Source organism: Emys orbicularis, chromosome 6, assembly GCF_028017835.1.
Source record: "Emys orbicularis isolate rEmyOrb1 chromosome 6, rEmyOrb1.hap1, whole genome shotgun sequence".
In the NCBI taxonomy this organism is placed as follows: Eukaryota; Metazoa; Chordata; order Testudines; family Emydidae; genus Emys; species Emys orbicularis.
The window spans coordinates 127,495,849-127,640,027 of record NC_088688.1 but is presented as its reverse complement, the minus strand read 5'-3'; the positions used below and the strand labels follow the sequence as shown (position 1 = coordinate 127,640,027).

Sequence of the window (144,179 nt, the reverse complement as noted above, 5' to 3'; positions counted from 1 at the left end):
TGTAAGGAAAGGGGCAGAAGAGCTGGACCAGGCAGAATTCCTGCACGCCTAACTATTATCTGACTCCCACCAATGCTTTCATGTCTGAATGTGTCTGCAGTTTTAAGTTACTAAAATGGTTAGGAGCAGAATTCCTTGTCGTCAGAAAGAAACACCACGTGGTGCTTTGTTCTTGTAACGGTTCAGTTATTTTCAAAGTGTTCACTCGCTGTCACCAGAGCTGGTAATATTATTGACAATAAAAATATCTGATTAATAGCTTATTGCTCCACTTAGTGATTTGGCATTTGCATAGTTTAGTCTTTATAGAATTTGGTCACTGCCATAAATACATCCATTAAACTATTTTATAATATGTGAGGATTAAATGCAAACATTCCCAATTAATTGTCTGATTCTCCAGGTGGATTTCATGTACCATGGAATGAGCATGGCTTGTTTAACAACTCCTGATACTACTCAAGATAGTTAAGTCCCAGGCAGACTGCGAAGAGCTATAAAAGGATCTCTCAAAACTGGGTGACTGGGCAACCAAATGGCAGATGAAATTCAATGTTGATAAATGCAAAGTAATGCACATTGGAAAACATAATTCCAAGTATACGTATAAAATGATGGGGTCTAAATTAGCTGTTACTACTGAGGAAAAATCTTGGAGTCATTGTGGATAGTTCTCTGAAAACATCCACTCAATGTGCAGCGGCAGTCAAAAAAAGTGAACAGAATGTTGGGAATCATTAAGAAAGGGATAGATAATAAGACAGAAAATATCATATTGACTCTATATAAATCCATGATACGCCCACATTTTGAATACCGCGTGCAGATGTGGTCACCCCATCTCAAAAAAGATGTATTGGAATTGGAAAAGGTTCAGAAAAGGGCAACAAAAATTATTAGGGATATGAAACGGCTTCTATACGAAAGGAGTTTAATAAGACTGGGACTTTTCAGCTTGGAAAAGAGATGACTAAGGAGGGATATGATAGAGGTCCATAAAATCATGACTGGTGTGGAGAAAGTAAATAAGGAAGTGTTATTTACTTCTTCTCATAACACAAGAACTAGGGGTCACCAAATGAAATTAATAGGCAGCAGGTTTAAAACAAACAAAAGGAAGTATTTCTTTACACAACGCACAGTCAGTTTGTGGAACTCTTTGCTAGAGGATGGTGTGAAGGCCAAGACTATAACAGGGTTCAAAAAAGAACTAGATAAGTTCATGGAGATAGGTCCGTCAATGGCTATTAGCCAGGATGGGCAGGGATGGTGTCCCTAGCCTCTGTTTGCCAGAAGCTGGGAATGGGCAACAGGGGATGGATCACTTGATGATCATCCACAACTGCATGATGAGAGCAATTTGAGTAAATTGTACGTTCAGTAAATTGTGTATTTTTAGAGATAGCGTCTTGACTATCTTTCAAGGTAATGTCTTAAATATGGATTTAAATGTTTAATATCTGCACTCTAGCTGGAGTATTTTCCCATAGTGGCTGAACCTGCTCCCATCAAAGCAATGGCAAAAAGCTCTCATTGAACTCAGTGGGTGCTCAACTGGGCCCAAACTATACCCCCAAATCCTTTAACTTAGCTTAACTTCAACCTATTTTCTTTCAATATAGTCAGTACGTGAGTTCTTCAGGGGGCTTAACTATGTGGGAAGTCTGAATTGGCGATAACAAGACCTTTTCTGAATCACAGGGAGATGTAGAAATAGCAGACAAAATCAATGTTTCAAAGCAGGGTATTTTTCAATGACCTCTAACAAAAGTCTTTTCAATTTTCTTCAACCTGCACAAACCTTTTCCTTGGCTTCCAGAGAAACGTGACAAAGTTCCACTCAAAGCAAGCTTGTAAGCAATGCTTTTTAGGGGTGCTAAACCAGGGTTTCACCATGAAAGCAAATTGCTCCTTTAATTATGGAGAGGACATTGCCTTTCCATAATGTTTAAAAAGAATTAAAGGCCAGCATGTTTCGAGTGGCTAATTTGGGGTTCCCAACTTGACACCTTTAAAGGTGTCCTGACTTTCTGAAGGTGGGTGCTCAGGTGGTCTCTTCAAATTAGGCCCCCAACTTGCTAGTCACTTTTGAAAATCTCAGGCTCCGTTGACAGGAAGGGTAAAGTATGCCTCCGTCACAATTGGATGCCTCAGTGGACTGAGATTCGTTATGCAGAAGTGCCTTTTTTGCAAGGAAGTGATGTGCACTTTTAATTTTCAGATGTGTGGCTGGCTCTCATACTGAGTGGGTGATTTGGCTGACTCACTGATACTTAGGAGAAACTGTTAATCATTGGGTGACTAGTTTGCATGCCAGAAAGCGATGCCTCAGACTGGCTCCCTTTTGGGAGTGTCTGCTTAAAATAAGGTGTATATAGTTTAATAGAAACCCGTGTGTTAATTGTTGTGTATAGTTGTAGTTAGAGAGAGGTTGTTCATCTACCTTACATTTCATGCTAATGCAGATGGTGTGCACTGCCTAATCTCTGTTACAGGAGGATTTCTGGAAAGGCAGTTCTGAGCTTTCAGGCTGACAGTCCCTACTGCCTCCATTACGGGGGAGCAGTATTATTTCCATTCAAACGCTACATTGCTCTGTGTTTCTGCAAATGTTTCTTCTTGGCTCAGGCTTGCAGCTAGCCCATGGGGGAGGCTGGAGGGAGCTGATGGGAGGCAGTTAAAAAAAAATGTGGGGGAGTTTCTCGGAATTCTCTCCCAGAAATAAAATGAAAAGTAATGTAACATCTTTACAAGTCAATTCAACCTAATCTGGGGTCACAAACAGAAATGCCTTAATCAGACGGTTATTGTATGGTGTGGCTACAGGGCAGGAGGAGGGTTGTTTGGATGTCTAAATGGGCATTTCCCTACCTAAATGTATCTGGATTTCTCTTTAAATGTAACCTTAACTCAGAATTGCCTGGGTCTGTAGTGCTTGACTTTGGGATAATTACAGCACCCCGGCAATGTCTGTAACCCCAAATTATTAATAGGTATTCACAACCTCAACTCCAGCTTCATGTAGTTTTTGCTGCAACTATCGAGGATAACCTAATGTAATATAAAGTGATATATTTATATTTACAGCATACAATATCAAGTGATAAGTCAACATTGCAAAATTGCAAAAATAACAAAAATCCAACAAGCTAGATGATGCTTTATGTCTTTGCACAGAAATTTCACCATGAGATCCTTTATACTCCACAAATCCGACCAACTGGAAGGAGAAATTAGAAGGCCCAAGGCCCACTGTAAACTCAGGGGTCTGGTCTGCAGTACAAATACAGCTGTGTCAGCAGATCTGCTTGCCACATGATCATCTCTGGCAAAGATAAAACCGTGTGGTGTGGATGGGAACCAACCATTAACCTTGTCCCTCAGCTATGTGAAAGCTTTCTAGTGGGGCTTTCAATATGGGTACGTTTGTAGCGTCTATGGACCCAAATGATAGATGAGGAAACAACTTGTATACACAGGCAGTGAACTTTCTATAAAGCAAACAAACAAAACCCAATCTCAAATGCTTTAGGTTTCAGAGTGGTAGCCATGTTAGATGGGAGTTGCCTTACCAAGTGGTGGTGGTGGTGGGGCGGGGGTCAGTCTAATGAGACAATTCAATTAGCAGTAGAATACCAAGGGAGGAAAAATCACTTTTGTAGTGGTAATGAGGGTGGCCCATTTCAAACAGTTGACAAGAAGGTGTGAGTAACAGTAGGGGGAAATGAGTATGGTAAAATTAGTTTTTGTAATGACCCATCCACTCCCAGTCTTTATTCAGGTCTAATTTGATGGTGTCCAGTTTGCAAATTAATTCCAGTTCTGCAATTTCACGTTGGAATCCACCCCACCATCAACTCCCATCTTTTCATGTACTATGTATATATATCTGCTACTGTATTTTCCATTCCATGCATCCGATGAAGTGGGTTCTAGCCCACGAAAGCTTATGCCCAAATAAATGTGTTAGTCTCTAAGGTGCCACAAGGACTCCTCGTTGTTGTTTTCAGTTGCTTTAGCTTTTCCTTCCCTTTCCATCTGTTACGGTTTTCCTTCCAGCACACATTGGGATTAACCCATTTCCTTTGTCTTTCCCAGAATGTTTTCAGTTCAGTGTTTTAGTTGTCCACTCTCTCTCTCTGTTCTCTTCCTTGCCCACTTTGGTCTCCTCCCCCGCCTTCTCCTCTTCCTCCTGTCTCCTCCTTTTTCCTGTGACAAAGTTCCTCCTCTGCCTTGGTGGGTCCTGCGCTTTTTGGCAGATTTGCTTGCCTCAGAGGTTCACGGCAGGCCTCAGTTTGGCTGCTTCTGCTAGAGGCTCAAACCTGCCGTTCACTCAGCTCACCTCATCACTGGCCAGCATGGGGGAAAAGGGAGAACAATCCCCACCATCCCTGTTATTCCACCTAGTGGGTCAGGGACAGGCCAGATCCCTTTCCAAATTAGACCTTCCCTTCTGGTGTGTCTCTCAGACCAGGTCAACTCCTCCTGTGTCCGATCAGGAGTTGGGGGTATGGGGGAAACCCAGGCCCGCCCTCTACACCGGGTTCCAGCCCAGGGCCCTGTGGATAGCAGCTGTCTACAGTGTCCCCTGTATCAGCTGCACGACAGCTACAACTCCCTGGGCTACTTCCCAAGGGCCTCCCCGCAGCGCCTTCTTTATCCTCACCACAGGACCTTCCTCCTGAAGCCTGATCATGCTTGTACTCCTCAGTCCTCCAGCAGCGCACCCTCTCACTCCTTGCGCGCCCTCCACTAACTGATGGGAGGTCCTTTTTAAACCAGGTGTCCTGATGAGCCTGCCTGCCATAATTGATTCTAGTAAGTTCTTAATTGGCTCCAGGTGTCTTAATTAGCTTGCCTGTCTTACTTGGTTCTAGCAGGTTCCTTATTGCTCTAGGGCAGCCCCTGCTCTGGTCACTCAGGGAACAGAAAACTATTCATTCAGTGGCCAGTATATTTGCCGTCGACCAGACTCCTGCACCCAACCAGTCTGGGTCTGTCACACTCCCTTGTCTTCACCTTCTTATCACCCACCCCTCCTCTCATTATGCTGACTCGCTCCCCACAATCCACCCATTCATTCCACATTGGTCTCAAAGGCCCCAACTCCTTCAGCCCACCCTCCACCCTCCACCAAATTCCAGCAGCAGCCCCTGCTCAGTCACACTTTACTATGTACCCGCTCTCCAGCCTTCCTTCCCACTCCATTAGTCTCCCTTGTTTTCTCCCGCTCTGTTTCTCTCCTGCCTGCATTTGCCCATCTTTTCCCCTTCTTTGCACCCCCGTCTCCAACTCGCTCCTTGTGCCGGTAGCAGCCAGTCACTTCCTCATTCTGCTCCATGACCCTGAGCAATTCTGCTTCCACCACTTCCTAACTTCCCCTCACACCCATCCAGCTGCCCCCAGGAAACCTCCACTGCCCCTGCCTGCCTCTGCCCCGGCACCCCCAGGGAGTAGCTGCCTCTCCCTCCCCTATACCCCGAAAAACCACCCCTCTGCGTCCTGCTCAGGATTAAGTTCTGGCCCCTGCTTTCCCTCCATAAACCCTCAGTACCCAGCCAGTGCCTCTACTCCTCCCTGTACCAGCCCCTATCTGCTTCTTCTTTCTTCCCACTAGGAACCATGCCTTACTCCCTCTTTGCACCCAGCCCCATCTTGGGGGTGCTGGATGGATGGCTGCCTCCTGAGGCACTGATAGCTGGGAGCAGCTAGCCAGCATGGAGGGAGGCGCAGAACGACCCCTCCATGACACTGTCTGGCAGGCAGGGGCAGAGACTGTGCAGGGCTCTGCAGGAGACTTTTACTGCTGGGAGCTCTGTGGCCAGACAGTGTCATGGAGGTGGTATTCCCCTGTGGTGACACAGCTGCTTACACCTATGAAGGGGCTTGTCTGCATTGGAAGAACCTCTACCTATATGACCACTGCCTCCTCCCTAGAGAGCAGGTATTGCAATGCCTCTTTCCCTCCATTGAGTTGGTCGAAGTAGGGAGCCTAGGGCCACCTTAATCTGCTCAAGCTAAGAGGTGTTCCAGCACTCCCACACTAGGGAAAAGGTCACAGATGGTATTGGTAAACCCAGAGAAACCTTTGTCGAGGGTGAGTAAAATGTCTCTTTAAACGGCTCTTTAGGGAACTTCAAACAAGTGATTTTGGCCTGACAAAACTTCGGAGCCAGGGCATTACATTGCATAAAGTGATCTTCGTGGTCCAGAATGACTTAAGGGGTAACAAAATGTTCCTTAGACTGTCTCCCAGCTGAGGATAGATACTCTAAATCACACCGTTCCTAATTCAAGCCACAAAGGACTTTAAATTGGAGTTAAGGTTGAGAGGACCTCTCTAATTTAAGAGTAAAAACCAAGTTCATTTTGATTCGGGTCTCTGGTTTATTTGGATGATAGGTACTATGGAGAGGGGTGGTCTAGTTCTGCTGGAGAGAGAAACCAAGCAAGGAAATGGCTGCATTCCCATGGCAAAGAGGTGAGATCCTGCCACAAACCCCTAGGGTCTTTCATCCAGTGGTCTCAAAGTACTTGATATGTACACTGATATAGTTATTGATATACCCAGGCTGATTCTCTGAGACCATCATGCTGGCTGGATTCCTGCTCCCGGGTCTCGGGTCGCAGCGTGAGACCAGTAAGAACTGCCCCAACTCTCAGATTTTTTTTGCCCTTTGAGCCACTAGCTGTGCAACGTCTTTTTGCCAGGGCCACAGCACCCACCTGTTGAACATTCTGTGTGTTCCTCTCTGCCCACACTCAGGTAAGGGGCTCCCCTCTGGAGCTGAATCCTTTTAGCCTGGTCCCAGCCCCTGCTGCCCCATGGACTTCAGCTTTGGTTTGGATGGTATTTTTGTGGCCGCTAACAGATTTGCCCTGCTCCCCTTTCGTTCCCCATGGCATCTCCTCACTCCCTAGTTTCCCACTGACACTTAGCTGTAAAAATTGGGTTACTTGAGTTGGTTGCATCAGAAGCAGCACGTTTCTGGGCTGCAGAAGTTTATGTGGGTTGATTGTGGCGCTCTGTGGCCACATTTCCCTGGCAGGGTGATACTTTGAACATCCTGCGTATTGATGGCCTTGGCTCTTGACCATCAGCTGAGGATCTTCTGAGCGCCTGGAGATTGTTTGTCTTCTCCTAGACTGGCCTGAAATCATGTTAATGAATTCAGTCCTTTGGGATTGTTAGGGTCTTTCCCTGTCCAGAGAGAGCAGAGCACCTCAGCTCTCCTAAGGCCTCTGAATGTGACTCTGTTAAGTCAGAACCTTTCTCTGCTTGAAGTCCTTTAACGTCCAATCACTGGTCTTCACCTGGCAGAGATGTTGACCCAGGAAAGCATAGAGGTTTGGGATACTGGCGAGAACTGTCCTTTGAACCTGAAATCCATGCATCAAAGCAGATCTGACCTTAGAGGTGCAGGACATGTTGAGACAATGGAGCTTAAAGGAAGTGGTATCTCTTGAAGCAATACAGTTAACTAATGAATGCGGTATGGTGTCTTGTAGTGTACCTGACCCTAATGAACCCTGTTATACTGCACGTCTGTCTGCACTCTACCAGCGGCTTTCTCTGTAAGCTGGGACCTAATTAGTATCCTTGGTGTTCCCCATCTAGAGTGGGATAAGTCATCTTAAAGGGTCAGTTGCATATTAGGGCTATGGTACCCTGACAAGGGTTCAGGGCCGGCTCTGGCTTCTTTGCCGCCCCAGGCAAAAAAGCCTCCCACCGCCCCCCGGCGGGGAGCGCGGCAGGGGAGGGCGCTGAGCCCGGCCGCGGCCCCGCTCTCCCCAACCGGCCGGAGCGCCGGGGAGGGGGGAGGGTGGCGAGCCCGCCGCGGGCCCCACTCTCCCCGGCCGGCCGGAGCACCAGGGGAGGGCGGCAAGCCCAGTCGCGGCCCCGCTCTCGGGCCGGAGCGCCGCCCCCCTCCAGGTGCCGCCCCAAGCACATGCCTGGTAGGCTGGTGCCTGGAGCCGGCCCTGCAAGGGTTGATAGGAATATGCCTCCAGAGAGCAAAAAGCATCACAGCCTATGGCACGGAGACGAGTTAGGAGCTTGGGTCTAAAGCATCAGTCAGGATGTGCAGTGTTGTTAGCGCTCGGTGTACAAGAGGAGACTGCAGTCAGCACAGGTGATGCAGCAGAGTGTCTGCAAGGGAATATTGTGCCTCTCTAGAATGCATTAAAAAAACTAAACAGCCAGATACAGAGAATACTTAAGTTGGAGTTTTGAAAAACTTTTGGCAGAGTTCCTCAAAAAAGTCTTAAGGAAAATAAATAATGAACGCAATAAACAGGGTAACACACAAAGCTTGGTTGTGAAATAACTGGTTATTAATAGAGTCATATGACCAAATCTAGCCTTAGAATCCGCAAATGCAACTCAGTTGAAGTCAATAGAGCTTTGCATCAGGCTGTTTCTGGCCAGTAGTAAATGGCTGTTTCTCAGGGCAGAGAGGTTGATGCCTGGACTCTCCAGGGGTTGGTCCTGGGACCAGAGCTGCAGATCCGTAGAAACCATTGAGGGAGGAAGTGGACAGGGAGCTGATGAAGTCTGTGGAGTCCTAAATCCATTGTTCTGGGTAGTAAAATATGTGGAAGACTGAAGGAGGTTAGCTGCAGGCTGATCATGTTGTGAAATAAACATGACAGATGAAATTTCTGTAGGTATAAGGTGTAGTACACAACGGCAAAACACATTGCTGGCATAAGTGGGTATAAATCCATTAGCTTCAGTGGAGTTCAACCCACATAGTCAATCTGGCTCCTCAGACTCTCAGGCCGAGCTCTGAACTGTTAGGAAGAGGATTCGGGAGCAACAGTGGTGGGTAGCTGAACAGACGTCAGCCCAGTGGGCGAGATCAGTTTGTACCGTCACATCGGATACTTTGGTGCATTAAAAAGAACTCGGAAATGTTATGCTATATTTGACCAGGGTACCTCTTCATCTGGAGTTGCATGTCCAGCCTTGGGAGTCATCTTAGAAACATAACTTAGATGCAAAAGTTCTAGAAAAGGACAATGAAGATGGTTAGAAATAAGGTGGGACTTGGAATGTTTTCCACACATTGAGGTGTACCATGACCTTGCAGTTAAAAATCCTTCCCCCTGTTAAATATATGCATAGTCTGATACATCAGTTGATGAATCATTAGTGATTGTGACAGTGCAGATTCTCTAGCTGAATTACACCAAGCAGGAAGTTATCTCCCTTCTTAGGTCTAACACAATATCTAGGGGAAATAAGAAAGCAGGACTAGTGGGTAGAAAGGCCAATAGGTTCAGATGACTAATATGGGAAGCTAAGGATGGCTATTCTCTAAGTAGGGGGACTAAAGTCTCTGAGAAAGGAGTGTTCCACACCCAGGATATATTTACAGAAGTTAATTAAGTGTCATTTCCCAGCAGGGATTCTACCACTAGCATAGATTCTAGTTTATACAGGATTCAGGAGTTTTTACTACCCCAGTGAATCATAAACTCCTGAGCCCTGGATGGCTCTTTGCTGAATTCACCGATCCATTATACCAGCTAACAGTGGCTAATAAGCCAACCCAGTAATTTTGATCTCTCACTAGTGGGGATATTTCCAGGAATATGATGATTTCACATGTTGTCAGATACTTGCTAAAATAGCGTTCATATTGCATTTTTTCCAATGATCTGTAAATAGGTTCATCCCATTAAATGTAGCTTAATGGATTTTGTTACAAAGTGTAAAGAAACCAATGGGTTATTTGAATTTGGCAATAGAGAGAAAACAGAAGGTTTTTTGATGGGGAATGTAGGTATAGCTGAGGAAAATGAAAGTGGGGAATGAAGAGCTCAGCAGGTTGTTAGGACTGAAGGTACAGCTAAATACCAGTCTTTTAGGTTTAAATTGCCTGGGGTATTGTGTTTGTTATCCTTCAAGAAAGAAAAAACACTGCAGATCAGAGCAGTGGCTAAAGTTGTTCAGCTAGAGTCTGAGACACCGGGCCTTGTCAGCTGTGTAGCAGGGGCAATGAGGGGAAAGATAGAAACATCCAGCTAGTCAAAGAGACTGCTTCTTGGAGCAGCTAGTCCTGGAACCCACAAGGGAGAGGTAGTTCTTGATTTAGTCCTAAGTGGAGCACAGGATTTGGTCCAAGAGGTGACTATAGCTGAACTGCTCGGTAATAGCAGCCATAAATTTGACATCCTTGGGGGGTGGGGGAATACCAAAGAAGCCCACCACAGTAGCATTTAATCTCAGAAATGGCAACTACACAAAAATGAGGAAGCTAGTTCAATGAAAATTAAAAGGTACAGTCACAAAAGTGAAATGCCTGAAAGCTGCATGGGAACGTATTAAAAACACTATAGTAGAGGCTCAAATTAAATGTATACCCCAAATTAAAAAACACGGTGAGGACAAAAAAAGTGCCATCATGGCTAAACAACAAAGTAAAAGAAGCAATTAGAAGCAAAAAGGCGTCCTTTATAAAGTTGGACATTAAATCCTACTGAGGAAAATAAAAAGGAGCATAGACTCTGGCAAGTCAAGTGTAAACGTATAATTAGGGAGTCTAAAAAAGAATTTGAAGAGCAACTGGCAAAAGACTCAAATTAACAACAAAAACTTATTAAAGTACATCAGAAGCAGGAAGCCTGCCAAACAATCAGTTGAGCCACTGGATGATTGAGGTGCTAAAAGAGCCCTCAAGGACGATAAGGACATTGCAGAGAAACTAAATGAATTCTTTGCATTGATCTTCACTGCAGAGAATGTGAGGGAGATCCCCACACCTGAGCCAGTCTTTTTAGGTAACCAATCTGAGGAACTGTCCCAGATTAAGGTGTCAATAGTGGAGGCTTTGGAAAACATTGAAAAATTAAACAGTAATAAGTCATCAGGCCAGATGATATTCACCCAAGAGTTCTGAAGGAACTGAAATATGAAACTACAGAACTACTAACTGTGGTATGTAACCTATCACTTAAATTAGGTTCTGTACCAGATGACTAGAGGACAGCTAATGTGACGTCAATTTTTAAAAAAAGGCTCCAGAGGTGATCCTGCCAATTACAGGTTGGTAAGCCTAACTTCAGCACTAGGCAAATTAGTTGAAACTATAGTAAAAAAACAGAATTATCAGACACATAGATGAACACAATTTGTTGGAGAAGAGTCAAAATGGCTTTTGTAAAGGGAAATCATGCCTCACCAATCTATTAGAATTCTTTGAGAGGGTCAACAAACAGGTAGACAAGGGTGATCCAGTGGATGTAGTGTACTTGGATTTTCAAAAAGCCTTTGACAAGGTCCCTCACCAAAGGCTCTTAAGCAAAGTAAGCAGTCATGGGATAAGAAGGAAGGTCCTCTCATGGATCAGTAACTGGTTAAGAGTCAGGAAACAAAGAGTAGCAATAAATGGTCAGTTTTCAGAATGCAGAGAGGTAAATAGTGGTGTTCCACTAGGATGAGTGCTGTTTAGCATATTCATAAATGATCTGGAAAAAGGGGTAAATAGTGAGGTGGCAAAATTTGCAGACAATACAAAATTACTTAAGATAGTTAAGTCCAAAGCAGACTGCGAAGAGTTACAAAGGGATCTCACAAAATTGAGTGACTGGGCAACAAAATGGCACATGAAAATCAATGTTGATAAATGCAAAGTAATGTACATTGGAAAACATAATCCCAACTATACATCAAAACGATGGAGTCTAAATTAGCTGTTACCACTCAAGAAAGAGATCTTGGAGTTATTGCGGATATTCTCTGAGAACATCTGCTCAATGTGCAGCAGCAGTCAAAAAAGTGAACAATGTTAGGAACCATTAGCAAAGGGATAGATAATTAGGCAGTAAATATCATAATGCCACTATATAAATCTATTGTACAGCGTCACCTTGAAAATTGCATGCAGTTCTGGGTGCTCCATCTCAAAAAAGATACATTAGAATTGGAAAAGGTACAGAGAAGGGCAACAAAAATTATTAAAGATATAGAAGAGCTTCCACATGAGGAGAGATTAAAAACACTGGGACTTTTCAGCTTGGAAAAGAGATGACCAAGGGGGGAATATGATAGAGGTCTATAAAATCATGAATGGTGTGGAGAAAATGAATAAGGAAAGGTTAATTTACTCCTTCACACAACACAAGAACCAGGGGTCACCCAATGAAATTAATATGCAGCAAGTTTAAAACGAACAAAAGGAAGTACTTCTTCACATAACACACAGTCAATTGGTGGCACATGTTGCCAGGGGAAGTTCTGAAGCCCAAAAGTATAACTGGATTCAAAAAATAATTTGCATATGTCCATCAATGGCTAATGGCTAGGGCTGCAACTCCATGGTCTGGGTGTCCCTAGCCGCTGACTGCCAAAAGCTGAGAGTGGATGACGGGGGATGGATCACTTGATAATTGCCCTGTTCTGTTCATTCTCTCTGAAGCACCCGGCATTGGCCACTGCCAGAAGACAGGATACTGGGTTAAACGGACCATTGGTCTGATCCAGCATGGCCATTGTGATGTGCTGGTGATCCTGTGGGTGCTATAGGAAGTTTAAGATTTAGTGAATGAAGTTGGTATTGTAGTAAAGCTTGTTCTAACTGTATGCTATGTGTCTAGGCATGGAGAAGACACACAGAGTATCCAAAAAGAACAAACAGAAATTGATTGGGCTTTAGGTGAAAAGGACTGGCTCCTTCACTTCTACACTCTCACTGCTCTGAGAAGCAGCACCACATACCAGTTGAATGGCATAATTTTGGGGTGCTGGTCCAGCTGTGCTGGAGATCTGTCGGCCAGATCTTTAACTGACGAGGAACCAGAGTAGCAGCACAGGAGTCATGAAAAGGGTATCGTGCTTCATTGTTGGGCACAAATTCTGCCCTCCTGACAGCCAAGCTTGTGCATTGGGGAACTTGTTGGGAGCTGGAACTGAATCCTCTCCTTCTGCCCAAATAGCCAACCTCTAGGATGCCATGTCACCTTAAAGATGTACTTGAGAGCCTTATTCTCCCAAGAAGGATGTTGATAAATGGGACAGGGTTCAGAGAAGAGTCTTGAGAATGATTAAAGGGTTAGAAAACATGCCTTCTAGTGATAGACTCAAGGAGCTTCACGAAGAGACGGTTAAGGGGTGACTTGATTACAAACTATATATAAGTACCAATATGGGGAACAAATATTTGATAATGGGCTCTTCAGTCTGGCACAGAAAGGTATAACACCATCTAATTGCTGGACGTTGAAGCTAGACAAATTCAGACTGTAAATAGGGCATATGTTTTTAACAGTGAGGGTAATTAACCACTGGAACAATTTACCACGGGTGGTGGTGGATTCTCCATCACTGACAATTTATCAAGATTGGATGTTTTTCTAAAAGACATGTCCTAGGAAGTATTTTGGGGAAGTTCTATGGTCTGTGCTATCCAGGAGGTCAGACTAGATGATCACAGTGGTGCCTGCTGGCCTCAGAATCTATGACTTTAAAGGTTCATGAGACCATTTGTTTCCTGTTTTACAGAATTTTGAACAAGTTGTCATTCTGCTGTGACACATCCATTTAGATACAACAAATCCTGCATCTTGGCAGGGGGTTAGACTAGATGACCCTTGCAGTCCCTTCTAACCCTATGGTTCTATGATTAAGCTCAAGGACCCCATCAACAAGACTTTGGGTTTCTTTCATCAGAGTTTTGATGCAAGTTTGGCTATCAGGAAGCATTCAAGGGGGTCTCATAGGTCAATGTCCTTGTTCAAATAAAGAACAGGAGTACTTGTGGCACCTTAGAGACTAACAAATTTATTAGAGCATAAGCTTTTGTGGGCTACAGCTCTAATAAATTTGTTAGTCTCTAAGGGTATGTCTACACTACGGGATTAATCCGAATTTATATAATTCGAATTTGGGAAACAGATTGTATAAATTCGAATGTATGCGGCCACACTAAGCACATTAATTCGGCGGTGTGCGTCCATGTACCGGGGCTAGCGTCGATTTCTGGAGCGTTGCACTGTGGGTAGCTATCCCATAGTTCCCGCAGTTTCCCCTGCCCATTGGAATTCTGGGTTGAGATCCCAGTGCTTGATGGGACCAAAAACATTGTCGCAGGTGGTTCTGGGTACAGCCTCACCCCTCCCTCCCCTCCTCCCTCCCTGCATGAAAGCAACGGACGGCAGACAACCATTTCGCGCCTTTTTTCCTGGGTGAACACTGCAGACTCCATACCACGGCAAGCATGGAGCCCGCTCAGCTCCAGACAGCAGTCATGAACATTGTAAACACCTCGCGCGTTCTCGTGGAGTTTATGCTGACCCAGGACCAGAAAAACGAGGCGAGGAGGCGGCGGCGGCGCGAGCGCAGCGACAAGCGTGATGAGGACATGGACATGGACACGGACACAGAATTCTCTCAAACCGCGGGCCCCGGTGCTTTGGAGATCATGTTGTTAATGGGGCAGGTTCTATCCATGGAACGCCGATTCTGGGCCCGGGAAACAAGCACAGACTGGTGGGACCGCATAGTGTTGCAGGTGTGGGATGATTCCCAGTGGCTGCGGAACTTTCGCATGCGCCACTTTCATGTAACTTTGTGACTTGCTGTCCCCTGCCCTGAAACGCCAGAATACCAAGATGAGAGCAGCCCTCACAGTTGAGAAGCGAGTGGCGATAGCCCTGTGGAAGCTTGCAACGCCAGACAGCTACCGGTCAGTCGGGAATCAATTTGGAGTGGGCAAATCTACTGTGGGGGCTGCTGTGATGCAAGTAGCCAAAGCAATCATTGAGGTGCTGCTACGAAAGGTAGTGACTCTGGGAAATGTGCAGGTCATAGTGGATGGCTTTGCTGCAATGGGATTCCCTAACTGTGGTGGGGCGATAGATGGAACCCATATCCCTATCTTGGCACCGGAGCACCAGGGTACCCAGTACATAAACCGCAAGGGGTACTTTTCAATGGTGCTGCAAGCACTTGTGGATCACAAGGGACGTTTCACCAACATCAACGCGGGCTGGCCGGGAAGGGTTCATGATGCTCGCGTCTTCAGGAACACTATTCTGTTTAAAGGACTGCAGCAAGGGACTTACTTCCCGGACCAGAAAATAACCGTTGGGGATGTTGAAATGCCAATAGTTATTCTTGGGGACCCAGCCTACCCCTTAATGCCATGGCTCATGAAGCCATACACAGGCAGCCTGGACAGGAGTCAGGAGCTGTTTAACTACAGGCTGAGCAAGTGCAGAATGGTGGTAGAATGTGCATTTGGTCGTTTAAAAGGTCGCTGGCGATGGCTACTGACTCGCTCTGACCTCAGCCAAAGAAAACTCCCCATTGTTATTTCTGCTTGCTGTGTGCTCCACAATCTCTGTGAAAGTAAGGGGGAGACCTTTATGGCAGGGTGGGAGGCTGAGGCAAATCGCCTGGCTGCTGATTACACGCAGCCAGACACCAGGGCGATTAGAAGAGCACACCAGGAAGCAGTGTGCATCAGAGAAGCTTTGAAAACCAGTTTCATGACTGGCCAAGCTACAGTGTGAAATTTCTGTTTGTTTCTCCTTCATGAAAACCCGCCCCCTTTATTGACTCATTCTCTGTAAGGAACCCACCCTCCCCCTTCCCCCAGCTTGCTTTCAAACCAAATAAAGTCACTATCGTTTAAAAATCATTTATTCTTTATTCATAGATTATAAAAAGAGGGAGGGAACCCGGGTGGGGTTTGGGAGGAGGGAAGGAAAAGGCCATTAAAAAATGGTTAAAAAAATGACAGCCTTTTGCTTGGGCTGTCCACTGGGGTGGAATGGGAAGGTGTACGGAGCCTCCCCCCCCCCCCCCGCGTTCTTACACGTCTGGGTGAGGAGGCTATGGAACATGGTGAGGGGGGAGTGGGGTTATACAGGGGCTGTAGCGGCACTCTGTTATCCTGCTGCCGTTCCTGAAGCTCCACCAGATGCCGGAGCATGTCTGTTTGCTCATGCAGCAGCCCCAGCGTTGCATCCTGCCTCCTCTGATCTTCCTGCCGCCACCTCTCATCTCGAGCGTCCCTCCTGTCCTCACGTTGGTCCCTCCTATCCTCACGTTCACTGGCTTCTTTCCTATACTTTGAAACAGTGTCCTTCCACTCATTCAGATGAGCTCTGTCACTGCGGGTGGATTCCATGATTTCTGCGAACATGTCGTCTCGCGTCTTCTTCTTCCGACGCCTTATCTGTGATAGCCTTCGGGATGGAGGAGGGAGGCTTGAAGAATTTGCAGCTGCTGGAGGGAGGGAAAAAAGGAGAGAATTTTTTAAAAAGATACATTTTACAGAACAATGCTTATACTCTTTCACGGTGACCGACACTATTCACATTACATAGCACATGTGATTTCTGTGCAAGGTCGCATTTTGCCTCTTAATATTGAGTGCCTGTGGCTTTGCTGCTAGAGATCACAGACGCAGGTCCGGGCAACAGAATTCGGCTTGCATGCAGCCATGGTAAGCCATTGTCTTTCAACTTCTGCGCCCTCCTTTCCCACATACCAAGCAAAGCCCGTTGAGTGCTGCGGTTTTCCTGTTAACCTTCAGCAGCAGAAAACAAACTAACCCCCCCCCCCATCCAATTCTCTGGATGATCGCTTTATCCCTCCCCCCACCGCGTGGCTGGTATCAGGGAAGATCCCTGCAGGAACCAAACTAACACCCCCCACCCCGCCATGAATTCTCTGGGATGATCGCTTTACCCCTCCCCCCACCGCGTGGCTGGTATCAGGGAAGATCCCTGCTAGCCAAACGCGAAAAGCTCTGGGCCAATCCCCCCCGCGCTCGCCTAACTGCAGGGAAGGATTTCTTTTCAGCCACAGGCAAACAGCCCAGTAGGAACGGCCACCTCTGTCCCCTTAATTAAATTCCCGTATTTCAACCAGGTTATCATGAGCGATATCACTCTCCTGAGGATTACACAACAAGATAAAGAACGGATGTTGCTTGAATGCCAGCAAACACCGGGACCATACGCTGCCAGGCTTTGTCATGCAATGATACCAGATTACTTGCTGCAAGCATGGCGCGGTCAGGTGTCCTACCATGGAGGACGGAATAAGGCTGCACTGCCCAGAAACCTTGTGTCAAGGCTTTTGGAGTGCCTCCAGGAGAGCTTCATGGAGATGTCCCTGGAGGATTTCTGCTCCATCCCCAGACATGTTAACAGACTTTTCCAGTAGCTGTACTGGCTGCGAATGCATCCCAAGTCCTCAGGGCAAAGTAATCATTAAAAAACCTTGCTTTTAAAACAAGTTTTATATTTTAAAAGGTAAACTCACCTGAGGTCCCTTCCATGGGGTCGTGGTCTTGGATACTGGCTTGGGAGGGTTGGGAGGGTACTTCAGTCAGGCTGAGAAAAAGATCCTGGCTGTTGGGGAGAACGGAGTGCTGGGTGCTCTCCGCAAGCTCGTCCTCCCCCTCCGCAGAATCCTCAGGTGTAGCTGATGAGATTATCCCCCCCCCAGAGGTGGGGTAGTGGTGGCGGCCCCCCCTAGAATTGCATGCAGCTCGGCGTAGAAGGGGCATGTCCGTGGCTCTGACCCGGAGCGACCGTTTGCCTCCTTTGTTTTTTGATAGGCTTGTCTGAGCTCCTTGACTTTCACGCGGCACTGATCTGAGTCCCTATTGTGGCCTCTCTCCATCATGCCCTTGGAGATTTTTTCAAAAGTTTTGGCATTTCGTCTCTTTGAACAAAGTTCTGCTAGCACTGAATCCTCTCCCCATATAGCAATCAGATCCAGTACCTCCCGTACGGTCCATGCTGGTGCTCTTTTTCGATTATCGGCCTGCATGGTTACCTGTGCTGATGAGCTATCTGTGGTCACCTGTGCTCTCCACGCTGGGCAAACAGGAAATGAAATTCAAATGTTCGCGGGGCTTTTCCTGTCTACCTGGCCAGTGCATCCGAGGTCAGATTGCTGTCCAGAGCGGTCACAATGGTGCACTGTGGGATAGCTCCCGGAGGCCAATACCATCGAATTGCGGCCACACTACCCCTAATTCGAAATGACAAAATCGATTTTGGCGCTACTCCGCTCGTCGGGGTGGAGTACAGAAATCGATTTTAAGCGCCCTTTATTTCGAACTAAATGGCTCCGTTGTGTGGACGGGTGCAGGGTTAATTCGATTTAACGCTGCTAAATCCGAATTAAAGTCGTAGTGTAGACCAGGCCTAAGGTGCCACAAGTACTCCTGTTCTTTTTGCGGATACAGACTAACACGGCTGCTACTCTGAAACTTGTTCAAATGTTCCTTTAGAGCTATTGTGAGAATTAAAGACTTCCATGGAGACAGATTCCTGTGCTACATGTTCTCTGTATCAATACTTATGAACATTGCTTTGTTTCTCTGAAATATTTAACTCTTAAGCAGGTTCTTCTAAAAGCAATTATATTGGTGTGCCCAATGTATAAACTATTATCTCTGGCTCATTAAACCTTCATTATTGGTGTTTCCAAAGATAAGGTTGCCCTATGTGTTATCCCTTCCTCCATTCATACGTGCTTCTCCAGTTCCGATGAGGAAATTGTGCTCCGTTTCAATTTCCCTTAAACTTCAGTGAGGCTGAGATGCTAATATTGCCAGCCCAAATGTTTGAAAATCCATGAATCCAGCCCCAAAAATTATGAGATCGGCTTAAAACTGAGTAAATCTTACATAATTTGGAGGTATTTAACATCAATTTTTGAAAATATGAGTGCACTCAAGTCATGTTTTCAAGCTTTTTCTCTAGCTCTCAAAGTTGCACCAATTTTTTAACTTAAAGCTGAGACTCTTGCCTAAGGGTTTATCTCCAGGGGCTTTAAGGAAGTACAACACAAAATATCGTGAGACTCATGATGAAATTGCAAGAGTTGGCAATACTGAATGCTGTCATAGTCTAGATGTCAAAGGTCAAATGTTAAGACTTACTCTTCTAGAATAGTATTTTTCATCTCATGAGCTGAGAGGTAATGCTCCCTTAGAGCAGATCAGTAAAGCTGTGGTTTTGTCTTCCGTGCATTCTTTTATTAACCACTCTAGAGACTTATGCTTGTACAAATAGAGCCTTTTGCTGAGCCATTTTGGTGTCTGTACTTGAGAAGTAATCACTTCTTGTTACTTTTGTGGGACTGCAGTTTAGATCCCTGCAAGTTTGACTTTGTCCACTTCAAGCTTTGGTTGCTTGTAAATGATATCTCCAAAAATCATTTTTGGACTATCCTGTACTTTAGCCGCTATCTCAGAAATTTTGTATAATTTGATGTGTTTCCCCCTTCACTTTTAGCTAGGATTTTTGCTCTTTAATCTACTTCAACTTGGAGAGTTTCCAGTACTGAGCACTGACACTGATTCCCCTTGTAATCTTCTGCAAGTTTCTTAACCTCAGCTTAATTTATAATTATAACACTTTGGTTTTGCAGGGGCGTTGAGGATTAAAGTTTGTTAAACATATCAAGGAGAAATTCTTTAACTGCTAATTCTTGTTGTTCCATCCAGATCTCTTTCTCTGTTCTTTTTGCTTTTCCATTGGTACAATACTGTTGATGATTGAAATGCTAAGAGGAAGTTCCAGCTCAGCATTCGTTCCAAATGCTACAGTTCCTATGACTGCTTGTACCTGTTCAATCACAATGTAAGTAGAACTGTATTTAGTTACAGGCTGACCTTGCCTGTCAGAAATGTTATTTACAGGTTAAATCACTGTTCAATGGTAGCAGCAGCAGCAGAACTAATGTTAGGGCAAAGAGGTTACCGTGAGAAGAAACTATGGCCTCAGCTCTCAGTGAAGGGTCAGGACAGTCACTTCACACATTTGCTCTCAAGGGTATTTTTAAAGTAAATTAATTCCTTGAGCAGACGTGGTCTTGTCATCTCACTCTGATGTAGACATCCCAAGGAAGGTGTCCAGACTCTTACAAAATATTTGTAACTAGAGATAGAGAAATATCTATAACTAGAAGCTGCAGAGTTCAGACCTTATCTTTCCCCAGCTGTAGGGTGGGATATAGGAGGTTTAGGCCCTTCAGTAATACAAAACGTCATATAAACTTTTAAAAGAACTGATAGAAGGTATTGGAACCTTAAGGCCAAGCCAAGTCCTGGAGCCTTTGACATACGTACTGGGGAGGTGCTGATGGATTTGTCTTGCAGCCTTTGCTTGACTAGTTAAGTGTCTCTCTAACTCACACACCTCCTGAGTGTGGTGCTCTGTCCCATGTAGTGGCACTGAGACCACTTAAAGAGAGAGAGAGAGATTAATGAGTCTGCTCTACAGCCTTAACTAATACCCATATGGCTTTTGGGTCACGCAGAGGCTCATGCACTAAGCTCCAGAGGTCACAGGTTCGATCCCACCCACCGCCGACTGGGGTGTGTCGGTGTTGCATCTCCTCTTGTGACACTTGCACATTTGTTCGCTTTGCCATGGTTGCCCAGAGACCTTTCCCCACCAAAAAGGTAATTTGGCCTGAGAGAAGACACACTGGGCTGGAAAAAGCCAGGAGACTATGGGTTCTAGTTTCACTTCTGTTAAGTGCTATTAATATTTCTGTGCAGTTCACTACCCTTTTTACAGGTCAGTGTCTCATATCCCAACCCCAGGAGGCAGGCAACCATCAGTTTTCATGTTTTAAATAAGGTTACAGAAGAACTGCATACGGTCATTTGAGGCAAAACTGGGAATAGGACCCAGGTCTCTTCCAGACAAGTCTCCTCCACTTGGCCATACTGCCTTTGAAGCTAAATGTGCCAAATCTATAGGTTTGGCGTACTGTACGTACCCACTGATCTAGCCACTAGATAACACTTTGCTCTTAGAACCAGGAACAGACCTCAGGAGTAGATACATAAATGTTTAAGACAATAGTGGAATATTGGGTAACCCATGGACAAAGTGCTATGTCCCCTCTAGGGACTGTACCACACAGGACAGCCTACCTGTACTACCAATTGCTCTTCTAGTTGAAGTGGAAGCCACCTATGCTTTGTCTCTGAAAGTCCTGGGTTAAAATACTGCTGAACAACTATGTGGGGAAATAGTGTGTGAGCATGTAACTAAAGAGTACCATGGAACATATGCACAAGGGGGAGATGCAGGTTTGCACTGGTAATTTTAATTCGGAAAGTCTTAATTTTGGAGTACTTGTCTTGCAATCTTAATGTTCTTTTATGTAGTTTTTGTATATGTTTGTGCCCCTCAATGAAAATGTGGTCATGGAATAGTTCTAATGGGAAATGGTATTACACCTCTACCCCAATATAACGCTGTCCTCGGGAGCCAAAAAATCTTACCGCGTTATAAGTGAAACCGCATTATATCAAACTTGCTTTGATCCGCCGGAGTCCGCAGCCCCGCCCCCCTGGAGCACTGCTTTACCGCGTTATATTCGAATTCGTGTTATATCGGGTCGCGTTATATCGGGGTAGAGGTGTATATTGCAGAAGCAATCTATTTAGAAGAGAATTTGGCTGTTGTGTTAATATTGTATTAGAACTGCATTTAATACATTTATATTTCAAGAAAACAAGCCTAATTTTTGAAGGTGTATTATTAGCACTTTACTGAGGGACTGGATGCCTCAGGGCACTACTAAAGAGCTACAGAGCCTTTCATCTATAGGTCACCTGTTTGACCCCAGTCCAGCTCAGCAGAGTTTATAATTTTCCATCTAAAGGATGATGATTAGCATCCCCTATTTGGGATGAGTTTGGGCCTCCGTTACAGATCCCACATCACAAACTCACCACCATGCTTGCATGAATTGACAGACTTGATAGAGAGACAAGGTGGATGAGGAGGAGACAAGCTTTCGAGCTACACAGAGCTCTGAAAGACTTGATAGAATGTAATAACTGCATGGACCATGGAGTCTGAACTACCCCCTTTTACTCCTAGAGGAAGCTCCTCCCCCAGATCAGCATTGCTCTAATGGCAATGCGGGAAGCTTGTCCACTAAATGCAGAGGACTTCATGTACACTTGTCAAACCAAACCAATGCTTTTCACCAGCACTAAATCCACTTACTTTCATAAACTGCAGTGTATGGTCTATCTGCAAATTAGCTCATTGGGTAATTTGCATATAATTCAGTGTTGCCAGCTCTTGAGAGTCTCATGGTAACTGGTGTATTTCTTAAACCTCAGCTCATGGAGGTATTGATTGAATGTCAGTTTTCTTCTTTTTCTTTTATTCTTTAAAAAGTTACGTTTCTAGCCCTCAAAGTTGTAGAAAAAAAGCTTAAAAAGATGTGTAACCTGAGACTCAAACTGGAAGGCAAGTAAAAAGCTCCCAAAAATTAATTGTCCTTAAATGGTCAGGATTTTTAAGCGAATCATGATTTTGGGGGTGACTCATGATTTTGAAGGCTTGGGTTTTTTGGCAATGATGTGTGGAGGTTTCAGATGATGTTTTTCTGGTGCCTTTAGCAGCGTGTGGGGGATTGGTGCTGTGTGTTTTGGAGTGGGCACCAGCAGATATTTCTGGAGCCTTTTGCTTGTGGTGGTGTTCGCGCATGCCTGGGTGTTATGGTGAGCTGGCACTTCGGGGTGTTTAGCCCTGTCTCTGAGGAGATTGTTGGGGTGTGTTGGTGGGTTGTCAAGGAGTCTTTAGTGCTAGGGTGGAGGGTTGGGGGTGTCTGGCTGTCTAATATGGGGGGTGTCCTTCCTGTGTGTGGGAGGGGTGTGTGTGTGTGTTAGTGGGTTGTCCGGGAGCTTTTTGTATTGCATTGAGGGTGTTGGTAGATTGTCTTGGAGCCTTTACTGGAGAGTTCGGGGGTATCTGGCTCTGTGTGTGTGTGTGTGTGTGTGTGTGTGTGTGTGTGTGGCGTCTGGCCTGGTGGGATGCAGGTGTGCAGCCCTGAGTGTGTGTGTGTGTGTGTGGGGGGGGTGAGCAGTTGTCCTAGAGCCTTTAGTGGAGGTTTGGGGGGGTTGTCTGGCAGTGGGAATGGGGGTGTGCAGCCCTGTGTGATGAGGGTGTGTGTGTGGGGGGAGGGGTTGTCCTAGAGCCTTTAGTGGAGAGTTCGGGGGTATCTGGCTCTGTATGTGTGTGTGGGGCTGGGGGGAGTCTGGCCTGGTGGGATGCGGGTGTGCTGCCCTGTGTAAGGGTGTGTGTGTGTGTGTGGGGGAGCGGTTGTTCTAGAGCCTTTAGTGGAGGGTTGGGGGGTCTGGCAGTGGGGATGGGGGTGTCCAGCCCTGTGTGTGTGGGGTGGAGGGTTGGGGGTGTCCAGTCCTGAGTGAGGGGGTGTGTGTGTGGGGGGGGGGAGGGATTTTGTGGAGGGATGGGGGTGTCCAGCCCTGTGAGATGAGGGTGTGTGTTGGGGGGAGGGATTTAGTGGAGGGTTGGGGGGTGTCCAGCCCTGTGAGATGAGGGTGTGTGTGTGTGGGGGGAAGGGATTTAGTGGAGGGTTGGGGGGTGTCTGGCAGTGGGGATGGGGGTGTCCAGCCCTGTGAGATGTGTGTGTGTGTGGGGGGGGAGAAGGGGTTTGTTTAGTGGAGGGTTGGGGGGTGTCTGGCAGTGGGGATGGGGGTGTCCAGCCCTGTGAGATGAGGGTGTGTGTGGGGGGAGAAGGGGTTTGTTTAGTGGAGGGGTGGGGGTGTCTGGCAGTGGGGATGGGGGTGTCCAGCCCTGTGAGATGTGGGTGTGTGTGGGGGGAGAAGGGGTTTAGTGGAGGGTTGGGGGGTGCCTGGCAGTGGGGATGGGGGTGTCCAGCCCTGTGAGATGTGTGTGTGTGTGTGGGGGGGAGAAGGGGTTTGTTTAGTGGAGGGGTGGGGGGTGTCTGGCAGTGGGGATGGGGGTGTCCAGCCCTGTGAGATGTGGGTGTGTGTGGGGGGAGAAGGGGTTTGTTTAGTGGAGGGTTGGGGGGTGTCTGGCAGTGGGGATGGGGGTGTCCAGCCCTGTGAGATGTGGGTGTGTGTGGGGGGAGAAGGGGTTTGTTTAGTGGGGGGTGTCTGGGGGTGGGGATGGGGGTGTCCAGCCCTGTGAGATGTGGGTGTGTGTGGGGGGAGAAGGGGTTTGTTTAGTGGAGGGTTGGGGAGTGTCTGGCAGTGGGGATGGGGGTGTCCAGCCCTGTGAGATGTGGGTGTGTGTGGGGGGAGAAGGGGTTTGTTTAGTGGAGGGGTGGGGGGTGTCTGGAAGTGGGGATGGGGGTGTCCAGCCCTGTGAGATGTGGGTGTGTGTGGGGGGAGAAGGGGTTTGTTTAGTGGAGGGGTGGGGGTGTCTGGCAGTGGGGATGGGGGTGTCCAGCCCTGTGAGATGTGGGTGTGTGTGGGGGGAGAAGGGGTTTGTTTAGTGGAGGGGTGGGGGGTGTCTGGGGGTGGGGATGGGGGTGTCCAGCCCTGTGAGATGTGTGTGTGTGTGGGGGGAGAAGGGGTTTGTTTAGTGGAGGGGTGGAGGGTGTCTGGCAGTGGGGATGGGGGTGTCCAGCCCTGTGAGATGTGGGTGTGTGTGGGGGGAGAAGGGGTTTGTTTAGTGGAGGGGTGGGGGTGTCTGGGGGTGTCTGGGGGTGGGGGGTGTTGCTAGGTGCTTCTGGAGCCCGCACCCCGTGTCGGTGGGCGGGGCGTTCCCAGCCGCCCCTCACTGGTGGAGGCACGGGGCAGGTTCCCATGGGGATTCCCTGCGGGGGGGGGGGGGAGGTAGGGCTCCCCGCACGGGGGGAGGGGGCACGCGGCTGCTCTAACGCTCCCAGCGCGCACACGTCACGTCACCTCCCCTCCCCCGCGCGGGGCTGGGAGCCGACCCCCCGCGGGCGGCAGCACGAGCGCAGCCCCCTCCCCTCAGCGCGTGGGAAGGGAGGGGGGAGGCGGGCGCGGGCAGTGCGCATGCTCCTGGTGCGCGGCGCCCCCGCTCGGCCGCGCTCGGCGCCGCTCGGCTATTTCCGCCTCTTTGTTTTAAACTCCGGCCGGAATTTTTTCCTTCTTTTGGGGGAGAGTCGGAGGGAGCGGAGCCCCCCCGCGGGCGGACACGGCGCCCCGCCGCCCGGCCCCCGCGCCGCCAGGTCAGTGCCCGGCCCCCGGGCCCCTTTCCCCCCGCGGCGGCCCCGCGGGGCTGACCCCGCTCCGGCGGGCCGGGCCGTGGCAGGCTGCCGAGGAGCAGCCCCGAGACCCCCGACGCGGGGCAGGGGAGGGTCCGGCGCCCACTCCCCCGGGAGTCGCCGCCTCCCCCCCCGCAGCCTTTCCCCGGGGAGGGGGCGCGAGGAGGGAGCAGGGCCGGCCCCTCCGCCCCCCACAGCCTGGGGAGGGGGCGCTTCAACTTTCTGTGGCGGCAGCAGGGTTTGTCAAGGACGTCTGCACGCCCCCCCCCGGCTGTGTCTGTCTGTCCGCCCGCTCCCCCCCCCCCCCCGCTGTGTCTGTCCGCTCCCTCCCCTCCCCCGTGTGTGTGTCCATTCGTCCGTCCCCCCTGTGCCTGTCTGTCCGCTCCCTCCAGGCCGTGCCTGCCTGCCTGCCTGTCCGTCCGCCTGCCTCCCCCAGCCCGCCCCCGTCCGTCCGTCCCCCTCCCCCCCGGCTGTGGTGCGGGGGTGTCTGTCTGTGCTTCTATTCCCCCCCCCCATCCCCGTGTGTCCGTCTGTCCGTCCCTCCTCCCCCGGCTTTGTATGGCCAGGGCTCTCCTCTCTGCAGCCCCCCTTCTCCCAGTGTGCAGAGCCGCCTGGCATGTGGGAGAGCTCGCTCGGCCTGTCCTGGTAGTGCCCGGCCCCAGCCGGCTGAGCTCCCTCTGCCTCACCAGCTTGGCAGAGACTCCCCTGTTGTGCAGTGTCTCAGGTGTGTCTGGGTACGGTGAGGGGGATGTGGGGTGCGGGCTGGCGGAGTCTCCTTCTGAGCCCCCCCCCCATCAGGGGTTGGTTTACATTGCTAAGAAAAACCCGTCATTTGAAAAATGTCTGTCCCTGGGGCCATCGAGAGAAGTGGGGTTAAACTGGGTGATGGCTCTTAGTGGTGTTTGTGTGGGAATGAGGTGTGTGTATGTGTGTGTAGGAATCTGGAATAGCTCATAGGTTTTCAGGCTTGTGAAAAGGATCACCTGAAGTGGTACCAATTGGTAAAATAATGGATCTGTTTTTGCCAATATTTTCTCATGGCCTGACGTTACACAGTTTAGTTTGGTTGTTTTTAACTGTAATGTTGTGTCTTCTAAGCAAGGTGCAAATTTAATAGTAACACTGCAATGTCTTTTAGTCCACAAGTGATTAGTGTCACCTCAGACTGGCCTGTGAAGAAATGTAGTGTTTCATGAACTTGATACTATCATGGTTAAAGGTCTTGATACTTACACCATATTACTATTTGAATGCCCTTTTACTAGTGCAAGTGGAACTCACTTTGGAAAAATTAAATACTTCTAATTTAACATACACTAACCCTGGATTAAAGTTAACTGTTTTTCTGCACTCAGGTTTCTGGTTACCAATAGATCAAATCCAATCTTTATAGATTCTGCTTAATTATCACATTGTGCTCTGGAATTTTCCTTTAAAAACTTTTAACTTTGATGTTCTCCAGCTTTATTACTGCCAAACTGTCCTACTTTGTTTTTCTTAGAAAAACAAATATCCTTATAAGAAAAACTCTTCAAATTTATAGGCATGTATACCTCAAGGTGCAATGTATACTACAACTTGTAAATCAGATGGGTCACTTCCAATGTTTGTTCTACACTATAAAACAATCTAAAGTTCAGATTATTAATGGCAGTTCCATGTACTTTGAGGACTTAAGTACAACCTTTCTTAGTGCTAAGTGTTGTATATGTTCCATATGATAAGATCCCTCAGTGACTGATTTAAATAAAAAGCTGTTTTAACCAGTGATGTGCCTTGTAAAGGTTTGTTTGTAATTCATAAGACATAGGTGAGAAGTTTCCTTTCTAAGAATGGATGACTTGTACACTTAATAGAAAGGCCTTGTTTAAATTTCTTTAGTTGCCCACTAAAACCTATTAATTAAAAGTGTATGTAAGGGAATACATTCTATGTGGAACTGGAAGAAGTCAGTGATCATTTACCCCCATAGGATGAGGGACACCAATCTTTTTAAAGAGTGCTCTACAGAAGGTACAGCAGAAAAGTTAATTGATTTAAATTTGCGTGCTGGTATAAAGATTGCATTTTTTTCAAAGCCCTTCTCGGACCAAAAATCTGTCATATTTTTTATTCATATGGACTGATCTAGCCAAATCTGATCATGTGAGTCAAGGATGAATACTTGTTAAATTTTGTGTTGTCTCGAAGCTGATTGAGATTCGATACGAATGCTAGCACAGTATAAATGCCTATCTAGATAAAACTAAACACCATTGTATGAAGGTTTTTTACTATTAGATAAACTCTGAACCAGAACCTCAAGGTACAGTACTATAATCATTAGTTCTGATCAACTTAATCCTGCATTCTCATAGACTCATTCGACTAAGGCTATGTCTATACTACCGCGGTAAGTCGACCTACGCTATGCAACTCCAGCTATGTGAATAACATAGCTGGAGTTGACGTACCTTAGGTCGAATTACGTGGGGTCTATATCATGAGGGGTCGACGGGAGAAAAATCTCCTGTTGACTTACCTTACTCTTCTTGTCGGGGGTAGAGTACAGGGGTCGACTGGAGAGTGCTCTGCAGTCGATTTGGTGGGTCTTTACTAGACCCGCTAAATCAACCGCCGGTGGATCGATCTCCGAGCGTTGATCCCCGTTGTAGTGTAGACCTGCCCAAACTGTGTCCACTAAATGTGAAATAGACTTATATTGTAAACAGGTAACCTTACTAAATATTATTTCTCCACTAACGTACTTGATTATTAAATTTCTGCTTTAATGGACTTCAATATTATGTTCCCAAATGACTCCTTAAACTAGGTAATCTTTATTTTAGTTAACTGAAAAAATGGACAATGTAGTGGTTACTCAAGGCTGAAAAATTAGAATCTTTTTGAAAATTGGACTCTACAGTAAACCGCCCGTGGAATACATTAAAATAAATCTCTGCATGGAAACTCCAACTGGCTTATTGGTGTTAGGGAGAAGTCACCTGTTGAATTGATGTGAACCTGTTTTGAAAACCATTCAAGTCTGTAATCATCTGCTTCCCATCAACTGTTGTCTTTGAGGCTGTAATATCTTAAAAACATGCAGTGGAGCAAGATGTCTTGCAGGAATTTGAATGCCAGCATTTTCTGGTGTTCTTTCATATTGGGCAGGTGGCCCAGTTGGTACATAGTTTGAAACAGAAATACTTAGAAGCATTTATTAATAATTTGGAGCACATAGTGCTTGGTGATATATGACTAACTTTTAGCTCTTCCACCTCCAGGTGCTCTTGAATGTTCACTAGTTTTTGACATCACTAATAAAAATGGCTGAATGTCATCTAGGGCTATGCAGTAGTGTTGGTATAAATACACTGTCAATTTTGTCTTGTGCTAGTTTTCTCTAGCTTTGCTGCCCTTCAGTCTGATCAAATAAGTTCAGATCTGGGCAGATACTGTTTAATGTCCAGAATCTGCTAGTTATGTGTTGCATTTTTATTAACAAAAGTTCTGTCTAGTTTTACTATGAATTTAGTTTAAAGGCAAATGTTAAGCAATTCAATAAGGGTCAGGCTGACTGGCCTAAAGACTCTCTACTTGCTGTGTTCATGTAGACTAGCGAGGATAAAAGAAAGTTGCTTTGCACCAAAAGCAGTCCCAGCTGTTGTGAAATGCCACTGGCTTTTTGTTAGAGATGATGCCACTAGTCTGGTAGAAGAAATCCATACACTACACTCTTGTACTGTAGTACAACGGTACTAATTTTCAACAGTTTAAAAACATTGCCATACTTAGATTCACTCAAGAAAATATAACTCGTATTTCTGAATTAATACTCTACCTGTGTGTCAAGTTCACAGCATACATAGTAACAAGAGGGGGAAAAAACTGGAGAAAAGTGGTGAGAACTCATGGGGTTGAAAACATTGACCGATATTGAAGACATTAACAAAACCTGTCATCTCAGAGTTTTAGAATTCTCTCTCTCTTCCCCCCCCCGCCCCCCTCCCCCCCCCCCCCCCCCGTGTTACCGGGGCTAAGTTTGTGGGGGAGGAGGGAGTGGAACAGAAGCAAACAATGACTTGATAGTTCAGACACTTTTTTACTCTTTCACAAGAGAGGCTGCTGTTTGGTTGAGAGTAAGTGTTCTCTAACCTTTCTGAAGGAACTACAGAGACAGAACTATGTACTATGCAAAATAGTGAAAATTCTCTTCAGGGGAAAATCAGAAAATTGTCAGTTCCTGAAGTGACTTGTCAGCCCTTGCCAGACACAATAGTTACTATATTTGCTTATTGAAAAAGGCCACCTCCAACTATAACCAAATCAGTTGTAGCGTTGCTGTGTATACCTGAACTAGTGCTAATGGTGCTTTTCCCCAGAGGTGCTTCTGATCAGCAGCTGCACTGATGTGTGCAAACTCTGGAAAGTTATCTACCTATGTATGTACTGCAATGAACTTGATTCATGAAACATGTTAAAGTGCATTTGCATTGTTTTGATGATGGTATGAAGCATTTGATAATGGAATGCAGCCTTCCCATTTGTTTTCTGAGAGTTTTATTAATGAAGATATTCTCAAATACATTTTTAAATGTTATAGAAGATTAATTTGAAAAGTGGATTTGCCGCAAGAGAATAGTTTACTTCAAGGAAACCCCAAGTAGCAGTTCCCCATCTTTGTACTTTTCATCATTATAGTCTTTCTGTGTGTGTGTGTGTGTTTTAAAAGCCCTCTCACCTGAAAGGTTTCAGAGTAGCAGCCGTGTTAGTCTGTATCCGCAAAAAGAACAGGAGTACTTGTGGCACCTTAGAGACTAACAAATTTATTAGAGCATAAGCTTTCGTGGGCTACAACCCACTTCCGAAGAAGTGGGTTGTAGCCCACGAAAGCTTATGTTCTAATAAATTTGTTAGTCTCTAAGGTGCCACAAGTACTCCTGTTCTTCTCACCTGAAAGTTCCTTCCATATTTCTTTCAACTACCTCAAAATCATTATTTTTATCTCGCTCTAGAGTGACAGGAAGTGAATTTATGATATCCCCATGGACATGCGTTTGAGCTGCTATTCACACATAACTTTATGATCCTTTCATATTCTAACCTTGTCACTGACAGTAACTTAAAATGTCCCAAAGTTTTAAGGTTAACACTTGTAATTCAGTGGCAATAACTTCCATTTGTATCAGATGAACTTGGGGATAATTGTCTACACTTCACAAATAGCATAGTTTTGTCTTGGTTTCTGTTAAGACGGGAAACATTTATTCCTTAATACACACCTGATGCTGCTGTGCAGTAGCTGATTAAGTATGAAAGCAAGTTTTTTTCAGCTAGTTAAAAGTGAATACCATTGAATTGCTGACTTGCAAATGATTATCTTGTCGACAAACCTCTCAGTTTAACTAACACATGAATAATTTTTCACACTTATTCTTATATCCAGATATTCAATATGTGACACTTCCGTATCTTCAATAGAACATATATCCATTGCAGTGGATGTATTATACATTTTAGGTGAATTATGACTGTAATTTAAAATTAAGAAAGACCTAGCCCAATAGATGATCTCTGAGAGATTCTCTAACAGCGTGCACTCAAAAACATAATCTAACCGTGTACAAATATAAACCTCAACCTATTTAGAACAATATGTAAACCCAGCCGGTGTCCCAGATTGCACAGCTTTCGTATGAAATATCATTCTTCTACAATGCTCTTTTCATTTTGTCAACTGATGGAACAACTTGAAGTTAGTTAGTTCTCTTGTACTTTCAAGTATTTTATCTAGAAAAGCTATGGTTCACTTCTGCAGATAATGTTTCCTAATATGTGGGAGTCACTTATTGGTTTAAGTACATAGATTGGCATAATTGAAGCTATGAGTAAATTGATTACTAAATTGAAGTGCATTGTATTGCCAAAATAATTCTGTGTGTTAACGTATTAGACAGGAGCAAGGCATTTTTCATGGTGTAATCAGGGTGGATTTGATTTAAATCACTAGTCAGGAAGACTCGATTTAATCATGGATTTCTACATAAAAGTGCATTCTTGTTATAATCTTAATACATATTCTTCACAAAGCAGAGATAGATGTAGGTTTCATTTTTAGAAGGTACACACTATACATTTTTAAAGTGATTTATTTTGAAAACTTTTCAGATTAGTTTTACAGCTATATCAGAAAAGGAATGATTGGTTATTTCATTTACCAAAGGTAATTGAAGCAGATATTTATGAAGTCATTGGGAGGTGAACTATCTCCAGTTCAACAGGTTAATCATTAATATTTGGAGGATTTTCTTGCCATGCGTATTAGGAGGAGAACATCACCAGACAGACATTTAAATTGTTTTATTTAACTAAAACAACAACGTTATGTATTCTGGATTTTTTTTCTTCAACAGCAAACATATAATATTTTAACAAAACAAGCATATGAATTTTTGAATTTAGTTAAACAATCAAGTTTTTTAAAATCAAGTTTGTTTTTGTTAAAATTGATTTTAACTAAAATAGTTAAATGAAATATTTTAAAAAAATAATTAAATAGACTATGTCAGCCAGGTCAACATGAGAAACTTAAAATATTGGCTTCTGTAGCTAATTCAGTCGTCTTCACCTTCATTTTCCTGTTTGGTCATAATCTGGAAAAGAAAAACAAGCTTTCCTGCTTTTTCAGGTCCCAAACGATTTCTCAATTTGGAATGAATTAGTCCAAAGGAAGAAAACATTCTTTCTACACCGGCAGAAGAAGCTACTGCTGTTAAAAGTGAGATTATCATTTCAACAGTCTCTGAATCCAAGTGCTTAAGTGACTTCCACCAGTTCACTAGTGTGACTTTCTTTAAAACAACATCTGCAAACATATATTTCTTGAACGGTTCACTCTTAGCTCTGAAGTTTATTATAGTTGGCATTATGGAGGGATGATTGCTGGATGTCCATGTCCTAACCAACTCCTCCTCTTCAGCAGTTAAGTACCGAATATTGAGTTAAGTACCTAGTACCGAATATTGAGAATATTTACAAGAAAATGAGCTGGAGATAGTGCTTGTGCTGTTCGTTTTTTTTTTTTTAATGCTTGTAATTTAACTTTGTCATTGCATATTTCTCTTTTTAAGATCTCACACAGTTCCTTCCAAATTTCAGCAACATCAGCAATAAAACAGCTATTTCCCTGCATTTTGTTCAAGGCTACAGAAATAGGCTTCAGGGTACTCAGCATGTGTTCAACATTTCTCTTAAGCCCAATGTTGAGAACTTTGGCTGTGACAGTGCCATCTATTTTTTCACAATTTTGTTCACAAACTGTCATCAGATTGGGCCAGTCCAAACCCCAAAGTATCTCAGGTCATTGGAAGTGAGGCTTCCAATGATAGCGTTTAATGTCAGAAGGTGCCATTAGATCATCTAGTCTGACCTCCTGTATATCACAGGCCTTTAAATTTCACGCAGCTGCCCCTGTCTTGAGATGCGTAACTTGTGCTCCAGAACTTTTGATCTGAAGACACTGCTTCCCTTGATAGTTTGTGCCAATGATTAATCACGCTCTCTGTTGAAAATTCTTGCCTAATTTCTAATTTGAATTTGTTTGGCTTCCACTTCCGGCCATTTGTTGGTATGCTTTTCTCTGCTAGATTAAAGACCCTTTAGTAACTGGTATTTTCTTCCCGTGAAGGTACTTATGCACCATAATCCATCTTTTTGATAAGATAAACAGATTGAGCTTTTTAAATCTCACTGTAAGGCACTGACTCTAGCTTGTGAATAATTTTTGTGGCTCTTTCCTGCAACCTCTCCAACTTTTCAGCATCCTTTTAAAAATACGGACACCACAACTGGATGCAGTGTTCCATTACTGATTTCACAAATGTTGTACACGGAGGTAATATCACCTCCCTAGGCCTGGTCGTTACTTCTGCTCCTGTTTAGATATCCAAAGATCACATTAGCCCTTTTTGCCAAAGCATTGCACTTGGATCTTGTGATGGGTTACTTGTCCGCTGTGAACCCTGAATTGTTTCCACATGCAGAGTGTTTCCCAAACTCTTGCTATATAATCCCCCTTCAGGAGAATAAATAAAATGTACACCCATGCCATGTGTTAAAGGCCTACCCATCTTACACAATACTTCCACACATCCCAGTTGGTGGTTTGCTTTCCCGAAGTGTTGTGTCCCACATTTCGAGTAATGCTGCCTCTGAAAGGACAACCTGGTTGTGATAAAGTTGGCAAAGTATATTTTAACTCTCAAAATCAAATCCAATTGGTGCTGTAACTTGCTATATTGTAATGAATTGAGAATAATTAATCTCAGTAGGCTAGCATCTATTAAATGTGAGACACTTCTCCTAAACTGCTTTGTAGTAGTTTTCACAGAAAGCGATGGCCAGTCCACACTCTGGACTAGTCTTCAGTCTGATGAAATCCCAGCTAAAGTTGTCAATATCATGAAGGCCAGGTACAGAGAAGCAAAGTGCTCTGTAAGGGCAAACCACCAGACAATAGAGTGGTTCAGTGTGGACACTGGTGTGAAACACGACTGCATTTTACCTTTGTTATTTGGCATTTCCATAGACTGGATAATGAAGTGAATTCAGTGGAACAGGTGCAGAGAAGGGCTTCTATGATGATCAGCGGAATGGAGAATCTGCCTTATGAGTGGAGACTTAAGGAGCTTGGCTTGTTTAGCCTAACCAAATGAAGGCTGAGGGGAGATATGATTGCTCTCTGTAAATACATGAGAGTGATAAACAGGAGGGAGGGAGGGGGAAGATGAAAGCTCGGGACTAATGCTGACACAAGAACAAATGGATATAAACTGGCCCTCACAAGTTTAGGCTTGAAATTAGATGCTGGTTTCTAACCAGCAGAGGAGGGAAGTTCTGGAACATCCTCCCAAGAGGAGCAGTGGGGGCAAAAAACCTAACTTGTTTCAAGACTGAGCTTGCTAAGATTATGGAGAGGATGGTATAATGAAGTTGCCAACAATGGCATATGGCCCATCTGCGACTACTAGTAGCAAATCTCTCCAATGGCCAGAGATGGGACACTAGATGGGGAGGGCTCTGAATTTACAGTGAATTGTTTCCGAGGTGTCTAGGTGATCGGTCTTGCCCACGTGCATAGGCTCTAACTGATCACCATATTTGGGTTTGGATGGAATTTTTCTACAGGTCACATTGGCAGAGATTCTCTGGGGTTTTCGCCTTCCTCTGCACCACGGGGCATCAGTCACTTGCTGGCTTAAGTAGAATAAATGGTGGAGTCTCTGTAACTCAAAGTCTTTATATCACGATTTGAGGACTTGAGTAACTCAGCCAAAGTTATGGGTCTAGTACAGGAGCGGGTGGGTGAGGTTTTGTGGCCTGCAATGTGCAGGTGGTCAGACTAGGTGATCATGATGGTGCCTTCTGGCCTTAAAGTCTGAGTCTATGGGCTTGTCTACACTTGTGGCGCTCTAACAGCATAGTTGCAGCACTTAGTGAAGACGCTGCTTCTGCCGATGGGAGAGCTTCTCATGTTGGCATAGGTATTCCACCTCCCCAAGCTGAAGTAGCTATGTCGACATGCCACTGCCTACACTGGGAATTAGGTCGGTATAGTTATGTCGCAAAGGGGTGTGGATTTACTGAAATAAATTGGTAGTGTAGCCCAAGCCTAAGTGTATTAGTAGCACAAACACTGGTATATCATGGGCATATGGCAAATGCCCAGAAGACCTAGACTTTGCTGATGATATTGTGCTACTGAGTGACACCCCCGAAAAGTTACAGCCAAAGACAGACAAGCTGGCAAAAACTGCAGGTCAACCAGGCTCAACATTTGTTATGCTAAAACAAACATCTTTGAAACTCAGACATCAAGCAGTAACATCACATTAGAAGGCAAAAATATCAAGAAAGTAGAACAGTTCATCTACCTGGGGAGCAACATATTGGTCAACAGATCTTAAGAAGGAAGTGACATCAAAGATAGGAAAGGCATCCACAGCATTTACTAAACATAATATATTGGGGAGGGGGGAGGAGGGGAAGAGAGCATCAGAACAAAACTGAGAGTTTGCAATTCCATCTAATCTCAATGCTAACATATGGCTGCGAAAGCTGGAGATCTGCCAAAGAGAGAGAGAGAAAACTAGAAGCTTTGAAAATAAGTTCCTACATTGGTTGGAAAGACTTCAGTACCTGTGGAGAGAACAGAGAAATCACCAACCAGTAAGCTTGTTTCCACCAAAATCACAAGGAAGTGCTGGATGTATTTGGGACGTACACTGGATGCCAACATACAGACTCTCACATGAAGCTGTCAGGTGGAAGCCAACTGCTGTGAAGAAACACGGGTGCCCAAGAGAAACAGTTAAGAAGAACTCCTAGCAGGGAGAAGATAGATTGTTCTGTCAACACATTAGAGCAGATGCAAGCAGCAGCAAATGACAGAGAAGAATGGAAAGAGACTCATTTCTGTCCTATGTGCCAACATTAGTATGGGAAGGATGTAATGGAATGTAAAACAATGGCTATACCTTTCTCTGACTTAGAGGTGACTGGTGCCAACTGGCCCTGCTGTTTGACCCAACCTATGATGCTGGTATTTCTGATATTAGACTGCCAAGATAAGAACTATAAATTCACAAAAGCTCAACTTTCTTTAAAAATTAGTTTAGAATTTAGAAGTCTTTGGCCAAAGCACATATCAAGCTAACAACATTTTTGAAGGGTTTTCAAACTTTGGGTTAGGGTGGCTACCAAAATTTGAGTGTTTCAGATAATCTGATTATGAAGCATTTCCCTCTTTCTCCCCCCCTTCCTCTCCCTCCCAAAGATCTATAAATTGAGTGAACTGTCATTGTGTCTGGAATTTGTGTCACTCCTGGTAACTGATGCAACCCACCTGTATAATGTCTGTGAAGTGCTTTTCTTAACTCAAGTTGTGGATGATATAGTTGTGTACACTGTCAAAAAGTTTGGATTTAACCATCATTGCACAGGAGCAGCCTAGCTGAAAGATGCTTTATAATCAAACTTAGTTTTGTATTTATATTGCTGTATACCTAGAGGCCCCTCCTCACAAATCCTCATCCTTCAGGGTATAATTCAGACACTAACTGCCTGGGGTTTGGAAGACATTTCCTCTCTGGGTGGGTTATTGCTTAATTGTCCCTTATGAGATGATTTACAGCTTCATTGAAGCATCTTGTATTGGCCATCGTCAGACAAGGATACTGGACTGTGGCTCACTGGTCTTGGACCAACATGGGAGTCTTCCTATGGCAGTACACACTATGCAGTGGTTAGCTGGGACTGCTTTTAGCCAGCCAAAGTGAGTGAATTTTCATGTATCTACTCTCCTGTGTGTTACTAAGGTTTGCTTACCACTTGATTTCAAGAAGACTCGTGAAGGCCAGGAAAGTTATGTTGGTGTAGATCCGTTCATGTGGCTTCCCAAGTGGGATCCTCACTCCTACCAGCCATCCAAACTTTTAGCTTTTAACACTTCACGTTATAACAAAATGGTCCAAAAGGTTATCCAACAAAGAGCAGGGAAAAAATCTGGCTGTAGTGGCAGTGTTGGATAACTATAAATCTCTGTTTGTCACAATGTGCAAGTCATATTTTAAGAGGTACTTTCAACCTAAAACAAATAATAATAAAAAAAAAATCCCTCATACAGATCTTCAGATCTATCTTGTTTTACTGCTGTTTCTATTTTAATAGTTTTCTTCAGTCAGGTTTATCTTTCTATTTGATCTCTCAATTAAGTCATAATTCTCTTACTGCTGACATTTGTTACCATAGACATTTTGTCATTCAGCATCATTATTTCACTGTAGATTCAAATAGAAAAAGGAAAAATGTTTGTATTAAAACAATTTAAACAGCAAAGATTGTAGAAGTAAAATGAAAATTTTCATTTTGTGGATAGATGTAGGTTTAAATCTGATAACATTTATAAGTTTTTCCCCTCAGTATTAAAATATTTTTGAATTAATTTGAAAGGTTTGTTTTTGTTTTATTTTTAAATAATTGGTAGTGTCTGGGCAAAGCAGGAAAAAGTTACTAGACTTCAGCTAGCCTTTGGGAATAACATACTAGTCAGAGGCCAGTAGAATTCTGAGAAGCCACAGCTTTTCCCAAAAAGAGTGGGTGAAAAAGGAGGAGTTAGGCATTGTGCACCAAAATGTAGGGGGTACTTCATTGGTGCAAGAACAACAACTGGTAGGACCTGAAACTCCTGACCTGTTGGGACTGGTGCATCTCTGCTACACTATCATTCTTTTTTTTGGAAATCTTCTCTTTGAACAACTCCCAGTGCCTACTTTAGGTGCTTGCAGCTTCTTCACATAGCAGCTAAGCAAGACTGGCATGAACATTGTTAGTTTCACTGTTGCCCACAGCATTCTGAATAGCAGCTGAGAATCTGACTGGTGTTTTGTTAACTTTGCTCTGCCTCTGCTTAGGGAAAGCAGCAAGCAGTAGATGCACTGGAGCTGTTTGTCTCCAGACTGAGGAAGGTGACATCAGTGCCTAGATACCATGGTGAGCAGCGCTATATTGGTAAGAAAGCAAATTAAAAACTGAGACAGTTAACATCTGGATAAGTTTCAGAGTGGTAGCCGTGTTAGTCTGTATCAGCAAAAACAAGGAGGAGTCCTTGTGGCACTTTAGAGACTAACAAATTTAACATCTGGATAGTTACCTTTGCAGCTAGAAACTATTTAAATTCTGCAGGAGCAGTTTAGGCCCACTTCACTTACAAGGAAAAGCATGTGTTTTACCACTTGTGCCTGGGCAAGTGGATTTCTAAACATAACTTATTTAAAAAAAGAAGTGTACTGTGTGGTTTAAGGGGAATATGTTGATAAAACATGTCTTCCTGCCCCTAAAACCAACAATGCAACTTGCAGCTCTGGAGCATCTGTGATCTTTTCTGGCCGCCTTGGAGGATCAGCTAACTCTAACAGGTGGTAGAACTCTAGGTTTATAGTAGTTCCACTATCTGACTTTGTGAGAGCAAACATTTGCTTCATTAAATAACTTCATATTTTTATAAGCTCCAAGGATAGACATAAATTATACTTAGTTTAAATAAGTTATTGAATGGGCAGTTCTGTATAACAATTGGTCTCCTTTATGGATAGCCATAGAATGAAAGGAAAACATATCTCAGCTTGAAAAGGCTAGACTGATGCAGTAAAGTGAGATCCCACTAGATGAATAACATAACTCGGCTACACATAGGTAAGTAAACTGTTTCTGTGAGTTAGGGTATGTTGGATCATTCTGTCTGTTTAAGCTGAGCATAATGATTGATATTTCAAATTTTGCCTTATGGCACAAATCGATCAGCCAGAGTGGTACTTGATGGCTTACAGACAGGATCCAAATTCTACCATTGGAGTACCACTGAAGGGACTGCATTAGTTTTTGGCATCTTTACATTTAAAAATCACCAACTCCCCCCTCCTGTCTACCACCTTCATTTTCATCCAGTGTTTGAACTGAGTAGTTTTGAGGTGGGGGAGGAATGAAGGCCAGTAGGGAGGCTTCAGGGTTAATCTCCCCAAGAATGCTTTTAGAAAGTACCTGTCATCAAATAATAGGATACTATACTACAAAGGCAAACAATTGGATTTTAGAAGGGTCTTGTTGCTAAGAATACATCATCTATGGTATGGAGTGTCAGATTCTTTACAGAGGGATGAACCCCATCAGAATGCAGGAAATCCCTTCCATCCAACATTTAGTTCAAATACTGAGTGTGTATATACAGTATATGCAGAACCTTGCTAATTGGCACACTGGAAATGGTGGCTTTTACCTACTTATCAACAAAGCTGTTATTTAGTGTCAAAAGTTCTCAAATTGACTTCATACCTCCAAGTGTATTACATATATAATACATGAGAGAGGAATATAACCAAGTTGAACTATTTATCAAATATACTTTTAGATAGATCATTTTGCTCTTTTCTTTACTTGCTAGTTTCAATAGGCTTCTCAATCACTATTGTGAATTAGTGAGATTCTATGCTGTACACGAAGTTAGCTTATGTCTACATGTAATATTTGTGTTTGTGACACTGGCAAATTAATACACTAAAATATTCCTATTTGTATATGAAGGGGCTGTACAAGCCTAATTGCACCGTTGCTTATCCAACTTCATTCTTACTTTCCCATGTATTTTAAAGTTGTCTTTAGAGTCTGTGTTTTGTCCCTTCAAACAGTTACTCACATTATCCATTTTCGCTCTTCACTTCATCATCATCTTCCCCATCTGTTCAATTTTTATCAGATAGAACAAAGGGTCAGCAACATGTTAGCAGCCAGCTCTCTGAAGATCATGAATTGGGAACCTCTACTCCATCTGTTTTCTTTCCTGTATCTACTCCATCCTCATTCTTCCCCAGTGCTGCTTCCTCAGGTTGGGTAAAAACTAGCGTCTTCTGTGCTTTTCTGGGGATTTTCTTGGTGGTTTTGAATATCGTTATGGAGTAACTACATGAAAACAACATTTATTGAAGTTTGAGAATGGGCACATTTCCATTAATTGACTGAAGTTAAACCCGGGGTAGGCAACCTATGGCACGCGAGCTGATTTTCAGTGGCACATACACTGACAGGGTCCTGGCCACCGGTCTGGGGGGCTCTGCATTTTAATTTAATTTTAAATGAAACTTCTTAAACATTTTAAAAACCTTATTTACTTTACATACAACAATAGTTTAGTTATATATTATAGACTTATAGAAAGAGACCTTCTAAAAACGTTAAAAGATATTACTGGCACGTGAAATCTTAAATTAGAGTGAATAAATGAAGACTTGGCACACCACTTCTGAAAGGTTGCCGACCCCTTAGTTAAACTATCCTCAAAGTTAGAAGGGAAGGGAAGGGATGACAACATTAAGGTTCTTGTTAAGCCTATTAGAAAACAGTAAAAACTGTCTGAAACCTGGAGTTGAGTATTGCTAATTAGAAGTGGGCTAGAGGGTGGAATCTATCATCATTGGCTCTTTACGAGGGCTGTGGGCTGACTTTGTGAATAGTAGGATAGGGTGGCTTGGCTTGCTAGAATCTCTTAACTTTCTAGAATACCAGTGGGCATGGCATGTAGTTATATGGTTGTATGTAAAACTGGCACAGCTTCTAGTCTAGTGTTCACTTCATGAGGTGCTCATTTCTCATTCTAACTAGTAAATGTGAAAGTTGCTGATCAGTAGTGAAATTAGTGTTGGATACATTCGCACATAGATAACTGGTAATCAGTCTCCTTCCCTGAAGGTGAATGAAGTGATTGGCAAAAAGCAATTAAAAATTATTTTTGGAACTTGAGTCCATTTGAAGTAAAATATAAACCTTGTCAGGAGTTAAGCAGCAAGATAAAAAAAGATTTGTGCTCATCACAAATATAGAAAATCTATTTTAAAAAGATTTTCAAAATCAAATATGCCATTGAATTACACGAGTGCCAGGGTTCCACACTGAGATTTGTGCATTTGAGACTTTTTGAGACCACCACTGACCTTGATACCCAGCCATCATAATTTAGGCCTTTCATGCTGTTCTTCAAGATTAGCTTAATTGAAGAGCAGTTGCTCCTGTTTAATACCCAAGTGTCACATGAAAAATGAAGATTTCACCATTGCAAGTATTCATCAGTCAGTGTAGCGGCATCTGCACTGGGGGTTCAGCCAGCATAGCCATGACACTTGGGATGTGGATTTTTCACATAGTGCCATAGTTTTAAGCATAGACCAGCCCAAAATGTGCACCTTGTTTGTGTCAGGGGATGGAATGTGGTCATGGCCGTGGGGGAAAAAGGAGCACAAGTTCTGAGTGTGCTTTGTGTTGGTAGCTCTTTCCTTTCTGTGGAAGGCTGACAGGTGTATCGGTATCTTTGCAGTGCTCCTTAGCGCTGTAGAGGAGAGAGAATCAACCCGTGATGTTGTCCTGCCATGAAAAAGGCGTTCCTTATAAATAGACACAATGGTTGTGGTGGTTTTACAATTATTCTACTTCTGGGGCAGGGCAGTGAAAATGGTGTTTTGACCCACAGGAGTTGTAACCTAGTCTTTACAAGGAGAGTTTTTAAATTTTGCAATGCTTGGTATCTGCGTGGTATCATAGACCACAAGAAATCAGTGGCTACAAATGGCCTATGGGGCTCACAATAAGTGTTAGTGTCTGCAAGAATAAGAGAGGGCATACTGTACTTGTCATTAAACAATCTGTAGGTCTAAAATGAATGATGGTTTCCTGCTGGTCCATGTAAAGCACAGTTGTTGCTTAAATAATAGTGGAAGGCCTGCAGTGCACTTTGGCTTACAGAGTTGGGTGGCATAATTAAGGTTAAGAATTTCATGGTAAAATTTGAAAAATTTCATGGCATTGTTGTGATCAAAATAGTATTTCACATTTTGTGACGGTGCTTTGAGTTTATAATGCATTAGAATTGTAATTGAAATCTGACTGCAGTATTGCAGGTTATTCCCTCAAAGCAGATTATGTACATTGAACTGATACTTCAAATGTTGTCCTGTGGTGCCATTTACTTTTGTAGTTAATGAATGGGTATCTTAATGAGAAATCTTAAATAACTGCACTATTGCACATCTAACGCTTGCAAAAGTGAAGGTGAAGTAATATTTATCGTCTAGAAACTGATTATTAGTTTCCCAAGTAAGATTACTGTCCCAAGTAAACTCAAAGGGCTTTATTTAGGTCAATTTTTTTTTTTATTGGGCAGTGGGATCTGTGTGCACAGTACCTCTGAAAATAAGGCTCTTTTTTATTTGAGTGTTTAACTGTAGGTACTCAATACTGAAAATTTCAGCTTTAGTCTATGCTGGCTGTTTTTCTAGTGAGTGAAGATTTGGAGGTGAATTTTTTTAGTAGCTTTACAAAACTCAAGTTATTTCAAATTATCTCTTTTTAAGGGAGTAGGAACCCCCCCCCCCCCCGAGTCAGAGGACAAACAAATGTGTGTGGACTACTAAACGCATGAATTCTGTAAGGCTGTAACAACAGATTGGGTGAGCGGGGGGTGGGAGGAGGGAAGAAGTAAGTGTTTTTCAAACCTGTTCTACTGGTAAGGCATTGTCCGATTTAACAGGTTAAGTTCAAACAGATATGGGCTGTTTTGACTTCAGTGAGAAGTAAAATCCATTGGTTTGATTTTACCCAGTTGCACTTACGGGGGCTTTTGGTGTATTTGCGAACTTTAGGGAAACATTGGTAGGTTGAACCTATGACTTTCATAGCTAAAATGAGAATAGAGATCAATCCATTGGTGATGTGAACTGTTAATACATTCGTTCACAAGGGCAATGTACAGTGGTTAAACTATTGCTGAAACAAACATGTTGGGAATTTAATAACCTCACATTTACTATGGTCTCTAACCTCCCTGTAGGTTTTACATAAAGTTATTGAAAAGGTGGTATTGGGTCAACTCAGCAATGTCAGATTTTTCTTAATCTTTGTCAGTTTGTGTTCAGACTTTGGTATAGAATACAGTGTAATATCGTTGTTGATTGAACTCCTAGTGAAGTAGAGGGGTTCATGCTGATTGTACTGTGCCTGCCAGCAATTCTCTATACCATTGACCACAAGGTCCTCTTAATTCTCCTGTTGGGTCGTGTAGGAGAGAACAGAGCAACACTTAACTGTGTTTGCTGCTTATCTCCCAAAAGTTTTGAGGGTAGTGTTGGACTCCGCAGCATTCTCTTTTGTTCAATGTATGTGAGAGAAATATGATTTTCTGGGCTGCAGTGTCCTCAATATGCTGATACTTAGTTGTAGATACCCTTCATTTGTATTCTGGTAATGCCTAGAAGCCTGAATCTGGACCCTATTGTGCTAAGCTTTGTTTGAAAACATAGAATCTTACCAAACCAAGATTCTGCAGGCTTTATTAGTCTTCTAGCATCTGAGCTCTGGATTGAAGTGAACTGAAGCAGGGCATGAAGGGGTTTTCTAGTTTGTTGGCCATCTTTACCTTCTGCCAGAATGGTTTGCAACCTTAGAGTTCAGATATCTCCCTCTCTGTTCCTAGGTTTTATGGATTGTAGTGCCTTATGATCTACAGCTGGTTGGAAAGCTGTGACATTTCTCTCCAAAGCGGACTTTGCAATAGTTTCCCCCTGACCTGGCCATCTCTGAGCAAAAACTAGTGAAACAAGCTATGCTTGGGGTTACACTTGAAGTGAAACTGGAATGTTTGGGCCAAATTTTCAAGAGGGTCTGAAACTGTACTTATAGCTTGTCCTTGATCACACATTTCTGTGTGCATCACCCACCTTTGTATGTGACAATTAAGTCATCAGGGAGCTACCAAAACGCGTCTGCCAATGAGGGTTTGTTGCCTGTTAGTTTGTGTGAAATATGGATTCTCAAATATTTGGGCTGTATAGCTAATGTACAATATAGTTGCCCACCACCTATGTGGGGCAAGCAGCTCTGAGTACAACATCTGTGCTCAAGTCTTTGTATTAGCTACTCATTTAATTTTCTTTTGACACCCTTTGGAGGCCAGAATGTTTGATGATGCAAGAGACTGTGACTGTAGATTCTTCATCCCCAGGAGGCAACTGTTGGCTGCTTACTGATTGGTCAACCCACTGAAAGGCTGTGCTCTAGGTTTTCCCTCTTGATGTGAGATCAGTAATGATAGGCAGAGGGAGGTCTTGATTTTTTGGGAGGGTGTTTTGAAGAGCAGGGTGAAAAAAAGAATTCAGAAAACAAGGCTATTAAGTTGGTTTTTTTTAACCCACTTTACCAAAATTTTATACTACTTATTACTATTTTCCCCAGAAATTAACTTGACAAATCCACTGCACTAAATCTATAGTGCTGTAGAACAGTATACAAAATGTCATTAACTAGAAGTAGTTACATTATTTCCCTAACATGTCATTAGAAGTGTGCTAAGCTTGGGACTTGTCTACACTAGATAGTGTACTTTCCTTGAGTTAATTGATTGCCAAAGTCATCTAGTGTACGTTAACCCGTGACTTTTCTTTTCACGAGGAAAAAGATATATCTCATGATAATGAATACCTGGTAAAATCCTAGTGTGGACAAGGCAGCTTGTAATTTTTATATATATTAGCAGATTTAGATAAATGCTAGCGGCATCCTACAGTTTTTGACCTGCTAATGTGTGAAAACTACAAGTTGCCCTGTTTATTCTAGGATGCTAATATGAGGTAAACCGCCAATTATGTGAATTAAAACAATTTAATGCAGTGGGTGTAAATGTGATTTGTAGTTTAGGTCGTTTCTATGCCGTGGGACTACAGCAGCATAGTTATGGTGCCATAACTATGCCAGTATAACCTCATAGTGTAGAAGCAGCTGTCCTTTAAATTGTAAGGGGTTTTTCAGTCACTGTAGGAACACCACCTCCCCGAGCAATGGTAGCTAGGTCGACAGAAGCATTCTTCTGTTGGCCTAGCTGCGTCTACAATGGGGGTTGGATTGGAATAGCTATGGCATTCAGAATGTGTGGATTTTTCATGCCCATGAATGCCATAGCCATGTCAGTCTAAATTTGAAGTGTATACCAGACCTTGGAGATCAGAAAACAAGGTAAACAGTTTTTTGTACAAATTAACATTTTTGGTTAAGGTGTGATTATTATTATTTTTTCTTACCCTGATATTGTTGTAGAGACATTACATGTTTTTTTTTTTAATTCACACATTTATTCCTATATGATGGTGCTTATATTAGTATAGCTTATTTCCATAATTGGATTGAATAAACTATGCCAGTATAAGCACTCTTATCAGTATAACTGTCTACACAAGGAAGAGATTGCCCATATAGCTATACTGGAAAAAATCTCCCAGGGGAGATGGAGTTTATACTGGCAAGATGGTAGCTTATACTAGCTCTCTGAACAAAATCAGCTATTCCGGCAAAATAACACTCTTTTCCAGCATAACTGCATCTACACGAGATCTTTTGCTTGCATGGCTAGGCTTGTTACAAATGTGTGTATGCTTCCCCCCCCCCCCCCCCCGCCGCATGCTAACATATATGGGTTATGCTGACAAAATTTGTGTAGACCGGGCCTAGCTGGTGGTTCTGCTTTAACTATATCTGTTTTGAAACAAGGCAAGCCCAACAGATGAGTGAAAGTTACATTTCATACTAGACTGCTCAGTGCTGTGTGTGCTCTTCTGTGTTCTGATTTGACTAATAGTGATAAGAACATTTTCTTGCTATATGTGCAATAAATAGTAACTTCAGATGGCAACCTGTTGTACACTTATCTGAAGGTAAAACCAATGTTTTCAACTGAAGGTGTTTAAATTGATTGAAGTATCTTATGTTCACATTGACCATGATTTCTTGGAAACCGTTACTGTGAAACTTTTATTTTAGTTAACAAAGGGGAATTCTATTAACACTAATGTTATGACAGTGACAAAGTAAATTAAGATTATAAACTTCTACTCTATCTAGATTAACCTGTTATAGTTTCTAAGCATACGGTATCTCTGCAGACTTGGTAATGTTTAATGAATAGCTTGACTTCTGAATTTATGGGCAGTGTTTAAATGCTTTCTTGTAATTAAATTTGACTTCTAAACTTTATTGGAAATTAGAGACTATGCATAGGCTGAAAGAAGTCTGTTACTCACTGAATTTTATAGTCTCCTTTCCTAGGAATGCAAAATCTTTCTGTATCAGCAAAGTAGAAAGTCCTTATATGAAGAATTGTTACTCTGGATACATTTTCAAACTTCTTACTCAGTAGCCAAGTAAAACAAGTGACTAGTTTTCTGCTGATGAATCTAAGCTGTTTGCAATGTTCAGCCTTTTATTGTGGAGAAGAGAGGTGCTAGATGGCAACTGGAGGGAGCTTTGGAGTGTGGGACATTCTCCTGCTTCCAGTGGCTGACAGGTCTGGTTCCGCCCCTGAGCTGCAAACAGGCTGAAGTACTCATTGTCACGCATCTCTGGATCTAATTACACGAAGAAAAGAAACTTGCAATTTGCCTATTGTCTCTGAAAAGTTTAATTTCTGTTGGATAAAGAGAAAGTTTTGTATCTTGTAATTCTGTTTTGGCTATATCTGCAGCAGTAGCAGAAGCCCCAGTTGAGAAGAAAGTCCCATTGTTAGAAGCTGTGCATTCATATAGTAAGAGAGTTCCTGCCTCAGTGCTTACAATCTAATAATTAATCTGTTTTGCCTCTTAAGCTGCATAGTTCTTTAAAGTTTAGGAAATGTATGAAACTGTTTAAGACTTAAATGTGGAGAATGTTTAAAGACGAACTGAAAATCAATTGTTGGGGGCCTGTTAATACTTTCATGATTAAAGATAATCTTGAGTTTAAAAAAAAAAAAATTAAAAAAAAAAAGTTGTGTAAGTAAACAAAGCAGAACCTAATGTTCTGAACCTTCCTTTTTTGTTGGAGTTTGACAACATTGTTGGAGGACCAGGATAGTTAAATCACAGAAACCTGAACTGCAGCTTTCCCAGCCCCCAGATATAGATGTTAAATGAGGTCAACAAACTGTAAAATCTATATTCTCGTGGCTGCTTCAGTTTATCTCTGAAAGCAAAATGTTGGGGAGAGTAGGTGGCAAGATGAGAGCATAGTACTTCTGTATGTTGTTGCAGGCACCATCCTGTGGGTTTCAAGAGCTGCTGACCAAAGGAGCTCCGTAAGGCTCTTGGATAACTTCACTTCATGCAAGTCTGAATGAAAGTATCCCTGGACTCAAATGTCTATATATTAAACCTAGGAAGGGATTGGGGGGGATTTTCTTGCAGTTACAAGGATTTTTATGGAGCATTTCAGCATAATTACGTTTTTCACCTTCTGATTTACCAACTAATAGGAGACAGTTGTCCCTGGGTCAAAATGATCAAGGAACGTGAAGACTTTGATCATTGTTTGAGACTTTCGGTGGCACAAATATACAAATATTCAGATTTTCAGTTAGAAGTTTAGTTAGAGTTGAATGACAATAATGCTCTAATTCAGGCTTTGTTTAATAAAACTTGTAACATCCCAGTAAAAATGAGAAGTTACAAATAAAATAGGTGCAATCAATTAAATTCCAGCACCGTTCTGCTTTTAGCAGCTAGTGGTGGTTGGTGTCGCACCACAGCATTGCCTTCCATTGCTGTCTTGATGATTTTGAAGGGACTTTGTCCTCCATGACGTAAGTATGAGGGTTCTTTAAACCATTCTTTAATAACTGGAAGTTAAGAATCTTCATCTCCTTTTAATGCATGTTTTTACACAAGAGTGTGATCTAAATTGAATCCAAGTGCCTTTTTAATAACTGGTAATTTGTGGCTTTTAATTCCCAACAAAAAATCCATTGTAATGTTTTCTCCTAGTAAATTACAAATTCTTTCTGTAACTTTTGCTAGAATACCTAATTTGGGATAGCATATGAAAATGAATATTTTTCCTCCCCAAAACCCTGATGCCTCCAGTAGTGATTTTGTTCACTTATTAATGAACTAGACTGTATTTAGAGAAGAATACAATGGGATTGGTTAATAAAAAAAAAAAGATAGGATTACTACAGGTTTAGAAAAGTTTTGAGGCATTAGCTTCAACAAAATAAATTACGGGTTTAAATTAGCTGTTAGCACTCAAGAAAAAGATGTTGAAGTCATCATGAATAGTTATCTGAAAACATCTGCTCAATGTGAAGCAGCAGTCAAAAAAGCTAACAATGTTAGGATCCTTAGGAAAAGGGATAGATAATAAGACAGTAAATATCATAATGCCACTATATAAATCTGCTCACACCTTGGATACCACATGCAGTTCTGGTCTCCCATCTCAGAAGATACATTAGAAATGGAAAAGGTACAGAGAAGGGCAACAGAAATGATCAAGGATATGGAACAGCTTCCATGTGAAGAGAGATTAAAAAACTTGGCACTGTTGAGTTTAGAAAAGACATGACTAAGGGGCTGTGACAGGGTGTATCAGACTCTTTGAGGTCCCCTGTTGGAGGCCTTTCCATCATACCATGCAAAGCTTATTGTATTAATGTCTTGTATGATGGGACTATGATTCCATCCTCATGAGCCCCGTGAACAGTAAAACTGTTCTAATGCTGCTCTTTGTTCTCAAAATTTATGGTTATTTTCTTTAGAGCATAAATTCTTGAAGGTGTTACTGTTTTACAAAACTTGTAAGAGGGGTGCTGATTGCACTCCATGATTTACTGACTAACTTGTCTGGGGATGCCTTTTTGTGTGTAAAGGGTAATAATGGTGCGCTGTAAACTATTCTTAATCATTTGCGGGGGGCTGGGCCTATGAACACTGATAGAATTGCCAAAAATAAAACAGATGAAAATAAGAATGGAGAAGTGAGAAATAAGTAGATCATGACTCTATAGTGGTAAGACTGAGTAACATTGTGTCTTTCAGTGAAGGAGTTGTGTACTAATGAGCAACTTGTAAAAGCAAGTAAGTTTGACTCCACTTTATACTGAGAGTATACATTTATTTACAACCAGCTAGCTATGTTCTGACCAATTAAACTGTGAAAAGCTGCTGATATCACTTGTGGAAAGTAACATAACTTCAGAAGTTGGGGGGAGGGATAGCTCAGTGGTTTGAGCATTGGCCTAAACCCAGGGTTGTGAGTTCAGTCCTTGAGGGGGCCACTTAGGGATCTGGGGCAAAAATCAGTACTTGGTCCTGCTAGTGAAGGCAAGGCAGGGGGCTGGACTCGATGACCTTTCAGGGTCCCTTCCAGTTCTATGAGTTTGGTATATCTCCATATATATATTAAGTGGTCTCTAACTCTGCTTTGGAGAGTTGGGTTAACTTGTCATAGCCAGTTTGCACATGTGGTAGAATTGACATTGCACTTTAGACAGCAAATATTCTAGTCTTGTGTGTCAAGTTATAACCCACAAACATAAATATATGGTTCTTGAAAATCACAAGCCACAAGTTTATACCATGTTTCAGAGTAGCAGCCGTGTTAGTCTGTATCCGCAAAAAGAACAGGAGTACTTGTGGCACCTTAGAGACTAACAAATTTATTAGAGCATAAGCACGAAAGCTTATGCTCTAATAAATTTGTTAGTCTCTAAGGTGCCACAAGTTTATACCATATTAGCAAGCTGAAATATATTTCTAAGATTTAAGTGTGCATTTTGTGAAAATGTATAAAAACTACATTGGCTCTGTATCCACAAAAGCAAATTGCTGTGATTCAGTGCGAAGGTGACAAAGGCATGAATGGCTCTGGGGAGGTCCACTTTAGAATGAGCAGGTTGTCACCTTGCTGAGCTCAGTGCGAAATCATGTAAGGCAGCTTCTCCTATTTGGTTATCAGAGTAGCAGAGAACAAGATTTTAGGTTGCCAACCTCACTAATAAATGACAATCGTACTACCTTGGTGAAGGGAGCTGAAATAACGTCTGTCTGACTTTCCGCTTGTTCCACCTAATTTCAGAATCAAATGGGCAGAAATGAAATACAGTCATTCCAAAAGACTATGCAACTTTTAAACCATCGGACTGTGAAGTCATGCTTCACTTAAGTTTTGTAGAGGTGTTTTTTTTTTTTTTTTTTTTTAAGATACTCTTAAAATCCGTCTTCCTGAAGAGCCAGATGGCTCTAGTACTATGAACACAACTATACATGCAGAGGGAGGACGAACTTAGTAGTAGGATAGACTTTAAATAGATTTAGAAGACCCTCCTAAAATACCTCTCTCCCTGCCCCCCATCCAAGATTGCATGGTCCTAAGGTCTGATGTCTAGTGACTTACCAGAGCTGGAAGTCAGTGCTGTATTTAACTGGAAAGCTATGAAACTCAGGTCTCCAGTGATGAATGTTTCTAGATGTTGAGGTAATAGATCTTAAATTGGTCACTGGTGCAGGATTGAATAATGTAAATCTTGGCCATCAGACCTGTGACCTCTGTAGGTTGAGATTTCCAAAGGAGCCTAAGGGATTTAATACCCAAATCCCATTTAAATTTGATAATAGTAGGGTGCCAAACTCCCTTAGGTTTCTTTGCAAATCCTATCTGTGATTTTTAAGGCTTTTTGGACCCATATTTGTGAAAGACATCACTTTTATGGTAGACACTTTAAAGAAAAAGGACTATTGGCAAATTCCTTCTAAATTTGGAGTTCGAAGTAGCCCTGCTTTGAGTGGTTTAGTGGTCATTGTGCAGATGAGAAGGTCAAAGATATGAAATAGTAATAGTATGCTTTCATATGTCAATCTACAGTTGATTCCATGAGAAGGAAGGATGGTCTTGAACTAAAGATATGGAACAGGGAGACATGGCTCTTACTCCTGGATTTGCCACAGATTTTCTGTGTAACCTTGAGCAAGTTGCTCTGCATCACCTTTTAAAATAAGGGTAATACTAGCCTATCGCATGGGTGATGTAACAGGTTTTTTTATGTTTGTAAGATGCTTTGAGAGCCTCAGATGGAAGGTCTTATCACAAATTTCATGATTCTGTGGCTTACTACATGGTTGTCACAAATTCAAGTATAAGCAGCCTAATACTTCCTTTCTTGTAAATGTTCATTATCACCCTAGGCTGTAACTTCAATACTGCACTAGATCAAATGAAATAATGTATTAGTTATACCTAAGCACACTTGTAAATGAGTCAAGTTCTTAAGGTTTTATGATTCCCATTTACTCTTTCTGCCTTCCTCTGTCACACTAATAAACCAAACACTTGTTTACTTCATCGTTGGGAAAAGCTGTTACTTGACAATAACTTTGATTCACTTGTTACCAAGGTCTTTTATGTACAGAAAACCTAGGTTAAAGTTTTTAATCTTGCAAAGTCAAGCCCAGAAAAGTTAAATGTTTGAAATAATTTTGATTATACATAATTTGGCTTCCTGCTTATGCATTATAGGCTTCAGCTACATGACTGCAGTATTGCTGATCCCAAGATTGGAAAAAATCATGAGATTGGCTGAAAAAAGTTTTGGGCTCTTATTTGCGTTTGGGTTTTGAGTTTTTAAGGTACAATTGGGTAATGTGTTTAAGCTTTTCTCTGCAAACCTGAGGGCTAGAAACTTTAAATGAAAGCTGAAAACCTCCATGTAGTTGCAGGACTCCAGGATCTGGGGCTTAAGAAACACCAAATATCATGCAACTTGTCATAAAATGCATTGGTAGCGCGGTGGTTACATACTGTTTTTTTTCATGGGATTCCCTCAGCACACTTCTAGATATGGAGGGCTTTCATATACTGGGAACTGAGGCCCTCAGACCAAAACTTGCAAGTCTCCCCTAATCTTGTGTGCCTAATGATTGGTTGCCAAACTTGAGGCCTCAGGGATCAATTTTTCAAAGTTCTTAATGTGACCAATGGGGCAATTTCCAGCAGCAGTTGAAAGACCATAAAGCATTAAGTTTATGTATTATTGTGGGCCAGGATTGCATGTAATGTCAATAGTGGGGAGATGTGACCGAAGGAAGACCTGAGAGTTCAAAAGACTGTATTGAAAATGTCTCAGATGAATATGGAATTTTGGGACAATAAGTGGGTTTCTTGGGGAATCTCTCGGGAGAGAATAATGCAAATTGGAGTTGGATATGAAAAAAACCCAGCTTTTAGAATCTGTGCCCTGAGGAGAGGGTCCTTGTCTGCAGATAATCTGTTACAGAAGGCCAAGATCAAAGGCCCAAGCTGTATAAAGAAACAGCTGATCTGCCCAGCCTTTGTTCTTGTTCTGGATCTAAATTGAATATGAACTTGTAACCTTGGGGAAGACCCAGCTGTGGGTTTTGAAGGACTAAAACCTACCTGAGTCCTAGGCTGGGATTGGGGGTCACTTCTGGTAAGCTTTTTAGTATGTGTGTAGGAATTTATTGTGGTGGTTTTTTTTTTTTTTTTTTTAATGTTTTTTCTGTCATGCTTTTACCTTAAGAATAAATGTGCTTACTCAGAGGAGTTGTGTGGTAATTTATAACTAGGCAATACACTGGTCATAGCCTTAGGAGAGAAAGTAAAACGCAGGTGCTTGCCTGTTTTAGGCAGTCTGCCTTGCTGGGGATATCACAGTGTAAAGCAGGGATTGTGCAATCTGAAAATCCCTGGTTAGAAGGATGAGAGACACTTGTCTGCACCCAAGAGAAGCAACTGGTGGGAGCTGGAAGCCTTAAGTGAGTGCCCTTGCTGGACCATGCCAGGGGAAAACAGGTTCATTTGCCCTGAAACTATGACACTTAACATATATTTTCATAGCACTTTACTGATGGGGAAACTGAAACAAAGCTAAAGTGCATTGCCCAGCATCATGTAAAAGGGCTATGGGAGAAACAGGGATAGGACCCAATTGTTCTGAGTGGTATTCTATTCCTGGGGGAATTTTAGCGTTACTGCGCTTGCGCAGAATTCATGTCCCCTGCAGATTTCTTTGCTTCCCTGCAGAAAAATGACGTCTGATGGGAAAGCAAAGGGAAGCTGCAAGAGTGGTCATGCACCCCTCCCTGGCAGCACAGGCAGGTTGGCTTGGGTGCCTGGAACAGCCGGCAGAGACGTAAATCACCGCCAGAGGTGGGGGGTGGGAAGAGGGCTGGGCAGTCGTGTGAGAGAGAGAGACACTTTGTCCCTCTCTCTCGCTATTGCAGCACGCTCGGCGTGGAGGAGCAGGGCTTCAGGGTGTTTCTGAAGAGGTAGGAATGGGGCAGGCTCTGTCCCCTCTGCTCTGCCTGCTTAGTGAATTTGTTCCCATTGTCTTTGAATTCCCCCAGGAGTATAAAACAGGTGTAAAAGTTTTAAGGCTCGTTCACATTGCCAGAGGGGTGTAAAGGACAGTATGGCCTTATAAATGCTTATGGTGCTTTCGTGATTAGAACTGGTCTAAATTTTTGGACTGAAAATTTCCTATTAAAATGTGCTCCATGAACTATTTGCTACTGATCTTTCTGGAGATGGTCAGTAGCCAATATAAATTGTGCGTTTTATTCCCCAGCCCTCACTTGCTCTTCAGTTACCTATGATGTAGCACTGAGCATATGGCTGCATATGTTTGTTGACTAATAACTAGAAATAAAGGGTCAAACCTAGCTATATTACTATTTGGCAAGGGGGTTTGGGAATTTCCTCCATTGCTTCCCATTCTCCATCCATTGTATTGTAGTTTAAATAAATTACCAAAATAATTGAAACCAGAGTGATTATATTGTGTTGTTTTGAAAAATAAAATATGTAGAATTTTAAAATATTGTGCATAGAAATCTTTAATTTTTTGGTGAATTTTTAAATTTTTTGGCGCAGAATTCCCCCAGGAGTAGGTATTCAATTGCTTTAACCCTCTGACCATCCTTTCTCTTTCTGCAGTCCCGTCTCATTCGCTACACACGTTTCAACAAATGAGACAGAAGTTCAACAGACAACAGCCTGCTTCCCTACACAACCCTGATTTATTCCCTGAGCACCATCCATCCTGTCCACTGAATGAAGCAGGGGTCCTGTGGAAAAAATAGTATGTGCTCATGTAATTACAGACTCTCATAATTTATAGCAAGTGGTGGAGGGCTGGTGGTTAGTGAATTGAAGTTAAACAAGTAAGCTTTATTCTAGTTGTCCTAACGTTTTTGATTTTTCTATCCTTAACTTTTTTGTCACTTTCTATATTTAATTTACTAGTGGTTTTTTTTTTTTTTAAAGGTAAAACAAATAGAATTATTTGCAAATAACCCTCTTGAAGCAGCAGAGTTGGAACTCTGGGCTTCCAACATTGCCGCACAGATTACTAGCACCTGTGCTAAGATATTAATTACAAATGTTGGCAGAAGGAGTAACCTGTTAGCATTTGTGCATCACCCACTAGGAGATGCTGCTGCATAATACACCATAACAGTAGGTTTTATATGCCTGAATAGCCCCATTTTAAACAGCATAACAGATAATTAAAGTTGGACCAACTTTTTTTCATAGGGACATTGGGTATGTCTACACAGAGTTCCGGAGTGAGCCTCCCAGCTCAGGTTGGCAGACTCAGACTAGAGGGGCTTGTGCTAGTGCTCTGAAAATAGCTCTCTAGACAGAGCTCTGAAGCAGTGCTCCAGATGCTGAAGCCCACCCTACTCTCTGGGTTTCAGAGCCTGAGCTCCAGCCTGAGTTGTGACTTCAAAGTGCTGACTCTACAGTTATTTTTAGCCCACTAGAGTGAGCTGTGCGACACAGAGTCTGTCAATGTGGGCTGGGAGGCTTGCTCCTGCTCGCTCCAAAACACTGAGTAGACATACCCATTGTATCTGAAATGACTGGGACTTAGGTCTGTCATATTAGAGAGCTGTTCTATTCCCAGCTGTATAACCTCTCAGTGGGATAGGAGGCCTTGTTCAATTAGTAGTGAAGTAGATAGGACAATCACAGGTGGGTAAATGTTGAATTTGAACGCATGATTTCCAGGTTCCCAGTCTACTGCACCTTAGCCTAGTACAAAGCCTATTTTGATAAATCAGTTACACATTTTGTTTCTTATTTGGAGCCGTGGTTTGGCTGGAATAAGACACAGTGCTGACAGAATTATAGAGGTTTTTGGCAGCAAACTGGGAGCAAGCTGTACTGGTAATTTTCCACCAGTGATTTGACCATCTTAATTTAGCTCCAAAACTTGCCCAAAGCTGGATTGGTTTTATGCTGCCAGGAAGTTTCAAGCTCTTGCTGCAGTGCGTGGAGGAAATAGAAATCTCTCCCCCCTGCAGATTGGTCGGAGGAATTATTAAAAGTGTTATGTCACCATAGTAGCTGCTGCTTTAAAACACACGCATGTATGTTAAAGACGCAGTGCCTAATAGAGTGCCTTATTGTGAGGAGTTGTGCTCAGTTTACTAGAGTGTCTGTAACTGTAGCATTTAAGGCTATATCCTCAGTGGGGAAAAAAGTGTGTGTTTTATAAATGTTGATAGTTAACACACCATATTTTGCGGTGAAGACATCGGAAGTACTTGGGTCAAGTGTCTAGCCAAGAATTCGAATTTTGTCTTTTCTTAATCTACAAATAAATTCTTTCTACAAAACTTGTCCAGCCCATTCGTGTTCTGTCATGACCGTTTCTTATTTGTTCATCACCATGTCACTTTTATTTCTCTGTCATGTTGAACGTCAATAAACCTAATTATGACTTTCTTTAAACAGTCTTAACTGCCAGGATCACAGGAGTAAACTAAAATATCCCCTTAACCTAAGAATCAGAAAAGTCTATTCAAAGTAGATGTAAATGCAGCCTGCACTAGATCTTGCCCCTTGAGCATGCTAAGCCGCAGTATTGAGTAAAACCTGGAGTTGACTTAGTAGTAGATCCAAATTTAATAAAATCTGTGTATCTGATCATACAGTGAGTCTCTCAGGAGATTTACACAGAAGTAATGTGCTCCTACCATCTGTTTTGTTCTTTGTTTTGTCTTACCTGACTGCTGATGTTACTACTAAGGTCTTCTCAGTTTTTTTTTTTTTTAACCCTATGTTTAAGGGTTTAATACCTTAACCATTGCAAATAGCCTGTGGCTGAAGATCAGGCCTGTTTTATACGTATTTTCTTTTACTTAATAAAAGTTACATTGGTTCAGCTGTTCGAAGAATCCAATAAAAATATACCTCCCTAGGGTTTCTGATGTTTGACTGTTTCTGAATTGGCAACAGAACATAGAGTAGCATGAAGTGTGCTAGATAAACTCACGGAGGATGGGTCCATCAGTGGCTATTAGCCAGGATGGGCAGGGATGCAAAACCATGCTCTGAAGTGTCCCTAGCCTCTGTTTGCCAGAAGCTGGGAATGGGCTACAGGGGATGGATCACTTGATGATTGCCTGTTCTATTTATTCCCTCTGAAGCACCTGGCATTGGCCAGAAGACAGGATACTGGGCTAGATGGACCTTTGGTCTGACCCAGTTTGGAAATTATGTTCTTATGTAAGTTGGATGTTTTAACTTGTCTAAAATAGTAAATATTGCCAATATTTCAAATTGGGCTAGTCTGAAACATGGCATGGAAGCAGTTACTCAGAAAGCCATATTAAGACCTAGTTACATGGCAGTGACTACTTAGCCATTTTACTACAACATTTATTGAAGTCAACAGGAGCTGTTGGGTTCTCAGCACCCATAACAGATCAGGCCACTTATGAGCTGTCTAATTATGGGCTCTTGCTTGGGATTTCCAAAGGAGCTTAGGCACCCAACTTCCTGAGGCCCCTTAAAAATACTAGCCTACGAGCCTAACTTTACCAGTTTTCTAAAATCTTGGCCAACCATCGTGTAACAGTAGTGCTGTTGAGATATTAGTGAAAAGTTTCTACCTATTATCTTAATGATTTTATTCTGCTGTCCATCAAACAAGAAATGTGTGTAAGTTAATGATGGTGTCTCTCTAAAAAAAGAAAATCCTGCAATATTGAGTGAAGAACTGAGAGAGTCCCAAGAGTGAAGAACACTCTAAGGTCTAAAGCTTTGAATACAAATTTATTTTCCAGATGTTTTCATATTCCCACCTTCCGCTTGCCTCTTAAGTGTACGTTAAGAGTTGTGCTGCTATGCAAGTTATTTCTGGTCTCATTAGGAAATAGACAAAGTACATTTATGTCAATAGAGTGCCCCTATAGTGTGAATTTCATCTAATACACAGTACTAGGAAGAAATCAATAATCTGCCTCAGGCACTTAAGTCCTCCCTAAAGTAATTGTGAAAAGCATCTTTGTTCTAGTTTTAAACACGCTTCTTCAGGCAACAAGTGTGGTCTGCTTTTGCACCAGATTCAAAATTAATTGTGTTTTATGGGAGAATATTCTTAAAGTTTCCGCCACACTTGAAATTATGAAATTATCTCGCTTTATGTGCATGTGAAGGCACATTAATTAAAGTGTTCAGAGGGGGCCTGGGACTTCACTTTCCGGCCTTTCTATGACATGGTAAGAGATGTATGTTGATGTTAAGGGTTGTATGTGGAGATTTAAACATTTTGAGTATCATCTCCTGTCCTCTTTTCCCTTTTAGTGAAGAGAACTTAAGACCGATTTTGGAATATTATTTGTAAATTTTTTTCAGATGAGGAGACCCAGGGCTTAAATTGGATGGAAACTCAAATACTGGAGAAACTGGGGTAGGTTTATTCATCTTTTTAGGGTATAGCTTGTTGGACTTTATTCACATTACTGTACAGATGACAGGCTATCCCTGAGATATTTCAGGGGAATCAGTGTTAATGAACAATGATTTCTGCTTAATTGGAATAGTACTAGCTAAGGGTACGTTTACACAGCAATAAAAGATCTGCCACATGGTGGTGGCTGGTCTGGGTCAGCTGGCTCAGGCTGGGGCTGCGGGGCTATGAAATTGCAGTGTAGATGTTCAGGGTCAGGCTGGACCCCAGGCTCTGAGACCCTCCCTCCTTGCAAGGTCTCAGAGCCTGGGCTCTAGCCTAATCTCAAACATCTACACTGTAGATTTATAGCCCTGTGAGCCCAGTCAGCTGACCTGGGCTCTGAGACATGGTGGCATGGTTTTTTTTTTTTTAATGGCAGTGTAGTCCTACCCTAAAGTTCTAAATAGGGACTTGTTCAGTCAGTATAAAGTGGTTAAACGATTACCCAGTCTAAACTCCAGTTTTCTGATAGCTTAAGGTTCAGTTGTGGCTGTAAATGCAGACCATTAACTCCAATCACCACATTTAAATCCATGGCTGACCTCCCTTAAGCTTTCCAGAAAAATCCTTTATTAAAGACACTCTCCATGCTTATTATCCGGTGTATTCATTAGGTTTTCCTGAAGGTTTTTCTTTTTTGCAGGGAGCTATTAGATTTTCTGATGGAATGAATTAAAATGGATTGTCTTGTGTTTTTATTAATTAGTATATTTTAAGGATTTTCAGTTTTATAAAAATGGCATCTTCTCTTAATTGGGAGAAGATATGTAATAGGTGTCTCAATTAAGAGGATTTTATGGAGTGAGCATTTATTTTAAATCTTGGTGGAGCACCTTGATCCTGTTCACAAACCCCAAACTATTCACTGAAGTCTGGTGTGTGAGAACCTCCAGACCATTTACTTTGTGCTACAAAGTAAATGGTTATTAGAAAAAACCTCTTTAAAATAAGGCTAGAGCGTCTTGGTGTGTGTTTCCTTATTTCTGCTGTCCTCTGACTTGTAAATGAAGTATGTACCCACTTGCCTGTACTTGACACTAACACACTTCCTGTATTGTAGGGTATGAGGCTCAAGGTGGTAGAGAGTAAATACTTGTGTTATGATGGTGCCTGAAGTCCCAGGGACCTATTTTGCTGGGGAAACACAGATAATAAGACAGTCCCTGCCCCGAAGACTGCCCTTAAACACTTGAGACGAGTGTAGTGCGCGCGAGAGAGAGCACTACTGAATGTTTTAGGGCTGCATTCAGTGACCTATATCCTGGTGTACTTTCAGTCTTGGCCTGACATAAATGAGCCAGAGAAGACAGGTGGATTTGCTTTGAAATGGATTGTGTTAAAGTAAGGTATCCATTACTCTTTTAACCTCAGATCACTTAATACTCACCTGAGGACCAATCCTTATATGATCAGCTTTTTAGCTTAATTATTTAGCCAATCAGTGCTCAGGAGGGAGGGAGGTATCCCGACAAACAAAACAGATGGTGGACTGTTACTGTGGCATAGAAATGAGAGCAGCTCAGATTTTTCAATCTTGAAAATGGTTAAAATACGGATCTTCCCAAGAACGGGTGAGAACTGAACTGCTAATGATAATAATGCTTGTTTCTGTGTCAGAAATCACAACCAGTTAATCAACTAGAATGCAATGGGCTTGGAATTGAAATGGATTCCTCACAATTTTGTTTGGTACAGAAAGTGTTTGTAGCTCTGATTACTGAGGGTTTTGATTGGGTCATAATTGTTTCAAATACTGTCAAAATACAGCACAGCATACGTCTTTTAAAAGTTGTATGCTGCTATTGTGTTTGGCACCTGTCAGGTTCAGGCCCCTGGTATGAAGCTAGTTTTGACTGCATTAGAAGAGCATTCATGTGGGCTTGCATGACTGGGCTTTTAGTCTCTTCTTTCCCCAGACCTGCAGAAAATGAATCAATAAATAGCTTATATGCTTGCTTTATAAAGTTGGTGGTTTGGTGCCCTCTACTGGAGCTATTATTTTTCTGTGGAGGGGGAAATTGAGTTGTCAAGAGTACTACTTAAATTTTTGAGAATTTAAAAAATATGGCTAGCATAATATACATTTCTTTACATATATGTGAAGCTTGCACACCATATCCAACAACTTTATGCAGAATTACACTGGTCACATTGAATCAGATAATTTAACAAATGACCATGCCTGTGCTGCTAATAACAACTTGACTTACTAAAACAGAATTTTAAATATCAAATTCACTTTTTGCTATTTAAGTGAATGTACATCTTGCATTTCGTTCCACATGAACAAATAAAATTATTCACTTGTTTCTAGTTAGTTTTACTCTTGGAAGCACAATGCTTTCATTATTTAAGTCGCAAACGTTGCAGGAAGAAATTTGTTAACCTTTTTCTATTAGGACTGTAAAACATTTCATGAAAAACTTTTTTACTCTTACACTTGGTAAATATCTATAGCTATATCAAAAATCTATAGCTAGAGTCATATTTGAACTCCTTATTCTCTATTAAATGGTTGGCAAATTGTTTAGCAGGTTTGTGGCCAAAACAATTAAAACCAACAATACAAAACTTCCTGAAAACAAACAACTTGTTTTTAAACCAAAGCACCTCATAAACTTCTGCTTTCCCATCTCCTTTCTTCCTTCAGTCTCTTACGTTGTATCTAATAGACTGTCCTTTTGTTCTCCACATTACTTTAGACACCTGTAGCAGTGTGGAATAAAAGCAATTACTTTCTTAAAAAAAAATATTTTTATTTAAATGAGATTTTTTAAATTTTAAATTAGAGATCTCTTTAAAATATTTAAAATTAATCTTGAAATGGACAACTTATGTTCAGGCCTAAACTTAGTCTATTAAAATAATTTAAATTAAATAATATTAAGCAGTACATATTTGCTATCACTTTTTTTTAAAAAAGTGGTCCAGTCAGACCACTGGACTAGTTGAAGCCACTGGCTAAGCTCCTAAAGCCAGAGCTGGTTGAAATGGCAACCTAGCTTTTGACAGCAGTAGCCTGTTCTCCAGGTGCACAGAGGATACGTTCTTCATTTCATTTTATTCAGCTAGTTAAATTCAGTGGCTATATCATTCAAAGATAAGAAACCAATTGGGAATTAAAGCAGGAAAGCATGAATAAAAATTAGGGGTGAGAGGATGAGATTGTGACGGGATTCCCAGGGTGCAGCCTGGGACTGTGGGACTGCTGTGCCCCCTTAACTCTCCAGCCTGGGCTGTCTCTCACAATGCTTTGCTAGTGACAAGCAGCAAACTCCTTCAGGTGCTGTTATCACTCAGTACAACCGCATGTGGAGCCCTACACCCAGCTAGATTGTGTAAATGCTCCCAGAGCACTCATGACAAACACCTGTCAGGGATGGTCTAGAAGATACTTAGTCCTGCCTTGAGTGCAGGGGACTGGACTAGATGACCTCTCGAGGTCCCTTCCAGTTCTATGAATCACACAGAGCAAGGCACCAGCCAGATCCTTCCCAGCCTTGTACCTCAGGAATATACCATCTTGCACTGCTTGAGACCCTTTCTTGAGCAATGTAAGTTTATTAATTGGTTCACCACTTCATCAGTGGAAAGTGGACATACAGCAGCCTTTGTAAACCTGAGCACATTTACCAACACTTCAGGCAAACTCGCTGGTAAAGATAAACAGTTAAACAAATTTATTGACTACAAAAGATAGTTTTTAAGGGATTAGAAGTGATAGGCAAAAAGTCAGAGTGGTTACCAAAATAAAATAAAATATAAGCACACAGTCTAAACTCTTAACCTATAAGACTGGGCAACATCTAGATTAAGCAGTTTTTCTCACTCCACTGGATATTGCAGTTCATAATACACAGGTTTCTCTCTTGAAACCTGGGCCAACCTCCTCTGTTGGAGCCTTCAGTCTTCTGAGTGTCCTTGTTGCTTGCAGCATAGGTGGGAGAGGAAGAAAAGGCCAAGCATGTGACCCTGTGTTCTGTTTCATACCCTTCGTCCATGGGCTTGGAGGACACAAGTCCAGGCATGTCTGATGGGCATTGCTTAGTCCCCAGGCAAGGTTGAGCAATTCCCTTGGTGTGGCCTTGTTACGCAGGTAAGTCATTAATTGTAACTTCCTTGTTGGACAATGGCTGTTGTTGGTTGTTTCACACCCGCCCGGGCATTGGTTACTTTCCTTGCTGTTGTCTCTGGGGAGCTAATATCTGGCCAATTCCCCAATTTACAGCATGTTTTACTGACAACCAAACACCACAATCTCATAACTTCGTATGCACTAATAATATACATATTTAGATAGAACAGTGACTTTCACCAGATCATAACCTTTCCCCTAATACCTTACATGGTCTGCTATATATGCAAGATCACAATTATATATAAATGAGGAATATGGGGGTTACAGGGTGCTCCCCCAAGATATAGAATGTCACAGAGATCTACTAGTTTTAAAATCTTGAAGGACATGGTGACCAGAAACAATCCGTTGTCTAACCAATCAGTTAGTTTTAAATGCAAAACATGTCTTGCTAAACTTGTCTTGTATATCCAATACATTTAACATAGTTTTATTTAATTAAAAATGCTTTTTTATGTATTTTAATTGAATTTGAAAAATTTCCATCCAACTAGAACTTGACAGAAATCACAGAAACACACACAAAAAACCCATTTAGGAAAAAAATGTCATTCACAATTTTCTAACATAATAAAAAAATGTTGTATTAAGAATCTGAATGAATGTAAATTAAGCTATATAACTGCTTAAATAAACATTTATAGATATAGTGTGTCCTCCTCGTTGGCAAAAAGAAGCATCACGTTTAGTTACAAATCACGTTTTAATGTTACCACCAATGAATTCAACCTTTAAGAAAATAACTAAACAGTATAAATACAAACATCATTAAAATTGATTATTTAAATTAAGGTTTCCTGCCCAGTGATTTAAATCTTGATTTAAAATAAGTGATTTAAATCACTTTGATTAAAATCGGTCCACCCTGCTGTATAGAAAGTGATGATCAACAAAATAGGGGATAGTATCCCCAGGTGTATTGAAGGTTAACTGGTGATTGCAACGCATGTTGATATACTTGGATGGAAAGGTTTTGCAGAGGTGCCAAGTATTAGCATTTATCTGGTCGCAGTGTAATTCATTAAATTGCTCCTTGATTTTTGGCCTGTAACAGCTGGGTGTGAGACTGCCATATGAAATTCCTTCAGTGGTGAGGAAGTGGAGCATGACTTGACCTGATGATGCACAACCTGTTTCGTTCATCCTTTACAATCTGGGTTTAAATCTTTTTTTTTTAACCATAAATGACAGTGTCCAAAGGAAGAAAATTATGCAAAATAGATATAAATACTATGAAAATGTCTCCAACACATCAAGGGGTATGCGTGTGTGCTATGTGGGGCTTTTTAAAGAGTGTTGGTAAAACAGGACATACCATTTTGATTTAAACTTTGATTTCAAGACTGAAAAATAGTGAGTGGTGGTATTGTGGTGGTTTAACTTGGTCAATCATGATGTCATTGTCTTGTTCACTTGTATACTGCAGTCCTGTTGATTGAAATGCGGTTAAGGTTCTTGGTTTTCATACTTCACGTCTATGACCTCATGACAATGCAATACTGCCCTCCAATTACATCATGCTTTAAGTATTGATTATGACCTCTTGAGCAGTGATATTACACTTCAGTTAAACTGATATGTATGTTTATAGTGAAAAAGGATTCAGGATAGCCTCTTCTTACTGGAATCAGAATTTTGCAGGCATCTCCTGTCTAGCTAGCATGAGCTGGTAATTATTGAATCGGATGAAAAGAGCTGTAAAGTCTGAAGAGAGCTTTTTTTTGGACTGAAAACTGTTGGTAGCCAATAGGAGTAATAAAGCTGGTCGCCAGGGCAGGCAATGTCTATTTCTAAAGCTTAATTAACCTTGACCTAGGTTTGGCCACTTCGGTTCATCTGATCAGTGCAGCCAAGCAGAAACAGGATGTCAGATAGGGCTACAGGTCAGATAAGTGTGTGTTAGGCAGGATTTAGTCTCCTGATTCGAACCCTCCACACTTTCCAAGATGTCTGGTTGACTCATGGAAATGTGTAATGTGATGTTTGTTCTTGAAGCTGGAATTTTCACTTTCTTTTAATGCCAACCATTGTGAAATAGAGCATACATACTTTATTCTATAAGTTTTGACACTGTAATCTCTCATCACTGTAATATCTGAACACCTTCCAGTAGTTCACTGAGCAGCGTGACGAAACATCAGTCACATGTGGTTCACTCTTTTCCCTTTACCCTCTCCCCAGGAGGAGAGTTTGTGTACAAACTAGTTTTGTTGGTGTTGGTTTATTAAAAAAACCTCTGTATAGTGCACTGTATTTATATTGGTAAAAGCAAGGTCAGAGTATGCTTAGCATGTGGAAAGTGAGGTGATGATTTTTGTGGTGGTTCATAGTTCCTGTGGGAATTCAGCCCAATCCTGTGCCAGCCCCTGAGAAGGCTTTGACTCTACTAATATGGATTTTGTTTGACTTAAATTTTTAGGACCAAGTCACAAAGTTCGTATTTTAAGTTATTGAACATGTTCAAAAACACACTTGCCTGGTCACCAGCAGCCAGTCTTAATAGTGATCAATTTCACTCTTCTCTCCCCACAGCCTTGTCTACACTAGAAACGTTTTGCTGGTAGTGCTATACCAGTATAACTGTACTGGCAAACCCTCCTAGTGTAGCTGCAGCTTATACTGGCATAAAATTGCTTCTGCTGTCTTGGCTTACAACAGTTCAATGAGAAACATAAGACATACCAGCAAAAGTACTTTATACCAGCCATAAAAGCATATCTATGCTAGGGCTTATACTAGCGTAGCTGTGTTGGTAAAAATATTGCACCCTAACTGACATTGCTATGGCAGTATAAGTTTTAAGCATAGACCAGGCACGTCACTGACGAGTCATGCCCAGAGCAGGAAGGTCCTACGCCACCAGACCCTGTTAAATGCTTTGATCATGAAGATTAGTCCCAGTCATAGGGTATTCTATTCTCTCGTATAGCATTGAGCATAATGAGGGCACCTGATCCTTCAGGATGTCTCTGGACACTATCATCGCCTAAATATTTAACAATACGAATAATGGATATGCTGCTACTAGTGAAAGAGCAGGCAGCAACAGGGAGAGCTGCTGAGAAATGCATTCACACTGATGAGCAGCTATCAGCTTTCCCCAGGGTGTGTATATGCACTCTCTCACTTTCACATCACGTAGGTGCACATTCCAACCTGAGCCCTGTCAGATACATGTGTATTGGAAAGTTCAAAGGCATGCTTATGATCAATCCTGACTTTGCCTCAATAGCAGAGAACTGGAATGTGCCACCCATCAAAACAAACAAAAACAAAACCCAAAAACACAATATAGGAAAGTCACACACCCTTCTCCCCTGGGTCAGGTGAGAGGTGAGTACCACAGGGGTGCTCTACGTCCACTCCAGGCAGCCGGGAAGCAATAAGGGCGAGAAGGTTAGTGATCCCTTACAGACACCTGAATTAATCTTTGCTTGTTAGGCTTGGGTTGCAAAGAGATAAGTGGTGTATTCTTAAGACACACACAACACTTTGAAAATGCTCTATTTGTAAAACTGACTCAATTTTTATAGTCACAATATTGTAATGTTATTGCCAGCATTAATGTTGGTGGTTTTGGTTTTTTTTTGCTGGGGTATCAAATGATACCTGTTAGAATCCTGCTCTTGGGTACCTACTCTTCTATACAGATGTGTCCAGGAACTCCCTCAGTTTAAAACCCCGAGTTGTCGATTTCAGCACAGGGACATCTCATGTCACTCCAAAGAATCTAAGCTGCTTTTAGTACAGCAATGGTGAATTCCTCTCTGAATGCAGTCAGCAGAAATGCTCCCACAGGGGTTGCCGGTAGATTTTTCTGTTGCATTGTATCACAATTCTGGTCTAATACAAGGGTGGTTGTGAATTGTATCTTACTGTTTGCTATTTCTTCAGTTTCTAAGGGCTGGTCTACACTAAAAAATTAGATCGACCCAGCTTCGTCGCTCAGGGTGTGAAAAATCCACACCCCTGAGCAACGTAGCTTAGCCAACCCAAGTCTCTGTGTAGACAGCACTAGCTCAACAGAAGAATTCTTCTGTTAATCTAGCTCCATGCTTCTCAGGGAGGTGGATTTACTAGAGCAATGGGAGAACCCCTCCTGTTGCTATAGTAAGTGTCCACACTGAAGTGCTAAGCAGCAGCACACCGTAGCATTTTAAGTGTAGACATAGCCTAAGGAAAGAGACTGAAGAGGGAGTTCTCATTGTTTGTCTTTATAATTCCTGAGTAGTTCCTGTGTGAAGTTAGCGTAATAAAAAATTTGCTTCTTTTGTCAAACTAAAACCATTAACATGAGATGACTTTATCCCCTTGCTGAAAATAATGGAAACAACAATTTCCTTTTATGACACTTACATTGTAAAAGTGATCAGTAGTGTGTGTGTATAAATGAAATAGGGAGTTTGCACAAATATTTCCAAAATGAAGCTATCTAATAGAAATAGATAGCAGATAAGGCTATATCTACACTAGCACTTCTGTCAGTCGGGTGTGAAAAAACACACCCTTGACCAACATACGTTTTACTGACAGAAGCGCCGGTGTGGACAGCGTTACGTTGGCGGGAGATGCTCTCCCGCCGACATAGCTACCGCCGCTCATTGGGGATGGTTTACTTATGCTAACAGGAAAGCTCTGTCCTGTCAGCATACAGCAGCTATACGGGAGACCTTACAGCGGCATAGCTGCTTTAAGATCTGTAGTGTAGACAGAGCCTAAGCTTTTAAAAATAAGCTTGAAAACTGAAATACTGAAATTCACTTTGGAGGTGGTTAAACTGGCTCCCGTCCAAAATCTTTTGACCTCAGATGGGAAATGATTGGTCTATTAAATTAAGCATGTAATTTGTGGTCCTGCTGAGTTTTTTCTCTTTGTCTTATTTGTGCAGATAAATGGATATCGTTCTTCCTTGCCACCACGTGGTGACAGAAACACTTGAGTTTTAAGTAATTTCCCATGATATGATGAGCCATGTTAAGAGACATCAAATGAGAGCTTCCAGGAATTCCTTTTTCTACTAGCTATGGCAGGGTTTTTCCTTACTTTTTGTAGAGAAAAAAAGGAACACATTTTGCTGCTGAATGTTAGACTAGCAAATTTAGATTAGTATTAGGTAAATTGGTCGGTTAAATCTTTTTATTAGTGGTGGTTGGATTTCTGGCCGCTCTCGTGTTTAACTTTCAGATTATTTTTCTCTCTTTTCAGGTCTCTGGATGGCAGACTCTGAAAAGAAATGCAGTTTTAAGAGGTATGCCTCATGTAGCCAGAAATATTCCTGACTAGCACGTACACCACTGGGGACAAGGCCATTCCTTCAAGGGATGTCCATTTGCTTGTCCTCTACTCAAGTCCCAGAAAATATGAAGAGGCTCCAAACAACTTCCATTAGACCAAAATGGGTCCTCAAAATCTCTGGGCAGTACTTCTATAGTCCAGGCTGAAAAATAAAATTATATTTTCAGCGCTGGAGTCTCTTCGCATATTTGAACAGGGGGCTTTTGATCTCACCAGAAAGACTGTCTCATCACTGTCACCACTTAAAATCTTCAGTTTACTATAAGAAGTTCAGAATAAACTGCTTAACCTTCTGTTTGATGATCTTGACTTCTTTACTGTTGACAGAACAATGCTCTGGGAAACCACAAGGTGACTAGGACTGTAGCTTAACACCCAGCCTATCCCCCCAATTAAAGATTTTCTTCCTTTAGGGTCGGACTGTACACCAAATACCCTTGTTAGTCACCCCAACTGGCTTACTTGGGGTATCAGACGCAAAAAGCAAAAAACTGTCCCAGTGATCCAGCAATAAAATCATATCCCCACCAGTACTCTCTTCAACTGCCTTGGTTCCAGCCACAGCTTCTATCAAAGCAATAACTTAGGTATGTTGAGAGGGAGCTTGGTATTGCTCTTTGATTCCAGTTTGGCCTCCATGTTCCATCTCTTAGGGGACTGCTTTCCTTTCCCTCTTCAGATTTGGTATATTATTACTTCTAAATTTAGTTTTACAGGTGCTAGAGATGCCAATCCCTTCCAATTTAAATCTATGCTGCTTCCTCACCCTACTGTTTTCCCGTCCATTTCAAGGATGACTCTGAAACTGAGGGAAAGTGTTCTTCCTACAATTCGGAACAATAGAACCAGGTTTTGGAGAACTTCACAAGAATAGGTTTCTTCCCCCTTATGCACAAAAAGAAAGCAGAGTCAACCAATTTTAGTGCAGTGAGAGCTCAGCAACTTTTTTCAAAGTAACAGCTATAATCTTTTCCTTGTTTGTCAGGATTGGTTCAGAACTCTCAAACTTTGGGAGGTTTCACATTTCTCCACCGTGGCCACAAGTATGTACCTTTAGTTCAGATTGAACAATGACCATTCCCAGTATAAACTGCTTCTGTTTGGGTCAGTAGTGACTCTCCAGCTGTTGACTAAGAGTCTGGCATCACTTGCTATTAAGTTCCATTGTCAAGGTCTTCAAGAACCCACCTACTTGAAAGACTGGCTCACCGGAGCTCAGTTTTGCCAAGGGCTGACCTATGTTTCAGGCTTCCTGTTCCCTCTTTGAACAATTTGGACTCAGATTAATTTCAGGTCTATCCTGGAGTTTACAAAGGTTTCATGATTATCAGAGTTAGAAAGAGTTACCGTAGAGTCCAGAGTATCTTTTTTTGGTCCACAAACCTAGATTACAATACTAACATATGTTAACTCTCATGACCTTGGGCACTTGCTCCTTTGCTAGGATAAGAATAAAAGTTTTCAAGTCCAACCTTCAATAGTCACTAGATTATGAAAATCTTTGGCAAAATGTTACATATTGTTTGGTCTATCTGGGAGTCTCTGCTGTTGTGGACTATTGCTTAAATCACCTTAAACAGGGCGTAGGGATGCAGGTGTATGTTTCTCCCATCCAGATTCCCACCATGACAATTAAAATATCTCAGATGCAGTCTAGTATGTTTGCAGTGCAGGTCCAGACCCTGAAAAAGCCAGAATTTTCATCCTCATCCTACTTCAAGTTCTTGCCAAAGCTAGTGTTTGACTTCCATTTGAATCCTATGCTGCCAGTCTTCTAAGACAACAGTGTATCTAGTGTGGCCACACTACATTAATTGATCATAGAGAGTTGTTAATGTATACTTGGATTTGGCGAAGGAACTTTAAGATTTTCCTAGGTATTCACTGCAGTTAGAGAGAAGTCCAAAGGGTAAGAAAAGTCAGTTCAAATATTGCTTAAATAGGCTGACATGATGCCTTAGTATTTGATTTGCTGCTGCTAGGTAGGTGTGAACTATTTTTATTGTGCTTTGTCTTCATAATTTTAAATAATTGGCGGGGTGCTTAGTCTCTGGATGGATACTTTTTATTTATTATAAACAGAAAATATATAACTGCATTTAAACTTCAGTCCAGGTAAGGATCCAGATACTTTTTGTGAGCACTATAATAGCTTGTCTTAGAATGTTACAATATTCAGAAATTGTGAGATGGCTATATGATGTTGAATGTATACCTATTATTCAGCACTCCCTTTTCAGTGTCAAAGCTAGATTGGATTGCTTGCATTGGTTGAGCAATCCTCTACCAGCTCCTTAGCCTCCCTCCTTTGGAAATTGTTGCTGCTTGCTGATCTCCCACAGCTAAGATGCTGTGGAGGTAGGAAGATTGGGTTTGTGGAAGCAGTATGTTATAAAAACCCCAGGTCTATCTGAGAAGACTGACTGGGTCATTAAAAAGACTAGCAGACCCATATCAGTGGAAAACCTGAGAAGACAATGGAAAACCCCAATCACTAGAACATTGACACCTAAGAAACAAGGACCCAGAGGGAGGAGCAGGAAGCTCAGCAGAGACCCCCGGCTTGAGAGCAAAGGACTAAGGTTTCAGGTGGGGGTGGATTTCTGGAAGAAGCAGGCTGCTGTCTACTGGGACTGAATAAGAAATTCAGAGACAGAGCCTGAAAATGGAGTTCATTACTGCTTGGCTGGTGAATTGATCTGGCTTGATTGTGCATTAACCTTTATTTCTCTGTGCTAACCTAAGGATTTCCAGTGCTGTGTTCCAGTTGACTAATCAATCCTACTCTGTTTTGAAAACACTGCTTGGATACTTGCAGAGGTGAAGGGGTTCCTCCAAGAGACCGTTGATAAACTGGGGGCATATCACAGAGCCTGTTGAACTGTGAGCAGCACCATTGAGGACTTGCCCGTTGATGAAACCAATCTCTTTAATGAGAAAACAGTCTTTGCACTCATTAAATGTCTCCAGGAGAGCCATCTGGTCTCTGGGCATTTATATCCTGGCCCTGAAGAGGAAGGCAACACAAACAAGCATGCATAAGCCAAGGCCTCTTCCCCAGCCTTTCTATCACCAGCAACCATCCGATTCGCCACACAAGCATCAAAGGGTGCGGGCCAAGGTGTGCAGCTCCATCCACCTCAATGACAGTCACCCAACCTCATTCACGTCTAAAGATTCCCTTTGACAGGACACTTGAGAGATGCAACCTGACAGTGACGCCATCACCATCTGTTTCCAAACTCCTCTTTTGGCATCCATCTACCTTACTTTGCCCACAACTGGAATGCTATAACAAAGGACAAGTGGGTACCAAATATCCACTTAGAAACTCAGAGGTGTAGCCATTCTCTGCCTCCTCCAAAACCCCCTCCAGGCCCATCCTCAGGGACCACTCTCCCAAGGAGATCCTCCAGCAGGAAGTAGAGACTCTCCTTGAGTGAGGAGCTGTATAGTAAGTGCCACCTCAGCATCAAGGGAGAGGGTTCTACTCAACTATTTCATAGTTCTCAAGAAAAAATTCCGCATGGTTTTGTTGGTATCAGTAATTCCATGCACCTGCCCTCAATACTATACACAATACATAATCAACTTGGGGAACTGACTGCTATAAGATATTTCCTTTTGTTCTTTTAAAAATTTGTTGTCTTTATATTATTTGAACCTTTGTATATTATTTGAACCTATATTTGTTGTTTTTATATTATTGAACCTTCTCTTGCATTATGAGGGAGGATGAATAAGATACAAATTACTTTCTGTATATCAGTAATTGCTGTACCTCTTCATGTCTTCCTTATTCATTTCCTCTCTAAATGAAACAGTGTCTGGCCTTTCTCGTGCAAATCTTGTAGAAGTCATTCTTTAACTGGCTCAGAACCCCTCTGTCTGCTGTATATTTTTGAGACTGTGTGACCATAACTGAAAACAGTGTTTGAGGTGATAAATCAATGATAGTGTTCTCTGTGTATACTAACACTTTGTTCCTTTATTTGACTGCCGACGTGGAGCCATCCACAGTAAGGCCGAGGTCTTAAAAACCAGATTTTTAAAGTTATTTAGGCATTGTTCAGCTCAACATTGCAAGGCCTAAGTCTTCTCTTCAAAAATGACTTAAGCATTTAGGAGTCTAATTCTCACTGAAACTTAATGGGACGTAAAGCTTGGTCTACACTACAAAGTTAGGTTGATGTGTGTGTCTGCATGTATGGTCTAACACTCAATTTGTCCCCTGGCCAATGTAAGTGCCTTTTCACAGTGACACAGTAAAACCACCTTCCCGAACGGCATAGAGGCATGGTCGACCTACTGAAGTCGACATAGTGCGAGTGTAGACACTGCATGACCTCTGGCAACCCTAACAGCCCTCCAAGCTGTCCTACAGTGCCCCATTCTCTGCAACAGTGTACACTGTTGCGTGTTTGATTTTAATAATTTGATTGCTAAACAACAGGTTTAAATGGTATTTGTCAAGGCTAATTCTCCACTCTGGCACTTCGAGAGCAGAAGGTGGGGGCCACTCCAGGCTTGTATTAAACTCTCAAGGTTACAGCTGTTCTCTGACCTGGGATTTGGTAGATGCTGCCACCACCCAAGTGCAGAACCCCTTTGAGAACCCAGGAAGGCACACTTGGGAATTCCTTCCTGTGGGGTACCCTCAAGCCCTCTCTCCCCCTCCCCCCCCGTGGAAGAGCTGAGAAAGAAGAAGAAGGGGGATAAAAGGAAATCAGCTGTTGCCACCAGCTAATTAATCAACATATGCCCAAACCTCTTAAGACACAAAAATCCAATTCTGTTCTTAAAAAAGGTAAATCTTATTGATAAAAAGAAAAAGAAAGAAAGAAAATACATCTGGGAACTCAGGCTATTGCTAGATTTTAAAAGAGCAACTACAAGGATTAAGCACCAAGCATAGCTTTCTTGAGATCCAGCTTAAAGGTTACAAGCAAAACAAAAGCACCTGGGGTTAGCACAGAGGAAGCCACAAGCCATAATGAAATAAAAGGGATAAACCTAATCGCGTATTCCTAGACATTTCCTGATCTACTTACATATCTGGGGTTTTAAATGAGTAGTTTGTAGGTATGATACAGATGATTTTTTCATACCTGGCTCAAGCTTCTTACAGCATAGCTGCTGCCCTCTCTGCCTCTCCCCAGGAGAAGAGACCGACAAAAGGGGAGTCTTTTTTTTTCAATTTTACAAAGTTCTAGCCTTCCCATTGGCTCTTTTGGCCAGGTGCCCACTCACTTCCTTTTACCTGTGCATAGCAGTGAGACTTTTTAACCCTTTACAGGTAGAGCAATTACAGAACAGCTATTAAGAGGGATTTTATAGCTACTGGCTTGCTGGGTGTCCATAAAAGGGAGCTCCCCCCCCCCTTCATTTATCTTAGTATTATGTAATCAAAGATTATCAATCAGAGATTAGTACAGATTATACAGAAAGAATAGATATATTACCGTGGGATGTGAGGGAAGGAGCTGGCCTCTGTCTCTCTCACCTCTGTAACTGGTGAGGTGCTGACAGTTTTGCACTCCCCATCTAATTTCCAAAACCCCTCTGTCTCTTTATAGGGTCTGAGACAAAGAAACCCCTTTTTGGAGGGAAAAATGCTTTCCCACAATTAATTTCCACTGTGTCCTATTTTGATGTTTTCTTTTTACCTAATTACTTCTGGAATTTCCTTTATCTTTGGGTTACATGATTGATAAAATAAAGGGAGTTTATAATCAAGTCATTATTACTGATAGCTGTGACAACCAGTAATTCTTACTGAGTTAACATAAACATCTTTCATTGGATCCTTATTTTAGCCATTACAGAAAACATCTGCAATAACAAGATCCTCCGCAATCAAAGAACATAACTAAATCTTAGGCACCCCTTATCAATCACTCAGCCTTGTTTTTACAGTAGAACCTCAGAGTTACGAACACTAAAATGTTACGGTTGTTCTTTCAAAAGTTTACAACTGAAACATTGACTTAGCACAGCTTTGAAACTTTACTATGCAGAAGAAAAATGCTTTTAACCGTCGTAATTTAAATGAAATAAGCACAAAGAGTTTCCTTACCTTGTGAAATCTTTTTTTTTAACCTTGTCAAATCTTTCCCTTTATTTTTTTAGTAGTTTACATTTAACAAAGTACTGTACTGTATTTGCCTTGTTGTTGTTGTAACTCTGGTGTTCGTAACTCTGAGGTTCTACTGTATCATATTTCTGTAGTTTGAGGGGGGTCTTTCCCCTACACATCTATTTTTTCCCCACAGACTTGGTGACACCAGCCATCATAAAGTACAGCCCAATAATTGATCACATGAAATTCCTGACTACAGGTCCCTCCCAGATTAAACAGCAAAACCTTGGCCTTAAAAGTCAAACATGCTCTTTGCTAATACCATAAAGAATAATTAATAGGCAAATGAATTTAAGATATAAAAAGGAAAAGAGGACTAAAAGGGTTAATATTTACTAACTGGTATGAACACTCTGGTCACAGTTTTAAACTCCATTGCGCAGGGGCATAGGGGCTGGAAGCCATCCCCCTTTAAAAGCTTCTGAATGTTTTTAAAATGCCTCTTCCGGTTGCCCAACGTGGTGAGCACACTTAGCAGCTCACCCTTGTTGTGTGCAATTGCCCAACTCATGTTGGCTGCATGCACCAGATGCATCCCTGCCTGGAGTAAACAGGAAGTATTGGATCTCCTGGGCCTGTGGGGAGAAAAGGCAGTGCAAATACAGCTGTAGAAATGTGGAGACCTATGAGCAGATTGCAGAGATGATGCGGGCAAATGAGTACAGCAGCAGTATCAGGTGACTGTGAAGGAACTTTTCCAGGGGTACCCCAGGCCTGAGAGTGCAAGTATAGGTCTGGTGTTGTGCTGCAAACCTGCCGCCTTTACAAGGAATTGGATACCATACTTGGTAGAGACCCCACCAGCACTGCATAGACCATTGTGGATACCTCAGAGGAGTCCAAGACACAGACCCCTGGCATGAACTGTGAGGAGGGGGAGATGTGGTGGAGGCTCCAGCTATGCCATGAGCCAGGATCTGTTTTGAGACTGAACAGGCAAGAAGCATTACAGGCCATGGCAGCTTCGGGATGCCAGTAACAGCTGTGCCTTTGTGGTGCTCAGGAGTGAGATATCAGCTGAAATAACCACTGCCTGTGGAAAATAGTGCCAATACTCAGTGCCATTGTCCTATATTCCTACCCATGGAATAAGGACTGAAATGTTATAGCTTTATGCAAGAGAAAATATTTTCCCACTCTCTCCCTTCATGGGCCATGCTCACCATGCTTGGGCAGGAGATTGATGCTGTGCTGAGGCCTTCCGAAGCTGCAAGGTCAATAAGAATTTCTTATTAAAAAGTATTTATGGGAATAAGGGAAGGGAGTTTGGAAAATTCTTTCCCTTTCTATTGTGACTGGCACCACTGGATTTAGTCTCTGTTCTTATCAGCAGCTTCTGGCATGGTGGACTTGAGGGATGTCCCTTCCACACTCAGAATGGCTGACCATGATGAAAAGAAGAGGACTAAGGAGGATGTGTGCTGTGAGATCTTTCAAGCCAGTGCTGCATCAGATTGTGAACAAGGGCTTGGAGGGCCAATATGACTGACAGCATGGAGAAAGGCAGAGAGGATAGGAAAAGACCCAGGAATCCTAGCAGGACAAAAAGAGGGAAATGCACCTGGACATAATGGGTTTTCTCAGGCTGCATACTCAAATGCCTGCAGACCCTAGTTGACCTACAAGTCCAAAAATGTTGGACTCTACCCTTTGCAGTCCTTGGAAAACTCCATGGTCGCTGCTCCCTACACCCCCCAAAATACCACGTGTCATCACAGACTGCATCCTTACTCCTCCTACTCCACGTGGGGGGACAGCAAGGAAAACCACACCTTTGCATACGCTAATCTGTGGTTTACACAGCTCAGTATATCTGTAGCCATAACAGACTACATTTGTGCACTCAAATGGACAAAATTATTTGTTCTTCTAATTTTAAATTTTTATCTCCTTGATTTGTTAGAAACTTTAACAGTGTGTGGGTGGGTGGGTGAGGGGAGATTGGTTTTCTGCATTCCCCCCGCCGCCCTCCCCCCCCATTCTATAAAGTTCTATTTTTGGGTAATTTTATTATCTTTAGTAGTTCACAACAAATATTGCAGAATGCAAAGTTAGTCAAAGCATACAGTACTTATAAATACACACCAAGCACCAAACAATTCATAGCTTCAGGAAAAACCCTGTCATATTTATGAATGTACAACAAGCACTACACAAATCAAACAGCATCCAAAGCTCTAGGCACAAAGAACATTCCACTGAATTTTCCAGCTTCAAAATGATTTCCCACTGACCATGTTGCAAGTTTCCAGAGTGAGATTGCATCCACTGTCAATGCAGCTCTCATTCTGCTGTCCCTGTGCTGGAGGGCTGGGGCGAGCTCTGCACACAGATCTGGGAATGTGGCCTTTTGCATCCTAAAGTGCTGCAGCCGCTGCTGCTGCTTGTTGTCCCATACCTGTGATACAGTCAGTGCTTGTTTCTCAGGCCCAGAAGCAGTGCTGCACAGTCCGCAACTGCTTTTTGAATGCCATCAGCAACCTTGAATTGTCTTTCGCTGTGTCTCTCAGCAAGCTGTCCTTGGAGAAATTCTCCTGTCCTTCATTGCTGCAGTACTACTTGCAGGAGAATCATCCGGTATTTGCAACGTTCATGCGAATAGTGCAGAACTCTGTAAACTCCATGCTTGTCACAGATAGCAAGCACCAAAAAGTGCCGTGTGGCTTTGTCGGCTTTTTAAAAAGTGGTGTCAAAATTATGGGATATGGATGGCATTGTGGGATTGAGAAAGTTGCATGCTGGGAATTCGACTCCTAGGTCCAAGAGATCCCTGGGCAAGCCATTTCTATCCCACAATGCGTTGCTTGTGCTGGGCAGTGACAGGTGGCACATTGGGATACCGACCTGTGGTAGCTGTATGCTGATGTGGCTTGCGTCAACTGCAGTTTGTAGTATATCCTTAGGCTCTTAAGTCAGTTAGGAGTTGTGATGCTGAGCTGAGCAATGCCTAAATAGTTATAAAAAATAGGGCCTAAGTGCCTAAGAGTACGTCTATACTGTAATCACAGGCTTTAACGTGGGCTGTAGAACCCTGCCCAGAACACTGGGTAAGTACTCGCGTTGCTAGTCTGTGCTGGGATCTGTGTTGCTGCATTTTCACTGCTGTTTTTAGCAGCAGTAGCTAGATTAAGGTTAGTGTGGGTATGCCTGCCTAAACTGCAATCACGCCTCCTGATTGTGGTGCAGACACCCCCTAAGTGACTCAAGCCGTGTGACGCTGAGTGGAGTAATGCCTAAATACCTTTAAAAATCTGGGCCTAAGTGCTTAAAGGTGATACTGAACCCAGTAATGTGAGTAGTTGGAATTATTCCTTCCAATGTGCATTAATATGCATTTATTAACATTGAATTTACCATTATGTCCCCATTTATCTACCTTCCCTCTGTACTACCTCAGTCTTCTCAGGTTTGACTAATCTAAGTAATTGGGATCTTCATAATTTGACAACTTGCTGCTCACCCCTTGTCCAAATATTTACAAATATATCTGGCACTGGTTGTAGTACAGAACTTTGAGGCACACCACTGTTAACAGTTAGCTATGTTGAAAATTGAACAAGCACGTCTACTCTTTTTATTCTCTAGCCAATTTTTAATTTCACAGTACTCTTTTGTGAGTTATCCAGACTCCTTGAAAGTTCTAAGAAAGTTTGTCAACCAGTGTTGTTTTCTAGTTTTGTTAACATGCTCAAGGAATTTTAATGGATTGGAGATGTGTAGTTTTCCTTTACAAGAAACTATGCTAGTTTGTTCTGCTTTCTTGTTCATTCAGGGGTTTATTAATTAAGACTTCCCTTACCAGAACAAGTGGTAGCTGTGTTAGTCTGGATCTGTAAAAAGCGAGAAAGAGTCCTGTGGCACCTTATAGACTAACAGACATATTGGAGCATAAGCTTTCGTGGGTGAATACCCACTTCATCAGACGCAACCAGAACAGTTAGTTAAACTATTAATTCATTCCCAGGTTTGCTCCTGCTGCTTTTTTTTAGATATGGCTGTACACCCTTTGGTACCCTCTGGTTTTCTGGTATAATAGCTGATGTTAATGAGGTTGCATATTTTTGTTAATATCTCAGCTGCTTCATTCTTTAGCTCTTTCAGACCTGGTAGATGTGTAACACTTGGTCCTGGTAGCCTTTTGCTAGCTAACTGCTCAAATTGTTCTAGCACCACTTGTTGATCTTTCAGTGTTTTGATAGTAGCTCATCTTTACAATGTGAAGAATTCCCCCATCATTCTCTAGAGAAGGTAAATGTTTTTGCCTCAAACTTCACCAGTATTTTTATCCTTATTAATTACTCTGTTTACTCCTTGCTGTTTCTGTGGACTCATCAGTTCTTTGGCTAGATTCCTACTAAAATACTTAGTCATATTTGTTTTTATGCCTTTGGCTGTTTGCCCTTCAAATATCATCTTAGCCTTCTTAACTAACATGTTATCTATTATAATTTATACTTTCTATGAGCTTCTAGTGTTGAATTTCCATTTTCTGACTGACTCCTATTTGGCTTGATCAACTTCTTGAAAGTTGCCATTTCACCAAACTGTTTTTTACGTTTCCACCGTGTTTAGTGATATGTGTGCCTTTGATTATTGTATGGCTACGTGTAAGTTTACTTGCACTAGTTTCATTTGGGTAGCTTAATCATTTTTAAAATGCCCTTTTCTAAAGTTTAGTTGTCACCATGACAGTATGATTCTTCCCCTTCCCCCCCAAAGATGTGTAACCTAATTCTGTTGTGATCACCATTATCTAGTGGTTTAACAGTAGCTACTACTTGTACCAACTCTTGTACATCATTTTAAGAATAAGTCACAAATAGTCTGTCCTCTTTCAGTTCTGTAAACACAGCTGTCTTCTATGCAACAATCTTTTTAATGAGACTCCTACTATCTATGAACTGCTAAATCTTTCAGTTGCTTGGAAACTAAGCTAGAAAATGAATATTGAAATAGGAGTAATCTATGCTATGGAATTAGGTTCTGACCTATCTGTTATATAGCACAAGGTAAATGCGCTTTTGGTGCGTCCTTAACAGCTAGTCACTACTTCATTTAATTATGAAACCTTAGAATTCCATACAACACTTCTTTTGTACATTTGTCTTCTCAGCCTTAAGAATTTGAAGTACTTCAAGTTTTTTCTCATGTCACATGCTATGTTTTTACAGTGCTAGAGGTGAAATGCATTTTAGTAGCTTAAAATAGAGGGTAATGTACTTTTTTCAGTCCAGTTACTCCTCATATTGGTTCAAAAGCTTGGTTTCTGCTGGCCCATCATGTTCAATTACATACTTGAATTAAACAGAGGGAAAGAATAAAAAAGCAAAGAGTGTAAGGTAGAGGTTAAACACTATCTTCTTGCTGTATCCAAATAGGAAAGCTTGCATGCTCTGAAGAACTTCATTCAGATTATGAAATGTATTCCAAAATAAACTAAAATGTGTAGTTCTGAACCACTGTCAATCATTTTGCTGAAAAGCAGTTTGGTGACACCTGCAGTGTGGGAGCTGAATGTAACACATTGTAAAACCAGTTTTTCTCCCTGCTTTAATGTTCCATCATTTTATTCTACCAATATATGTTCCTTTGTAGCAAGAATGTGTAAGCAGGTGGCTTCTTTACCATGCTTAAAATTGCACAGATTTTAGCAGGTCATAGCTTGGCCCTTTCTGGGTCTGCTGTTTAAATAAAAGGAACTAAAATGATGCACAGAATTTAGCTTAAGCGTTTTCCTCAGACTTGGTTGCTTCCCATATTCCACCTTGTGGGCTGCTCAGTTCACACCCTGGGTCCTTTCTACAGAGCCAATCCTTGCTCCTTAATATTTGGCTGGGGCTAACAAACTACTTGCATCAGGTCAGCAACGAAGTCCCATTTTTCCAGCGGGATCAGCTAACAGCAACAGAGGAGATAAATTATACACTAAGTGCTCATGTTTTGAAATTTTGGAAAAGATTAGTGTGTTAAAATATTCTAGGGGCCAGCATTTAAATCTAATTCCGTATATGTTGCTTGTGTACTGTATGCTTATGGAAGTAAAGGGATATGGAAGCTATATAGCGTTGCGTGCTGTAGTCTAACTTCAGGTATGAGCTACTTGTTTGTGTGAGAGCCCTTAGTTTAACCAACTTTGTTTAGCTGTTTTTTGACAAAATGCATTATCGTAACCGTTTACTTTGTTTTCTTGTGAAGTTTTTCCACACAGTTCCAACAAAATATTTCAATTTTGCAACAAAATCTATGTAGTGTTAAAAAATTGATCATGTTCTCTGAATCCAAAAGCTAATTTTTAAATAAAATACAGGTTATCAGAAACATTATGGTGAAAGGTAATACTAGTGAATTACAAGTGTGGCTCTCGGGCTTCAAGTGCTCTTGATAAATATCTGTCATCCTAAAATGGTTTTAAGGGTGAAGTACAAAGTTCTTAAAATTTCAAGCAGACTTGTTGGGATTCCAGAAGAGGAAAAAGTACATACCTATTTCTTAGTTAAAATATACCACTACCTATTTTACAATCAGAGGCATGTACCATCCCCTAAAAAGGCTTTTGCAGATTTCTCTTTGCTCTGCAAGTGATATCAGAAATGCCACGAAAAATGGTTTGAAAAGAGCTAGTCTTTTTTAAAATCCCTGTCTTCCTTTCCTTTTGTTATGGTATTTGTGATCTCCTTCACCTTGGAAGGAAAAAAGCATTCAGTTCAGATTTCTTAGTTTCATAGGAGGTAACTTTGTTGGTATAGAGCTAATTTTATGTTTGAAGTCATATTTTTTCTTTGTGAGAACCTAGTTTTAGCTTTTAGGAAAACCATTTCAGTTTACTTTACAGCCACTTTATTCAAATACAATTTTTCTTCAATTTCTAAGTAAAGTTTTAACTATAGGGAAAACAGGCTATAAATACAAAGTACAACTCGATAAAACCTCCTCCTTTTGATATTATGCTCTGATGAACTTTCTTCAGGGTCCTCTCTTCTCACTTTCATATGCTTTAATTATTGGCTTGAATGGGATTACTTATATGAGTAAAACAAGCAGGATTTGGCCCTAAAATTTAGTCTTTTTCGTCAGTAAAGGAGCTCTGTTATGCAACATGCTGGCATAACTTAGAAGAAAAACTGTTAAGATCAGAATATCAAACTCCTTCTACTTGCTTACGGAATCTGAGCTATATTAATGTAGTAATTACCAATCCCTCTCATCCACATTATTCAAACCTCAAAATACTGTAGGTCTTGCATGGTTTGTTTCACTGCCCATTTTTATCAGGTAAATCCTTTAAAATTATATAATACCCTTATTCCATACATAAAATGCCTGGGAGCCTGAAGTTGCATATTGATATCCGTAATACAAATTATTGTAATTAGGTTACTCCAAAACTTGCTACGTAATCAGTACACCTGGGATGCTAACAATTGTGTGTTTCTTCTACAGACACCAAAGATGCTGACTAGAAAGATTAAACTCTGGGATATTAATGCCCATATAACCTGTCGTCTCTGCAATGGATACCTTATTGATGCTACCACTGTAACAGAATGCTTACATACCTGTGAGTATGACTGATTCTATAGCATATTAAAGAAGATTAATGTTTTTTTACTTCACATACTAGATACTTCAGTTTTCAGTTGACGTTTAAAAATCTATTGTGGCTCTGCCAAAACAATGCAAATTTTGGTATATACTTCACGTTTTAAGCAAAAATTATATTGTCTCATGAAGAGAACAAGAGAAGCAAAACCATGAGCCCTAGCACAGTATAATAAATGGAAGTGGTTTTAAAAAAATACCTTGCACTGATTTAAAAAAGTAGTAGTTATCTCAACAGCAATAATCAGACTGATTTTTCACATACGCAATATTGGTAGTTTAAAAAAAATTATCGTACTAAATACTTAGTCGAAAATTTATACTTCAAAATATGAAGACAAATGCTAGAAGGACTTTGAATTGTAACGAAGTTGTTTTGAAAAAAACAAACCTTATTCTCTGGTTATAGCGTCTGTTCAGAACTCACCCTGGAGTGAGACAGGCAGAGGTCCCAAATTCTAGAGTATACTATAGGCAGTAGCAGTCATGAGTGCTAGTCCCTTCTCCCCAAACTTGTGGTCACGCCCTACCCTTACAGTAACCGTAACTACTTGCCTTTAAACCACCTTGTCAACTTTTTCTTCAGTTACCACTCTAGCTCTTTGTCCCCTCCAGCTTTGGGGTGATGCAGTATCTCTTTCTAGTGGTTTTTCTCTGCTTTCTATCTATTCTGATTATGTTTATAAGGGCCATCGGAGAGCGGTACTAGGATTAAACACCATCCAGTCTTGCCACCCTGTCCTGTACTAGTTTTTACTTCTCCCACCCCAATGCAAGAATTTGGTTGCAGAGGCGGCCAGGGCTGTACTGTGCCCCATAACCCTGAAATGTTGTGCTGGGATCTGTTCTGATGAAGAGGTTGCCAGTATGTTGCTGCTACTCTTTGCTTCATGAATTACCAGTCTAGTTTTGGAACGATTCCTCCCTGGTGGAATGAGTTGAATGGTTTTTTTGCTGATCCACCTAGTACCAAACTTCAGCAATGCTATCACTAAAAGGACTGTGTCTAAATGGCTGATTGATACGATCTGCCAGGCCTAAGGCTAGAAAGTCATGTCAAGGCTCATTTGATCTGAGGCAGGAAAGCCTTTGCTTGCCTGTAGCTCAGAAGTGTGCATGGCAGGCAAGCATGTTCCATTCACATAGACAAGGCATACATGTGGTCATTGCTACATATGCTTGCCAAGCACTATTTCTTGGATTGGGACTCGAGAAGAATACAGTTTTGGGGTGACAATCCTGCAGAACCTGTATCTGAAATAAGAAAGCTCAAATCTCCAGCCCCTCGAGCTTTTGTGTTTTCAGGTATGTCACTCATTTGCATTGTCCATGCTTTTGAAAAGTTTTGTTACTTCTGGATCCATCCTTTAGGCTTATGTTAAGCTGGACAGGTGATAGGAGGTATGTTACCTTACTATAATTTAAAAACTACAACAAATCTTGTTGGTATTGGCATTGTTCATATTGCATGTGCTGTTTGGTGGGTATATGTTTGTCTTTTGGGATATCCCTTGAGTATGCAGGACACACTCTGCTATAAAGTATCTTTAGAGGAAGGAAAATTAATTGCCTTTTTAATTTTCCCTTTTGGGAAATATTATCTTGGAGGAGTCTGTTTTAGATGTTGGATTATTTGCAACATTTACACATATTACATGCTTTCAAGGCATTGACTTCTCTCAATCAATTCTATTTTTGTGTCCGCCTTTAATTTTAAGGCGCTTTTGTTTTCTTCTAACTGGAAGATTCCAAGGTACTATATGGGCACTGGCGGGATGGCTCACATGTCTGGTTGCTACTTATTGCTTTCAGGGATACTCAAACCTTTAGAATTTCAGGGATTCCATCTGTCGTGTTAGGAACTTAAAACTAGGGTGAGAATCCCTGCAGAGGATCAGAATTATGGGGAAAGTCAGTTTCCTCCATCTCTTCCCATGCTTTCTTCCTTCATATGTATCTTGGTAATTATAACTCTCCAGTCTTATGACTTGTCCGGGACAAACTCCAACAGATACTGTGCTTTGGTAGCTATTAACAGTCTTCTGCTGTTCATGCCTTTTCATTAACAATGGCAATAACAAAATGCAGCTTCTGTTAAATTGTTTTAATACTTCATCTTCTACCTTGATACTTGGACGGCAGCATGTGTATGAAAGCTGTCTTAATGTGTCATGAAAAGTTATGCTCCAAATATAGATTTTTTTATCTTCTGCATTCAAAAGGATAATAAAAGATGAGGAAATATAGATAAACAACCAAAAAAACCCACAAAAAAACCAGCAGGAATGAAAATGTAAGAAAGGTGGAGCAGGATATTGCAGTGGATAGTGACTGCTGTTTTCTAGTGGATGCTTTTTAAAATAAACCTTCTGAATTATAGTTTAAAATAAGAAAAAAACCTTACAATTGAGTTTAAAGCTATAAATGATGGGTCTGATTCTGCTTTCATTGACTCATTGAGAGCAGGATTTGGGCCTCCTGGTTGCCTTCCCGGGCTTCCTCTCTGCATGAGAATCTGCTAGTCTGGACCCCTTCACCTGTGTAGAATCCCACTGAGGCAGATTCCTCTGCAGGATCTGGGTTCAGTGAGCAGTACTACTAGACTTGGTTTATCGTTCAGGATAAGAATGCTGTCCTACTAGTTAAGTCATTGACAACAGCTGCTAGCAATGTTATCTTAAATGTAATGACTGAAAATACTGTAATACATTCATACATTACACCTTTGCTTTGCTGACTTTTGGCTTTTGATTTGTAATTATTCTTCAAACATACATCAACTTGTCTGAGAGGTAGATGGCACTGTTTAACTGCAGAAAGTATACCTCTGTAACTTAGTCGTTAGAACTCTTATAGCACTGTTGGGTAAAAATAATGAATCAGCCTGAGCTATTGGAAAGATGCTCACTTAGCCAAATTTCCCACTTTATATTTACACAGAAATTTTAGTAACTCAAAAATCATTAGAAAAAAGAAAAATATTTAGCTGGAATTTATTTATCACATAAGTAATTACTGTTTGCAGTGTTGTACTTGGTTTGGTCCTAGGATATTAGGGAGAGAACCTGGGTGAAGTAATATCTTTTATTGGACCAACTTCTGTTGGAGAAAGACAAGCTTTTGAGCTACACAGTCCAGAAGAAGAACTCTGCGTAGGTCAAAATCTTGTCTCTTTCACCCATCTTGTCTCTCTAATCAATTACTGTCCAAGTAAATAATTTTGTATGATTTTCTTTAAACAGCTAATAGTATTTCGTTAAAATGCGTAACTTCTTTGTAAAGTTCTGTAAAATGAAATGAACAGAATTATGTATGTAGACTTGGAAACAGGTCCAAAAGCAAATTGTGCAGTGTTCTATTGTGATGTACGTTGTGTTTGGTGTGAGGTTAAATAGCATCTGAATGCCCCTTCAGCTAGGAGCTGCATGTTCACTAAACAGCAACTTCTCGGAAGGAAATATTTTCCTTGCCCCAAGTTTATTTTCTTGGCTCAATTTCCTTTCGTTTACAGCCACAGCTCAAAGTTTCTTTCTAGCATATGGTATTTTGGGTTGTGTATTATGTATTCTAATAGTTTTGAAGTAAGCTTTACCTGTCCAGGAATAGGACAATAACATAGTATGTCCTTCATACGTTGTTTATAATCTACCATTGTTCTAAGAACTCCCATGAAAGATAATGGAAATTGTGTGTTGTTCAGTGTTATATTAGAAACTTATTTACATAAAATTGAAGGGACAAAATCTGAATTGTGTGTGAATTGTTCTGTGGCTATTTGTATGTAAGTTAATTTCTTTTAAAATATTCACAAGAACACAAATGTGAACTTGTTTTTTTTCTTCCTAATTATAAATGTGTCTGCAGTCTGTAGAAGTTGCCTGGTGAAGTATTTGGAGGAAAATAACACCTGTCCAACATGTAGAATTGTTATACATCAGAGCCATCCGCTACAGTATATCGGGTAAGTGTGCTGCATACAATGAAAATCACAGATAATTAAAATCTCTGCAGGTCATGTGTAGATATCTCAGATTATGGCACAGTTCTTTACTAGATTTTCTTACTTAAATACATAAAGTGAGTAGCTTGATTTGAAATTAAAATAATGGTTCTGTGTAAGCAAAGTGGGAGATTCAAAGATCACTTCAAAGGTCAAACTTAATGTGTTTGTCAAATTTAAGAACAAGCGAAATATTTGTCTATTTTTTACCAATTTCTACTGAAGTTTAGTTGGATTTAGTAATTTCTGGCTAGACTGTATCTGGTTCTCATAGGCTATATAGAATCTATTTCTGATTGTGCGAATTACATGTTTATCTAATATTTCATTATATTCCCATGACTGGTAGTTCAAATGTATTTTTTGTTATGGCAGATGCACTGTGGTTTTAATGTTTTACATGAGGTACTATTCAAAGACTGAAATCTGAAGGTGGCAGCATTGTCATTGTTTAGTCTTCTGAGTGACTGTTAATTTGCAGGATAATCTAATTACACACAAAAGAGGTAAAGCAGCAGAAAGGTTAGTCCGGTAGCTCCCGACCTCTTTTGGTTGGAGCCAATGCTGAAGGATTTGTACCTGCCCTACTCCTATCCCCACAGCCACTCAATGTCTGTTCACAACATGGCCTAGCGTGGTTGTGGTATCCTGCCTGTATTGTCCTCTCTTCCTGTGTCTACTGTATAATATTTTTGCAGGTTGTGCTTTCCCATACTTTTTCTCCTACAGTTTCCTCTCAACTTAAATATTTCTAAGGCATCGGTCACCATGATAATCAACTGCTGATATTTCCTCACCTGGCTTGGTCAACCCTAAAGAACTGTACCATTGCAGCTTTCACTGCTGAAAATGCAGCGCTGTAAGTTGGATCGGGGCAGTGCATCCATACCAACTATTTCTTTTAAGGTGCACTTCTGCCCTGCCTCCAAGCAAAGTATTTGATGAAATTGTTAGTTGCACTACTTTGAATATGTATCCCACAGTCCCTGGCACAGATGCTGAAAGCAGTGGATTTTGAAAAGTGTAGTCAACCCCCTGCCTTCCTCCCCCCAATTTTCTAGTTGATGACACAAATTGGGGGAGTGGTAAATAATGAAGAAGACAGGTCACTGATTGAGAACGATCTGGATCACTTGATGAGCTGGTGCAAGCAAAAAATGTGCTTTTTAATATGTCTAGTGTAACTGTGTACATCTAGGAACTAAGAATGTAGGCCGTGCTTACAGGATGGGGGATTCTATTCTGGAAGCAGTGACTCGAAAAAGATTGGGGGATCCTGGTGAATAATCAGTCGAACATGAACTCCTGTGTGACACTGTCCAAAAGGATTAGTGCAGTCGTGGGATGCATAAAAACAGGAAACTCAAGTTTCCCAGAGAGGTTATTTTACCTCTGTATTTGGCACTGGTGCCACTGCTGCTGGAATCTTGTATCCAGAGCTCTGGTGTCTGTTGATAAATTGGAGAGAGCTCCGGGAAGAGGCACGAGAATGATTGATTAAAGTATTAGAAAACTTGGCTTATAGTGATTAGTTTCAAGAAGCTCTATCTATTTAGCTTAAGGAAGAGAAGGTTAAGGGGTGACTTGATTACAGTCTATAAGTACCTATATTGGAACAAATATTTGATAATGAGCTCTTCAGTCTAGCAGAGAAAGGCTTAACGTAATTCAGTGGCTGGAAGTTGAATCTAGACAAATTCAGGCTGGAAATAAGGTGTAAACTTTTAACAGCGAGAGGAGTAACCATTGAAAAAATTTGCCAAGGGTCTTGGAGGATTCTCCATCACTAGTAACTTTTGAATCAAAATTGGATGTCTTTCTAAGAGATTCTCTAGGAATTATTTTGGGAGTGTTGTCTGGCCTGTGTTATACAGAAGTCAGACTAGATGATCACAACGGTTCCTTTGTTCAAGCTGCTGTTGAAGATATACGATTTTTGGAATAGAGAATTGTTTTATATAAGTCTTAATTCTGTTAATCACTTGTTATGCAGACCCATAGCTTGACTTCTTCCCCTCCACAGACCCCAGTCCAGCTGGGAAATAGGTAATCTAAGCAACTCTCGTGATTCAGAAGTGAGAATGCAGTTAAGTTTTCATACCTGCTTGCTGCTGTGGGTTGGTTACTGTAGATTGACTGACTGCTTGACTATGGTTCATTTATATTGAAATGCTCTTGGTGAAGCTTCTGCAATTTGGAAATAGACCCCTCACATCCATGTTAGAGACTTAGCTACCTTTTAGTGTTCCATTAGTTCATTTAAACCTAATTGTCCTCCTCCAGCTCTTAAAATATTGATTAAAAAGTTGAAGTAACTAATAAACTGCTACTAACTCTGTTACTACTGTTTCTGTCTGGTTTAAGTGGTCTCCACTGTTGCGGAGTACTACTGAGAACTGACCTCTGTTATGAGCATACACTCCTGCTGTGGAGTCAGAGCCAGTGCTCAACATGGTAAATTTTTCCAGGGTAATGCCAGATATCAGCTGGGATGGGTATATTTTTAAAATTATTGCACTGTTTTTGCTTGATATTAGAACTTGGTGGTATCGGTTCAGAGGTCTGGTAACATTCTGGCCCTTTCAAATGGTAACTTTTCTAGATAGAATTGCCCTTTCTTGATTTTTTTTCTTTGTTTGAACTTCTGTTGAAAGCAAATCAGTAGATTAGCCTCTCTGAGGAGTTTGAGGGCTAGAGGTTTAGGGTCTTGACCAATTTTACTTTTTTTCCCCCTCCATGCCTAGTGTCAGGCCACCTTACCTTTCTGCTCACTGCTGCTCTGAAATTTGAGTGGAAGTGGTTGGATTAAGAGCAATTTACTGCCTCTGCTTATAAACAGCCGGATGTATGGGTTTAACTCCGTTTTCTTGATTTATATGCTTTTCCTATGCATGCTTTTCTCTAGCTGTTTGTTAGAAAAGGAGCATATTATGGATAGTTCCTCCAAACATCCCCAAATGCGGGCTTGAAGGACCTAGGGATGTTAATGTCTCCTAGTGTCGCTGTGCATTCTCATAACAAAATGGTCTGTCTCTATCTATTTGTATAGGAATGTTGGTCTAATCCCATATGGGCAAATTCATTGCTAGTGGAAATGGGTAAATCTCTGTTGAAGTTGTTGTAGTTTCACCAATTTACCACCAGCAAAGAATGTGGTATGTAACTTCATGAAACCGTTGTGTATGGAGGAAAACAAAATCTTCTAGACTCTGTTTAAAATAGCTGTAAGAGAAATGAGACTTTGTAACAGAACAGGGACCCTGTAATTTAGATAGTCAAGTTGCATAGCAGCAGAAACAGATTCTCTGGTGCAGTGCACTATAACTAATGAAAATTTTATTTAAGTATTGTTCCACGTGTATGAGAAATGTACAGTTATTCATAAAGATGTTTGTACCATTGCAAACCTTCAGTAATATCCTTCGGCTGATACTGTGCTGAATAGGAAGGCTGTGTTAAAGTGTATTTTTCCTCATCTTGAGCCAAAAATTGCCTGTCTTAGGTCAAAATTCTATCAAGGTATAGTAAAATGTGCATTGCCAACATGTGTACCTTGATGCAGTTGGACACAATTCCACATTCTGCTCTAGACGGATCATTCATGTTCTTGTGTGTTCCGTTAAGGGTGGACTTCAGAAAATTCACACAGCCTGTTAACATTCTAGTATGTCATCCTCCACATCACGTGGGCCACTTTGTTACCTCCTGCCTCGACTGTTGTGGCCTTATCAGGCTTCCTTTCTCATCTTGCTCCCTCCTGTCCGCTAAAATCATTTTCTCATATGACGTCTTTCGGATGTTCAAGTACCATTTATAAATCTGAATATTCTCTACTGTGATGTTTAAAAGTCTATATTCCTGTTTGCATAATCTATTTAATCTTGGAGTCTTTCTCTTTAAGTGAGATGACGTTTAGAATAGAGATGATTGATTAAAAAACAGGAAGTTTTCAAATTCTAATTGTTTTGTTCTTTTTGCCAGTCATGACAGAACAATGCAAGATATTGTTTACAAACTTGTGCCAGGCCTTCAAGAAGGTAAGTCTTGGTAGATCTTATTTTAGCTGTAAATGTTAGATTTACAAAGAGCTACGGTGCATGTTTAAGGGATAGCATAGGTTTTTCACCTGTCTGTCTGCTGCTTTTAGATAAAGATAGTGGTGACAAAAATATACAGTGGAAGCATTTCTGCACTTATTCAAATTCTAGCACTGATTTTACTTTAACAGAAAGCACATATTTGAAGGATGATGTTTGACAAAAGTAATGCTAACACCCAGTACTGGAAAATGTCCCAGTAATGAAAATTGGGATGTTTCAGGAAAATTAAAACATTGTATAATGTTGCATAACACCTTAAAGCAAACCTTTTTGTGTTGGCATTATATTTTGTATGCACATTTTGTTTTAAATTCTACATTTATTCAATCATTTGGTTGCTGCTTTCCCAAGTTGTCAAAAGTGAAGCATTTAATGCAGAGAAAGTGTTTAGTTTCAACATAATTTTCTTCCTTTTGTTAGATTACATACTTTAGGCCTTTGCTAACAGGTAACTTCTAATTTGTGTGCTTCTTCTCATAACAGTAATATTTTGACAATAATGGGTGTCTTGAGCTGAAGGAATATTCTATACTAACTATTGGGCCATTCTCATTTTTTTTCAATAGTGTTTTACTGCCTTTCTTGTGTTTAGGTGGAAAACTTTCATTGAAACTAAGTTGTCAAGTCAAGAGGACATTCTCTCACTTTTAAATATGCAAGCTTAAGTAAAGAGACTATATATAAATGAAATTCTTCCAGGCTAAAAATTAGAAGTAGGGAGAAAAAAGGAAATTCAGAATCTCTTACATGTGTAACTGAACAGGCATGTATCATGTACTTCAACTGAGAGATTTGTAGAAGGCTACATGGAAAAATATGGAGTAGCTTTAAATTCCATATGATCTGAAATCACAGAAATGATGTAATAGCAGCCTCAGAAGATGAGGTGGTTATTCTACAGCTGAATGACAAGATATGTGGTGTAGCTTGGTAAAATGGTAATTAGGAAGAGCAGAGATGCAGCCAAAAGTGAAGGGATAGTGGTGTTCACACTCAAATAAGTGCCTCTTCTTGCTGGGAAGTGTCTTCTACGAGGAAGTGGGAGGAGTTTGAAACAATTTTATAAATGTTACATTGGCACTTATTAATGAAACTGTTTAAATTTTTTAACAGCGGAAATGAGAAAGCAGAGAGAATTCTATCATAAACTAGGCATGGAAGTACCAGGGGACATCAAAGGGGAGACATGCTCTGCTAAGCAACATTTAGATTCGCATCGGAATGGTAATTTATTTTTGTTTGCTTTCTTTAGAAAAATGCCATTATGCTGATAAGGTTATTCTAAACACCAATCATAATTATAGAAATTGTTATGTAGTATTGTACATTGTGAATGTGACTGCATTAAACATCTAATGGTGTTAAGCTGTACTACTCCTGGAGAAATTCTGTGCCCTATGCACACACAGAATTCATGTCCCCCACAGATTTCTTTGCTTCCCCGCAGAAAAATGACTTTCTGACAGGGGAAGCAAAGGGAAGTTGCAAGAGCGGTCACGCACTCCTTCCTAGCAGCTCAGGCACATAGTTTCATGCACCTGGAGCAGCAGGCGGAGAGGCAAATAATCATGGTGGCTCCTACCCTGCACTGGGATCAGCTGCTAGACCCACCCCCAGAAACCTCCCCTGGCTGCAGGAAGTTCAGCATCCTCCCTTGCTTCCTGCCCTCCTCATGCTTCAGCCTCGGGGAAGGGGTCACTGTATGGGGAGCTGCTCCCCTGTCCGCCCAGCCTCCTGCATCTGGACCCCCCCCATACACCCAGAAACCCCCCCCCCACACCCCTCAATACCTGAACCATATCCTGCTGAACCTCAACCTCTACATCTGGAGACCCCCTGCACCCAGACCCCCATCTGTGCACCCAGACCACCCCCTGCACCTGGACCACCCCAGCAAGCTCCGTCACACCCAGAAACCCCAGAACAAGCCTCTGTGCATCCAGATTCCCTCCGCACCTGGACTCCTCTCTGAGCTGTCTGCACCCAGATTGTCCCACACACCGAGCGCCTCCCCACTTGGTTCCTGCCTGATTGAGCCTGCCTGCCCACACCTGGTGCATTTGGCATGGAGGGGCAGGGGCCCGGGGTGTTTCTGGGGCAGCCCCTGCCCTTGCGCTTTGCCACGTTGGGTGCAGCCTCACTGCCAACTCAGTGTCCTGGGACAGGGGAGGGAGGCTGTAGGGTGATCTCCCACCTCTGTGCAGCCAGTGGCCTGTGCTCCCCAGTGCCATGCTGGAACCTCCACATTTATTCCTTGACAAATAAAACTTGCAGAATTTTAAATTTTTTGGCGCAGAACTCCCTCAGGAGTACTATACGCTCACCTCCTGGGGTGTGGTGAGGCCGCTTTGCATCACACCACCCCTACCCTTAAACCATCTTAACTGGCCTTAGGAAGACCACCCCAGCATGGGGGATCTTTTGGAGTAGTGCTGGTATAGGAGCTCCTATGCTACCATGATACTGGCTGCTAGCAAAGTTGGGCATGGTGAGGGTTATGGTCTGCTGATACCCAGTTGCCACCATGGACCTGTGGGACTGTTGACAGTTGCTTAAAGTAGCAAGTCCAAGATTTGATAGAGAGCAAAGGTCACATTCCTGAGCTGTGCTTTCCCCTTTTGCTATATCCAGGGATTTGGGCCATAATTTGTTTCAATCAGTAGAGATTGATTGTGCATGCATAATTCAACCTCCCCCCCCAAAAATTTCCCATTACTTTTTTTTTTTGGTTACTAAAAACTATATTTATCACACAACAGTTTTAGAGTTTACTTAAAATTTGAGTGAACAGCACATCAATGCATAAAGCTAGAGATATTGCACTCTAACGCTAAGAACTTTGAGCACTTAGGGCTGGCATTATATTTTACTAATAAATGTAATACCATAAGGCTTCCTTTTGAGAGGAAGAGGGATAGAAATTACTGCGTATATAATACTTGGCAGAGTTGGCATTTCTTTGGCAACCTGAAGTTTTTGAACTTCCTGACTTCTGAATACAATCTTGGAACAGTAATGGTGAATTGATAATATCTTTTTTTAAGGAGAATTTTTTTTTTGAAACTTAGGTGCACTGCCTGTGAATCTACATCTAGCTAAATATGCATTCAGAAAATACCAAATACCAAAGATGATTAAGCTCCTTTTCAATTTTTATAAAATGAGCTCACCCCCCAGTCTGACGCATTCAAAAACTTATAAAACCCCATTTGCTTTCTCTTGATTTGATTTTTGTTACTATCGATTGAGATTACCTACAGTTTAACATCTTTTAATTTCATGATTATAATGCTTTCGTTTCTCATTTAAGGTGAAACTAAAGCTGATGAGAGTTCAAACAAAGAAACATCAGAAGAAAAACAGGAAGAAGATAATGACTATCACAGAAGTGATGAACAGGTAGAATATCTTTCAGGCAACTTTTACTTTGAAATCAGCCAAGTTTTTTTTTTTTAGTTTTAGGTTGCCATTTAGCTTTATTTTCATTATGTGCTATGAAGGATGAATAATCTTTATATCCATACATTCATCAGTTGATGGAAGCAAGGCACTGTTTTTCCATGCTTTTTAGTAGAATGTATAAAGTTGGACTAAGTGCCTTTATGTGTAGGGAAGGGGTGATGGTCATTTTTCAAGAAAATCTCATTAAGGATCAGTGGCACTTATAATTGTGATCTAGCCTGAAGTGAATTAAAAAATGTGCCTCAAAACTGGTATGTGAGGTCTGTGGCTGAGAAAATTACTCTATAAAAATGAAAAGTAATTTAAATCTAGAACTTTATCTAACACCTTAAAATATATTTAATACAGATGATGATTTTTTGCTACTTTGTAGCAAAAACAGAAAGGAAGGAAGAGAACTTAATGACCTCTTTTTATACTCAAGATCAGGACCAAAATATCTGTCATAGGACCAGCTCCATAGCCCCTGACCTAGGCAAAGCAATGGATTGCCTAGCCTGCTGTTTGGATGAGAGCCAGATGGCTGAGGCAAAATCCATAGAAGTTGGAGTTGTGATGTTGGTTGGGAAAAAACAGAAAAAATGGCAGAGATACCACCTCCACTGAGGGTGTTCAGTTGTCATTTGTGGGGCAGGTGTGCATTTTATCAATCTTATCAAAGTATCAGAGGGGTAGCCGTGTTAGTCTGGATCTGTAAAAAGCAACAGAGTCCTGTGGCACCTTTAAGACTAACAGATGTATTGGAGCATAAGCTTTCGTGGGTGAATGCCCACTTCGTCGGCCATTCCATATGGCTAAATGCAGTGCCTTGCTTGCCATACTTGACTTGACACCATGCAAGGCACTGCATTTAGCCATATGGAATGGCCGACGAAGTGGGCATTCACCCACGAAAGCTTATGCTCCAATACATCTGTTAGTCTTAAAGGTGCCACAGGACTCTCTGTCATCTACTAGTACAGTAGGTCAGTTTTTTCACCTTTCGTATGGCCAGGCGATTGTAGTTGTTAACTGCACCTTTGTCAACTCCAGAATAAATTTAATGCAACATGCTCTACATGGGGCTACAGCTTAAACCACTCTTCAGGTAAAAAAACGTGTAGAATAAAGCAACAGAGAGTCCTGTGGCACCTTTAAGACTAACAGATGTATTGGAGCATAAGCTTTCGTGGGTGAATGCCCACTTCGTCGGATGCATGTCACATTCTCCCCCCCCCCCCCCACCACCACCACCACTACCACTCCCATAAAGCATAGGAAACCGTGCTTCTAAATCTACACTGGCTTCCCATCCCCCAAGTACTGGCTACAGTTGAAGGTGTTGGCTTTTACCTATAAAGACATAAATGGCCTGGGACCTACTTTCCTGAAAGATGACCCCTCAATGAGGATGCCACCCAGATACAGGGCCTCTGGCAAAGCATTCTCTGAAGCCTCCTTTAGGTTTGGGACACTCACTCCCTGTCTGAAGCTGCTCTCATTAATCCACCTCGTGGCATACTGCAAGTCCCATTTGTGTTTTCCCAAGCTATGAAGGGTTGGAAGGATGCCAGCAGGAGATGATTAAACACCTTACCCATGTCTACCCCTGCTGGGTGGGGATTTAGTGCTTTTTACTAGGCAAAGTGGGAGTCCATGGAGCAGTCTGTAACTATACTTTTATCATGTGGCCAAGAGTGTCCCAAGCAAAGGATCTCCACACTTCCAGTGTGTGTGTGTGTGTGTGTGTAAACAAGAGATGCTAGTTGATTAGTCTAATTTTAAGGTTATTAACACATTAAATAGGAGCTTCAGAATAGACTGTCAGGAGCTGCTGAGCTTGCGCTGACTTGCTGCAAGTTCCGGAGACAGGCCTGGGGAGGCAAAAGGAAGCAACAAGGGAGGGGTTGTCTATTCGTCAGTTCTCCTGTGCAAAGCCCAGTGAGGAGATGGAGAGTTACCCTCTCCTGCATACCTAAAGTTTGGAGGTTGCAAGAGGGCTTTGTGGGAGAATTTCAGGGGGATTTTCCCCTTCCTATGAAAAGCAGAACAGGGGACTGCTCAGGACTGCATGAGGAGACACTGTACCTCTTGTGACCCACAGCCAACTCCCCGGCAAACCTTAGCAGGTTCATGTAGGGCCCAACGCCATGAACCTCGGCAAGCTCTGCCAGTCCCCAGTGAGCATTAATAACTTCATGCAGGAATATGTGGAGCCTAAGGCTCATTTGTAGGGCCCTACCAAATTCATGGTCCATTTTGGTCAATTTCATGGTCATAGGATTTTATAAATTGTAAATTTCATGATTTCAGCTATTTAAATCTGAAATTTCAAGGTGTGGTAGTTTTAGGGGTCCTGACCCAAAAAGGAGTTGGGGGGAAGGTGGGGGGGCGGTTGCAAGATCATTGTCGGGGGGTGTCTTTGTGGTACTGCTACTCTTACCCAGCAGCAATGCTGCCTTCAGAGGTGGGCAACTGGAGAGCGGCGGCTGTTGGCCGGGAGCCCAGCTCTGAAGGCAGAGTTGCCGTCAGCAGCAGCGCAGAAGTAAGGATGGCCTGGTATGGTATGGTATTGCCACCTTTACTTCTGCGCTGCTGCCTGCAGAGCTGGGCCCTCAGTCAGCAGCCATCACTCTCCGGCCTCCCAGGTCCGAAGGTCGCAGCGCAGAAGTAAGGATGGCATGGTATGGTATTGCCACCCTTACTTCTGCGCTGCTGCTGGCGGGGCGCTGCCTGCAGAGCTTGGCACCTGGCCAACAGCTGCCACTCTCTCGCCACCCAGCTCTGAAGGCAGTGCAGAAATAAGGGTGGCAATACTGCAACCCCCTTCCCCCCCCCCCAAATAACCCTGTGACCCCTCCTGCAACTCCCTTTTGGGTCAGGACCCCCAATTTGAGAAACGCTGGTCTCCCCTGTGAAATCTGTATAGTATAGGGTAAAAGCACACAAGACCAGATTTCATTGTCCGTGATGCATTTTTCATGGCTGTGAATTTGGTAGGGCCCTACTCATTTGGGATGGGGACCCTGATAAATTGCCCAATGTGGTGGGGTTTGGTGACAAATCACTAAGATTGTGGGGGGCTGATGGCACTTTGCTAAGTGGAGCTCTGTTGCCATGCACCACCTATGGCAAAACCTTCTCTGCTCCTGGAAGTCATGAAGATTGCCCCCTGTTCTGCTTTTCATGCTTCCCACCGTGCAGTGTTCTTCACAATCTCAGCTTAGGATTAGTTAAAAATTAAACTGTAATATAAAAGTATCTTGTTACGGTTTAGTACCTGTTAGTAAGGCTATGATTTTGGGACAGCTGTCAGTGTTCATGGTAATCGTAAATTTGAATAAAGTAGTTACCCCTGCAGCAGCGGCTTCCTTCCCTTCCAAATATTGCAGTCTGGCCCACGTGGTTGCAGGACCACTCAGGTTTGGTGTGTCCACCCCATGTAGATGGTGATGGGGTGGACGTGCCAAATTTGAGTGGTCCTGCAACCACGTGGGCCAGGTCACAATGCCCGGACCAACAAACTTGGCTTAGCCTTGTGGGATAGGAGCTGCCACTGTGGAGTGAGCGTGGAGAGAGCTTGCTGTCCAAGCCACCCCACAGCCCCATGGGCCATCTGCTTTCCCCCATTTCTGTGACATGCTTTTTTCCCCCTGCACCTCTGTCATGACATTTATTAAAATTTCCATGAAAAAATCATAGCCTAGCCTAACCTATCAGTAATTTGAGCAAAAATCTTTTGGTGTTTTACTAGCTTTCTTTTGAATTTTTTTTATCAGTTTTCTTGTAACACCTTTAAATCTCAGACAAAATAACTTTCGAGTTGATAATCCTTTTTAAAACATGCATGTAATCTGATTGTACGTTAACTTGGCCTTTAAAGTTATGTAAAGATGACACTGTAAACAGTCATTGAAAAAGTGAAGGTGGTTTTCACACTGTACACTTGTTACAGTGTTTACACCTTTGGTTTGTGGTTTGACCTTGACTACTCCTGAGTTAGTCAGAACGACCTCTAAAATGTACAGATTAGCGGCTGTCAACTTCTATCCAGACATTTAAGAGTTAAATGAAGTGTAACTGTAGGCTGACAAGTTATAGACAACGCTTTTGCTTTAAGTAAGGTGACAGTGAACATTTGACTTCAAAGATGTTTAATTTTTAAGTTTTGACCTTATTTTGCTAGACCAATGAAGGCTGCCTATGGAATGCATAATCAGGATGGCAGGAAATCCTATTAACCAACCTTGGGTTGTGTTTGCTTTTCCCTGAAGGTAAGCATCTGCTTGGAATGCAATAGCAGCAAATTGCGTGGATTGAAACGAAAATGGATCCGCTGCTCAGCACAAGCAACAGTCTTACATCTAAAGAAGTTCATTGCCAAAAAACTTAACCTGTCTTCTTTTAATGAGGTACTATTTTAACATAAGAGAAAATCACACTGTAAATAGAAAGCTTGTAGCAAGTGTATGAAGCTCATTTTTTAAAAGCAAAGCTTTTCCTTGTAATCTTGTTCTTCGAGAGAACTGAACAAACCACTTCTCAGGTAAAATGTGATTATTGCAGTAGGACTTAAATAGCTTTTTCGTCTGAGCTGGATCTAGGCAAATCTGTCAGCCTTTTTATAAAAATAAAAAGGTAAAATATGAATGTTGAAGCACTTACCTCTTTCCTTCCCCAACTTAATCCTCTGGGGTTTCAGCCCTTGTTGGTTCTTGGGCTAGTAATACGAGCCACATGACTTGTCTAATCCCTTAACACCTCTTTTTCCACATCCAGTTTTAAATGATTGTCATTAAAGTAAGCTTTGGCATAGTCTTCCACTAGTGTTCTATGTTTACCTGATCGTGTGCATAAGAGAAAATGGAGAATTTCACCCCAGTGCATAGGGCCAGTTCCAGGCCTATCCACCACTGAAGTCTTTTTTAAGCCATATAGCTTAAGTGATCCATAGCCCTTGTGTTGCTGTTACACACAAGGATGAATTTCACCCAAAGTATAGGGTCAGCATGTATCCAACATAAACTGGAGGGACTGCTGGTTATGCTCCTCTGCTTCCTTGCAGGTGGATCATCTTCCAAAGTGGAAAAACTAGGAGACTGTGGGTCACTGGGAAGCCATTTGGTGGGGGGAAAGAGAGGTGAATGAAGAAGTAGGAAGAAAAAGGGGGTAGTCATCTTCCCTCTGACCTCCCCCATTTCAGATTGTAAAACTAAGACACATTATTATGAAGGGCAGCGTCCATATAAACAGTACCATCCTCTCCTCACACAATCTAGTACTTACTCTACCATGTCCTAGCTCAACGGACATGCCACCAGTTCATTCACAGCCTCATTCCCAATTGAGTGTTGCCTTGGTATTCAGCCCTGCGAACTCCTCATCTGCTTCCCAGCTCAGAACCTCCTTCCTGCTCAGAAATACCCCTGTCCCCACTTACACACCTCTCTCTTCTCTTCCTACCTAATCTCTCCACAGCTCTGAAACATCCTCTCCCATGCTCAGAATACAACCTACAAAAACAGCCAGCCTTTCAGACTCTGAACCCTTCCCCTTCCTACCTGACCACAGCCACAATCACCCACTCCTAGCACCACCCAGTGTGTAATCTATCAACCTACCTCTATTCAGAATTATTGTGAAGGCTACTTATACTTAAAATAGAAATTGTCAACTGAAACAGCTTCACTTCTTCATGTATATAACAAGAGAAGACCACCTGTACCCTTGTTATAGTCACCAATTAAAAAACTTATTTGGGTAATGTGAAGGAACATGCTTAATTTTACTGGCTCTCAATTGTATGTATAAGTGGTCTTTTCCCCTGTGTGGTCGCATGGAGTTCTCACAAAGGGAAGTTGCATGCCTGTCCCAAGTGAAGAATAGACTTAAGCACTGCAGTAATTACACACTTAAATTATCTAAATTATCACAGAGACTCTTACTGGTTCTAACACCTTTTTACTAAAATGTTAGTTTTCAAATCTGCAAAAAGCTACTGTAGCCAATGTTCATTTATATAAAACGTTGTCCCTGTGAGGGAGAGACCAGCCATTAGAAATACAGCTTCCAACCCAGGTTGTCATCTGCCATATGATGCCTAGAGAGACGAGGCGGGTGAGGGAATATCTTTTATGGCACCAACTTCTGCTGGTGAGAGAGACAAGCTTTCGACCTCACACAGAGCTCTTCTTGAGGTCTGGGAAATGTATTTAGCTGTGTCACTCTGAGTACAAGGTGGAACAGATGGTTTAGCATGAGTAGTTAACACACATTTCAAGGGACCATTCAAGGTGAAAGTCACTTCAAGGTGAAAGCTCAAAAGCTCGTCTCTCTCACCAACAGAAGTTGGTTCAATAAAAGATATTACCCCACCCACCTTGTCTCTCTAACTCCCACAGTGTGGCAAGGGTTAGGATTTTTCCATTGTCTTCAGATGATTCTGGACATGTTTAACATGACTTTTATCCATGTGCATTGTCTTGTCTCAGAAGTGTGCTCTATGTGTCCCTTAATGAATTTAAGTCTCTCTTCCTTTTCAATCAGCTGGATATATTATGCAATGAAGAAATTCTTGGCAAGGACCATACGCTCAAATTTGTAGTTGTCACTAGATGGAGATTTAAGGTACGACACAACTGCTTTTTCATTAATTCACTCATATTTAGAATTAAAATTAAGTCATTAACCTGGTTATAGAACAGAGTTGATAAAGTATCTGTCGTACACAGTTTTATACCTGCAGTAACTTTAAAACTGGCTAGAAAATTGGTTAAAAGTCTATCCTGGTTCAGAGGCAAAGTGAAGGCAACAACTAGAAATAAAGAACAATATATAACAACTGGGGAAAGAGGGGAAGTAGATAGTTATGAATATAAATTAGTAGTTATGAAGTGTAGAAAATTGGAAAGGGAACTCTAAAGACAACAGGAAAATATCCATGGCTGGCGAGGCTAAGGAGTAGGTTTTTCAGATAAATCAGGAAAAAGAGAAATTCTAACAGATATATAGCCTCTTTACTATATGGAGATGGTGCAAATGTTAATAATGCAGAAAAGGTAAAAGTGATCAATGTATAGTTCTGTATTTGGAAAGAAGCAAGATGATATACTTGTGTTACGTGACGATGATGAACTACTTTTCAGTCCATTAGGAATTGAGGGCATTAAGGATGCTAGGGATGATGATAATAATTAGTTCTTATTTTGTGCTTTTTATCAGTAGATCTCAGTGGTTTACAAAACAGATAAGAAACATTATCCCCATTTTACAGATGGGGAAACTGAGGCACATGGAGATGAAGTGACTTACCAAAGGTCATCCAGCAGGCCCAGATAATGTGCACCCAAGAGCCCTAAAAGGGTTGGTTCAGGGCATCTCTGGATTGCTGGTGCCGTTTATTATTTGTATTACCATAGCACCTAGGAGCCCTTGGAATAATGGGGAAATTCCAGAAGATGGGAAGAGTTTCTCCACAACTGGAGATGGGACACTGGGTGGGGTTGGCCATTGCTCTGAGGTGGTTCAGACAATCCTCTTTCTCTATTCCCAGCTGGTGTCTTGCTCACATACTGATTGCTAGATTTGGGGATGGGAAAGAATATTCCCCTAGGTCAGATTGGCTGGGACTTGGTTTTTTTTTGCCTTCCTCTGTAGCATGGGATGTGGTTTGCCTGCTGGGATCAACTGGGCATGACTCACCAAATCTATTCCCTGTCATTGCAGAGGCTTCAGGCATTGGTGGAACCTTGGTCTCTCATGTTCTCTCCCTGTGACGCACAATAGTTTAGTTTCCTGAGGTCTGGAATGCTTTGGTCTAACTAAAGTCTTTGGCCTTAATAGAAAAAGGTGAAAACTAATGGCCTGTGGTATGCAGGAGGTCAGACTAAAAGATCTCATGGTCCCTTCTGGCCTGAAACTATGCATGTTGGCACAACATTAACAAAGGGCAAGCAGGATGACGTGGGTAAATAGCCTGACCTCAATCCCAGGCAAAATAATGGAGAAGCTGATACAGGATTCAAACAATATAGAATTGAAGGATGGGCAAATAATTAATGCCAGCCAACATGGTTTTATGGAAAATGTCTTGTTAAGCCTGATTTTGTTTTTTGACAATTACGAATTTGGTTAATAAAGATAGTTGCGTATATGTAATATTCTTACACTTTTGTAAGGGGTTCAACTTAGTACTACACAGCATTCTGGTTTTAAAAATTAGAACTATACAATATCAATAAAACACCCATAAATAGATCTGTTGACAGACAGATCTCAAAGTAATGGTCAATAGGGAATACTCATTGAGTGGGATGTTTTTAGTGGGGTTCCCCAGTGATCAGTGCTAGACCTATGCTATTTGGTATTTTTATCAAAGATCTGAAAGTGAATATAAAATTATTGCTGATAAAATTTGCAGATGACACACAGATTGGCCAGGTGCTAAATAAAGATAAGGCCAGGGCAGTCATACAGAATGATCTAGATCGCTTGCTAAGCTCGGCCCGTTCAAACAAATTATATTTGCTAAAGGCAGTGTGACATATCTAGGAAGAAGGAAATGCAGGCCCGACCTACAGTCTGGATCTGTAAAAAGCAACAGAGAGTCCTGTGGCACCTTTAAGGCTAACAGATGTATTGGAGCATTAGCTTTCGTGGGTGAATGCCCACTTCGTCGGATGCATGTCGTCGGATGCATCCGACGAAGTGGGCATTCACCCACGAAAGCTTATGCTCCAATACATCTGTTAGTCTTAAAGGTGCCACAGGACTCTTTGCTACCATAAGGTATTTTTTCCAACCTTCAAATCATTTTAATAGCTTTTCTCTTCACCCTCTCCAATTTTTCAACGTCTTTTTTAAAAGGTAGACACCAGAATTGGACCCAGTATTCCAGTAGCGGTCTCACCGATGCCACATATAGAAGTAAAATCACTTCCCTATTCCAGTATCAGAGGGGTAGCCATGTTAGTCTGGATCTGTAAAAAGCAACAAACACGGCTACCCCTGGAAAAAATATCTTATGGTAGCAAAGAGTCCTGTGGCACCTTATAGACTAACAGACGTAGTGGAGCATGAGCTTTCGTGGGTGAATACCCACTTCGTCGGCTGCAATACCTTATGGTGAGACTTAGAACTCAATCTGTTTAGCTTGTCAAAAATAATATTGATAGGTAACTTGATTATAGTGTAAAAGTACATTCATGGGTAGAAATTTCTGAGTACTAAAAGGCTTTCTAAGCTAGCAGAGAATGACATAACAAGAATTAGTGGCTGGAAGTTGGTCAGACACATTCAAATTAGAAATAAGACAAATTTTTAGCAGTGAAGGTAGTTACCTTGGTAGTTTGTTCTAAAGGTTAAGCGGTGGATTCTCCATCTCGTCTCTTCAAAGCAGATTGGATGTTGTAGTTGGGCTCAATGTACAGCTAACAGGGTGAAATTCTGTGATCTGTTCTACATAAAGTCAGACTAGATGATACATGGCCAGTCCCTTCTGGCCTTAAAATATAAATCAATAACGTATTTTGATAAGTTGATTACCTATCACCTAGGAGGATTCATTTTGCTTTTGCTTCTTAAATTAGCTCATTATTTTATCTTGCAGAAAGCACCTCTCCTGCTACATTACAGACCCAAAATGGACTTGCTGTAAGAGACCTTTATTGTCCTTCTGGACAGCGTTTTTTGCAGAGACTATCATCAGGCACCTTCTTAGTGCATCACTTAACTCACATGTGACACGAACCAGCAGAATTTTTTGGAAGACTGTAGTGCTCTCACCGCCAACCAACCTTCTGAAGATTTCTTCTGGGGACGTGTTGCCAGATTTCTGGACAGAAAATATTTATACTTTTTTTGTACGAAAGAAATAAATCACAAGAGGACACTACCAGCACTAAGTTTACAGATCCTGAAAACACTTCACAGTTCCATGTAGCTCAACTTGATTCATCTCTTTGCTGCAGTTACACAAATATAAGTTAAAATGTTGGGGGGGTGATTTAAAAGGTGGTTTTTGACACCAAAATTACCTTTAGTTACTTTCCATCTTTTGAAACTTCTAAAGCTTATTTTGATATATTCTGCAAGGTGTTCCTGTCTTACATAGTATGCCTCAGTTACTTTGGCGTTCATTGAGCCCTTTGAAGAGCATTGAACGTACCTTATGATTATAGAGACTGGTGATATTTATGCTGCATTAAAAACTTCCTAAAAATCTAGGCATCTGAAAACTTCACGAGTTTCACACAATGCTTGATCTCATTTTATATTTCATTAATGTTTTGGCATCCTCTGCATGTTTTGATGAGGCTAATGAAAATGCATTTACTTTTTTAACATGGCCCAATATTTTGCTGTGGCATAAATTGCATCTGATCATAACACAAGAGTACTCAAAGTGCTAAATTTGTGAATTTTAAGGTAGACTTGTCTTATACAGTAGGGGCTTGCAGAAATCTATTTTTTCTTTAGGGAAAATGTTTTTTTTGCTAAATTTGTAACTAGTGGTTAAAGCATTTTTATTTTGGGAAACATACCCCATAGAAAATTACACAAGTTTCCATTTCACTGTTTTAAAAATTCAGCTGTTAATTACTGACCAGTTCTAGATTTCCTTTAATGGTTTCCTTAAGAAGCCATTGTTTTCTTTAGTGCCATCATTGGCTATCTTGGAGGTCAGATTAGATCGTAGGGGTACCTTCTGGTCTTAAAATCTATTAATCTACCTTTTGTGTTCAGCCTCGAGAGATGCAGGACACTACTCTATGCATGTCATCAAGTCCGCACTCAGATAATGATTAGAGGAGTGTTAACTAAAAAAAAATAAAAAATCTTGCAAGCTTTTTAAAAATAGGTGACTTAAAAAAACTGTTAATATTGGTTGAACGTGATTTCTGCAAGCGATATACTGTATAACATATAATAAAAATATGAAATGTTAAAATGTTTGACTGGCACGGGGATTGTAAGATACTGAAAAGAGGGTGTGCAGTATGACACACTGGCAGCTGGAGGTTATTACTTTCTTTTTAAACGCTTAGGAGGGAAAGTTCCCCTGTCAGCTGAAAACACCAGTTTTGTATACATATTATTAAACCCTTTTATTCCTCCATAAGGCAAATGTCACTGGCTAACATAAGCATTATGCCTATTGGCACCACCCTACTCCATCCGGTTGTGCTCCTCTGCCCTGCAAGAAAACATTATTTAAAATTAGATTCAACATCAGGAAGTAAATCGGGAGAAATACTGGCTTATCCAAACATGTGCATCCACCGCCTCCCTGAAACGGCATGTTCCTGTGTGCCTCCTTACACATTCTTAGCTGGAGCCTTCCGTTCCTCCATTTGCCTCCTCCCTTAGCTTTCCTACTGCCACATTTGTGAGAGGGAACACAGTCTCACCTGTATGTATTTCAAAATAGCGTTCTAAAGCTGCATTCTTTTATTTTTATTCATAATCAGAGAGGTGAATGAGGAGGAAATCAGAATGGGTGCAAATGGAGAATAGTAGGAGTGCAATCTGCAAATCTAGGGCATGAGAGATGTAAATGTACTGAGGGCTCATTGGGCCAGGCAGGACGACTCTCACATCTAGGCCTGGAGTATTTCAGCGTTGGAGGGTGGGGGAATAGAATTTAGCTCTGGTTTGGTCTTTCTGTTCGTGTATGCGCCTACCTGTGATTCAGCTTTTATCTACGTATAACTTGTATTTTTTTTTTCTTCAAGTGTCGGAAGAGGAAAGGGAGACTTCAGTAGTTTAGTTTTAGCAACTGGCCCTTTGTGAGCTTTTCACAAAATGAACCTAGGTGATGTGACCCTATACGTCAATTGATTTGCTAGGACTTTGTGGAATTGTTAATCAGTTGTCCGCATTGTGGGGTGTGTCAGGGAACTTCAGCCAAGTGACCCTATCCTAATCAATCTGATTCATTTGCATCTAAGGGTTTAATAAATATATATACATGATGTGTCTACCTCAGAATATGCACTACAGCAGCATTTTGTAAAACCAGACGTTACTGCAGTGCCATTGAAGTACATCAGAATTTGGATATTTTCCTGTGTAATAAAACTGAGGAGCGATTAAACAGGATGAACATGCAAATTCAAAAAACCCTCTGCCATTCAGTTCTAACTCTCACTGTAGCAATCTACAGTACAGAATATATATTTGTAAGTTTGTAGCTATCTTTGGAATCACTTGAATTTGCTATGGTGCTATATCAATATATTTAAATCTCTGTTGATATCTGTATAGATACATCAATCTGAAGCCTGTATTAACACCAACAGCTGGTTATAGCTCATAATTGTGTGTAACTCTGTTTTTTTAAATGTATTAACCTGATAAAACCTCAGTGGTAAAAATACCTATTTTTCTAAATTGCATCATGTCAGAATATCTTCACTACAGAAACTATTTCCCATAGGGGTTTGCTGCACCATTTGGTTTGATTTTTAGCGTTGTAGAAAGAGTAGCATACAATTAAATTCAACAGTCAGTGTGAGACCTTAAGGATTCTATTTCTGAAATTTTTGTTTTACTTCTGTGAAGCTTAAGAGACAGTTGATTTAATGTCAAAACTATACTGGGGAAAAATAACTATTGATTTTTTTTAATATTGTTTAACGTCTGAAAGCCAGGCTCAGCTTAGATATCTCTTGGTCCTGCTTGGTCATGTTCAGTTTATTTTGGTTTTAGTGAAGATGGAGTTACTGTGAAGTAGTTTTCACAACTGCTTACGCTGGTAAATAATTGCAGTACAAGTATCTTGTTGCATTATCCTCAGCAGCAATGAGACTAATTACCCAGGCTCATAGTCTCACTAGATATAGTTTTCATTTAAAATAGATAATTCAGATAGAATATATAATATTGAATTTAAATAAGATTTGGGGGTTTTAAAAAAAATTAACTTTATAAAATTATTTATTCTATTTTAAGCCTTCTATCTTATTTTACCATCCAAGTATTTTGGTTTCAATGGTCCAGCTTTATTTACGGGCATATAAAATGAAATTGTGAGATGTTTTTACAAGCTTCTTCCTTTTACTTTGAGTTTGAGTAGTTTTTATTTGATGTTTTTGTATGGATAAAGAGCATTACTTATGCTTTTGTGCAATAGGTTTGAAACATGCATTTATAAGGCATATGTTTAAATTGTAAATGTAGCATCTACTTACCGCTAAATTGAGAAGGAATGTAGGTGGGATTTTTAAAATGTACATTCACATGGGTTTTTGTTTGTTTTTTTATTTTTTATTTTTGGGGTTTTTTTATTATTATTTTGAAGTGAAGTTTGGGGTTTTAAAATTGTGTGTAAGTGCAAGAACTACCTGTCAGCAATATTTTAAAATAAATGATCTGGCAAGAAACATTAATGTGAATTGTGGAAGCAATCTGCAAGACTGGCAGCCTATCCGAAATTGTTTTTGTGCCATTGTTACGTCTGGTATCTTTGTGTACCATCTGACCTGGGAATATTTATTTTTTATTGGTTGTGCAATACTACACACAACACTATAACCTCTGGGGATATGGGACCATATGAAATATCAGACTACAACTATGATGGTGCTATTTTTTCCAATAGGCTCTGAGCCTTTGAAAGCTTATCTGGCTCTATTGTCTTCATAACAGCATAATTAGTCTTAGGAGAGTCATTGGCCTCCCCCCGCCTCCCCAATGAATGGTAAATGTAGTAGTATAGCTACCCTGTTTTACAATTATTTTAATCTTACCATTGAGATAAATGTAATAGGAAAAAGCCAACCAGTTTGTACATCAACAGATGAGTCTTTGATAAATTTATATTGTAATCAGTACTTAAGAAATGCATTTAATGCAGACAGCTTAAACTGTACTCTACAGAAAAATCCAGTGTCTGTATTTCCTCAGGTAATCACTTCAGTTCAGATGCTTCACTGGAAGTTTTAAAGCAACCTACGCATTTGTTCCTCTGCTTCAAAGTTAAAGAAAAGAAAAAATCCCATCGTATAGGCTAGTATTTTTGCGTAACTTAACTATACTTAACTATAATGGAGAGGTTCACTTAACATTTCCTTAGGTACCAGGTGCAGAGAGAACACTTATTTTAAGGTGCATAATTTAGCTTTGAACTGCCCTTTGATTCTGCGCTTTGATGAAAGCGGAGTTTAGGTACAGATTTTCTGGAAACTTGCTCCTCATGGTAAGCCCACATTTTTTATTTTTTTTTTAATACTATTGAGTTTGAATTTGCTCATGTACAAACTTAAGCTCCAGTCCTGCAATCTGATCCACCTGGTAGATCCTTATGCCCTCACGGAATCCAGTTGAAGTCAATGTGGCCTGCCCCAGAGCAGATTGTAGGATTGGGGCGTAAAGGTCCAATACTGCAAATCCTTACCTTGTAACTTTACTCACATGGTTGGTTCCATTTAAATCAGTGGGATTATTCACAGGAGCAGAGTTACTTAGCGGCATGCCTGCAGAAGTCCTTTTAACTTACAACATTGGTTTAATATAATCCTTAACATCCAAATGATTTAACTGGACAAAAGGAAACTTCTTTTTTTCTGGAACAAGATTAATTTAGGGTTAAGGGACAATAAGCCAGTGCAACCACTAAGCCTTTATCCTCAATATGTGGTATATAAAGATACTGAAACTATCACAGTATAAAATCATATTTTTGACGTAGTTTCATTTGAAAGTTTACATTTTTTATGCTTTGTGTTGCTGTGTAATTTTTGTACTATTGGTGGCTAGTTTTTGTCTGAATAAGCCTTTGGGGATTATTGCTTAATGTTTTGATTTTATGATAGTGAAGCTTGTATTCAGTGTTTTGCCAATTAATATTATATGCTTGTTAATAAAAGCAAAAAAGCTAACTAAAATTCTCTCAGGCTGAAAGTTTGTCCATTTTCTCCCCAAGAACCTAAAGGACTAGCTAGTACAATACAACGGTACTATACAATACTGCATATACCGGAACAATCCCCTATATATAGTTCTATAATGCATCTCCCCCCGAACTGTATACCTTTTTTTTGCTTGAATCCAACACTAGCCCTGAACAAAATGTTACACTAAATACAAAACTTCTTAAATTGGTAACATGTTTGTGCCAAATAAATGGCACTCTATTCATTAGCAAATAAAGTGACTTCTGTTGCATGGAGGAGATTATTTTAGGTGCTTTGGACTCTTTGTGCATTTATGCGTATGGATATATTTGCCACACTGTACATGGTATCAGATTTACTCCTCATCTGCTAATGTCGCTGTGCGGGGTCATATTGGAGTCCAACCTTCTGTTGGACACAATTAACAAATGTTAAATCAAAAAAACCAACCTGCCCAAATCCTTATTTTGTTTTAATTGTTAATGATTGACAGATAACTAATAGTCTATTTTCTCTCTGGTTGAAAGTTAGAAAAGGTCTTAGGCTAGCTAAACTGCCACTCCGGAGAGTGTTGGTTCATGAACCAGAGGTAAATTTGCCTTCTAAGAGTTGATCTAATTTTTGGTTGCTTTCTGGGTTATTTTAGTGGTTTCTTCCCTAACTGTTTAAGATCGTCAAGGATTATGTAGGAACTCCTCAAAAGGATTTACAGTTTTAGGTTTAAATGAATCTCAAGGTTAATCTAGATACTCTAGTAAACTGCAAAGCATATAAAAACCTAGGTGAATTTCTTTGCAGTATCTGCATTCAGTAATTGCGTGTGGTGTTTTCTTCATATTGGGAGAGGCAAAAGGTTTAATATTTCTGCCATTTTGCTAGGAATTGTAAGGAACTCTGGTTCTAAACCACGTAGTGGTCTGTTCCTGCACTTGCACTAATGGTAGTGACGTGTAATCGTCCTGAGGAGATGAGGCCCACTAGATAGTTTTGCCATTGACTGGCCATTTAAATACTGGTGGGAGAAATCTGTTTCAGAAAGGTCACTTTGTTCATGTGTGTCACTAAAAAGTGAATAAATAATAAACTTCTAAGTTTAGCACTAATTCTGCTGTGTCAGCAAGCACTATATTTCATAAACCTCCTTATTCTCATTGTTAGTTGATCTATCATTTCTCCATGACTTTGCTTTGTTGGTTGCTTGAAAACACACCTACAGACCAGTGATTTATGCATGGGTGTTTCTGGTTAGTCCAGCACACTGCACTATTGGCAAGTATTCCAGGCATCTAGAGAAATTAGCGGTGCTAGAAACCAACTGATGTCTTTCCCAATAGTGTAATTGTATGTTCCACACTGCACCTCTTGTAACTCGCTGGAATAGTTAAGTGATGACCAACTGTCTTTGCCTGCTGTGACCCTTGAGCCATGCCCTACACAAAAATACATAGGAACACACATCTGCACACTAGTCTAATGTTTTTAATAGCATCTACATGGTGAGAAAGTTGCTCAGGTGTACAGTAAGAATGATGCGCACATATACCTCATTTCAGGAATGGATAAAGGCACCGCCATCAGCATCTGTTGTGAATGTGACCTTTTGAAATATGCTGTTGCAAACCTTGTTTTATAAGTTCATGTTTTGTATTGCTTTGTGTATAATATATTGTAGTTATTCAGATTGTCTTTGGCGTTGATTTTGGACATAAAAATAAATTCTTTGATCATTACCTTTAATTTCCATGATTTTTGTGCTAGTCTGAACTGATGGATCTAAATTAGGTTTGATTGTGAGTCAGAGAAAACTAAACGCTGGAAATGTAGGGGGGAATAAACCGAAAAGATATTAGCATCCTAAAACACAATTACTAATCTGCAGAACAATAGTAGAAACTACTTGAGCGTGGTTGTGGAATTCCCAGAGCCTCACAAACATAGTTTAATAGTCATGTTAGTGTGAATATGCCCATGTTCCTATTGAGCTCTGAAAGCTCTAACCTACCAATGCAGCTCTTATTGAGCAACAAACTAAAATTCTCCCCAGAGGTAAGCAAGCCCAGGAAAGGTTCAGAAATCCGAATAGTCCTTTGCCTATTGTGACTCTCCCTGGTTGAATATTTCCAATACTCTTCAGTGAGAATTACACTTAAGCTAAACCTTGATTTTTTTTAAAAAAATAAATTCAATAACTTTTGTATATGGAAGTTCTGTTATCTGCATACATCTGAGGCACTACCCTTTGTAGTGGTGGGTTAATGTTAAGTCAAAGAATTGGTTAATTGTTTTCGTAGTCAGTGGTTCAGACCGATAGAAATTTATATAAACTATTTATTGCTGGCATCAAAAGTGACAGTCTCAGTATTTTGTCCTATAACTTACTCAGTGTCTTCAGGTTTCCAATATGTGGGCCATTTACCCTAAAAACTTTATTTTCCTTTATCTGAGAAATCCCCAGCCGCAGTATATTTGGGCTTAGAGGAAGAACAGTTCGCTTGATTTTGACTTTGAAGTGAGCTGTTTTGCATGCTTTGAAGTTAAATGTGTTCTTTGACATGCTGTCAACAGTGCTGATCAGGCCTCTGTGAATATATAATATGCTTCAGAGATGCCTGCCGATGAGGTTTGAGTGGCATTTCACATTTGGAGACTGTTCTAAACAGGACTTTTTCACCTGGTGATGTTTCTTGGATATATTTTGTGGTCTATGCTTGTATGAAAGTTGTTTATATGTCATGCTTGAGGGGGAAAGAAAAAGACTTATTGGTGCATTTTGTGCAATTGAAGTTACTTTCAGTATCTCTGGCAGAGAGAGAGAGAGGATTGAGACGATAGGGTGGTCGACAAACAGCTAACGTGGGGGAAGTAGCAAGCATTCTTCTTTGGTTCTGTTATTTCCAGTTGTGACGAATGTGGGGATGCTGCTCAGCAATGAATCCGTACCTTGTAATGGGGCTTGCGTTTAGGATTTCCGAGACGTTTTCAACTATCTGGGGATTACACCGTTTCAACACACTTCCTTCCACACACAGGTGGGTACAGTCGAAAGACCTGGGATTGCAAGCCAGGGAGGCTGAATGGGCCTAGCTGCCCAACAATGGAGTCACCATGATGGGGTTATTCTCCGAGATGCCCGTGCAGGCCAATCATGAAAAAACAGTTCCAAGCAAAGGAAGACTTCACACCGTGGCCTGTGACAGACCCATAAGCAGTGTGGTAATTGGGGGCCAGTGACTCTCGCATGGAGTGTGGAGTTGAAGAAAATCCCAGCTTCTCTTAAAGAGGGAAAACAGACTGGGACAGACATTTAGACACAAACTGTGACCAGCCTGGGTCCCAAAAGTTCCTGGAATTCCTCAGAGAGTTTCCTGTAGCTTTCACGGAAAGCCCATCTAATATAGCTTGTCGTGAAGCATAAGATTAGATGAGACTAAAGATGCACGTAGGCCTTTTGTTTCAAAATCATTTTCTCTAATGCTTTGATCCGTTTGCTAATCAATGTAATTGTTTTAAGAAGGTGGTTGGTCACTACCACTGGTAGCTGGCTCCCGAACGGAGGATCAGGCAGGCACCTAAATCTCCTCCTGGGGACTGACCAGTAATAAGCAGTTGGCATCAGTGGGGTGCTGTAAGCATATGCTGGTCTAAGAATGGGAGAACGGAGATTGCACCGCAAGACAGGTAAGCATTAGAGTCCTAATACCTGATGGGATGCTCTGAGGCCAGAACTGTGGCTAACCCCATAACCATGAGATCGCTATTACCATTGTTTCTTCATGAGCAGAAGAGGAGCAAAGTTTTAAGTGAGATTTCAATGATACTTGCACTCTTTCGACATAAGGGTCACTGTCTCTTGCAAGAATTGCTGCGTATTTCATCAACAGGAAAGGGTCCCCACTACCTTAGTGAGTGATGCCCTAGTGCAGTGGCTCTCAACCTTTCCAGATTCCTGTACCCCTTTCAAGAGTCTGATTTGCCTTGTGTAGCCCCAAGTTTCACCTCACGTAAAAACTACTTGATTACAAAATCAGACATAAAAATACAAAAGTGTCCCAGCACGCTATCACTGAAAAATTGCTGACTTTCTCATTTTTACCATATAATTATAAAATAAATCAATTGGACTATAAATATTGTACTTACATTTCAGTGTATAGTATACAGAGCAGTATAAACAAATCATTGTATGAAATGTTAGTTTGTACTGACTTTGCTAGTGCTTTTTATGTAGCGTGTTATAAAACTAGGCAAATACCTAGATGAGTTGATGTACCCCCTGGAAGATCTCTGCATACCCCCAGGCATTGAGAACCCCTGCCCTAGTGCATCTAAGGTGATACCAGTACTTCAGTGATATGTTGCCAATCCTTCAGTAATGAGCTGCCACACAATATATTCACGGTAGTGTGTGTTGTGTGAGCTTGCAAATAATGTAATCTAATGGGGCAGGTGTCATATTTAGTTTCCCATTTAAACAAATGTCTTCAAACACCACACCAAAGGAAGGGAGACAGTATCATTTGGACTATCAGCTGAGTATCCGAGGGCTTATGTTTTTTCCTGAAAAATCCAGTGTGTGCACTGATAGGCCAGGGATGGAATGAAATAAATTGAAATAGGAGCAGGAATAACACATTTGTCAATAAGGGGAAGAGTATGAGTATTCTTTCCCCCCTCCCCCCAAATATTTTGGAAGCACCAGCTATTTGGGGCAATATAATCCTGCCCTAAGGCTCTTTATTGATTTGCTCTTCAGAAGTAGTTTGATGAGCTCAGGGATAATTCAAGAACACACTAGCAATATTCAGCAAGGAGGGGAACTCCATCAGCAACAGGGAAAACACCCCAGCGTCATACAGTCTGGTAGCTAAGATTTAACAAAGTACTCTCTGGAGACCTCAAAAGTTCCATCCTCTGTATCACTGCCGGAAGCATCTAGGAGGTAGTAAGGCCTTCCTCATTGAGAGTTGTTTCTTGAACTTCTTAGAGGGTCCAAACACTAGGGGCTATGTTAAAATAAACGTAGAGAACCCATCGGCACCTCATGTTAATGAATCAGACAATTGCTGCTTTCTTTTGGGCCTCAGCAGTATATACTGCCCAATTGGGTAATACTGTATCAGGAAGAAATAACTCCTCGCTGATGACTATGTGGTCATTTCACATGCTTGTTGAATGTTGCTTTTCTCCCATCCTATCCAGCAACAGCAGTGACTCTGTGATTCCGTCTACTGTCTCAGAGGCAGAGTCAGTTACAGGCAGTACTTGTACCAGTATTCTGGAGCTTAGGGGAGAGAACTCACCTCAGTTGTCTCGCTCCCCTATTCACTCTTGCTTTTGTCTGAGTTTGTTACCATGGCTGTCTTTTGGCCTCTGCATTTAAGTCCCTTTGGAAAGGACTGAATGAGTGTCAAACCTGTTGCAGTCCTCCCAGCCTGCTTATCTAGATCCAAACTAAGCAGCTGTGGGCATCTTAGCAGAACCTACTCTGACAGCCTCCTACCTGCGCAATGCACTTTGGATCACGCCTGGGCTCTTGTCAGACCCATTGGACGCTGCTTTCAAGTGCTGTTGTATCTGGATACAAAGCTCTGGCGCAGATGTAGGTGCAAAGTCTAAACTAGCAGATCTTCCTCCCAAGGGTGTTAAGCTGTTTGGAAAAGATGTGGATTGGGCCAATGAGGAGCCCCCAATCTGGCAGTCACCTGCTCCCTTAAGTCTTCACTTTTTCCTCTTACTACTGAGACCCAGTAGAAGAGCTTCTGTTTACGTTCTACCTCCTTCCTCTGCTGCTACCCCCAGGAGCAATTTTGTACCTTCCAGACAAGACTCCTTCCTATACTTGATTTTAGCTGTCCACTCGGTGTATGCCTGCAAAGAATTTAACTGAAAGCTTTCCCTTACTGCTCTAGTCTTGCACTCATATTCAGTTTGGAGTGTCTCCCGACCTTGATGGTGTCATAGGCAGTGCAATTCCTTAGATGCTGTTGCAATGGTGGTTTGAAACAGATACACAGTTGACTTCCTTCTGAGCCCTCGTCCCTTGGGTTTTCAACTAACTTGATGTGCACTGGACCCTGAGAGCTGCTTTCTTGGAATCTGAAATCCCAGAGGACCTGCTGGAAAGCTAATAGCGGTAATTTGTGCATGAGGCATTGAGTAAGAGAGACCTAATTAGGAGTCAGGGCTCCATTGCGTTAGATGCTGTAGAAACACACAGTAAAGAGACATAGTAATCTAAACAGTATCCGGAGTACAAGATATCGTGACTGAAAGTTCGCTTTGGTTTCTGATGATGATGTAGGCAGATAAGATTATACCAAGCATTTGATATAAATAAAATCACTGAGTATTTCAAGAATGGCAGTTTAACACCTAACTTATATGAATAACTAACTGTTAAAAAAGAGGCCTGCACTGTTGTTTGTTAAAATCATGCCATTTGGCAAACTGCTTTTGAATAGAACAACAAAATTAGGAGAAGAAGAGAACACAACAGCTGTAAAAACTTAATTTTAGCAAAAACATGATAGGTTGAGTCTAGAAAAGGATGGGTGGGTTGTCAAGTTGAACTAGAGACAGATGTTTTAAGTTCTCACTTAGCCAAAGCAAAGGCTAACTAGAAAGTTCTGGAAAAGGAATGTGCACACTTGGACATTTTAGCATGGAACACACATTGGTGAACAATCATTATTTGCCCTGTACCAAAGTAGATAGTGTAGGAGGAGAATGTTCTATAATCACTTGCATTTCTCACTTTCAGCAACAGGCAGTGCTATCAGTTTCTGCATTTGTTATAGCATCCAGATCTCAGCATCCGCAAATTACCGAGCCTATATTGAAAACAAAACCAAACACCCCAACTGGAGCCATGATGAATTAGAGTATTATCTACATGTAGGCGAGTGGCAGACGCCACAGATTTGGTCGAGTTCATGTGCCCCCTCTCCACATATGCACATCATACATCATTTGAAAGCTTATTATGCCTACTTTTGAGGGGAAGTATGACGTGGAGCTGTGAAGTGGTGCCATTACCATAGAAATGGGATAAACAATGACACCATCAACCCGTTAAAATGACCACTTGGAAATATTTGCCTTTTTTTTTTTTTTTTAGCTTAATGAGACTGTATTATTTCAAGACACAAAAATTGATTTCTTTGTGACCTCAAAGCATCCCAACACGCTGACTTGTAAAACAAAATATAATCAATGTGTACAGGTATCATTGAAATGTAATAGGGCTGATGACATTTCTAGTCAACATTTTTATCATCGTTCCTCATTTTGAGCTCTCTTGAGGTTGTGGGTTGACACAGTCTTCATTGCCTTGGCATGTACAGGGTTTTGTGCAGGGAAGATTGCCTGGGGAGAGTAAGTGACTTTTCTTTCCCATGCTTCGGTGATATTTCTTGTGATACAGAACTGTCTGCAGACTGTTCTTCAGTACCACTCTAGCCATTGGATGGAAGGTGTTCTTTCCATCAATGGTCTCTGTGTTGGTGTCTATATTATCCTCTCCTTCATGGATGAGATTTCCAGCAGCATGAAGTGGCACCATTCCGTTTGGAATGAACACACCTCCCGGGAGTCTTTCTACTTCAGTTTCTGCAGCACCAGTGATGAACTTCCTCAGCTCATCAGAAGTGTTGCAGAATTCATGGAAGTGGTAGTATGTCAATAAAATTGCGAGACCCAAACTTGTGGGTTTGCTGTGCAGTGAGGCTTATATATGAGGGTGCTAAATACTATGCACTCTGCACCTTCTTTGAACGTCTTCTGAAGGATGATTCTCATTGCTGGCTGAAATATATGCTTCTTTATCAACCAATGGACAAAGTGCTCACTGGTTAGGGTAGAAAAATGGCTGACCTGTGTCAGTGACCTGGTTTTGGATAATATTCTGAGGCTTTCATTTTGGCTATTCCAGCCCAAAGGGTTGAAGCGGCATTGTACAAAACCACTCATTCATTTGAAATCAGGATCACTTGCTAGAAGAACTTCCACAAAACATTTGGACGACTTAAGTTCCTGCTTCAGATTACTAGCAGCTTGGATTGCATCAGGTAATTTTATTGCACTGCATAGAACAATGGTAGACTTGCCTTGTCCATGCTGTACATGGAATTGCAGAACCATGATGTTTTTCTGATCTTGCCTGTAATTTGCTACTGGAATAGCTTGCAGTTGCTATGTCTGAGGGAAGTAGGGCTTTCAATCTTTGTAGCAGCTTGGATAGGAGAAGAGACATCTTGTACTGTTTATCTTTTCAATCAGCTGATAAAATGCAATGTCCATAAGGTGACTAGTGTTGGAGTGTAACTAGATGGTTTTGCTTTATTCAAGTAGGAAGAGCAGCATGTTGAGTGATAAACTGCATCCTTAGAAACCAAGTCTTCCACAGAGATTCTGTACAACATGTCGTCCTCTTTTCTTTTGAAGTGCCGCCTCCTTTAGGTTGGTTGCTCTCAAATGTTTCTATTTTATAAACTTTCTTGCCTCTTGGGTTTTTTCAAGCAAACAATGCAACAGGACCAATAGCTAGAGGATGTACTTGTTCTGGTGGCTATAGAGGCAGGTGAATATCATGCTCTCTGATCAGATTCAGAGACCGTTTTCTTTCATGAGTTCAATACAACTCTGATGTGTGCCAAATTTGACATGCTTATGTATTGCTGAAAGCAGTCCTTGTGAGAGAGTATTGGTGGCACATCATCCAAACAGGACATTTTTTCCTGTAGCCACCAATATAAGTCATCTCTCTTGGCTTCAGTTGCCAGCATCACAGAATTCTGCCCAGCACTGTTGGCTTTTGACAGTTTTTTTCAATTCTTTTTGATTTTCTTGGCAAATAACACATTTTTCAAAGTTTGTGGAGAGACTTTTTCTCTTTGACGTAAGCTTTAAGGAGCATGTATCCTCCATGTCTTCATATACTGTAACTTCCCTGTAGAGGTAAAATTCCCAAAGTACATTGTTAGCATTACCACCACCATTTTTTGTTTTGTACAAGTATACAGATTTGTGAATTAAAAAGCTAGTTTCTAAAATATTCCAAAGGCTACTACTGCATGAGGAAACCATTACAAATTAAAACCTTCTACCGGGAAGACTAGATGATACATTGTATGTACAAAAGCTTACAAATGGAGAAGCATAACATTAGGAATTCATGCATATTTATTTATTACCCACTATGCAATACAAACTATAAGCACACAATCTATTGCTACTGGTACACAACTTTCAGTGTGAGACGGAATTTCAATTGAAAATATAGATAAGTATTATCACACGTGAGATACTTTGACAATTAAGAAAATGCAATATGAAATCATTTCATGTTAGTATATTGCAAAATGTTGATATTTGCTGGTATTAGAGATGACAATACGCAGCTTCATCATTGCTGAAAAAAATACTTGCTCATGCAAAACCAATAACAAATCTTTTAATACATTGTCAGTTGGTGGCTTTGAGCAGTAAACACTACCTTAAGGTGTTTAACTTAAACCGTAAAAACGGTAGTCATGTTGCAGGTGACATTGTCTCATTTCAGTACCATTGTTTGACCTCACCTACAGGCTTACGGCACCATTTAACAGTTCCACATCATACCTCATCTAAACATACATAAACTAAGCTTTCAAATGGTATCTGATGTGGCTGTGTGCAGGGTGGGTACGGTAAACTCCAAAACTATGTCCCTCTTGGAGAATTGCTGCATGCTTAGGCGAGTACACTTCAGATACTGTCCCATGTCCCAGGTACGTTACAGAGAATCGACCGATCCATGGGCCAGCTTCTCAGGTACATTTGTCCCCTCTGGCATGTTCTGCAGTTAAGTGGTGGTTAATCCATTGTTAATCCATTCTTGCTAGGCTCATTCCCACAGAGAAACTCCTACCGTGTACCACGGCAGTGGAATGCAGGAGCCAAAGTGTTAAACATTTGTGCTCTGAACCTGATTTGATTTTTTGACTGTAACAGCTTGCTAGCCCAGCAAATCGACGACAGGGCAAGACAGTGGCCAGCTTGAATGAGTGACCTTAGCCACTCTCTGCCTCAAGGCAAGGAGCCTCAGAATCCCATTAAAACTGAAGCCAGTAGGTTTGGACAAGCAATCAATAAGCAAGTTAAAATCCCCCAAGATCAAAAGGGGACAAGTAACAGTGGAGAAATCAGCAAGCTCTATTAATCAAATTCAGATTAAACGCTTCTTGGAGGATGCTAAATAATTGCTATCCCAGCAGAGTGGGGTGAAAACGATTGAACTGCAAGGCAGCCAAGTGTGGCTAGAGCGGAGAAATGGGCCAGCAATAAATATCAGAAAAGCCCAGCAGAGGGCAGACGCAATCCACCCCAGCCCCTTTCCGGGAGCCCATTCTCTGAACAGCCGCAAGATCAGGCGTTGGTGGCGTTTGAGTGAAGAACTCAGACTGTTCCTGCTTCACTCTCTAACCGTTACCATAGCATCAGACAAGTTTAAATTGTCTTCCAGTTTAGATATTGCATTTTTCATCTTACTCTAACCGCTGTCTCATGCTTCCCTCTCCATATCCACTCTTAGCCCTCCAAACTCCCCAGGTGCTCTGATCTCCTCTCTTCCTAATCCTCACTAGCTGCCCTTTGTCCCTTCACTTCCTCCATTCCCACCTTGTTTGACCCCTTCCTGTGTTTCCATCTCTCTTCAAATATCACCAGAAAACCCTTCTGTGTCTTGAGAATTGCACACCTCTGCTGCTCTGTGCCCGGCGTGGCAGTGGTCCCTACCTATGGCATCTTTCCGTAGCTGCTGCTTTCTAAAGAGTTCTGTGGGACATGCCTTTAGAAGATGTTGTATGAAACAGAGTAACAATAATGCTGTAAGAGTGACAGAGGCTTTTTGGGGACAACCTAGTCTCCACCAACGGGCCAATGTTGAGTTGGTGGTGGAGGCCAATAGGCAGACTTGAACATTCAGGGATCTTAAGATTTTTTTCAGCCCTCTCTCATCCTTTCTCTCAAGTGCCCAGAGCCCTCTGCTCTTCCCCGTGGGGCGTCTTACCCACGGGATCCCAATCCATCCAATAGGCCACAAGGTCCCCTGTCTTACCCTGAGCTGTTTGATGGTGCAGCAGGGGAAGTTTCTTAACAGCTGTCCATCACTTTCCCAACGGCTCCGGGGCCATGTCCCTCCCTTGCCTCTTCTCTTGCTGAACTGAGCCTGCTCTCCCCAGCAATGCCTTATAAGGACCATCTGAGAAGCCGACAACCTGCCTGCTTCCTCTTCCATCCAAGGATAGGAACTATAGCTCCCGGTCATGCTATTTTAACACTTGGGAATTTAAACGCCCCAGGGAACCCTGGGTGAGACATCACTGTAACCCTCAGCCCAAGATGGTTAAACGGCCGGTAGCGTCAGGAGCTGGGGGAGCGTTTCAGAGAGTAATGCGAGACCCTTTCCGCCACAAGCCATGCTCCGAGTTCTAACGCTCCCCTTATTCCCAACCCCCCAAATAAGCAAAACCCCCAAGGCCCGGCAGAGTTTTTGACCCCTCTCTCTTTTCAGGGAGCAGTCTGCTCCAGCTGTGGATTTTACATGGAAGGCACCCAAATACTATGGTGATGGGCGGCAGCATGAAATCTTTAGAGTACTATAGCAAAAAGGCCCGGGAAGGTTTTTACCCTCAATTTCAGGGAGTTGGGGTTGCAAGGGGCCTTTCTGTTGCCCCTCTCCCATGCAGAGATGGGTGGAATAAAAGGCTTTGGGCCCCATGCCTAACCCAGAAATTAGCTCCAGGTAATGAGGGAGGGGAAGGCCACACAGTCGATTTAATCTTATAGTATGAAGGAGTCAATGTGCTTTACAAACACAGGGTCAGGAGACTTGGGAGGAGGGAATTCTCTGCTCCCTCTGTGAGGTTAGGGGGCTAGTACACAGGAGCGGGTGGGTGAGGTTCTGTGGCCTATGGTGGGCAGGGGTCAGACTAGACCATCACGATGGACCCTTCTGGCCTTAAAACCTGAGACTGATCTCTGCCTTCTGAATTCAGAGCAAACTTCCTGCTAAAACACCGCATAATACTGGGTAAGGACAATTTTAAATAAAATGTGCTTCATTGCCTGCAGTGTCAGATTCAGAGAGGTGGACTGGGAATACAAAATTGGAGTTACGACAGGCCAGCCCCGAAAAAACACTAACGATCTGGTAATGAGTGCTGCTGAACTGAACTAGTGCCGGCACGTGGTTAAATGCTAATGATTCTCGTTCCCCCATTAATTTCTGAATTTGAAAATCCCTTTGGACTTGCTTCTCAATTATTGCGTTAATACAAAACCATGTGCTTGCTTGATTTGAGTAGGGCCCCTGGGGAGGTGTGGCTGTTCTCTTGATTGGGAACTCCTGCTTTGAGGAGCACATCTGTCCTGCTGAACTGTTAGGGCCTGTGAAGGAGCCGAGAGACTGCAGCCGGGCACAACAGGGGTTAAAGAACACCAGTGGGGTCAGCTAGCCCCGCCCCGTTATACCTGCAGCCAATGCCAGGCCTGGAGGCGGGAGAAAGGAAGGGAGCCTGGCTCAGTCAGGGGCTGACTGGCGAAGAGACAGGAGTTCTCTGTGTGCCTGCCTGAAGGCACAGACCAGCAACCTGCCAACGCAGCCACTGGAGGCAAGTCAGTCTTCCCCTGCCAAGGGGAACCTGAAGACAAGCCCTAGCTGCCGGAAAAGTGGACTAACTAAACAAAACTAAAAGGACTTGCATAGAGAGCCGCCCAGGAAAACAGGTCCTGAAGCCCTCCTCACGGCTGGGAGAGAGGTCCAGGGACGGCGAGTTATATGGGCCCATTGTGCCTGGGGTCCAGCAAATTCAGGGTCCGGGGGGCCCGGCTCCACCGATGTTAGGGGCTGCCACCTCCCCCGCACCAGTGCGCCTCCCCCGAGTGTCCCTGCCTGCCCTGGGCCGTGGACGGCTGCCCCCTGCAGCTCCGCGCTGCGCTCCCTCACCGGCCACTGCCGGCTACAAGGGAGCAGCGCCGGGGGCAGGCTGAGGCGGCTGCTGCGCCTGCAGAGGGAGGAGGCACATGGCAGCCCTCCCCTCCACCCAGCAGGCGACTCCAAGGGGGCTTATCCTGGCTGGACCTACTGAGCAGCAGCCTGGGGGGCCTTGGGTGAGTGGGGGGCTGGGGAGGGGCCTCCCCTTCACTGGAGCTCGCTGCTGCCGGTGGGGAGACGGCTGGAGAGAGTCCTCCTCTCTGGCCCCCCACCCCAGCCCCTGCTGCACCCCAAACTCCTCATCCCTGGCCCAGCCCCACATCCCAGAGCCCGCACCCCATTTCCCTGCCCCAGCCCAGAGCCTGTACCCAGCACCCAAACTTCCTTCCAGAGCCCGCACCCCAAACACCCTCCTGCACCCAACCCCCCTCCCAGAGCCCGCACCCAGCACCCCAAACCCCCTCCTGCCCCCCAATCCACTGTCCCAGCCCAGAGCCCGCACCCAGCACCCTAAATCCCCTCCTGCCCCCCAATCCCCTGTCCCAGCCCAGAGCCCACACCCCTCCCGCACCCAAACTCTCTCCCAGAGCCTGCACCCCCTCCCGCACCCCAACCCTCTGCCCCAGCCCAGAGCCTGCATCCAGCACCCAAACTCCATCCCAGCGTCCCGTCCCCCCTCTCCCCCCGCACTCCCAAACTTCCTCCCAGAGCCTTAGGCAGGTGTGTGTGTGGGGGGGGAGGGGGGGGAGCAGGACTTGGACCTGTTCTGGGTACCGCCAAAAATTATACAAACCTGCCGCCCCTGGAGAGGTCCATCTCCCCTGTTTAGGGGTGAGTGACACAGGACCCTGAGCCAGGACCTGAGGGAGAAGGAGAGGTCAGGTTCCCCCTTCAGTCCCCCCAACCAACGATCTAGCCACTAGGCTGCCTGGCCACTGAAGGCCCCATCACAGGGCCATTGATTTGTCCCAGGCCTGTGTGTTTGGGTGACTTTTTCTTTTCTTCTTACCACTTCTAAGAAAGCCCAGTTGCAGGACGGTATTTCATAGGAATGAGTGAGATGTTAGAATCTGAAAAGATCTCCATATTACATAGCCAAATAATCCAGGTTTCTTCTTTGAGTGATCGCTCATGTCCATGCCAATGGGCGTGCGCCGTGTGCACAGTCGTCGGAAACAGGATAAGTACTTCCTATCCTCAAAGGGGTACAAGTACCTCTTTACGCACCCGCCGCCCTGTTCACTGGTGGTTGTGGCAGTAAGCGAAAAGGAAAGGCAGGGGCAGCAAGCCCCAGCACCCAAGTCCGAGGAGACCAAACGCCTGGACTTGTTCGGTCGTAAGGTGTACTCCACGGGGGGCTCCACTCAGGATTGCCAACCAGCAGGCAATTCTGATCGGGTATAACTTCAACTCCTGGAACTCGATGCTCAAGTTCAAGGAGCTGGTGCCAACAGAGTCCAGGGAGAAGTTTGGAGCGATAGTGGAGGAGGGCAAGGCAGTGGCACAGGCCTCACTGGATGCTGCGGACTCTCCGGCACACACCTTGTCCTCCGGTATCGCCATGAGGCGCACCTCATGGTTATAAGCCTCGGGCCTACCGCCTGAGGTTCAACAGATGATGCAAGACCTGCCTTTTGATGGGGCAGGCCTGTTTGTGGAGCAGACTGGCTCTTGGCTGCATAGCTTAAAAGACTCAAGGGCTACTGTGAAATCCCTGGGTATGCACACCCAGGCAACCCAACGTAAGCATTTCAAGCCCCAACAGCAGCAGCAGCGCTCCTACTCTCCTTGAGCGAGGCAGGAATTTTACAGAAGAAGGGGCAGGAACGGTAGAAGGAAGCCTTCTGACCCCGCTTCTGGACAGGGACAGGGCCCGACCAAGCCATCGTCGGGTTCCAAGCAGACCTTTTGAAGGGGTGCCCGAGGACAGCGCACCAGACTCATTCCCGGATCCTTCCCCACCCTTTCTGAATCATTTGTCCCACTTCTACCATGTTTGGTCCCACGGTGTCCTCCGCATGGTGGAAGTGGGATATTTTCTCCAGTTTTGCTCCTGCCCTCCCTGCCCCACTTCCCTTCCCTTCCCTCTTCAGGGACCCCTCTCACGAGCATCTCCTTATCCAGGAGGTGCAGGCCCTCTTCACCATGGGAGCGATGGAGGAGGTTCCTCAGGAGCTAAGGGGCAAGGGATTCTACTCCCAATACTTCCTAATCCCCAAGGCCAAAGGGGGTCTCAGACCCATTCTAGACCTGCGAGGACTCAACGGGTTCATGGTAAAGTTGAAGTTCCGCATGGTCTCCCTGGGCACCATTATTCCCTCCCTGGATCCGGGAGACTGGTATGCTGCCTTCAACATGAAGGACGCGTACTTCCACATAGCAATTCATCCAGCTCACAGGCGCTTCCTATGCTTTGTGGTCAACCACAAGCGTTACCAATTCACTGCCCTGCCGTTCGGCCTCTCAACAGCCCCCCAAGTGTTCACCGAGTGCATGTCGGTTGTGGCTGCTTTCCTCTGTCGCCAGCAGGTGCAGGTATACCCCTACCTTGACGACTGGCTGCTCGGGGGCTGCACCAGGGCACAGGTGCAGTCCCAAATCTGTTTGGTCAGGCGCACGTTCAAGCGGCTGGGTCTCCTCCTCAACTTGGGGAAGTCGACCTTGGAACCGACCCAGAGAATAGAATTCATTGGGGCAGGGTTAGACTCCGTTCAGGGGCGAACTCTTCTGCCGGAGTCCCAATTCCAAGCCATCATGGACATAATTCAAAGCCTCTAGCAATTTCCGACCACAACAGCCAGGGGATACCTGAGTCTCCTCAGCCACATGGCTTCCTGCACCTACGTGACCCGGCATGCCAGGCTGCGGCTCAGACCGTTGCAGACGTGGCTCGCATCGGCCTACCACCCAGGGCGGTAGTGGTCACAGTGGTCACAGTGCCAGGGCAGGTCCTCACGTCCCTACACTGGTGGCTCAACCCCCAAGCGGTGTGCGGAGGAGTCCCCTTCCACAACCCTCAGCCTTCCTTGTCCCTGGTTACTCGGCTCTGGGGTGGGGGGGGCATCTGGGGCACCTCCAGATACAGGGCCTCTGGTCGCAGGACGAGCTCTCCCTAAGTATCAACATCAAGGAGCTGAGGACAGTTCACCTAGCTGCAAGGCCAGGGCGTAGCGGTTCTGATGGACAACATGACCACCATGTTTTACATCAACAAGCAAGGGGGAGCCCGTTCCTCTCCCCTATGCTGGGAGGCCCTCCGGCTGTGGGAGTTCTGCACAGCCCTCTCCATGCACCTGGCAGCATCCTTTCTACCAGGAGTTCAGAACACGCTGGCAGACCACCTCAGCAGGTCCTTCCGCACACACGAGTGGCCCATCCGGCCGGATGTCATACACCCCATTTTCCAAAGGTGGGGGTTTCCCCAGGTCGACCTGTTCGCCACCCGACGCAACAGGAAGTGCCCAACGTTCTGCTCCTTCCAGGGTCACAGCCCAGGCTCACTCACAGACGCATTCCTGCTACCCTGGAGAGGTCGCCTGCTCTACACGTTTCCCCCGTTCCCTCTCGTGCACAAGGTCCTGCTCAAGGTCCTCAGGGAGGAGGCAAAGGTAATTCTGATAGCTCCAGCGTGGCCTCGCTACTGGAGCTGTCGGTGGATGCGCTGGTCATGTTACCTCTCCTCCCCGACTTACTCACTCAGGACCACGGTCGCCTCCATCACCCCGACCTGCGGTCCCTCCATCTCACGGCTTGGAAGCTTCATGGCTGACCTGCTGTGCTCGGAACAGGTAAGGGAGGTCCTCCTCGGCCGCTGGAAGCCCTCTACTAGAGCCACGTATCTGGCCAAGTGGAAGAGATTCTCGTATTGGTGTGACCAGTGTCGCACCCCCCCCCCAACCCCATCCAGGTGCCTATACCTCTCATCTTGGCATACTTCCTACCCCTGAAACAGCAAGGCCTGGCGGCGTCCTCCATAATGCTTCACCTCGCTGCTAAATTGGCCTTCCACCCAGGAGCATCTGGTCGATCCGTCTTCGCCAACTCTATGGTTGGTCGCTTCCTCAAAGGTTTGGACCGCCTACATCCCCAGATCCGGCAGTCTGTCCCTGCGTGGGACCTTAATCTGGCCCTCTCCAGGCTCATGGGACCCCTATTCGAACCACTGGCAACTTGCTCCCTCCTGTATCTGTCTTGGAAGGTAGCTTTCCTGGTCGCCATTACGTCTGCGAAAAGGGTGTCTGAGCTAAAGGCCCTCACCTCTGACCCACCTTACACGGTTTTCCACAAGGATAAGGTGCAACTCAGGCCACATCCGGCCTTTCTCCCCAAGGTGGTGTCGCACTTCCACACCAGCCAGGACATTTTCCTACCCGTCTTTTACCTTAAGCCTCATGCCAGTACCCGGGAACAGAGGCTGCACTCCCTTGATGTTTGAAGAGCCCTACCTTTCTACATCGAACGCACTAAGCCGTTCAGAAAATCCAACCAGTTGTTCATAGCAGTGGCAGACCAGATGAAAGGCCTCCAGGTCTCATCTCAAAGAATATTCTCCTGGATCATGTCATGCATCCGCACATGCTATGAACTGGCCAGAGTGCCGACCCCGACTCTTACGGCACATTCCCCGGCCTTGTCAGCTTTGTTCCTGACCTAGGCCCCGATTCATGGTCCTCGGTGCATACCTTCACCTCGCATTACGCCATTGTCTGGCACACCAGAGACGCCGCAGCTTTCGGCAGAGCGGCGCTCCAATCAGCGATTCCATAACTCCGACCCCACTGCCTAGGTAAGGCTTGGGAGTCACCTAATTGGAATCAATATGAACAAGCACTCAAAGAAAAAACGGTTACTCACCTCTCGTAACTGTTCTTCGAGATGTGTTGCTCATATCGATTCCAAACCCACCCTCCTTCCCCTCTGTCGGAGTAGCCAGCAAGAAGGAACCAAGGAGGCGCAGGGTCGACGGGGTCATATATTGAGCGTCATGAAGGCACCACTCCAGGAGGCTCCACAGCCGACCCGGCAGGTGTTCCTAGGGGAAAACTTTCTGACGATGGTGCATGCGGCACGCACACACCTAATTGGAATGGACGTGAGCAACACATCTGGAAGAACAACAGTTACGAGAGACGATTAACACTTCAAAATACTATAGCCAAGCTCTGCGCTCGTTGGACTCCACTGGTGTAAATATTTTCGTATATTCCCCTTTATGTTGCAGACCGTGTAACTTTCTCTTGCAATCTGGTTGCTGATTTTAGGTATAAGTGTGCGTTTTTCTCTTTCCTTCATTATCTGCTTCCGAAATAGACCAGTGCCCTCCCAATCCAATGTGATTCATTACCCTGGATGTGTAAGGAATGATCAGGAGCAACTGCCCGATTAGAAAGACAAAAGCGTCAAGGTGACTTGAGCATAGTCTATAAGTATCTATGTGAGGAACAGAAGTTTGCATATTAAGAACCAAAGGCTGGAAACTGTTGCTAGACAAATTCAGACTAGCAATAAGGCACAAACAGTTCACAGTGGAAGTACTTAACCATTGGAACTACTTAGCAAGGGTTCTGGTGGATTTTGTACCACTGTCAATTTTTAAATCAAGGTTGGATGTTTTTCTAAAAGATGTACTGAAATTTTGGAACAGCCTTCCGAGGGAAACGGTGGGGGCGAAGGACCTCTCTGGCTTCAAGATTAGGCTAGATAAGTTCATGGAGGGAATGGTTTGATGGGATAACGTGATTTTAGTCAATTAGGCATTAACGTGCCATCGCGGGTAAAATGAGGGTCCGGCTGTAGAATCTTGCCTGTATGCTCGGGGTTCTGCTGATCGCCATATTTGGGGTCGGGAAGGAATTTTCCTCCAGGGTAGATTGGCAGAGGCCCTGGAGGTTTTTCGCCTTCCTCCGCAGCATAGGGCAGGGGTCGCAGGCTGGAAGATTCTGTTGTGGGTGGGTCAGCTTTTGTGGCCTGCATCATGCGGGAGGTCAGACTAGATGACCATATTGGTCCCTTCTGACCTTAAAGTCTATGAGTCTATGAGTTCAAACCGTAATTAATTCAGGGAAGTCCGATGGCCTGTGTTTTGCAGGAGGTCAGACTAGATGATCACAATGGTCCTTTTTGGCTTTATAATCTATAACTCTATAGTCAAATATCTTGGTAATTGGCAAGATTGGGAAATAAAAGTTAAATAGAGATCGGGTTAACCAAAAATTGCCTGAAGGGGGCAGCAGCTCTTTAGCAAGGAGCTATTCAGCCTCTCCTATGGGAGTGCTGTGAATTCCGACTGACTTCAGCTGGAGTTGTGGATGCATGCCACTTCCTGACGCCAGGCTGTCGAAGGGAGAGAAGGTCATTGTGAGCTAGAGGTGAACCAACTCCTAGAGCAAAAGGGCTGCTTGGAGTGAAAATGTTTGGATACACACATCAATTTTGATGGGTTTTCTTTTTCAGATGCATTTTAGAACACTTCCCAGTTTTGTGGCACCTTTTTCATCCTCTGTTCTCCCACAAATCCCAGTCATTTGAACTAAGGATACCCTAGAATAGCACTAAAATAATGAGGAGTCTGGTGGCCCCTTAAAGACTAAAAAATTTATGTGGGCATAAGCTTTCGTGGGTAAAAAAACTCGTTTCATCAGATGCATGCAGTGAAAATTACAGATACAGGCATAAATATACTGACACATAGAGAAGGGAGTTACTTTACAAGTGGAGAACCCGTGTTGACAAGGCCAATTCAGTCAGGGGGGATGTGGTCCACTCCCAATAATTGATGAGGAGGTGTCAATACCAAGAGAGGGAAAACTGCTTTTGTAGTGAGCCAGCCACTCCCAGTCCCTATTCAAGCCCGAATTAATGGTGTTCAATTTGCAAATGAATTGTAGCTCTGCAGTTTCTCTTTGAAGTCTGTTTTTGAAGTTGTTTTGTTGAAGGATGGCTACTTTTAAATCTGTTGTTCAATGTCCAGGGAGATCGAAGTGTTCTCCTACTGGCTTTTGTATGTTACCATTCCTGTCTGATTTGTGTCCATTTATTCTTTTACATAGAGACTGTCCGGTTTGGCCAATGTACATGGCAGAGGGGCATTGCTGGCACATGATGGCATATATCACATTAGTAGATGTGCAGGTGAATGAGCCCCTGATGGTGTGGCTGATGTGGTTGGGTCCTATGATGGTGTCGCTAGAGTAGATATGGGGACAGAGTAGGCAATGGGGTTTGTTACAGGGATTGGTTCCTGGGTTATTGTTTCTGTGGTGTGGTGTGTAGTTGCTGGTGAGTATTTGCTTCAGGTTGGGGGGCTGTCTGTAAGCGAGGACTGGCCTGCCTCCCAAGGTCTGTGAGAGTGAGGGATCGTCCTTCAGGAAAGGTTGTACATCATTGATGATGTGCTAGAGAGGTTTTAGCTTGGGGCTGTATGTGATGACCAGTGGTGTTCTGTTATTTTCCTTGTTGGGCCTGTCCTGTACTGGGTACCTGTCTCGCTCTGTCAATCTGTTTCTTCACTTCCCCAGGTGGGTACTGTAGTTTTAAGAATGCTTGATAAGTGGGATCAGAGGATAGTGTCCTGTAGAATGTGGTGTTGGAGAGTTGTCTGGCAGCCTCCTGTTCATAATCCAACCTGTTCATTATGACTACAGCACCTCCTTTGTCAGCCCCTTTGATTACAATGTCAGAGTTGTTTCCGAGGCTGTGGATGGCGTTGCGTTCTGTATGGCTGAGGTTATGGGGCAAGCGATGCTGTTTGTTCACAATTTCAGCCTGTGCACGTCTGCGGAAGCACTCTATGTAGAAGTCCAGTCTGTCATTCGACCGTCAGGAGGAGTCCACGCAGAATTCTTCTTCTTGTAGTGTTGGTAGGAAGGTTCCTGTGGGTCAGTGTACTGTTCAGAGGTATGTTGAAAATATTCCTTGAGTCGGAGACGACGAAAGTAGGCTTCCAGATCACCACAGAACTGTATCATGTGAATGGGGGTGGTGGAGCAGAAAGAGAGTCCCCGAGATAGGACAGACTCTTCTGCTGGGCTAAGTGTGTGGTTGGATAGATTAACGATATTGTTAGGTGAGTTAAGGGTACCACTGTTGTAGCCCCCTGTGGCATGTAGGAGTTTAGATAGTTTACTGTCCTTTTTCCTCTGTAGAGAAATGAAGTGTGCGTTGTAAATGGCTTCTCTTGTTTTTGTAAAATCCAGCCACATGGAAGTTTGTGTGGAAGGTTGATTTTTGTTTGAGAGTCTACAGTTTTGAGAGCTCATTCTTGATCTTCTCCTGTCTGCTGTACAGGATGCTGATCAGGTGGTTCCTCAGTTTCTTTGAGTGTGTGTGGCACAGTCTCTCACCATAGTCAGTGTAGTATGTCGATTGCAATGGATTTTTTAACCTTCAGTCCATTTGGTATGACCCCTCTGATATTTAGAATAGCACTGCAATTGTGCTATTCCCAGCCCGATATGTCTGATGAGTGCTGGCTGCAGGAACAGGGAAGGCGGTTTGTCAGAGGGCGGGGTGAGTCTGTCTTATCAGAACTTCACGCTGAATCAAGACCCAGAATACGTTTTGGGAATTAGAAATGAGAAGGGTGATTGAGAGAGCAAGAATGCAGCCAAGGAACTGCTACAGCAAAGCAACATTTCTGCTCTGGCACATGGAAACCAAGAACCGTAGGATTATTATAACTGCGTGAGCAATTCCAGTAGGGCAGGGTTATCCAGAAGGAAACTTGCCAGGAAAATTCTTGTGAAAAATTCCATGGGAACCTCAATGATGACAAATGGTCAGAATTTCCTTTTCCCATCTCCTTATTAGAGATGGGCCAGAGCCACAACGCTTGGATCCGCAGCCAAGCTGCCCCAGCTGCTGGTGGAGTTTGGATCTAGGGTTTTGGTGCAGGCCCATCTCTGCTCTTACGTTGTAAGCTCTTAGGGGCAGGCACCTTCTTTGTTTTGGTTCTGGGTTAGTGCTGCAACCAGCACAATGGGGATTTTGTCCTGGACTAGCTCTCGTAGGGGCTACAGTCATACCAATACAAAATAACTAAACGGATAAGTCAGGAAATGACCAGTATTTGCCCGGGGCAGTAAGGCAGGGTGGTCTAATAGCAAGGGCACTGGGCTAGTACTCAGGAGACTCGGATTCTATTCCTGGCTTTGCCTCTGCTCTGCTGGGTGACCTTGAGCGACTATTGCGTAAGTTAGATGGGCCAGCAGTGTTACCATAAGCCAGTCACTGTCCAACACTGAAGAGTGTTGAACAAAGTTCAGGGTTTGGTATACAGAGACCTCAGCCAGGGCAACAGACCACTAAAAATCCTTTAACCTTTTAGTCAAGGGACAGAAAAGAAGGAAAAACAGATGAAGCATTTCAATTGTAAACTCTGAAGTCAGACTTTCGTTTTAACAGCATCTTGTTTCCTTTCCCTTCGGCTGGAGAGAGTTTCAAAAGGAAAACCCCGTTTGACACCCTATCAAACGTGGTGATAACTGTCCTTTGGGGGGGAAAGAGAAGAAGTGAGTTGAGATGCTGAAGCTGTTTAAGTTTGATTCAGCTGGAGCTGGTACGGGTGGATCCTTTCTTTGGCCCTGGTTGGCCAGATTATCTGTCAAGATCAGGATGGTGAAGGCCTGGGCTCCCAGGAGATGGTGGGGGTGGCAGCCAGGATGGTGAAGTTCGCTCCAGTAGCCGCTGTCTGTTCTTCCACTCTTTGCCCCACAAAGTCTCTTTCCTTACGGACGTGGAAAGGAAGTGCTGGTTGGAGCAGTCCAGCCCCGCCTTATTTTGTCCACCAATCTCGCCTAGTTTTCAACCGTCGCTTTTAGTTCTCTCATTTCCAGACCCACATTTTCATGTTTACCAGGCATGAGCTTAACATAGTCTTCATGTTGTATCAGGAGGCCGTTTTGTTTAGACTAATTCAGTCTGTCTGTCTCCCTTTCGTGTCTTTTCCCATCAGCATTTGTTATAGGTCATTGGGATGTCTTACGAACGCTTACATATTTTATACAGCTCACAATTAGGGTCAATTTGTCGGCCCAGTTATCACCACACAACTCACTTTGGTCCCTCAGTTTCCCAATCTGTAAAATGGGGTGATGCTTTACAAAGCACCCTCGTACTCGAGGTGAGATCTGGGGATGAAAAGCACTAGATAGGAGTGAAGTATTAGGCAGATCTTTTTTTGGTGTTGCTTTCCTGTCGCGAGAGTTTGGGCTGTTTTGGATAGGCAGAGGCTACCTATCTCTGGACGCTTCTTCAGTGACCCTACAGGTTGCCTCTGGGCTGGGTTTTTTATTGTGCCTTGGTGTGGCTTTTTGTTGGCGGTCTGCCACCTGGCTCTTTCATGTGCTGCTACTGCTGGGGTGGGGATGCTGAGCCTTTGCAGGAACAGCGAGCCGGCCGAAGGGGTTTCCTTGGAAGGATCCCTCCCCGTGCTGGGCGCGGGGTTTCTTGCCTCAAGGTAGCCAACAGAGCTGTCTCCAGGAAACAGGGCACTGGTTCAGTTCAAGTAAAGAACCAACCCAAGTGCAGCCTTATCCGGAGGCTTGGAGACGCATCCCCGCAACAGTGCGGTTTGCCTGGGACACTCGTGGGTTTGCACACCCTGTCCCGGGGAACTTGTTCCAGGCTCCTCCACCGCTCCCTGCTCAGCAGCCAGCTATGCCCCGCTGAACACCAGCTCATCAGCGGGATGCAGAGCAGGGAGCCGGGGACCAAGAGGGGCAGTCTGCATGTGGAGGGCAGAAGCTATAGATAGAGAAAGGAAAATACGGGGAGAGGATTGAGGGTGTAATGAGAGCTAAGCGGTGTGAGGGGAAACTGTTAGGCTAGAGGAGGAGGGAATGTGTGCCTGGCAGACCAGCCACCCCAAGAGGCTCTTTTGATCTTAGTTGTGTTTTCCTTGAGGAACGGTCTTCCCCTGTGAATCATAGACTTTAAGGTCAGAAGGGACCATTATGATCATCTAGTCTGACCTCCTGCACAACGCAGGCCACAGAATCTCACCCACCCACTCCTGTATCAAACTTGTGTCTGAGCCATTGAAGTCCTCAAATCGTGGTTTTAAAGACTTCAAGATGCAGAGAATCTTCCAGCAAGTGACCCGTGCCCCACGCTGCAGAGGAAGGCGAAAAACCCCCAGGGCCTCTGCCAATCTGCCCTGGAGGAAAATTCCTTCCCGACCCCAAATATGGCGATCAGCTAAACCTTGAGCATGTGGGCCTGACACCCAGGAAAGAATTCTCTGTAGTAACTCAGATCCCACCCCATCTAACATCCCATCACAGGCCATTGGGCATATTTACTGCTAATAGTCAAAGACCAATTAATTGCCAAAATTAGGCTATGCCATTATACCATCCCCTCCATAAACTTATCAAGCTTAGTCTTGAAGCCAGATATGTCTGTTCTCTGGGCTTTGGCTGAGATGAGTAGAGAGGGGAGGGCGGTGACCTCTCGGTTGGTTTGGTTTTAAGTCCTTCATCCCGCAAGTGCTTAACTTTATGGATGGGATTGGCCTTGATGCAACATATTGAACCGAATAAGCTATGAACCATGCCACATATTCCTGTATGCCAGTAGACAGTGTGCTCTCTATTAATTGCCTACAGATAGATCTATCTGTATTTCTGTCAGTAGAACTCCAATATCCGCTCCCTTGGGGGCGTATGTATGCAGGGGCCTGCAGTGTGCGTTTGCTCTTTCACTCTCTGTCTTCCCATGACCGGGAAACGCACTAAGGTGCAAATATCGGTCCCGAAGGAAGGAAGGGAGTGGGTGCTGGTGGTTGCCTGGCAACTGAGGCCTGGTAGAGCCTCATGAGCCCAGCCGTGATGCCATCTCAGGTGCAGCCCAGGAGCAATCTCTGCGAACTTGAGGCACCGGCAGCTGCAGGAAATAAGCAGGAACCTCCGGAGGTGGTGAGTATGGCTGGGAAACCCCTGAAAAGAGGGTCGGGAGCCAGCTGCAGAGCTTGGTTTGTGAGCTTTATTGCATGTGGCTTGGAAACGTGGTAGCTCAGTTTCTGTTCTGGACCCTTTTGCTCTGGTAGGAGAGGTTCGAACACTGACTCCATGTGTTCCTCTGCCAGGCCTGGAGCACTGCCCCAGACACTTGGCCTCTGTGACAGGGAGCGACGGGGCTTTTGGAGGGTCTTGTGTGATCTAATCCGGAACGTGTGTCCAGGAGAAGGGTGTGTGCAAGTCTGCGGCCATTCTAAATGGTGCTCCTAGTCGCCCCTCTCCAGCCTCTCTTCATGAGAAGAAAATAGCCCAAAGTTCCTCAGGAGAAGCACAGTGACCCCAGCCCTCAGGCCCCGGCCTTATTTGGAGACCTCCCCCAGGCAATATTCTTGGTGTGCTGATGCCTATGGAGTAGGGCACTGAACACAGGCCGTACCATTCTCCTCCTGAATACTCTGGGGATGTGGTGGTGGTGGGGTTGGTAGCAGGCCACTGACCCCCTGAAAGACAGTTACAGTGGCAGGGGTGGAGGGGTTCCATGGATTCACTTGGGCATCAAGAAATAGGGCATGAGGGAGTATTGGGGCTCTCCATCCTTTAAGGTTCCTTTCTGGTGGAGGAGGATTATGGTGGAGACATCAGTTGTAAGTCCTTGATCAGTGAGTGGCATTAAAAATAGCCTGTAATACACCGGACACCCAGTTCTAGGTGCTTTTCAGCAGCTAGGTCCCCAACCAACTTCCTCCCCAGCTTAAGTGTAGAAACCTTACTGCCAAGTACTAAATATTAGCAGCCACACATGTGCCTGGTGCACCTTTAAACTCTGGCCCAAGCCCTCCGTTGCTGTGCAGAGCCTCCGTTAAATGGGCAGTGCATAGAGGGCCGGGGGTGGGATCCTGTGTGCATAGGGTAGGAGACGGCTGGTGGATCTTCATTGGCACATCCCTTCTCCTCTCCCATTCTTCCCCATCTGGCTACTGAAAGCCCCCTTGCTGCTGCCAGATGGAGAGAACACAGAGCATGTCTCTCCCCAGCATGGTCTTCCAGTGCAGGGGACCCGCACGGAACAGGTTACCTAGTGAGGGTGGAATCCTGGTCATTGGAGGGTTTTAAGAACAGGTTGGACAAACACCTGTCAGGGATGGTCCAGGTTTACTTGGGGGGCTGGACTAGATGGCCTCTCGGGGTCCCTTCCAGCCCGACAGGTCTAGGATTCTATGATTCCCTGATCATCTTCAATTGAAGCCACTATCTGATGATCTTGCTTTTTTTTTTTATCAAAGTTAGCTAGTAGTTTCCCACCTTCATCTCCCTATTCATATGCTCTTTGTCTAGCCTGACAGTCTGTGTGTGACTGAAATCCTTAAATAATGGCTGGTAAATTAAATTCCAAATGATAGAATTGAATTGCTGCACAGAACGCTGAACAAACTCTATTTGCATTCTCGCTGCCTTTTTTTCTTTTCTTTTTTCTTTTTTTTAAGAGGTGAAACTAATTATTTGGCCTCTACTGTGTGTTGCCCCTGCCTTCTGAGGTTCCCAAAAGCACCTATGAGTAAAAGTGGATAGTAAATTAACAGTCACAAAGGGCTGGATTTGTTCCCTCTCAAATTAAATAGGAAAAAAATTGTTCTCTAGTACAAATACATTATTCACTTGTAACTGTGGACATATTCATGTGAAGTCTGGAAGAGGGAGAAGCCAGACTAAAGGAGATGGGATAGCAAACATGGTATATTGACTGGGCTGTATTCTGACAGCGCTGCCATACCAAGGCACCCTTCTCAGTGGTTTAACCTTTTAAAATTTTAGTACATGTATTCTTGTTGACTGCAAGTTCAAGCCCCACAATGTACTTGGCAAATTGGTTTTATGTTTGTGGCTATTACATATATTCCCTTTAGTGATGCACAATGCTCAGCTCTTACTCAAAATGCTTTACAATGGAAAGTCCCCCCTATTTTGTTTTGGGGGAAACTGAGGCACAGTGGGGAAATGACTTGCCCAAGGTCAACCAGCTGGCCAATAACAGTGCTGGGAATAGAACGCAGCTCCCCTGCCTCCCAATCCATTGTTTGGTTCCCCTGACCCACACTGTCACCGTTACGTGGTCTTCTGTGCATGCTGGGCTTAAAAGGCCGCTGCCATTTTGAATTAGTGACTTGCTCAACCCTTTATCTGTTTTCCCAAGAAGGACTCGTGAAGTGTTAAATGAAGCCAGGCGTGTGGGTGCGGGGGCATGCACTGCATCGCTAATGTGCCGCTGACTCTGCATTACGGGTGTAAACATTGTCCCTATGGTTTGAACAATGCAAGGATTTTCCTCTGCGGGTGTGTTTGTGCTTCTAGCTGATGCTTACTTCGGTGTGTTTCAACTTTAAAAATAGGTTATCAGATTTCCAAGGCACTTGGAATAAATCCTGTTTCAGTCCCTTACCTGTGCTGGGGAGTGGGAGAGAAATTAGTTTTCAAGCTCCTAGGTGTGTCTATTTTAGTAACTCAAGCTAGTGTCTTTATATAGCACCTTTCAGCCTTAAGGATCCCAAAGCACTCTGAAGGAATCAGATGGCCAATACTGAAAAGCAGGGCTTAGCAACATGAGAGAACAGTTTGGGACAGGAAGTAAAGAACTCCTGATTACCCTGATGCTGTGTAGGGGTGTCAGGGTTCCCTCCCCACTCTGAACTCTGGGGTACAGATGTGGGGACCTGCATGAAATAAGCTTATTTCTACCAGCTTAGGTTAAAAACTTCCCCAAGGCACAAATTCCTTTCCTTGTCCTTGGACGGTATTGCTGCCACCATCAAGTGATTTAAACAAACATTCAGGGAGGGCCACTTGGAGCCCTACCTCCCTCAAAATATCCCCCCAAGCTCTTTCACCTCCCTTTCCCTGGGAGGCTTGAGAATAATATACCAACCAAATAGGTTAACCAGGTGAGCACAGACCAGACCCTGGATTTTAGGACACTGAAAATCAATCAGGTACTTAAAAGAATAATTTTATTATAAAAAAAAAATAAAATAAAAGAAGTGCCTCTGTAAAATCAGGATGGAAGGTAAGTTTACAGGGTAATAAAAAGATATAAAACCCAGAGGGTTCCCCTCTGATTCTGCTTCCCAGTTACAAAACAGGAAATAAATTATCTTTTAGCACAGGGAAAATTCACAAGCTAAAACAAAAGATAATCTAATGCATTTCCTTGCTATTACTTACAATTTCTGTAATTTTAGATGTATCATTTCAGGATCTTTTTAGGAGATGTTTTTTCCTGCCCTGGTCCCTGTCTCTGTTGGAGAGGGCACACGCAAAGAGAGCACAAACAAAAACTCCCCCCTTCCCTCCCAGATTTGAAAATATCTTCTTTCCCCATTGGTCCTTCTGGTCAGGTGCCAACTAGGTTAATTGAACTGATTAACCCCTTACAGGTAAGTGATTCTGTACCTCTGGCCAAGTGGGATCTTATATTACTGCATACATAAAGGTTTTTACCCTTCCCTTTATATTTATGACAAGAGGTGTGCACAAGAAGGGGCACCACCCCCAATAACTGTCAAGGGCACATAACTCCTCATCCCTGGGGCCGCGGTGGTGGGGAGAGCAAGCTCCTCCCACCCTGGGGCTGTGGGGAGGAGAGCGAGCTCCTGCTGGAGCTGGGGCAGGAGGGAATGAAGAGTGAGCTCCTGCCAGAGTAGGGGGTGAGGAGGCACAGAACGTGCCCCCTTCCCCAAGGCATAAAAGTTAAATTTCTGTGCATGCCCCTGTGCGGTAGAGGTAATTTTGGTAGCCAGCATGTAACTACTCACTGGAATGGGTTACCTAGGGAGGTGGTGGAATCTCAATCCTTAGAGGTTTTAAAGGCCCGGCTTGACAAAGCCCTGACTGGGATGATTTAGTTGGGGATTGGTCCTGCTTTGAGCAGGGGGTTGGACTAGATGACCTCCTGAGGTCTCTTCCAACCCTGATATTCTATGATTCTAGTAGGAATGTAGGCTTCAGGATTCCAGAATTGACACCTCTACTCTAGGGACCTCAGTTTTACAGCTCACCTGAAAGGTGGAGCCTCCTTTAGTAAAGTGCTTGCTGAGATGTTGGCTCGATGCTGATTCGCAGGGAGTGTGCCAGATTCTGAGCCCAAGCTCTGCCTTTTGCAGTATTTGGAGATCACCTGTGAGGTTTTGAAGTTTGCACTAAGCAGTGTAGTTGTAGTCGTGTCGGTCCCATGATATTAGCGAGACAAGGTGGGGGAGGCCATATCTTTTATTGGACCAGCTTCTGTTGGTGAGAGAGACAAGCTTTTGAGCCACACAGAGCTCTTCTTCAGGTCTGGGAAAGGAACTCCCAGCGTCAAAGCAAAACGCAAGGTGGAGCAGATTGTTTAGCATAAGTAGTTAGCACATGTTGTGAGGGACCATTCAAGGTAGAGTGGCCAGTTACCGTCTCTGCGGTCATAGGGGGGTTAGTAAGTTATAGGTTGTTGTAAAAGTGTCTCTGTTCAGTCCATGATTTTTGGTGTCTAGCGAAGTTATGAATTTAAGCTCCCAGGGTCGTCTTTTGAAAGTGTGATGCAGGTTTCCTTTGAGGATGAGCACTGATAGGTCAGATATAGAGTAATCTCTTATCATTTTCCTGTGTGTGTTCATTCGAGAGCATAGTGATTTGTCTGGTTTCACCCACATTGTTGTTGTTGGGGCATTTAGTGCACTGGGTGAGGTACAGCACATGTTGTGATAGGCATGTGTAGGACCCTTGGATCCTGAAAGGTGTGTGGTGGGGGAATGTTGATCATTGTATCAGTGGAGCGATGTGTAGAGGTTTTACATCTGTTGTTATGGCAGGGTCTGGTGCCGCTTTGAGTTGGTCTGTCCTGGTCTGTGGGGCGCTTACTTCTGATGAGTTTGGAGAGGTGATGGTGGTTATAGGGGTTTGTTTGAAGACCAGAAGTGGGGGTTCAGAAAGATTTTATTTCAGGTTGGGGTCTCCATCGAGTCTGGGTTGTAGTTTGGACTGTGAGTTGAAAGACCACAGACTCCATGTGCTTGAGCAGAGATCCAGAGAATTCCTGCTAAAGTCCCTCACTTTAAGTTCCTCCTACATCATCTTCTGAACCTCTCTGGAGAACGCCCTGACTTCTGGGCTATGGAATACCCTGGAGTAGGTCGAGCTCAGTCTCTCCTGTCGAAGCTCTTCCACTTTGTATGAAACACTTGAATAGTCAGAGGGACAGAGGGAGAAAATTACTGTAACGTGGGGTAGGGCCCCCCTGGGAGACGGGAGATCTAAGTACAACATCAGGTCGTGTGGGGGACTGAACCTGTCTCTCCCACAACCCAGGTGAGCTCCCTCACCACTTGGCTAAAAGGTACAAGAAGGCTGTTTTATCTGCCACTACCGTTGCTGCCTCCTTTGGCTATTTTGAGACTCTACTCCTCTAAAAATGCCTGTAAACAAAGCGTTTCAGATTGAATGACATGTTTCATTTGACCTGAAATGAACGTTTTCAGCGCACTGGAACTTTTTGGAATTTTTGAATTCAGTTCAACATGAGGCATTTCCCCCCTGATTGCTGGGGACTGCCAGCCAAACAAAAAGTCAGTGATTCGCCGAGCTCTACTGAGGATTCCCTGATCTGACCCTGCTCCAAATAAAACGTTGTGCTGTGGAAACTGGGCATGACACTTTCAAAAGATGAGCCTGGGAGCTTAAATGTATAACTCTGCTAGACACTCAATATCATGGACTGAACAGAGACACTGGATTTATGGCTAACCCCTTCTGTTTGTCCTATGACTGAAGAGATGTTAACAGGCCACTCTACCTTGAATGGTCCCCAACAATATGTGCTAACTACCTACAATCTGTTCCACCTTGTGTTTTGCTGTGATGCTGGGAGTACCTTTCCCAGCCCTGAAGAAGAGCTCTGTGTGGCTTAAAAGCTTGTCTCTCTCACCAGCAGAAGTTGGTCCAATAAAAGATATGGCTTCATCCACTTTGTCTGTGCAAATTAATGTTGCTTTCCTTACTACACAGCTGCTTTCAAGGGGAAAAAGACTATCAACTAGAACAATCAGCTGTTTTATAATAAAAAGATCCTCTGATACAAACTAGTCTGAAATTGAGTAGAATGAACTAATAATGAAACTTGTAGAGGTAAAGAACCATCAGCAGGGTGTTGCATGTTTGCCTAGATGGACTGAAAGCGACAGCAAAAACAGCGAGGAGTCCTTGTGGCACCTTAGAGACTAACAAATTTATTTGGGCCTAAGCTTTCGTGGGCTAGAACCCACTTACCTGCTCCTATATTTTCCACTCCATGCATCTGATGAAGTGGGTTCTAGCCCACGAAAGCTTACGCCCAAATAAATGTGTTAGTCTCTAAGGTGCCACAAGGACTCCTCGTTGTTTTTGCGGATACAGACTAACACGGCTGCCCCTCTGAAACCTGAAAGCGACAGGTTTGCCATGAAGAAGGGCTTTTTTTTTTTTTTTTTTTTAACAGTAGATCTATGAGGGTTAGTGTTTCTCTTCACCATCCAGCACAAGAATAAGGGAATCTTCCACCTTTCTTCTGCAAGGCCCACTCCTGCTGTGATGCCTTACAAAGAAATGAATCAAACATTTCAAAAAAACACCAATTGCAAAACACTGCACTGGCCTTGGTGAGCAATTCCAGTCTAATCTCAATGAGGGCAAAGCCTGTATGTCCTCTAAAATAAGGCTGTACACTCTTTGGGGCCCGGGCCCTCCTGTCTGTACTGAGGTGCCCAGCTCCCCCCCCCCAAATAATAATCTTCCCACAGAGCAGCAGCAGGGCAGAGAGAGAGAGAGGACCAAAGTAACTGCTCTGAGCAGAGGCCTTTGGGGACAGTAGATGGCAGAAAATGATGGAGGTGCCACTTTGCAACCCATTATGAACTTTATGCAACTTATTCTGACAGTGAATTGTGAGCAAGAGTTACCAAGCTAGTGTTGAACTATAATCATGTGATTACATTCCAGCAATTACATGTGCCGTGATCTGTCACATGCAGCCTATGAAATCATTTTGGAAGTGTCTTGTGTTGGTTTGTTCCGACACAGTTGTACCTTCTTATTGCTGCAAGACATAATTGTGGCATAATCATGCTGCTCAAGTAGTTGGCCTTTGATGATGTACCTCACAACAACACACCTTGCAATTGGAGAACATTTTTGTGTCTAACAGCTCAAGCAAAACTGTGAGTCTTGGCATGCCTGGTACACCATTGCCTATATGGCAGTTTGTTTCCATTGGTCGTGCTGGTTTGTCAAATCACTTTGGATCTTTGCTGCACAAAGATGTGGAAAGTAGATTTCCTGGGTAAAGAAATTAATTCATGAACAGAAATGATATATCTTCCTCTGGTCATCCAAGCCAATTTTCTTTCCTGCTCCTACAGAAAAGATTCAGGAAATAAATGTTGGGAGAGCATTTTTGTCTTGGGAAGTTAGTTAAAAATATTACCCAGTGTTGCCCATTCTTGTGGTTTCATCTTGAGTCTCACTGATATTTGGTTTCTTTCATAAAGCCCCAGTTCCTGGAGTCATGTGATTACATGAGAATCTCAGTTTTCATTAGGAAAGGTAAGTTTCTAACAACCATGGTTGCAGAGATAAGCTTGAAAATATGACCTCTAACGGCTTAAACCATGAGGTAAATAAGGAACCCAAAATTAATTATCTAAAAAAACACCATAAAAAAACCCTTTCATGATTTTTGGGGCCTGCCTCATGATTTTTGCGGGCTTACTGTTGGCAAATACTACTACTCATCTTGTTTAGTTCCATGTTCTGAAGGGTCGTGGCATAAGAAGCATGCTTCAATATAGAAATAGAGGACAGACATTTAAAATGTGCATGAAAAGAAGTTGACTGACTTTGACTTTGAACTGGTGGCAGCCATCTTGATGAGAAGTGACCTTGTGGGACACAAGCCATGTAGGGTCTTGGTGTCAAGTGCTATAAAGCGTCCTGACGTAGTAGTGGTTTGATCCACAGCCAAGGGGTGGTGGTGCCAGGGGACAATTCTGCCAGGCTGCAGCCAAAGTCAAACCTCAGAAGGATGTGGTACGTGTGTGTCTATGTATATACAAATACGTATGTAAAAATAGTTGCAGTTGTTCAATACTCTGCAGAGACTCCTCTCATGAACCACTAGACTGGAGCATGAGGGGACTGGCCTCTCCAGAGGAGTAGTGGATTCTAGACAGAGCAAGCTGAAGACATGCTGTGCGGGAGAGGGCATGCAGCGTTGGGCAGTGTGGTCATGGCGGCCATCTCATGACCTCTCCAGACAACGGGCTTTTCTGGGTTTTAGCTAATGGGACAGATCGGAATGAAAAGCTCACTGCCAGGCTGCAGGCTTGGTGAACTGTGGATGTGGGGGGGACAGTCGGGGGCGGGTCATTTGCCTTAGCTGTGAAGAAGGGGCTATTTGTTTATAGTGTGTCCCAACTGATGTCTGGCTGTTTATGCTATCCTTTCTGCTGGCTGGCGTTCGCCTGCTGCCCTGTACCTACGGTAGCTGGTGAGGGTAGCTTTATGGAGCTAACATTGAATCCCGCTGGTAAGAGAACACCGCCTTAGCCTGGTGTGCTGATTAGATCTACCATTTCACTCGTCCCTTCAGTCTTGGTAGACTCAGGGCTTTCCCACCACTTTGTGTAAGGCCTCCCTTAATCAGCTGCCTTTCCTTGGTTTTTGCCTCTTGCCGTTGTAGTTTGGGCAGATGTTCCAGCTTCTTGGACTGGTTTGAACATTGGCTATGGCAGCTGAGTGTAAGGAATGCTGGCCAGGCAGGATTTGACTAGATTGAGTTTCCTATCATGGCATGCTGCTTTCTGGATGGTAAGTTGCTTCAGGCTTTTCCTAACTCTTCTGAGCTCTGTTCACTGCCTTAAAGGTTACCACCAAGGAGCTAATATGGATGTTCAAGCGTGGCGAGGAACTATTATGAGTAGCGTCAAGCTGTAAAGGATGAATGGAACCTTACCCTGGTACTGCTGTTCCAAAGCTGGACTAAATTCTCTGTCCATTTGTCTTACATTTCAGATCCAGGGGGAACAGTTGTTAACCTGTACCTAGCACTGTCTGTAACTCTCTCTGCCTGCTCGTGCATGTCTGGTGGCTGTAAATTCATGTCGCTCTATTCTTGTTACATTTATAACAAGAAGGACGGATTGTTTGGAGGAAATGAACATAACCCTTGATTCCATGTAGCTTGTGGGTCTCAGTATCTTCAGCGTTGCTCACCCATTTTGAATAGTTTTTGTGTGTGTAAAATACAGTTGAATATTGTTTTGCACCCTTCTCGGGGACATTTCACAACTGCTTTTCGGTCAGGGTAGTCTGTAGTGGTTGCAAATGTACCTGACGTAATTAAACATTTACAAGGCTCCTTCACGTGCTGCTGCTGCTGCCTGGATGTGGTAAGAAAAGATGCAATGCAGTAGTTTTGTGAACCACATGCAAATATCTCTGCAGGGAGGTATTTTTAATACCAAGACACTGCAGTTCGCATGGTCCATGCAGCACTTGAAGCAAAGCAGAGCCAATGTTCTCCAAATATTTGTAATACAGCCAGGCTAAAAAAAACCAATCAACGCAAGAGGATTAAATAATCACATGTTTTTTCCACCACCTTATTTTTTTAGCCACATATGACTGTTGCCTGTCTTAAAGAACAGTTATAGGACAATAGGATTATGTGGGACTACACAGCGAATAACTGGGGTAGTTTAAACCTCTGCCATAGGAGAGATTCCATGTGGCCATCTGCTCACTTGGAAGCTGCTGTCAGCTCTGGGATGCCAGCAGCTATTCCCGACTTTGGGGCTGTGAATTTGATTTAATTCTCTGGGTGCAGCGGTGAGGAGAAATGTAAGAGATTGGGGGAAAAGCCAGAAGGTGAATCTGGTAAAACACCGACTGTGTAAGGAATACGTACCACCCACGCCAGGCCTGGTCTGTCGGAGAGCCTGATGGAGTCTCTCCCATGCCCCCATTTGGACCGGCCTGTACTGCTCAACTGACCATGAGAAGAAACAAACCAGAAACTTTAAGCCTAACAAATGGAGAATTGTTGATTTCACTCTGTTGTCCGCACCGTGTGTTGTCTTGTGGGGAGGGAGCCTTTGGGTCCAACCCCTTCTTGCTCTTTGAATTGTCTCTCCCAGAAAATCTTTGACTCAGAGTTTCTGTCACGTGATAGCCCTGAAAGGCCTTTTCTGTTTCAGGAATGAACTAAGCAGAGGCAGCCCCTGAGCAATCCACCTCCGGTTGCTCCCCAGGCAGGCCCTGTGCATACGGGAGCAGGACAGCTGGGGCGTATGCACCTGGGAAATACATCATAACTGCTGCTTGTTCTTTATGTTAATAGTGGAGATGAGCCAAAAGCCACAGCGTTCAGAACTTGCCCCAAATGTAGTGTCTGGATCTGGAGCCTTAATACTGACACTTAGCACAAGGATTCAAGGCCCCCAGGAACCTGAAACACAACAGCAGCCGAACCTTTGGGGAGGAGAGAGGTGAGAGTTTCCCTTTGGATTCCTTCAGGGCCTTCACTCAAGCATGGACAACTACTGGAAAGGGCTGCAGGACACTCTGTATCCAGCCTGAGCCTCGGCCGGCTTCCTTTCTGGCCCCTACCTGGGTGGGGAGGAAGAGAGGAGCTCTGAGCCTGCACAGTGCCAGGCATGACAGGGGCAGTCTGGTCCGTTTTTAAAAGCGTTTTAACCAGAATGTTGCTACCCTTATTGTTCCGACGATTGTATTGAAAGAACATAGGCTTGGAAGGGACTGCCTGGGTCACTGGCTCCAGTCCCCCCGTCAAAGGCAATCCCCCTCCTATAATCCTGTTCATAAACCTACCAAGCTGCATTATCAGACCAGGTAGGTCTCTTCCACTCCCCCCAGCCCCTTCCACCTCCTATTGGAAGGCAGTTCCAGAACCTCCTCTTTGGTTCATCACTTTCAGGTATTATTGCTGATGGGGTGTGCTGGGCACTCGGCAAGATGCAGAAATGAAGAGCGCCCCTCCGGGAGGAGCTTCCAGTCTGGGAGACGGATACCAAGAAAATGGTGACCCCTAAAGGAGGCGTCTGACTTGGGGCCTTTTTCCTTCTGCAAGTGTTTCGCTATTTATGGGCATCTCAGGAGGAGTGTCTTTTCAGGGAGTATAGTGCTCTGGCCTGCCCATATATGGAAAGCTTTATAAGGGGTATGCATCACCTGCCAGCCCTTTGCTGTCGACTCGTTACCTCCCCTGCTCCTGCTCAGACAGTGACATGAGTGCACATGCTTGTTTGGGCAAAAGTGTCCTGAGGATCCTGTGTAGCTGGTGATACCTATTAAAGAGCTTTCAAATGATCTGGATTGGGGCTAGTGTTGGTTTCCTCCTGAGGGCTTTTGAACACAGTCAATTTGATCTTTTTCTCGAGTTTCCCAGGTTTACCATTTCAGAGTATACTGGCCCAGTTGGGAATCGCAGAAGGCTCTTCTGCCTGGACTTTTAAACTGAGATTTCCCAGGGGAACCTCTATTTGGGAAGCTGATTTATTTGTAAATATTTACATGTCCTGGCCCAAAACAGATATTTTTCTTCTGGATGTTGATTTTGTATGTTCATCCATCAGCTTAACACTCTTATTAGTCACTTTCCCTACAGTGGGAGTGCCAAAGACTGCAGCAAATGCTGCTCCTAAAATTCTAGTTTTTACATGATTTTGATGCCAGAAATTTCTCCTACATTTTTCAGACTGCCCGTGCCAAAACTCAGTCACGGTGTGTGGCTAGAGAGCCTGGATGCAATACAGAGACGTTCTTAGTTGTCACTAGTGTTGCTTAACTTTTTAGCAATTAGGGTTGTGTCTACTGATTAGAGTTAATCTTAGAGTATTTAGAACTACATAGATAAACACCAGGGCTCACAAATCTGATCATCACCAGCAACTCTCCTGACTTTGGTACTCGAGCTCTTTCTTGGCATGAGATACCATACAGAGCTGCTGTATTACTTGAGAGCTGTATTATTTAATTAATACATTAGACTTACCCTGGCTAGGTAGCTGAACTGACACAATCAATTCAATTTCAGTTTTACTATGACTGCCATATCTGCTGCTCCCAGGGGGTGAGGCACCTCACCACAGCCTGCCCTTAGCGTGAGGCCTGCGGTGGATCAGCTCCCTGAATCCACAAGCCTCTGGTCACACAGGCTCTGCCTTCCAGCCCTCCTTGTGCTCTTGGTACAGGTTAGTGACTTGCACTCACCAGCCCCCCAGTGCTCGCTGTAGTACCCAGCCCCTGTTCCACTGAACGCTCACGGAATTACCAGGCCAGCTGCCCCCAAGGGAACCGTCCACACCAGCGTATTGGTTTCACCTTAGACCACAGCTCTGCTGACCACACAGCACTTTGGGTATAGTGAAAACGTGACTAGGTTTATTATCAAAGAACAGCGATTCAAGTGATAGTGAGTAAGA

The 144,179-nt window shown here is 43.0% G+C and overlaps 1 protein-coding gene across 1 annotated transcript; it reads left to right on the top strand.

Moving 5' to 3' along the window:
• Positions 1-24,915: 24,915 nt before the first annotated feature.
• Positions 24,916-101,545, top strand: PCGF3 (polycomb group ring finger 3). The gene is made up of 12 exons (XM_065406773.1): positions 24,916-24,973; positions 53,336-53,480; positions 57,047-57,101; positions 66,487-66,529; positions 80,156-80,273; positions 84,179-84,275; positions 88,296-88,351; positions 89,528-89,638; positions 91,725-91,813; positions 96,130-96,267; positions 98,402-98,482; positions 101,463-101,545. Exons 5-12 carry the CDS (start codon positions 80,165-80,167, stop codon positions 101,508-101,510), a joined length of 729 nt encoding a protein of 242 aa, XP_065262845.1. The 5' UTR covers positions 24,916-24,973; positions 53,336-53,480; positions 57,047-57,101; positions 66,487-66,529; positions 80,156-80,164; the 3' UTR covers positions 101,511-101,545.
• Positions 101,546-144,179: the final 42,634 nt, after the last annotated feature.

Bases quoted from the DNA above. Each gene is read 5' to 3' on its own strand.
- PCGF3 (XM_065406773.1), top strand. From the start codon at position 80,165: ATGCTGACTAGAAAGATTAAACTCTGGGATATTAATGCCCATATAACC. The intron at 89,639-91,724 runs GTAATTTATTTT...TTCTCATTTAAG, and splicing joins TTTAGATTCGCATCGGAATG to GTGAAACTAAAGCTGATGAG. The intron at 98,483-101,462 runs GTACGACACAAC...TTTATCTTGCAG, and splicing joins TCACTAGATGGAGATTTAAG to AAAGCACCTCTCCTGCTACA.